Source organism: Camarhynchus parvulus, unplaced genomic scaffold (genome assembly GCF_901933205.1).
Source record: "Camarhynchus parvulus unplaced genomic scaffold, STF_HiC, whole genome shotgun sequence".
NCBI classification, from domain to species: Eukaryota; Metazoa; Chordata; class Aves; order Passeriformes; family Thraupidae; genus Camarhynchus; species Camarhynchus parvulus.
In genome coordinates this window covers 9581-120959 of record NW_022148259.1, presented here as the reverse complement: position 1 = coordinate 120959, position 111379 = coordinate 9581, and the positions used below count along the sequence as shown (strand labels likewise).

Here is a 111379-nt window from a genome sequence, read left to right as displayed (position 1 = left end):
AATGTCCCAGAATAGTGGGAAAATTTTTAAAAGGGTGTCAATGCCCTGAAATTTAAAAAAAATTTCCTCATTAGTATAAAATTCCAAAATAAATTTTGATTTTTAATGTGAAATTAAAGGGTTTAGCCCAAATTGGGATATTGCCAGGGATGGCATGCCTGAAGTTTGAAAATCGATTTATTAAACCCAGAATTTCCTTATTTTTGGAGTATTTTTGATTCCTGATATCCCCAGACTTAAACTGCAGCAACTTTTGCAGGAGATAAGTGGGAAAAAAAGCAAATTTTGTCCCAAAATGTCAATTTCTAGCAGCAAGTGAGGGGTTTTATGGGTGAAAACACATTTGGAAAGGAGAATGTGGATTTTTTTTTTTAGACATTTTTGTGTTTCACGTGGCAGTTTTGGGTCTGAATCACCTAAAATTGGTGTTTATTCCACTTACCCTCATTCTGTCCTTGCTCTGCTTCCATCGCTGTCCTGGGAGACTCCAGGATTGTAAAAAAAAAATCAATTCCCCTTTTCTTCCCTTAATTTTATCTCATGGAATGTACTTTTGGTGCAGAAAACATTTTCCCCCTCAGAAAATCAGTTTTCTCCAGAATGCTGTGATTTTTACCTCACAAAATCAGAATTGGGCCTGAAAAAAATTTTCTTTTACTAAAAAAAGAGAAGTTTGCCTCAGGAGATGATGGTTCTCCATATTAAAACACCTTCTGGCCCCAAACCCGATGGTTTTTACCTCAGAAATCCAAGTTTTTACCTCACAAAAAATTTTTCCCCTCACGGAGCCGCGGCTCGCCTCAGGGACTGCGGAGGTGGGGCGGGGCCAAGGGAGGAACGGCGGGCTCTGATTGGTCGCTGCGGCGGGAGGGGGCGTGGCCGAGGCAAAGGGCGGGAAAAGCGCTGAGGGAGCAGCCGCCATTTTGTCCGCGGCGCCTCAGGGGAAGGCGGCAGCGGCGGCTCCGGGCCCGGTTTTAACGAGCAAATCCCCGTTCCTAACGCCGCCTGCCCGTTTTTACACATCGGTGGGGATCGCCGCTACGTGCTCCGGGTCTTCTGGCAGCGGCTTGAGCACGCCCCGGGTGGGTTTGCCCTCAGGATGTGGGGCGCACCTGTGTTGGGTGACTCCGGGTTGAGCCTCCTCCCAAAGGTGTCACCAACTCCCAAAGGTGTCACCACCCCTCCCAAAGGTGTCACCACCTCCTAAAGGTGTCACCACCCCTCCCAAAGGTGTCACCACCTCCTAAAGGTGTCAGCACCTTCCACCCAAGCCTGGGGCTGCGGCTGGGCCGGTTCTGCTGCTCCCGCCCTGTTCCCTCAGCCGGGATCCCCTCAGGGGAAAGGGCGCGTTCATCTTCATCATCCTCTGCGATTCTTCCACCGTCATCCCGCTAAAGAGCTCTGGGAAGGACTCAACTCATCCCTCACCACGGGATTTGGGGATAAAAATGCAGAAATGGGAGGTGGAGTGGTGCTGGTTTTGTGTCTTGGCCCCAACGCTTCAATCGCCGTGTCCCCCAAACCTTTGGTTTTAGCCCCATTTTGGGCCTGTTTATTCCCCTTTTGGCCTTTTATATCACCATTTTTGTTCTATTAACGCCATTTCAACCATTTAAGTTGTGTGTCACCCATGTCTTGGCAATTCCAGTTGTCTTGGGCCATTTTTGCCCAATTTTGGCCATTTCAGCCCCATTTTGTCCCTTTTAGCCCCACTCTGACCCCCTTTAGCCCCGTTTTCGCCAATTTATTCCCATTTCCCCCCACTTTATTCCCATTTTACCCCACTTTGGACAAAATCCGACCCCATTTCGCGTCACTCTGACCCCCTTTTAGCCGGTTTATCCCCATTTACCCCACTTTATCCCCATTTTACCCCCATTTTTCCCCATTTCCCCCCACCTTGGCCACCGTTTGCCCCCCTTTTCGCCACTTTACTCCCATTTCACCCCCGAAACCCCCTCAGGGCCCCCCCAAAACCCCACTGGGACCCCCAAAACCCCCTCAAAAAAACCCCCAGGATCCCCCAAACCCCCCAGGACCCCCAAAACCCCCCCAGGACCCCCAAAATCCCCTCAAAAAAAACCCCCAGGACCCCCAAACCCCCCGGGACCCCCCCAGCCCTGAATGGCCGCGCTGTTCCCGCTCTGAGCCGCCTTTGTTCCCCCCCCCGGTTGCCATGGCAACTGTCAAACTGTCACCAACACCCCCCCCCGCGGTGTCACCGCGCCAGCACCGGGGGACACGGGGAGGTTTTTGGGGGGGTCCCGGGTCAAATTTTGGGGTTTCCGGTTTAATTTTGGGGGGTCCCAGTTCCAATTTTGGGGGGGTCCCAATTGAATTTGGGGTCCCAAATTCTCCTTTGGCGTCCCCAGTTTCCCACGCCAGGGTCCCCGAGGCCACCCTAAACCCCCCAGAGCCCCCCCAAATTCCCCCCGAGCACCCCAAATCCCCCCAAATCCCCCTGAGCCCCCTAAATCCCCCTTGAGCCCCTCCAGATCCCCCCAAATGCCCCCCAGCCCCCCAAATCCCCCCTGAGCCCCCCAAATCCCCCCCAAATCCCCCCCAGATCCCCCCAAATTCCCACGAATCCCCCCAAATCTCCCCCAAATCCCCCTTGAGCCCCCCAGATCCCCCCCAAATGCCCCCAGACCCCCCCAAATCCCCCCCAAATTCCCTCAGACCCCCGAAATCCCCCTTGAGCCCCCCCAGACCCCCACCTTTCTGCAGACCCCCAAACCCCGCTGGTTTTGGGCCCGTTTCTCCTTTTTCCGAGGCTCTTTCTCCTTTTCCCCCACAAACCCCTCCCCCTCCTCTCCCCCCCCCCCACCAACAAACAAACTCCTCCCCCTCCTCCCCGCCATTGGCCCAGCCTCCCGCATCTCATTAGCATCTCATTAGCATCTCATTATCGGCTCGGGCCCGGCAGGTGGGGAAGCGGCAGCGGCGGAGGCTCGGCCGCCATGCAGCGCCCCCCGTGCGCCCCCCCCGCGCTGCTGCCGGGGCTGCTGCTGCTCTGGGCCGCCGGACACGGTCAGTGCGACCCCTCCCCAAATTCCCGGAACCCCAAAAAACCCCCAGACCCAAAAAAACCCGGCCCCAAAAAACCGCAAAAAAAATCCCCCAAAAATCCCTGAAAAAATCCAGAAAAAATTCTTTTAAAAATCCCTAAAAATCGGGAGCGCCCCTGCGACCCCTCCCCAAATTCCCCGGGCCCCAAAAAACCCCCAGACCCAAAAAACCCGGCCCCAAAAACCGCAAAAAAAATCCGCAAAAATCCCTGAAAAAATCCAGAAAAAATTCTTTTAAAAATCCCTAAAAATCGGGAGCGCCCCTGCGACCCCTCCCCAAATTCCCGGAACCCCAAAACCCCCAGTCCCAAAAAAACCCGGCCCCAAAAAACCGCAAAAAAAAAAAATCAGCAAAAATCCCTGAAAAAATCCAGAAAAAATTCTTTTAAAAATCCCTAAAAATCGGGAGCGCCCCTGCGACCCCTCCCCAAATCTCGAACCCCAAAAAACCCCCAGTCCCAAAAAAACCCGGCCCCAAAAAACCGCAAAAAAAATCCCCCAAAAAATCCCCCAAGAAAATCCCGAAAAAATTCCTAAAAAATCCCTAAAAATCCGGACACGGTCAGTGCGACCCCTCCCCAAATTTCTCGAACCCCAAAAAACCCCCAGACCCAAAAAACCCGGCCCCAAAAAATCGCAAAAAAATAATTAAAAAAAAATCCTTAAAAATCCCTAAAAAATCCGGACCCCCCACGACCCCTCCCCAAATTCCCCGAACCCGAAAACCTCCCCGAAAAACCCCCAGACCCAAAAAAAGCCCGACCCTAAAAATCCCCCTCCAAAAAAATTGCAAAAAAATTTTTAAAAAATCCCAAAAAAATTTTTTTAAATTTCAAAAAAATCCACAAGAAATCTCAAAAAAAAATCCGGACCCCTCCCCAAATTCTCCGAACCCCCAAAACCCTCCTAAAAAACCCCCAGACCCAAAAAAAAACCCCCAAAATTGCAAAAAAATCCCCCCCCTCCAAAAAAAATTCCCCAAAAATTCCCGAAATTTCCCGACCCCTCCCCGAACCTCCCGAACCCCCCAAAAAACCCCAAATCCCCCCCAAAAAATCCCCCAAATCCCCCCCGGCCCCCTCCCCAATCCGCGCCGCGCTCTCTGCCGCAGCCCCTCCCCCACCCTCGTGTGTCCCCCGCGGGTGGCGATGTCCCCTCTGTCCCCTCCCCCCCCGTGTCCCCCCCGTGTCCCCTCTGTCCCCTCCCCCCCTTTTTTTGGGGGGGGTTCCCCCATTTTGGGGACTCCCCGCCCCTCCCCCAATGTCCCCAATGTCCCCAAACCCTTTTTGGGGGGGGGTGGGGGGGGAGGGGCATTGGGGGATGTCCCTTTATTGTCACATTGTCCCCCCCCCCCCGTGGGGTGCCAGGCGCCACCGGGGCTGTCCCCGAGCGTGGGTGACACTGAAAGGGCCATTGTCCCCTCCCCCAACCCCCCATTGTCACCAACACCCCCATTGTCCCCTCCCCCACCCCCCCATTGTCACCAACACCCCCCCCATTGTCCCCTCCCCTTGGGGACAGGGTGACCTTGGCGCGGGGGTGACCTTGGGGGGGGGGGGGGGAGGGATTGTGCTGACTCAGCAGAATGTGGGGTCACCCCCCCACAACCCCCCCCTCATTGTCACCTCGGTGTCCCCAACCCCCCCAGTGTCACCCCCTTCATTGTCACCCCCGATGTCACCAAAACCCCCGGTGTCACCTCGGTGTCCCCAACCCCCCGGTGTCACCAACCACCCCCGGCGTTGTCACGGCAACCGGAGGGGACACTCGGGGACGCCGGGGTGTCACTGTCCCTGTCCCTGTCCCTGTCCCCAAGGCCACCCCTGTGGCTGTGCCCCTGTCCCCGGTGCCACCATCCCGATGTCCCCAACATTGTCACCCTCCTGCTGTCCCCATTGTCCCCAGTGCCACCCTCCTGGTGTCCCCATTGTCCCCAAACCCCCGTGTTGGTGTCCCCGGTGTTGTCGCTGTCCTCGGTGTCACTGTCCCCAACATTGTCACCCTCCTGCTGTCCCCGGTGTCCCCAAACCCTGCTGTGCCTGTCCCCGCTGTTGTCACTGTCCCCAGTGCCACCTCCTGCTGTCCCCGGTGTCCCCAGATGTCCCCGGCACCGCAGGGACGGCGTCCCCGGTGTCCTCGCCATGTTGTCACCCTGTGTGTCACCCGTGTCACCTGTGTCACCCGTGTCACCTGTGTGTCCCCTTTGTGTCACCTGTGTGTCCCTTTGTGTCACCTGTGTCACCTGTGTCACCTGTGTCACCCGTGTCACCCGTGTCACCTGTGTCACCTGTGTCACCTGTGTCACCTGTGTCACCCGTGTCACCTGTGTGTCCCTTTGTGTCACCTGTGTCATCTTTGTGTCCCCTTTGTGTCACCTGTGTGTCACCTGTGTCACCTGTGTCACCCGTGTCACCTGTGTGTCCCCTTTGTGTCACCTGTGTGTCCCTTTGTGTCACCTGTGTCACCTGTGTGTCACCTGTGTGTCCCTGTGTGTCACCTGTGTCATCTTTGTGTCCCCTTTGTGTCACCTGTGCCACCTGTGTCACCTGTGTCACCTGTGTGTCACCTTTGTGTCACCTGTGTGTCACCTGTGTCACCTGTGTCACCTGTGTCATCTGTGTGCCACCTGTGTCACCTGTGTCACCTGTGTCACCTTTGTGTCACCTGTGTGTCCCTGTGTGTCACCTGTGTGTCACCTTTGTCATCTGTGTGTCACCTGTGTGTCCCTGTGTGTCACCTGTGTCCCCTTTGTGTCACCTGTGTGTCACCTGTGTGACCCCTGTGTGTCACCTGTGTGTCACCTGTGTCACCTGTGTGTCCCTGTGTGTCACCTGTGTCACCTGTATGACCCCTGTGTGTCACCTGTGTGTCACCTGTGACCCCTGTGTGACCCCTGTGTGTCCCTGTGTGACCCCTGTGTGTCACCTGTGTGTCACCTGTGACCCCTGTGTGTCACCTGTGACCCCTGTGTGACCCCTGTGTGTCCCTGTGTGTCCCTGTGTGTCCCTGTGTGACCCCTGTGTGACCCCTGTGTGACCCCGTGGTGTCCCCACTGTCCCCAGGGCGGGCGCAGGAGGTGCAGGCCGAGAATGTCACCGTGCTGGAGGGCGGCACGGCCGAGATCACCTGTCACCTGCACAGGTACGACGGCTCCATCGTGGTCATCCAGAACCCCGCCCGGCAGACGCTGTTCTTCAACGGCACCCGAGGTGACACCGGGGACACCGGGGACATTGGGGACACTGGGGAGATTGGGGCATTGGGGACATTGGGGACATTGGGGACATTGGGGACATTGGGGACATTGGGGACATTGGGGGCATTGGGGACATTGGGGGGATTGGGGGATTGGGGGATTGGGGACATTGGGGACACTGGGGACATTGGGGGCATTGGGGACACTGGGGACATTGGGGACACCGGGGACACTGGGGACATTGGGGACACTGGGGACATTGGGGGATTGGGGACATTGGGGACATTGGGGACATTGGGGACATTGGGGACACTGGGGATTGGGGACATTGGGGACATTGGGGGCATTGGGGACATTTGGGGACATTGGGGACACTGGGGACATTGGGGACATTGGGGGACACTGGGGACATTGGGGACACTGGGGACATTGGGGGGATTGGGGGGATTGGGGACATTGGGGACATTGGGGACATTGGGGACATTGGGGACATTGGGGACATTTGGGGGGATTGGTGACACTGTGACCCCGCGGGTGACACGGTGACCCCATGGGTGGCACTATGACCCCCCGTGACCCCCGTGACCCCCCGTGACCCCAGTGCTGTCCCCGTGTCCCCAGCGCTGAAGGACGAGCGTTTCGAGCTGGCCGAGTTCAGCCGGCGCCGGCTGCGGCTGCGCCTGGCGCGCGCCCGGCTCGAGGACGAGGGCGGCTACTTCTGCCAGCTGTACGCCGACGACACGCACCACCAGATCGCCACGCTGACCGTGCTGGGTACGGCACACCTGGGCACACACCTGGGCACACCTGGGAGGGGAGAAACCAACAAAACTGGGTGAAAATCCCGTGAAAAATGGCTGAGAAATGGGGATTTTGGGAGGTTTGGAGTTACCTGGGCACACCTGGGCGCACCTGGGCACACCTGGGGGCACCTGGGAGGGGAAAAAGGAAAAAAACTGAATGAAAATTGGGTGAAAAATGGGGGATTTTGGGGGTTTGGAGTTACCTGGGCACACCTGGGCACACCTGGGCACACCTGGGCACACCTGGGCACACCTGTCCCTTTGTCCCCTGAGCCTCGGCCCTCACCTCTCTGCTCTTGTCTCTGTCGTCCTTTTGTGCCACCTGGATCTCACCTGGTGCTCACCTGGATCTCACCTGGTGCTCACCTGGTGCTCACCTGGATGTCACCTTGATGTCACCTGGATCACTTGTGTCACCTGGCTCATCTGGATCTCACCTGGCTTACCTGGATGTCACTTGGATGTCACCTGTCCATATCTCACCTGTCCATATCTCACCTGTCCATATCTCACCTGTCCATGTCTCACCTGTCCATGTCTCACCTGTCCATGTCTCACCTGTCCATGTCCCACCTGTCCCTCACCTGTCCCCCCCGCCCAGTGCCCCCCGAGCCCCCATTGGTCGAGGCGGGGGCGCTGGCGGTGGAGGGGGAGGAGCTGGAGCTCACCTGCCTGGTGCCCCGGGCGCGGCCAATGGCGACGCTGCGCTGGTACCGCGACCGCCGCGAGCTGCCAGGTGAGCTCACCTGGGGATACACCTGGGCACACCTGGGCACACCTGGGCACACCTGGGAGGGGATAAAGGAAAAAAACCGGGTGAAATTTGGGTGAGAAATGGGGATTGTGGGGGGTTTGGAGTTACCTGGGCGCACCTGGGGGTATCTGTACACACACCTGGGCACACCTGGGGGTATTTGGGGACAGCTGGGCACTCACATGGGCACACCTGGGGGTACCTGGGGGTACCTGGGGGTACCTGGGCACTCACCTGGGCACACCTGGGGGTACCTGGGGGTACCTGGGCACTCACCTGGGCACACCTGGCACACCTGGGGGTACCTGGGCACTCACCTGGGCATACCTGGGGGTATTTGGGGATACCTGGGCACACCTGGGCACTCACCTGGGCACACCTGGGGGTATTTGGGGGTACCTGGGCACACCTGGGCACTCACCTGGGCACACCTGTGCCCACCTGTCCCCATGCAGGCCGCAGCAGCCACCGGCAGGACGGCAAGGTGTTCTGGCAGCGCTCGGTGCTGCACCTGCGGCCGGAGCGGCGCGACCACGGCGCCATCGTCACCTGCGAGGCCACGCACCCCGCGCTGGGCCGCGGGCAGCGGCGGCAGACCCAGTACCAGCTGGACGTGCAGTGTGAGCGCTTGGACTGGGATAAACTGGGAGGGACTGGGAGGGACTGGGAGGGACTGGGAAGGGGTTAAATGGGATTTGGGGTTACTGGTTTGTACTGGGAGGGGCTGGGATCAAACTGGGATAAACTGGGAGGGCGCTGCAGTTCCTAAAGCCACCACCAGGGGGAGCTGTGAGTTCATGGAGGGAGACTGGGATAAACTGGGAGGGACTGTGAGGGGATTTGGGGTCACTGGTTTGTACTGGTTTGTACTGGGGAAGGGTCAAAGGGGGAGTTGGGGTCACTGGGATATACTGGTTTGTACTGGGATATACTGGTTTGTACTGGGGAAGGGTTAAATGGGGATTTGGGGTTACTGGTTTGTACTGGGAGGGACTGGGAGGGGATTTGGGGGCACTGGGAAGGGGCAAAAAGGGGATTTGGGGTCACTGGTTTGTACTGGGAGGGGTTAAAATGGGACTGGGATAAACTGGGATAAACTGGGAGGGCGCTGCAGTTCCCAAAGCCGCCACCAGGGGGAGCTGTGAGTTCATTGAGGGAACTGGGAGGGGCTGGGAAAGGGTTAAAGGGGGATCTGGGGTCACTGGTTTGTACTGGTTTATACTGGGAGGGCATTGGGGGGCACCGGGAACATGGGGGAACACTGGGGACATGGGGACAGGTGCCACCAGGTGTACCCAGGTGCCACCAGGTGTACCCGAGGAGTTCCCAGGTGCCACCAGGTGCATCCCAGGTGTGCCCCAGTTGCACCCAGATGCCACCAGGGGAGTCCAGGTGCCACCAGGTGCTGTCACCAGGTGTGCCCAGGTGTGCCCAGGTGCCACCAGGCCAATCCCAGGTGCCACCAGGTACATCTCAGGTGCCAATATGTGGCACCCAGGTGCCACCATGGGACTCCAGGTGCCACCAGGTGCTGTCACCAGGTGTGCCCAGGTGCCCCCAGGTGCATCTCAGGTGTGCCCAGGTGCCCCCAGGTGCATCTCAGGTGTGCCCAGGTGCTGAGCCGTGCCCCCTGTGCCCGCAGACCCCCCCTCGGTGCGGATCCACCCCTCGCAGAGCGTCCTGCGCGAAGGCGACACCTTGGTGCTCACCTGTGCCATCAACGGCAACCCCCGGTAAGGCTGGGGGGCGGGCACACACCTGGGCACACCTGGGCACACACCTGGGCACACCTGGGGGCGCCTGGGGAGAAAATGGGGAAAACTGGCGAAAATTGGGTGAAAATCGATGGAAATTTGGGGGTTTTTGAGAGAAAATTGGGATTTTGGGCACACCTGGGCACACCTGGGCACACCTGGGCGGAGCAAAAGTGGCAAAAATTGGGGCAAAACCGGTGAAAATTGGGTGGAAAATGGGTTAAAAATGGGGGTTTTAAGGGGAAATTTTATTTTTTGGGCACACCTGGCACACCTGGGCACACCTGGGCACACCTGGGACACACCTGGGCACACCTGGGGACCCCTGGGCACACCTGGAGGCAGCTGAGAGGGGAAAACCCAAAAAAAACTGGGTGAAATTTGGGTAAAAAATTTAGATTTTGAGGGGTTTGGAGTTACCTGTGCCCACCTGTGCCCACCTGGTGACACCTGGGGGCCCCTGGGGCTGGGTGGGACATACCTGGCACACACTTGGGGGCACCTGGGCACACCTGGGGGTGGAGAAATGGGGAAAACCGGCAAAAATCGGGTGAAAATCGACGGGAATTTGGGATTTTTTTGGGAGAAAATTGGGATTTTGGGCACACCTGTGCCCACCTGTGCCCGCAGCGCCACGCAGGTGTGCGGGAACCACGGGAACGAGACCTGGGCACACCTGAGGGTGGAGAAATGGGGAAAAACGGCAAAAAAAAAAGGGTGAAAAATGGGGATTTTGGGGGGTTTGACCTCACCTGTGCCCACCTGTGCCCACCTGTGCCCACCTGGCGCCCCCCAGCCCCACGGAGGTGTCCTGGAGCCGCGGGAACGAGTCGCTGCCGCCGCGGGCGCGCGCCGAGGGCGAGCGGCTGACGCTGCCGGCGCTGGCGCCGCAGGACAACGGCACCTACACCTGCCAGGTGGGCAACGCCCACGGCCGCGCCCACGACACCTACGTGCTGGTGGTGTACGGTGAGTGCGGGCACCGCGGGCACCTGCGGCAAGGGGGCACCTGGGGGCACCTGTGGCGTACCTGGGCACACCTGGTGGGGCACCTGGGCACACCTGGGATACACCTGGGATACACCTGGGGGTGGCTGGGACACTCCTGGGGGGCACCTCTAGGTGGGTATGACACACCTGGGCACACCTGGGGGCACCCGGGTCATACTTGGAGCACACCTGGACACACCTGGGCTCAGCTGGGCACACCTGTGTTGTACCTTGGCACACCTGGGCACACCTGGGGGTTGTTGGGGGCACGCCTGGTGGGGCAGCTGGGCACACCTGAGGTGGGTATGACACACCTGGGTACAGGTGAGGGCGCCTGGAGTGGGTGGAGGGCACCTGGGCACACACCTGGACACCTGGGGGTGGGTGTAACACACCTGGGCACACCTGGGGACACCTGGGGGTGGGTGTAACACACCTGGGCACACCTGGAGCTCACCTGGACAAATTCTGGCACACCTGGGGGTTGGTGGGGGCACGCCTGGTGGGGCAGCTGGGCACACCTGGGCACACCTAAACACACCTGAACACACCTGGGCACACCTAAACACGCCTGAACACACCTGGGCACACCTGGGCCCACACCTGAACACACCTGTGCACACCTGGGCACACCTGGGGGTGGTTGTAGCACACCTGAACACACCTGGGCACACCTGTGCACACCTGGGCACACCTGGCACACACCTGGGCACACCTGGGCACACACCTGAACACACCTGAACACACCTAAACACACCTGGGCACACCTGGGCACTGACCGCCCCTCCCCTCCCCCCCAGACCCGGGCGCGGTGGTGGCGGCGCAGGGGGCGGGGCCTTTCGCCGTGGTGGGCGGGGCCTTGGCGCTGCTCGTGTTCCTGCTGCTGCTGCTGCTCGGCGCCCTCGTCTGGTGCTCCGTGCGACAGAAAGGTGGGCGGGGCTTCCCCTGGGGGCGTGGCCTCCCAAAATGGGCGGGGCGGCTGCGGGACAGGCGTGGTTTGTTGTTTGGGGGTGGGGCCAGGGTTGGGGGGGGTGGGCAAAAAGGGGCGGGGCTATGAGGGAGGAAATGGGTGTGGTCAGCGATAGGCGTGGTCAAGGCGTGGGTGGGGCAGTGGGGGCGTGGCCTGGAACACTTGGGGCGTGGCCACGTGGTGTGGGCGTGGCCAGGGAGGGGTGGGGACATCCTGGGCAGGTCCTGTCCCCAAACGTCCCCAAATCCCAATTTCCCCCGAATTTCTGCATTTTTCTGCAATGTCCCCAAATGCCCTAAATGTCCCAATTGTCCCCAGTTTCCCCAAATCCCATTTCCCCCATTTTCCCCAAAATTTCCCCATTTTTTCCCCAAATTTCCCCCTAATGCCCCCATTTCCACCCCGATTTACCCAATTTCCCCGTTTTTTGCCCCATTTTTCCCCAGGCTCATACCTGACGCACGAGGCCCCATTTCCACCCCATTTCCACCCGATTTACCCAATTTCCCCGTTTTTTGCCCCGGTTTTCCCCAGGTTCATACCTGACGCACGAGGCCCCATTTCCACCCCGATTTACCCAATTTCCCCGGTTTTTGCCCCATTTTTTCCCCAGGTTCATCCCTGACGCACGAGGCCCCATTTCCACCCCATTTCCACCCCGATTTACCCAATTTCCCCGGTTTTTGCCCCGTTTTTACCCCAGGTTCATCCCTGACGCACGAGGCCCCATTTCCACCCCGATTTACCCAATTTCCCCGGTTTTTGCCCCGTTTTTTCCAGGCTCGTACCTGACGCACGAAGGCCCCATTTCCACCCCGATTTACCCGTTTTTACCCATTTTTCCCCGTTTTTGCCCCGTTTTTCCCCAGGTTCATACCTGACGCACGAGGCCCCATTTCCACCCCATTTCCACCCCGATTTACCCAATTTCCCCGTTTTTTGCCCCGTTTTTTCCAGGCTCGTACCTGACGCACGAGGCCCCATTTCCACCCCATTTCCACCCCGATTTACCCAATTTCCCCGTTTTTGGCCCCGGTTTTTCCAGGCTCGTACCTGGATTTCCACCCAAATTAACCAATTTCCCCGTTTTTGCCCGTTTTTCGAGGTACCAGGGGGGGGCGCCCTCGAGGACCAGGGGGAGGCGCGCGAGGCGTTCCTGGGGGGGGAGGGGGGGAAGCGCAAGGAGGAATTCTTCATCTGAGGGGGGGGGAGGGGCGGGGGGCGGGGCCTGGGCAGGGGGAAGGGCTCCCACCCCCATTGGCCCCGCCCCCAGCCGTGGGAGGGGGGAGGGGATGACACAAAAATGGTGGGGGAGGGAGGGGGAGGGGATTGGGGGATGTTCAGAGATAAAAGGGGGAGGGGTTGAAATGGGGTAATCCCCGCCCACCTCCCGTAAGCCCCGCCCCTCTCACAAGCCACGCCCCTTTATGGGGAGGGGGAGTGTGGATGCCCCTCCCCCACCCGGGAGGGGATTGGGGGATAGTCAGAGATAAAAGGGGGAGGGGTTTAAAAGGGGTAAGCCCCGCCCATACCCCAATAAGCCCCTCCCACGCATAAACCACGCCCCATCATGGCTGGAGTGGGGGGAGGGGCACACCCACAGCCCCTCCCCCACCCTAGGGGGGGATTTGGGGACATCGGAAGGGGGAGGGGTTAAAACGGGACAAGCCCCGCCCACACCCCTTAAACCCCGCCCCCTCACAAGCCACGCCCCCTACGAGTGGGGGAGGGGGCCACAAAGCCATTGGGGGGTGGGGGAGGGGCGTGGGTTCGGCCCCTCCCCCCACGCGCGCACAATTTTGGGGGGGGGGTTGGTGGGGAGGGGCCGGGGGGAGATGAATAATGTACGAGGGTGGGCGTGGCCGAGGGAGGCCCCGCCCATCCGGTGGGTGTGGCCTGTAAATAACCTTTTAACCACCTTTGATACAATGCAATAAAAACAACCCCGATTCGTACTGGGTTATACTGGGATCGAACTGGGAGGGAACTGGGAAAGGGTTAAAGGGGGATTCGGGGTTACTGGTTTGTACTGGGAGGGGGCTGGGATCAAACGGGGATCAAACTGGGAGGGAACTGGGAGGGGATTTGGGGTTACTGGTTTATACTGGGAGGGGCTGGGAGGGGATTGGGATCAAACTGGGATCAAACTGGGATCAAACTGGGAGGGAACTGGGGGGGGATTTGAAGTTACTGGTTTATACTGGGATAAACTGGGAGGGCGCTGCAGTTCCCAAAGCCGCCACCAGGGGGAGCTGTGAGTTCACTGGGAGGGACTGGGAGGGGATTTGGGGTCACTGGTTTGTACTGGTTTATACTGGGAGGGGATTTGGGGGGGACTGGGAGGGACTGGGATCAAACTGGGAGGGACTGGGAGGGGTTTGGGGTTACTGGTTTGTACTGGGAGGGGCTGGGGGCTCGAACTGGGTTATACTGGGAGGAGGAAGAAGCTCTACTGCAGTTACTGGGAGCTTAAACTGGTCCATACTGGTCCGTACTGGTCACATAATTGACATGGTAAATAGATCAAAGTTTTTGTAGAAGAATAATTAATCTGTTTTTGTTTTTTTTAATTAGGACATAATGAATCCACGAGATGATTTTTAGAGATGTGAAATCTGCATAATAAAGAGATGTTAAATATGCAGATGTAATTAATATGGACAGATATTATTAATTATTTTATGAATCTAGAATGAATAGATGATAAATATATAATAGGTATATAATAAATATAAAATAGTCTAAATAAATAGATTATAAATATGTTATAAGCAAATTATAAATATACTACAAATATATTATAAATATATTATAAATATATTATAAATATATTATAAATAAATTATAAATAAATTATAAATACATTATAAATATATTATAAAATTATAAATATTATAAATATAATATATTATATAAATATATAAATTTATAAATATATACATTTATAAATTATAAATTATAATATATATTATAAATAAATTATAAATAAATTACAAACATATTATAAATATATTATAAATATATAAATATTCCGAAAGAAATATATAATGAGCCTATAATAATATATAAATACTGTAACTAAATATACGAATGAATACATAATAATGTGTAGATAATGTAAATAAATATTTAATAAATATATAAACAGTGTAAATAAATATGTAATAAATCTATAACAATATATAAAGATTGTAAATAAATATATAATAAATATTTAAATCTCGTAGATAAATATATAATAAATAAATAATAGATATATAATAAACATAAAAATCGTCGGAATAAATAGATTATAATTATATAATGAATATATAAATATTCCAAATAAATACATAATAAATGTACAGTGACTATAAATAGATATATCATAAATAAATATTATAAATATACAATACCTATATAACGATTATAAAGAAATATATAACAAATAGAAAAATATTGGGAATAAATATATAATTAAGATAGAATTATATATTAACGTTGTAAGTAAATATATAATAAGCATACAACGATTATAAATAAATATACAATGAACATTTAAATATTCGAAATAAATAGATAATAAATACGTTAACACCTAAGCCACGCCCCCAAGCGCTGCCTGTTTAAGGCGGGCCCCCCCCCCCTTTCCCGCCCCCTTGGTACAGTCCTCACCCCCCCAGCCCCCCCCCTCAAATCCCCGTCTTGGTACGCTCCAACCTCCCTCACATCGCCCTTGGTACGTTCCAAAGCGCCTCAAGCCCCGCCCAAACCGCGCTGTTTCCACCCCCGCCAGCCCCCAAATGGTTCAGCCCGTGTCCCCCTCTCCAACCCTGCCCTTGACGCCGCCAAAATTCCGCATTTTCCCCCCAAAAATCTTTTTCTTTTGGTACTTTCCCCCCCCTTTCAGCGCCGCGTTGGTTCCTCCCGCTCCCAAAATGGCGGAACGCCCCGCCTCTGACGTCATCGCGGCAGCGCGCTGCGCTCTGATTGGCCCGCCCTGCGACGGGCGCGGAGGAGACGGCCAATCAGGGCGCGCCTTCTTGGGGTGTGCCGGCGGAGGGGGCGGGGCCTCGTGAGGGAGAGCGCGAGCGGGGCCGAGGTGAAGGGGGGGAGGGGCCGGGGGGGTTTTGGGGCAATTTTGGGGAATTTTGGGGAATTTTGGGGCGTCCCGGGGTGGGGTTGGGGTGTCTGAGGGGTCCGGGGGGAGCTGGGAGGGCCTGAGGCGATTTGGGGGGGATTTCGGGGTTCGGGGCGGAGATTTTGGGGTTTTTTAAAGGGAATTTTGGGTTTTTTGGGGGGATTTTGAGGAGATTTTGGGGCACTTTAGGGGATTTTGTTTTTTTTTTTTAGGACACTTTGGGGGGATTTTGGGGGCGGTTCCCCTCGCTGCCCCCCGGGTTCTCTTCCCCTCCTCAATTTTCCGTTTTCCCCCCAATTTTTCCGCATTTTTCTGCACCCCCGATCTCCGTTGCTTCGCCGTTTCTAATTTTCATTCTCCCTCCACATTTTCCCCTTTTTCCCCATTTCTCCCCGTTTTCCCCCCTTTCATTCCCCCTTTCCCCCTTTTCCTTTTTCCCCATTTTTCCCCATTTTTCTCCATTTTTTCACCGTTTTTTCACCATTTGAACTCATTTTCCCCCTGCTTTCTCCCCATTTCTCCCCTTTTATTTCCCCATTTCCCCCCCTTTTATTTCCCCCTTTTTCCCTCTTTTTCTCTCCTTTTTCCCCCTTTTCCCACCGTTTTTTCACCATTTTAACCCACTCATTTTCCCCTCTTTTCCCCACTTTTTTCTCCCCTTTTTTAACCATTTTCCCCATTTTCCCCCATTTTATTTCCTCTTTTTCCCCTTTTCCCCCTTTTTTCTCTCCTTTTTCACCATTTTAATCCATTTCCCCTTTTTCCCCTCCTTTTTTAACCATTTAACCCATTTCTCCCCCTTTTTCCCTTTTTTTCCCCATTCCCCCCCTTTTATTTCCCTCTTTTCCCCCCTTTTCTCCCCCCTTTTTCTCCCCTTTTTTTCCCCATTTTTCCCACCTTTTATTTCCCCTTTTTTCTCTCTTTTCTCCCCCTTTTCCCCCCCTTTTCTCCCCCCTTTTTCTCTCCTTTTATTTCCCCCTTTTTCCCCTCTTTTTTCCCTCATTTTTCCGTCATTTTTTCCCCTTTTTCCCCTCTTTTTCCCTTTTCTCCCCTTTTTCCCCTCATTTTCCCCAATTCCCCCATTTCCCCCCCTTTTTCCCTTTTTTCCCCATTTTCTCCCCATTTCCCCCCTTTTATTTCCCCCTTTTTCCCCTTTTTTCTCCCCCCTTTTCCCCCATTTTTTCCCATTCCCCCCCTTTTATTTCCCCCTTTTTTCCCTGATTTTTTCACAATTTTCTCCCCATTTCTCCCCCTTTTTCTCCCCATTTCCCCCCTTTTTCCCCTTTTTCCCCCCATTTTTTCCCCATTTTCCCCAATTTCCCCTTTTCCCCCCCTTTTTTCCCCATTTCCCCCCTTTTTCTCCCCTTTTTTCCTATTTTCCCCCCTTTTATTTCCCCCTTTTGTTTCCCCTTTTTCCCTTTTCTCCCTCCTTTTTTCAACATTTTAACTCATTTTTCCCCCATTTCCCCCCTTTTTCTCCCCCTTTTTTTCCCATTTTTTCCCATTCCCCCCCTTTTATTTCCCCTTTTTTCCCTGATTTTTTCACCATTTTCTCCCCATTTCTCCCCCTTTTTCTCCCCATTCCCCCCCATTTCCCCCTTTTTCCCCTTTTTTCTCCCCCCTTTTTTTCCCATTTTTTCCCATTCCCCCTCTTTTATTTCCCCCTTTTTTCCCTGATTTTTTTCACAATTTTCTCCCCTTTTCTCCCCCCTTTTTCTCCCCTTTTATTTCCCCCTTTTTCCCCTTTTTCCCCCATTTCCCCCCATTTTCCCCCCATTTTCCCCAATTTCCCCATTTCCCCATTCCCCCATTTCCCCCTTTTCCCCCCATTTTTTCCCCATTTCCCCCCTTTTTCTCCCCTCTTTTTTTCCCATTTTTTCCCATCCCTCCCCCTTTTATTTCCCCCTTTTTTCCCTGATTTTTTCACAATTTTCTCCCCATTTCTCCCCCTTTTTCTCCCCATTCCCCCCCATTTCCCCCTTTTTCCCCCCATTTTTTCCCCGTTTCCCCCCTTTTATTTCCCCCTTTTTCCCCTTTTTTCTCCCCCCTTTTTTTCCCATTTTTTCCCATTCCCCCTCTTTTATTTCCCCCTTTTTTCCCTGATTTTTTTCACAATTTTCTCCCCTTTTCTCCCCCCTTTTTCTCCCCTTTTATTTCCCCCTTTTTCTCCCCCTTTTTCCCCTTTTTCCCCATTTTCCCCATTTTCCCCCATTTCCCCATTTCCCCCCATTCCCCCCCCATTTCCCCCTTTTCCCCCCATTTCTCCCCAATCCCCCCTTTTTCCCCGCAGATGTCCACCCCGGAGGAGACGCTGCTGCTCCTCGAGCACCGCTACGTCTGCTCCGAGTGCTCCCACCTGTCCCCGTCCCTGGAGGAGGCGCTGCTGCACCACCAGCAGCACCTGCAGCCCCCCGAGCCCGCCCCGCCGCCCCCGCCCGCCCAGGTGAGCCCCCAGCCCCACCTGGCCGAGCTGCTGGCCGAGCCGCCCAGCCAATTCCAGTGCCTGGAGTGCGGCGCCCTGCTCCTGACCCCGGGGCAGCTCCTGGAGCACCAAGAGCTGCACCTGAAGCTTTTGGGGACCCCCGGAGAGCCCCCGAAACCCTCCCCAAATTCCTCCGGCATCCAGCACCAGGAACTCCACCTCAAATTTTTGGGGGATCCCCCGAAACCTTCCCCAAATTCTTCAGGTGTCCACCAAGAGCTCCACCTCAAATTTTTGGGGGATCCCCCAAACCGTCCCCAAATTCCTCCTCCATCCACTTCGAGTGCCCCGAGTGCCGGGCGCTGTTCCAGAGCCAGGACTTGTGGCTGGCTCATCGCCAGAGCCACCGCAACGCCTCCAATTCACCCCAAAGCACCGCCAGGGTGGACCTGGAGCACTCGTACCGCAAGCAGAGCGCCGAAACCGCCGAGATCTGCGCCGAAATCGCCGCCGAGGCCGCGCCCAGCGCGGACGGCTCCATCCAGCTCTTGCTCTACGAGTGCGGCGAGTGCCTGCAGCTCTTCCAAAGCCCCAAGGATTTCTTGGAGCACCAAGTCACGCACTTGGCGCCGCCCGCGGCGCCGCCGCCGCCGCCGGAGCCGCGGTGCGCCACCAGTGCCGCGGAAGCTGCCGCCGGCGCGGCTGCTGCGCTCGCACCTGCGCTGCCACGCGCTGGGCGCCTTCCAGTGCCCGCTGTGCCGGGGTGCTGCCGGACCCGGCCGAAGCTGCGCCGGCACCGCGCCGCGCCACGCCGGGCGACTTCGCTTTTTCCTGTGCCTGGACTGCGGCCTGGCGCTGGACACCGGGCGGCGCTGCTGGCGCACCGCCGCGCCACGGCGTGGCCGAAGCCGCTGCAACCGCTGCGCCTGCGGAAAACCTTCGCCAACATGACCAAGTTTTCTCTACCACCGGCGCTTTTCACGCCCGCGCCGAAGCTCGGTTCCCATCCCGAGCCGGTCGCGGATGAGCCCGAGGCGAGCGCGAGTGCGGCGCGCGGCCGCAAGAGGTTCCCGAGCGCGGCGGCGCTGGCGCGGCACCAGCGCTTCGTGCACCGGCTGGAGCGGCGGCACCGCTGCGGCGCCTGCGGCAAGATGTTCAAGAAGTCGTCGCACCTGCGCAACCACGCGCGCACGCACACCGGCGAGCGCCCCTTCCCCTGCGGCCAGTGCGGCAAGACGTTCAACTTCGACGCCAACCTGACCCGGCACAACCTGACGCACACCGGGGAGCGGCCCCACGAGTGCCCCGAGTGCCACAAGCGCTTCGCGCAGAACTCCACGCTCCGGCAGCACCTGCAGCTGCACCTGCGGCGCTTCCCGCACCGCTGCGGCGACTGCGGGCTGCGCTTCCAGCGGCCGCACCGGCTGCTGCTGCACCGCAGCGCACCACAGCGGCGAAGCTGCCTACAGAGTGCCCGCAGGTGCGGCCGCAGCTTCCTGCTGCGCCGGCTGCTGGACGATGCACCTGCTGGGCCACGCGCGGGCCGGGCAGCCGCTGCGCTGCCAGGGCTGCGGCGCGCCTTGCGCTGCGGCGGCGGCGGCTTGCGCGAGCACCGCGGCGGTAACGCGGGCTGGAAGCTGGAGTGCGGGACGTGCGGGAAGAAGTGCGGCACGGCGGCGCGGCTGCGGGCGCACGAGAGGACGCACGGCCTGGGCGGGGACGGCGAGGAGGAGGGGGAGGAGTCCAAGATGGCGGCGGCGGGATCCAACATGGCGGCGGGATCCAACATGGCGGCGGGATGCAACATGGTGGCGGGATCCAACATGGCGGCAGGATCGAAAATGGCTGCGGAGTCCAAGATGGCTGCCTGCAGTGTTCTAGAATCCAAGATGGCTGCCTGCGGACTTCCTGCCGATTCCAAGATGGCCGCCTGCGCACTTCCTGCCGATTCCAAGATGGCTTCCTCCGGTGTCCTAGAATCCAAGATGGCCGCCTGCCGACTTCCTGCCGACCCCAAGATGGCTCCCGACCCCACCATGGCCGCCCCCACAGCCCCGGTAGGCCCCGGCGTGGCCGCCCGCCCGGTGGCGGCGCGGCGCTGCCGTGGGCGAAGAGCCTGCGGTGCGAGGAGTGCAAGAAGCTCTTCAGCACGGAGACGTCGCTGCAGGTGCACCGGCGCATCCACACGGGCGAGCGGCCCTACCCGTGCCCCGAGTGCGGCAAGGCCTTCCGGCAGTCCACGCACCTCAAGGACCACCGGCGGCTGCACACGGGCGAGCGGCCGTACCGCTGCCAGGAGTGCGGCAAGAGCTTCGCCATCGCCGTGCGCCTGGCCGAGCACCGGCGCATCCACACGGGCGAGCGGCCCTACCGCTGCCAGGAGTGCGGCAAGAGCTACCGGTCCTTCTCCAACCTCTGGAAGCACCGCAAGATGCACAAGGCGGGCGGCGGCGGCGCCAAGGAGGAGGCGGCGGTGGGGTCGGGAGGGTCTGAGGGGGTTGTGGTGGTGGGTCTGGGGTCTGCGGGGTGTGGGGGAACGTGGTTGGGGTTGGGTTGGGGTCTTCAGTGCATGGGGAGAACGTGGTTGAGATCCCACAACCTTCTAAGGAGAACGTGGTTATGGGGTCGGGAGCTTCTGGGGAGGTTGTCATGGTGGGTCTGGGGTCTGCGGGGTGTGGGGAGAACCTGGTTGAGATCCCACAACCTTCTGAGGAGAACGTGGTTGTGGGGTCAGGAGGTTCTAAGGAGGTTCTGGTGGTGGGTCTGGGGTCTTCAGTCCATGCAGAGAACCTGGTTGGGGTTGGGTTGGGGTCTTCAGTGCATGGGGAGAACGTGGTTGAGATCCCACAACCTTCTAAGGAGAACGTGGTTGTGGGTCTGGGGTCTTCAGGATGTGGGGAGAACCTGGTGGGGGTCACTCAGGTCTCCAAGGAGAATGTGGTTGTGGGGTCAGGAGGTTCTAAGGAGGTTCTGGTGGTGGGTCTGGGGTCTTCAGTGCATGGGGAGAACGTGGTTGAGGTGGGTCTGGGGTCTTCAGGGTGTGCGGAGAACCTGGTTGAGATCCCACAACCTTCTAAGGAGAACGTGGTTATGGGGTCAGGAGCTTCTGGGGAGGTTGTCATGGTGGGTCTGGGGTCTTCAGTGCATGCAGAGAACCTGGTTGGGGTTGGGTTGGGGTCTTCGGTGCATGGGGAGAACGTGGTTGAGGTGGGAACAGGGGCTTCAGGGTGTGGGGAGAACCTGGTGGGGGTCACTCAGGTCTCCAAGGAGAACGTGGTTGTGGGGTCAGGAGCTTCTGGGGAGGTTGTCATGGTGGGTCTGGGGTCTTCGGGGTGTGGGGGGAACATGGTTGAGATCCCACAACCTTCTGAGGAGAACGTGGTTATGGGGTCAGGAGGTTCTAAGGAGGTTCTGGTGGTGGGTCTGGGGTCTTCAGTGCGTGGGGAGAACCTGGTTGAGATCCCACAGCCTTCTAAGGAGAACATGGTTGTGGGTCTGGGGTCTTCAGTGCGTGGGGAGAACCTGGTTGGGGTTGGGTTGGGGTCTCCAGTCCATGGGGAGAACCTGGTCGGGGTCACTCAGGTCTCCAAGGAGAACGTGGTTATGGGGCTGGGGGCTTCTGGGGAGGTCCTGGTGGTGGGATCGGGGTCCTCGATGCACGGGGAGAACCTGGGGTGGGACCAGGAGGTCCTGGGGAGGTCCTGGTGGTGGGGACGGGGTCTCCGGTCCATGAGGAGAACCTGATGGAGACCCCAGAGACCCCCAAAGAGACCCTGGTTGTGGGTCTGGGGTCCTCCATCCATGGGGAGAACCTGGTTGGGATCTCAGAGACAGCAATGGAGACCCCCAAGGAGAACCCAGTTGTGGGTCTGGGGTCTTTGGTTCATGAGGAGAACCTGGTGGAGACCCCCAAGGACTCCTCGGTTGTGGGTCTGGGGTCTTCGGTCCATGAGGAGACCCTGGTTGGGGTCTCAGAAACATCAGAGGAGACCCCAATGGAGACCCCAGAGACCCCCAAGGAGACCCCGGTTATGGGTCTGGGGTCTTTGGTCCATGGGGAGAACCTGATGGAGACCCCAGAGACCCCAATGGAGACCCCCAGGAGACCCCGGTTATGGGTCTGGGGTCTTTGGTCCATGGGGAGAACCTGATGGAGACCCCAGAGACCCCAATGGAGACCCCCAAGGAGACCCCGGTTATGGGTCTGGGGTCCTCCATCCATGCGCAGAACCCGGCTGAGATGCCACCACCACCCGAAGAGAACGCGGCCGTGGGTCTGGGGTCTTCAGGATGTGAAGAGACCCCCGTGGAGACCCCCAGGGACCCCTCGGTTGTGGGTCTGGGGTCCTCCATCCATGGGGAGAACCTGATGGAGACCCCAATGGAGACCCCAATGGAGACCCCAATGGAGACCCCGGTTGTGGGTCTGGGGTCTCCGGCCCACGCAGAGACCCCGGCCCACATTTCGGACCCCCAAACCCCCGTGGAGACCCCCCGGGACCCCCAGAGCCCCGAGATGGTCCCGGAGCCCCCCGGGGACCCCCAAAATTTGGGGGGGGAGGGGCCAAAGGGAGGGGTGGGGGAGGGGCTGTGAATGAATTATTAAAATGAAAAGAAACGAACCCAAAGTTGTGTTCTGAGCGGGGGGTGGGGCCGGGGTTAGCCACGCCCACTGATGTCAATCAGAGCTCTTTGACCACACCCATAGATGCCAATCAGAGCTCTCCAGCCATGCCCAGAGCTGTCAATCACCGAGGTCTGGTCACGCCCACTGATGTCAATCGGAGCTCTTTGACCACGCCCAGAGCTGTCAATCAATGCTCTTTAACCACGCCCACATCTGTCAGTCACTGTTGTTTAGCCACGCCCACAGCGGCCAATCAGAGCTCTCTAGCCACGCCCAGAGCTGTCAATCACCTCGCTTTAGACACACCCACAGCTGTCAATCACCGCCGTCTGGCCACGACCACAGCGGCCAATCAGAGTTCTTTAGCCACGCCCACATAGGCCAATTAAAAATATTTAGCCCCGCCCACAAGGGGGGCAATCAGCGTTTCTTTAGCCACGCCCAGAGCTGTCAATCACTGCTTCTTAGCCACGCCCACAGCGGCCGATCAGAGCTGTCAATCAGAGCTCGGTTTAGCCACGCCCACAGCCGCCAATCGCTGCTCTTTAACCACGCCCACAGCTGTCAATCACCTCGATTTAACCCCGCCCACCCCAGCCAATCCCGCCGCTCCGTCCCCTCCCCTTTCCCCTCATTGGCTCCTCCACTTTAACCCCTCCCCCTTCCCAAGCCCCGCCCCCCGGACTCTCCCACCCTGCGGGGGGGGGGTCTCCAAAAATCCCCAAAACGCGGGGGGTCGGGAAAATTTTGGGTGGGGGGAGGGTCGGGGGTCGCGCCAAAATTTTGGATCCCCCCCATCCCGTGAAAAATAAAAATTTTGGGGAGGGGGGGAGGGGAACCCAAAATTTTGGCGCGACACCCCCCCCCCCAAAATTTCCCCTCCCCCCCCGTGTTTTTCGGACGTCGCAGCGGAACCGGGGGGGCCCCTCCCCCTCCCCCCCCCCGCCGCACCGGGAGCTCGCGGCGCCGCTCGGGCCCCTCCCCACCCCACCCCCCCCCCCCCACCCCCACCCCCGAGCCCATCCCCCACCCCCGGGCCGGGGGGGCTGCGGCGGCCGCGCGGCCTCGTGAGTACCGGGGGGGGGGGAGGGGAACCGGGAATTTGGGGAGGGGGCGGCGGGAGGGGGGGATGGGGAGGGGGGGGAAATTTTGGGGGAAATTTTGGGGATTTTGGGGAGAGAGAGAGAGAGAGGGAGGGGGCGCCGGTAAAATCAGCCCGGTACCGGGATCGGTACCGGAACAGCGATCGGGGTTTGGGGATCGGTACCGGGAATGGCTCCCCCGGTTCGGTGTCGGTATCGGGAGCCGGGACCGGTACCGGGATCGGGATCGGGATGGGAAACCGGGAATGGCCCCCCCGGTTCAGGACCGGTACCGGGATCGGGATTTGGGGGTCGGTACCGGGAATGGCCTCTCCGGTTCGGGATCGGTAGCGGGATCTGGTACCGGGATCGGTCCCCCCGGTTCGGTGTCGGTATCGGGAGCCGGGACCGGTACCGGGATCGGGATTTGGGGGTCGGTACCGCGATCGGTCCCCCTGGTTCGGGGTCGGTACCGGGAATCGGGATCGGTACCGGGATCTGGTACCGGGAATGTCCCCCCCGGTTCGGGATCGGTATCGGGAGCCGGGATCGGCACCGGGATCGGGGTTTAGGGGGTCGGTACCGGGATTTGGGATGGGAAACCGGGAATGGCTCCCCCGGTTCGGGATCGGTACCGGGATTTGGATTCGGTACCGGGAATCGGCATCGGTACCGGGAGCCGGGATCGGTACCGGGATCTGGGATCGGGATCTGGTACCGGGAATGGCCCCTCCGGTTCGGGATCGGTACCGGGATTTGGATCCGGTACCTTGATCTGGGAACGGCCCCCCCAGTTCGGTACCGGGAGCCGGGAATCGGGATCGGTACCGGGATTTGGGGTCGGTGTCGGTACCGGGATCGGTTCCCCCGGTTCGGAATCGGTACCGGTACCGGGATTCGGGATCGGGAACCGGAAACCGGGGCCGGTACCGGGATTCGGTACCGGGATCGGGATTTGGTTTCGGTGTCGGTACCGGGACCGGGGAATGGCCCCCCCGGTTCGGTACCGGGATTCGGGATCGGGAATGGCCCCCCCGGTTCGGGATCGGTACCGGGATCGGCCCCAGCCCCCGCCGCCGGTACCGGAGCCACCCCCGGGCCCGCTCCCGGTGCCGCCCCCGCGCTCCCGGTCCGGATCTGCTCGCGATCCATCCGCGCTGCCCGGGACCGGCACCGGAACCGGCCCCGCGATCCATCCCCGGGACCGGCACCGGAACCGGGCTCCATCCCCGGGACCGGCACCGACCCCGCGCTCCGGGTCCCGCTCGCGGTTCCCATCCCCGGTACCGGGCCCGGTTTCCGGTACCGGGTCCGGCCCCGCTCCCCAATCCCGGATCCAGCCCCGGCCCCGGCTCCGATTCCGCTCCCGGTACCGATCCCGGACCCATCCCCCGGTCCCGGTACCGATCCCGGTTCCCATCCCTCGGTCCCCGTCCCGGTCCCGGTTCCGGTTCCGTTCCCGATTCCCATCCCGGACCCATCCCCGCTTCCATCCCCGGTGCCGATTCCCGGTCCCGGTTCCGTTCCCAGTCCCGGATCCATTCCCGGTCCCATTCCCGGTTCCGGGTCCATTTCCGGTCCCGATCCCCGGTTCCGGTCCCGGTTCCGTTCCCGGTCCCAGATCCGTTCCTGGTCCCGGTCCCGGTTCCGGTCCCGGTTCCGTTCCCGGTCCCAGATCCGTTCCTGGTCCCAGTCCCGGTTCCGGTCCCGATCCCGAACCCATTCCCGGTTCCGGTCCCGGTTCCGGATCCATTTCCGGTCCCGATCCCCAGTTCCGGTCCCGGTCCCGATCCCGAACCCATTCCCGGTTCCGGTTCCGGTTCTGACTCCCGATTCCATTCCCGGTCCCATTCCCGGTTCCGGATCCATTTCCGGTCCCGGTTCCGGTTCCGGTCCCGGTTCCGTCCCCCCCCCCATTTCGGGGCCCCCAAAAGTCCCCGGGGGCGGGGGGGGGAGGGGCGGGGGGGGGTGGGGCCGCCCCCGGTTGCTCCCCCTCCCCTCCCCCCCCGCCGTTGCCTGGCAACCGCAGCATCCCCGGAGCCGGAGCCGTTGCCTGGCAACCGTTACCAGGGGGAGGCGGAAATGGGGGGGGGGGGAGGGGAAACCCCAGCCCGGGACCCCTCCCCCATCCCGGGAACGGCCCCGAAATCCCCGAAAATGAACCCAAAATAACGCCGGGATCAGCCCCCAAAATGACCCCAAAATAGCCCAAAACAGCCCCCAAAATGACCCCAAAATAGCCGAAAATAAACCCAAAACAACACCGGGATCAGCCCCCAAAATGACCCCAAAATAATCCCCAAATAGCCCAAAATAAACCCAAAATAAACCAAAAATAACACCGGGATCATCCCCCAAAATTATCCCAAAATAATCCCAAAAAAATAACCCCCGGAACCCCAAAATAAACCCAAAATAGCCCAAAAATAGCCCAAAATGACCCCAAAATAAAAAATAAACACCAGGATCACCCCCCAAAATAAACCCCAAATAAACCCCAAATAGCCCAAAATAAACCCAAAATTACCGGGAACCCCCAAATACCCAAAATAGCAAAAACGCCCCCAAATAAACCCCAAATAGTCGAAAATAAACCCAAAATGACACCGGGATCACCCCCCAAAATAACCCCAAAATAAACTCAAAATAAACCAAAATAAAAAAAATATCCCAAAACCCCAATACCCAAATACCCCAAATACCCCAAAACCCCAAAAAACCCAAAACAAAAAACCAAACCCCAAATATCCAAAATAACCCCAAAATAAACCAAAATAAAAAATACCCACAAAAAACATGGGACTACCCCAAAAATAACAAATAACAAACCCAAAATACCCAACCAAAGGAAAATAAACCCAAAACCCTAAAATTATCCCAAAATAGCCCACAACAGCCCCCAAAATAGCCCAAAAATAGCCCAAAATGACCCCAAAATTACCCCAAATAAACCCCAAATAGTCGAAAATAAACCCAAAATGACACCGGGACCAGCCCCAAAAAATAAACCCAAAATAAACCCAAATAAACCAAAAACAATCCCAAAATTGCCCCAAAATAAACCCAAAATAAACCCCAAATAAACCCCAAATAACCCCAAATAACCCCAAATGACCCCAAAACGGAGCGGGGCCCGTTCGGGGGCTCCTGGGGTCATTTTGGGTCATTTTGGGTCATTTTGGGCGTAATTTGGGTTTTTTTTTCCCAATTATTTTGCGGTAATTCTGGGGTAATTTTGGGGTTATTTTGGGGGTAATTTTGGTTTTTTTTTTTCCCGATTATTTTGGGGAAATTTTGGGGTAATTCTGGGGTTATTTTGGGCTAATTTGGGGTTTTTTTCCCCGATTATTTTGGGGTAATTCTGGGGTTATTTTGGGGATAATTTGGGGTAATTTTGGTTTTTTTTTTTCGCGATTATTTTGGGGATAATTTGGGGTAATTCTGGGGTAATTTTTTGGCTAATTTTGGGGTAATTCTGGAGTAATTTTGGGGATAATTTTGGGCTAATTTTGGGCTGATTTGGGGTAATTCTGGGGTAATTTTGGGGTTATTTGGGGTAATTTTTGGGGTAATTTTGCTGTAATTCTGGGATAATTCTGGAGTAATTTTGGGGATAATTTTGGCTAATTTGGGGTAATTCCGGGGTTATTTTTGGGCTAATTTGGGGTAATTCTGGGGTAATTTTGGGGATAATTTTGGGCTAATTTGTGGTAATTTTTGGACTAATTTTGGGGTAATTTTGGGGTTATTTTTGGGCTAATTTGGGGTAATTCTGGGGTAATTTTGGGGATAATTTTGGGCTAATTTGTGGTAATTTTTGGACTAATTCTGGGGATAATTTTGGGGTTATTTTTGGGCTAATTTGGGGTAATTCTGGGGATAATTTTGGGGTTATTTGGGGTTATTTTTTGGGTAATTTTGGGTAATTCTGGAGTAATTTTGGGCTAATTTGGGTTAATTTTGGGGTAATTCGGGGGTAATTTTGGGGATAATTCTGGGCTAATTTTGGGCTAATTTGTGGTAATTTCTGGACTAATTTTGGGTAATTCTGTGGATAATTTTGGGGTTATTTGGGGTTATTTTTTGGGGTAATTCTGGGGTTATTTTTTGGATAATTTTGGGCTAATTTGGGGTAATTCTGGAGTAATTCTGGGGTAATTTTGGGTAATTCTGGGCTAATTTTGGGCTAATTTTGGGTAATTCTGGGGATAATTTTGGGGTTATTTGGGGTTATTTTTTGGGTAATTTTGGGTAATTCTGGGCTAATTTTGGGCTAATTTGGAGTAATTCTGGGCTAATTTTGGGGTAATTTTTGGGTAATTTTGGGTGTTTTTTCCCGATTATTTTGGGATAATTCTGGGGATAATTTTGGGGTTATTTTTGGGGTAATTTTGGGGTAATTTTGGGCTAATTTGTGACAATTCCGGGGTCTCTCCCCCCCCCCGCAGGCGGCCGGAGCCCCCCCCGCCCCTCCCCCCCCATGAGGAGGGGGCGATGCCGGGCCCCGCCCCCCCCGCGCTGCTGCTGCTGCTGCTGGCGGGAGCCACGCGTGGCCGGGGCCCCGGCCCACAGGGGAAATTATGGGTTGGGGTGAGAAATGGGGAAATTGGGGCGAATTCACGGGATTTTGGGAAAATTCGGGGGTTTTATGGGGTTGGGATCCCCCTGGGCCCCGCCCATGGAAATGGTCTTTTGGAAAATGGGTTTTATGGTTTGGGCCCCTGATGGGTGAGAAATGGGAATTCACGGGATTTTTGGGAAAATTCGGGGGTTTATGGGTTGGGACCCCCGCCGCATGGTGAGAAATGGGGGGAATTCACGGGATTTTGGGAAAATTCGGTTTTATGTTGGGACCCCCATGTATGGGTGAGAAATGGGGGGAATTCACGGGATTTTGGGGTTTTTATGGGGTTTTTATGGGGTACGGCCCCCCCGCGCCGCATGGGTGAGAAATGGGGGGAAATCACGGGATTTTGGGAAAATTCGGGGGTTTTATGGGTTTGGGACCCCCGCCCTGCGCATGGGTGAGAAATTGGGGTGAAATTATGGGATTTTGGGGTTTTTATGGGGTTTTTTGGGGGAAATTCGGGGTTTTTTGGGTCTGGGGGTTTCGGGGGGTCCCCGATCCTGCTGTGACCCAAAATGACCCAAAATTCTGGAGGAACGGGGGGGATTTTATTGAGATTTTGGGTCATTTCGGGTTGGGTTTTTTTTTTGCATTTTTTGGCAATTTTTTGGGAATTTCGGGGAATTTCGGGGTTTTTTGGGTCTGGGGGTTTCGGGGGGTGCCCGATCCCATTGTGACCCCCCCGTGCCCCCCCCAGCCGCCATCCTGGAGGAACGGGGTGGGATTTTGTTGAGATTTTGGGTCATTTGGAGCTGATTTTGGGGTGGTTTTTTTGGGATTTTTTTGGGGAATTTCGGGGTTTTTTGGGTCTGGGGGTTTCGGGGGGTCCCCGATCCGGATCTGACCCCCCCGTGCCCCCCCCCAGCCGCCATCCTGGACGAGCGCGGGGGCTGCGGGCGGGGGGAGCGCCTGGCCCTGGCCCTGGCCCGCGAACGTGTCAATGGCCCGGGGGGGGGGCGGCCCCCGGCCCGCCTGGAGCTCGAGGTGTTCGAGCTGGAGCGGGACAACCAGTACGAGACCACGGACACCAGTGAGGCGCTGGGGGGACTGGGATAAACTGGGATAAACTGGGATAAACTGGAATCAAACTGGGAGGGACTGGGAGGGGTTGGGATAAACTGGGATCAAACTGGGATAAACGGGCGCTGCAGTTCCCAAAGCCGCCACCAGGGGGAGCTGTGAGTTCATTGAGAGGGACTGGGAAAGGGTTAATGGGGGATTTGGGGTTACTGGTTTTACTGGGAGGGACTGGGAGGCGATTGGGAGGGGATTGGGGTAAACTGGGATCAAACTGGGATAAACTGGGAGGGACTGGGAGGGGATTGGGTTAAAGTGGGATGGACTGGGAGGGACTGGGGGCACTGGGAAAGGGTTAAATTTGATTTGGGGTCACTGGTTTATACTGGGAGGGGCTGGGATCAAACTGGGATAAACTGGGAGGGCGCTGCAGTTCCTAAAGCCACCACCAGGGGGAGCTGTGAGTTCATTGAGGGAGACTGGGATAAACTGGGAGGGACTGGGAGGGGATTGGGTTAAAGTGGGATGGGCTGGTTTGTACTGGGAAAGGGTTAAAGGGGGATTTGGGGTTACTGGTTTGTACTGGGAGGGACTGGGAGGGGCTGGGATTAAACTGGGAGGGGCTGGGAAAGGGTTAAATGGGGGTTTGGGGTCACTGGTTTGTACTGGGAGGGACTGGGAGGGGATTGGGGGGGACTGGGAGGGACTGGGTTTATACTGGGAGGGGATTGGGAGGGCGCTGCAGTTCCCAAAGCCGCCACCAGGGGGAGCTGTGAGTTCACTGAGAGGGACTGGGAGGGGATTTGGGGTCACTGGTTTGTACTGGTTTATACTGGGAGGGGATTTGGGGTGAATTTATGGGATTTCGGGGTTCTCCCCAGTGTGTCAGATCCTGCCCAAGGGCGTGGTCTCGGTGCTGGGTCCGGCCGCCAGCCCGGCCGCTGCGGCCACGGTCAGTCACATCTGCGGGGAGAAGGAGGTGAGAGACCCCAAAACCCCAAAATTCACCCCAAAAATCACCCCAAACCCACCCCAAAAATTACCCCAAAATCACCCCCAAACCCACCCCAAAAATTACCCCAAAAATCACCCCAAAACTACCCCAAAAATCACCCAAAAACCCCAAAATTCACCCCCAAACCATCCCAAAATCCACCAGGGATTCCCTAAACCCCAAAAACCCCAAAATTCACCCCAAAAATCACCCCCAAACCCACCCCAAAATTACCCCAAAATCACCCCCAAACCCACCTCATTTGGGTTTGGGGTCGAAAAATCACCCCAGAAACTACCCCGAAAATCACCCAAAAACCTCAAATTTACCCCTGAAAACCATCCCAAAATCCACCATGATTCCATTTAAGTCTCAAAAACCCCTATATTGTCACCCCAAAAATCGCATTTTGGTGCGATTCCCCAATACCCCCAAATCCCTCAATTCCCCGATTTTAGAGCTCATTTTGGGGCTGATTTTGGGTGTTTGGGGTGGAATTTTGGGGCTCATTTGGTGGTTTTGGGGTGGATTTTGGGGCTGATTTTGGGGATTCACTTTTTGCTGATTTTGTTGCTGATTTTGCTGATTTTGGCGCCAATTTTGTTGCCGATTTCCCTGGCATTTTGTTGCCGATTTTGGGCTGATTTTGTTGCTGATGTCAGTGCTGATTTTGGTGCAAATTTCACTGATTTTGCCACCGATTTTGTCGCTGATTTTGATGCAGATTTCACTGATTTTGTTGCCGATTTTGTCGCTGATTTTGTTGCTGATGTCAGTGCTGATTGTGGTGCAGATTTCGCTGATTTTGGTGCAGATTTTGGTGCAAATTTCACTGATTTTGGTGCAGATTTCACTGATTTTGTTGCCAATTTTGTTGCAGATTTCACTGATTTTTTCAGTGCTGATTTTGTCGCCGATTTTGTCACAATTTCACTGATTTTGATGGCGATTTTGATGCAAATTTCCCTGATTTTGATGCAAATTTCCCTGATTTTGATGCAAATTTCCCTGATTTTGTCGCCGATTTCACTGATTTTGTCACCGATTTTGATGCAATTCTGATTTTGATTTTGCACATTCACGATTTTGATGATTTACGTTTTGATGCAATATTTAAATTTCGCTGATTTTGTCGCCGATTTTGTTGCCGATTTCGCTGATTTTGTCACCGATTTTGTCGCCAATTTCACTAAATTCCGTCTCCCACCCCCCCCAGATCCCCCACATCCGCGTGGGCCCCGAGGACGCCCCCCGGGCCCCCCTGCTCCGCCTGGCCGCCCTCAGCCTGTACCCCAGCAACGAGGACGTGAGCCAGGCGCTGGGGGGGCTCCTGTGCAGCCTCCGCGCCCCCCGGCCTCGCTCATCTGCGCCAGGGCCGAGTGTGAGAGAGCCGGGGCGGTTTATTGGGAATTTATTGGGGTTTATTAGTATTAATGGGGATTTATTGGGGTTTATTGGGGATTAATGGGGATTAATGGGGATTTATTAGGGATTAATGGGGATTTATTGGGGATTTATTGATTATTGGGTAGGGTATATAAATGGATTTATTAGGGATTAATGGGGATTTATTAGGGATTAATAGGGATTTATGAGGATTTATTAGGGATTTATTGGGGTTTTATTGGGAATTAATTGGGGTTTTATTTGGGCTGATTTCGGGTATTTTGATGCTGATTTTGGGGCAGATTTTGGGCCTGATTTTGGGGTTTTTGTGGCTGATTCTGGAGCTGATTTTGGGGCAGATTTCGAGGTTTTTATGACTGGTTTTGTGGCCGATTTTGGGGCACATTTTGGTGCTGATTTTGGCGGTTTTTGGGCTGATTTCGGGGTGGATTTTGGGGGCAGATTTCGGGTATTTTGGTGCCGATTTTGGTGCCAATTTCAGGGGTTTTGTGACCGATTTTGGTGCCGATTTTGGTGCCCATTTTGGGGGTTTTGTGACCGATTTTGGGGCAGATTTCAGGGGTTTGGTGGCTGATTTCGGAGCCGATTTTGGTGCCGATTTTGGTGCCAATTTTGGGGGTTTTGTGACCGATTTTGGTGCCGATTTTGGTGCCGATTTTGGGGGTTTTTGTGGCCGATTTTGGTGCCGATTTTGGGTCGAATTTCGCCGTTTTTGGGGCTTTTCAGGCCTGCTGCGCCTGGAGGAGCTGGTGCGGCAGTTCCTGATTCTCGCTCGAGGCGCTCTCCGTGCCGTCCTGGACGCCGAGCAGGACCCGACGCCGCTGCTGAAGGAAATCCGCGACGACAAAGTGCCGACCATCATCATCGACGGCAGCGCCGCCACCGCCGGGCTCGTGCTGGCCAAGGTCCGCGGGATTTGGGGCGATTTTGGGGCATTTTGGGCGGATTTTGGGGTTTTGGGGGATTTTTCAGAGGTTTGGGGCGGTTTTTGGGAGTTTTGGGGCGGTTTTGTGATGATTTTTGGGACTTTGGGCCGACCATCATCATCGACGGCAGCGCCGCCACCGCCGGGCTCATGCTCGCCAAGGTCCGCGGGATTCGGGGCAATTTTGGGGGATTTTGGGGCATTTTGGGCGGATTTTGGAATTTTTGAAGGATTTGGGGAGTTTTGTGCCGATTTTTGGGAGTTTTGGGATGATTTTGGGGTGGTTTTGTGCCGATTTTTGGGACTTTGGGACGACAAAGTGCCGACTATCACCATCCATCACCGCCGGGCTCGTGCTGGCCAAGGTCGGCGGGATTTGGGGCAATTTTGGGGGAATTTGGGGCATTTTTGGGGTTTTGGAATTTTGGGGGATTTTTCAGAGGTTTGGAGCGGTTTTTGGGAGTTTTGGGGTGATTTTGGGGTGGTTTTGTGCGGATTTTTGGGACTTTGGGCCGACCATCATCATCGACGGCAGCGCCGCCACCGCCGGGCTTGTGCTCGCCAAGGTCGGGGGGATTTGGGGCAATTTGGGCGGATTTTGGAAGTTTTGGGAGTTTTGTGTGGAGTTTTGGGACGTTTGTGGCGATTTTGTGCTGATTTTTGAGACTTTGGGGTGGTTTTTGGGGATTTTGGGGGGACTTTTGGGGATTTGGGGATTTTGAAGTATTTGAAGGGATTTTTGGGGATTTTGGGGTGATTTTTGGGGGATTCGGGGGATTTGATGGGATTTGAGGGGATTTGAGGGGATTTGGGGTGTTTTGGGCTATTTTGGGGGGAATTTTGGGGGAATTTTGGGGCTCAGACCCACCCTGGTGCCCCCAGGCCTCGGAGCTCGGCATGACGTCGACGTTCTACAAATACATCCTGACCACCATGGTGAGTGACCGCTGACCCAAAACGACCCAAAAACGACCCAAAAATGCCCCAAAATGACCCAAAATGACCCAAAATGGCCGCAGGGCTTCCCCCTGCTCCGTCTGGACGCTCTGCCGGCCGCTCCGGCCACGGTGACCACAAATGACCACAAATGACCACAAATGACCCCTTGACCACCCATTGATTTCAGTGACCCCAAAATGACCCCAAACGGCCCCAAAATGACCCTCAATGGATCCAAATGACCAAAAATGACCCAAAATGACCCAAAATGACCCCAAACGGCCCCAAAATGACTCGTGATGGATCTAAATGACCCTAAATGGATCTAAATGATGACCAAAAATGACCCAAAATGACCTAAAATGGATCCAGATGACCCAAAATGACCCCAAACGGCCCTAAAATGACCCCAAATGGATCCAAATGACCCAAAATGGATCCAAATGACCCCAAAATGGCCCCAAAATAACTCGTGATGGATCTAAATGACCCTAAATGGATCTAAATGACCCAAAATGACCCCAAACGACCCCAAATGGATCCAAATGACCCAAAATGACCCCAAATGGCCCTAAAATGACCCCAAATGGATCCAAATGACCCAAAACGGCCCCAAAATGACCCAAAACGGCCCCAAAATGACTCGTGATGGTTCTAAATGACCCTCAATGGATCTAAATGACCACAAATGACCCCTTGACCACCCATTGACTCCAACGACCCCAAACGGCCCCAAAATGGCCCCAAAATGACCCGAAATGGATCCAAATGACCCCAAATGGATCCAAATGACCCAAAACGATCCAAAATGACCCAAAATGCCCCAAAATGGCCGCAGGACTTCCCGCTGCTCCGTCTGGACGCCCTGCCGGCCGCTCCGGCCACCGTCCTGGGCTTCTCCATGTTCAACACGAGCCATCGCTTCTACCCCGAGTTCGTGCGGAGCCTCAACATGTCCTGGAGGGAGAGCTGCGAGCTGGGGCCCTACCCCGGCCCCGCGGTGAGGGGGGACCGAAAACCACCGGGGACCCCGATTGGGGGAAACCGACGGGGAAAACGGGGAGAAAATGGGATTTTTGAGGGGCGGCAAAATGGGGATTTTGGGGAGAAACGGCCAAAAATTGTACACAAAATCAAAAACCGCAAAAATCTTGGGAAGGGCAAAATTTGGGGGGACCCCAAAAAACCCTGAAATTTGGAGGGGAACACAAAAAATCTCTGGAGAAATGGTGGAAAAACGGGGAGAAAATGGGATTCTGAGGGGGCGGAAAAATCGCAAGATTTTGGGGGAGAAATGGACAAAAAACGGCAAAAAATGTGGGGAAGGGCAAAATTTGGGGGGGCCCAAAAAAACCACCAGGGGGACCCCAAAATTTGGGGAGCGCAAAAAACCCCGCGAGAAACGGTGGAAAAATGGGGAGAAAATGGGATTTTGAGGGGGCGGCAAAATGGCGAGATTTTGGGGGAGAAACGGCCAAAAATTGGCACAAAATCCCCCCCAAAAAAATCTTGGGAAGGGTAAAATTTGGGGGGGAATAAGAAGAAAAAACTGGAAAATTTTGGGGGGAATAAAAAAAAAATTGGGAGGGAAATGGTGAAAAAATGGGGGAGAAAACGAAGGTTTGAGAGAATTATAAGATTTTGGGGGTGTGGGGGTGAAAATCGGGTGTGGGACCCCAAAATTTGGGGGAGACCCCAAAAATGTTAAGGGACCCCAAGAATGGTCAAGGGACCCCAAAAATCTTGGGGAAAAAAAGACGAAAATTTGGAAATTTGATGTCTCAAAGAACCCAAATCCTCGGGGGTTTTTGGGGTGGGGATTTGGGGTTCTGAGGGACCCCAAATCCTCATGGAAGACCCCAAAATTTGGGGGAGACCCGAAAAAACTTGAAAGGACTCCAAGAACCCTGAAGGCACCCAAAAACTTTGGGGAAAAAAAGACAAAAATTTGGAAATTCGACGTCTTGGTGAACCCAAATTCTTGGGGGTTTCTGGGGTGGGGATTTGGGGTTCTGGAGGACCCCAAATCCTCATGGAAGACCCCAAAATTTGGGGGAGATCCCAAAAATCTTGAAAGGACCCCAAAAATCTTGAAAGGACCCCAAAAACCTTGGAGGAACCTCAAAACTTTGGGGGGGAAAAAAATGTCAAAAATTTGGAAATTCGAAACCAAACTTTTTGGGGGTTTCTGGGGTGGGGATCTGGGGTTCTGGGGCGCCCCACAAAGCCCCGAATTGTCCCCGAGCAGCTGTCGGCGGCGCTGCTGTTCGACGCGGTGCACGTGGTGGTGGGCGCCGTGCGGGAGCTGAACCGCAGCCAGGAGATCGGGGGGCGGCCGCTGGCCTGCGCCGCGCCCGGCATCTGGCCCCACGGCACCAGCCTGATGAACTACCTGCGCATGGTGAGGGGAGATGGGGGAAAAACCCGGAAATCAACCCAAAAAAACAGCCCCGAAATGGCCCGAAAATCTGGTGGGAATAACGCAAAAATAACCCCAAAAAACCCCCAAAAAACCAGCCCAAAACAGCCCTGAAAAGCTGGTGGGAATAATGCAGAAATAACGCCAAAAAACCCAAAAAATCCCCCAAAAAACCCTGAGAAAAACCCGAAAATGAACCCCCGAAACAGCCCTGAAAATCTGGTGGGAATAACGCAAAAATAACCCCAAAAAAACCCAAAAAAACCAAAAAACCACCCCGAAAGAGCCCCAAAAATCTGGTGGGAATTACGCAAAAATAACCCCCAAACCAGCCCCAAAAATCCCATAAAGAAGCCTGAAAACAACCCCCCAAAACCCCCCAAAAAACCCCCAAAACAGCCCTGAAAAGCTGGAGGGAATAACGCAAAAATAATGCCAAAAAAACCCCAAAAAACCAAAAAACCACCCCGAAACAGCCCTGAAAACTTGGTGGGAATAATGCAAAAATAACCCCAAAAAAACCCAAAAAATCCCCCAAAAAACCCTGAGAAAAACCCGAAAATGAACCCCCGAAACAGCCCTGAAAACCTGGCGGAAATAATGCAAAAATAACCCCAAAACAACCCCAAAAAAACCCCCAAAAAGAACCCCAAAACAGCCCTGAAAATCTGGTGGGAATAACGCCAAAATAACCCCAAAAAAACCCAAAAAAACCAAAAAACCACCCCGAAAGAGCCCCAAAAATCTGGTGGGAATTACGCAAAAATAACGCCAAAAAACCGCAAAATGAACCCCAAAACAGCCCTGAAAAGCTGGAGGGAATTACGCAAAAATAACGCCAAAAAACCTCAAAACCAGCCCTGAAAATCTGGAGGGAATAATGCAGAAATAACCCCCAAAAAAACCCCAAAAGAACCCCAAAACAGCCCTGAAAACTTGGTGGGAATAACGCAAAAATAACGCCAAAAAAACCAAAAAACAGCCCCGAAACAGCCCTGAAAAGCTGGTGGGAATAATGCAAAAATAACCCCAAAAAAAACCAAAATGAACCCCCAAAACAGCCCTGAAAACCTGGTGGGAATAACGCAAAAATAACCCCAAAAAAAAAAATCCCCCAAAAAACCCTGAGAAAAACCCGAAAATGAACCCCAAAAACAACCCCGAAAACCTGGCGGGATTAACGCAAAAACAACCTCAAAAAAACCCAAAAAAGAACCCCAAAACAGCCCTGAAAACCCGATGGGAATGCCCCAAAAACAACCCCGAAAACCTGGTGAGAATAATCCAAAAACAACCCCAAAAAACCCCCAAAAAGAACCCAAAAAGAACCCTGAGAAAAACCCCAAAATGAACCCCAAAAACAATCCCAAAAACCCAGTGGGGATAACCCAAAAACAACCCCAAAAACCCCAAAAAGAACCCCAAAAAACACCCCGAAAACCTGGTGGGAATAACCCAAAACCAACCCTGAAAATCTGGTAGGAATGCCCCAAAAATAACCCCAAAAACCCGGTGGGGATGACCCAAAACCAACCCCCAAAACAACCCCAAAAGCGACCCCAAAAATCCCATAAAGAAGCCCGAAAAAAACCCCCCAAACCCCCCCAAAAAAACCCAAAAAGAATCCTGAGAAAAACCCCAAAATGAACCCCAAAACCAACCCTCAAAAACAACCCCCAAACCAGCCCCAAAAATCCCATAAACAACCCCAAAAACAACCCCAAAAATAACCCCAAAAACCCTGAAAAAAAATCCCAAAACAACCCCCAAAACAACCCCAAAAACAATCTCCAAAACAGCCCCAAAAACCCTGAAAAAAACACCAAAACCAACCCCCAAAACCCTGGAAACAACCCCACAAAAAACCCCAAAAACAACGCCAAAAACCCTGAAAAAACCCCCCAAAAAAAACCCCAAACCTGCCCCAAAACAACCCCAAAAACCCTGAAAAAAACACCAAAAATTCCCAAATTTGGGGCATTTTGGGGGCATTTTTGGGGTATATTTTGGGTGTATTTTGGGATATTTTTGGGGCATTTTTTGGGTGTATTTTGGGTGTATTTTGGGATATTTTGGGGGCATTTTTTGAGGCATTTTTGGGGTATATTTTGGGATATTTTGGGGCATTTTTGAGGCATTTTTGGGGTATATTTTGGGTGTATTTTGGGATATTTTTGGGGCATTTTTGGGATATTTTGGGGTATATTTTGGGTGCATTTCGGGTGCATTTGGGCGCACTTTGGGCGAGTTCCGGGCCGCGTTCCAGGTGGAGTACGACGGGCTGACCGGGCGCGTGGAGTTCAACAGCAAAGGGCAGCGCACGAATTACAGCCTGAGGGTGCTGGAGAAGGGCCGGGATGGACACAGGGAGGTGAGTGACCAATGAGTGACCCCTGAGTGACCAATGAGTGACCCTGAGTGACCAATGAGTGACCCCCGAGTGACCCCTGAGTGACCCCTGAGTGACCCCTGACTGACCCCTGACTGACCGCTGAGTGACCAATAACCCCTGAGTGATCCCTGAGTGACCCCCGAGTGACCGCTGAGTGACCAATAACCCCTGAGTGACCACTGAGTGACCAACAGTCCCTGAGTGACCAATGAGGGACCCCGTAATGAACAGAATTACAGCCTGAGTGACCGCTGAGTGACCCCTGAGTGACCGCTGACCAGTGACTGACCACTAACTAATGAGTGACCCCATAATGACCGGAATTACAGCCTGAGTGACCCCTGAGTGACCAATGAGTGACCAGCGAATGACCCTTAGTCATCCTCAGTGACCCCTGAGTGACCCCCAAGTGACCCCTGACCCCTGACCCCCGGCAGGTGGGGGTGTGGTTCTCCAACCGGACGCTGGCCATGGACGAGGCGACGCTGGCGCTGAACGCCTCGGACAGCCTGGCCAACAAGACGCTGATCATCACCACCATACTGGTTTGTACTGGGAGGGACTGGGAGGGACTGGGAGGGACTGGGGATACTGGTTTGTACTGGTTTGTACTGGTGGGTGCTGGTTTGTACTGGTTTGTACTGGTGGGTGCTGGTGGGTGCTGGGAGGGACTGGTGGGTGCTGGTTTGTACCCCCAAATCCCAAAATCCCCAAATCCAAAAATTCCAAAACCCAAAAATCCAAAAATTCCAAAATCCGAAAATGCCAAAATCCGAGAATCCCCAAATCCCCAAATCCCCAAATCCCCAAACCCCAAATCTAAAAATGCCAAAATCCCCAAATCCCAAAATCCCAAAATCCCAAAATCCCAAACCTGAAAATCCCAAACCCCAAACCCCAATAACCAACCCCAAACCCCCAATAACCGACCCCAAATCCCCAATAACCGACCCCAAACCCCCAATAACCGACCCCAAACCCCCAATAACCGACCCCAAACCCCGATAACCGACCCCAAATCCCCAATAACCGACCCCAAACCCCGATAACCGACCCCAAACCCCCAATAACCGACCCCAAACCCCGATAACCGACCCCAAATCCCGATAACCGACCCCAAACTCCAATAACCGACCCCAAACCCCGATAACCGACCCCAAACCCCGATAACCGACCCCAAACTCCAATAACCGACCCCAAACCCCGATAACCGACCCCAAATCCCGATAACCGACCCCAAACCCCAATAACCGACCCCAAACCCCAATAACCAATCCCAAAACCCAATAAACAACCCCAAAATCCAATAACCGACACCAAACCCCAACAACCAATCCGAAAACCCAATAAACAACCCCAAACACCAATAACCGACCCCAAAACCCCAATAACCGACCCCAAACTCCAATAACCGACCCCAAATGGCAATAACCGACCCCAAAATCCAATAACTGACCCCAAACCCCAACAACCAATCCCAAAACCCAATAAACAACCTCAAACGCCAATAACCAACCCCAAACCCCAATAACCGACCCCAAAACCCCAATAACCGACCCCAAACCCCAATAACCGATCCCAAACACCGATAACCGACCCCGAACCCCAAATCGTGTGGTTTTAGGAGAACCCGTACGTGATGCGCGTGGCGGGCGCGGGCGGCCCCGAGCGCTACGAGGGTTTCTGCGTGGACACTGCAGTGACCGATCCCATTGACCCCAAACCCCTGATAACCGACCCCAAACACCAATAACTGACCCCAAACCCCGATAACCGACCCCGAACCCCAAATCCTGTGGTTTTAGGAGAACCCGTACGTGATGCGCGTGGCGGGCGCGGGCGGCCCCGAGCGCTACGAGGGTTTCTGCGTGGACATGCTGCGGGAGCTGGCGGCGCTGCTCAAGTTCCGCTTCCACATCAAGCTGGTGGAGGACGGGCTGTACGGGGCGCCCGAGCCCAACGGCTCCTGGACGGGCATGGTGGGGGAGCTCATCAACCGGGTACGGGCACCGGGAAATCAAAAATCCTATAAAAAATCCCATGAGGGAAATCCCAGCCCCGCCGACCCCACAAATTTTCGGGGTCCCCGCAGAAAGCCGACCTGGCGGTGGCGGCGTTCACCATCACGGCCGAGCGCGAGAAGGTGATCGACTTCTCCAAGCCCTTCATGACGCTGGGCATCAGCATCCTGTACCGCGTGCACATGGTGGGTTTGGCGTTTTTGTGGGGTTTTTATAGGGTTTTTGTGGGGTTTTGGTAGGATTTGGGGTTTTTATGGGGTTTTATGGGGTTTTGTGGGGGTTTTTATCAAGTTTGGGGTTTGGGGTTTGGGGTTTGGGGTTTGGGCATCAGCATCCTGTACCGCGTGCACATGGTGGGTTTGGGGTTTTTGTGGGGTTTTTGTGGGGTTTTATAGGGTTTTTATAGGATTTGGGGTTTTTATAGGGTTTTTATAGGATTTGTGGTTTTTATGGGGTTTTTATAGAGTTTTTATAGAGTTTTATGGAGTTTTATGGAGTTTTATGGAGGTTTGGGGGGTCTGGGGTTTGGGCATCAGCATCCTCTATGGCGTGCACATGGTACAGGATTTATGGGAATTTATAGGATTTTTATAGGATTTTTATAGGATTTTTATAGGTTTTTATAGAATTTGGGGTTTTTATGGGGTTTTATGGGGTTTGGGGTTTGGGGGTTTGGGCATCAGCATCCTCTACTGCATGCACATGGTCAGTTTTGGGGTTTTTATGGGGTTTTTGTTGATTTTGGGTCATTTTAGGGTCAGTTTTGGGGCAGTTTTATTTCGATTTTAGGGTCAATTTATGGGTCAGTTTTGGGGCAGTTTTAGGGTCAATTTTGGGGTAGTTTTGTGTCTATTTTAGGGTCAGTTTTGGGGCAGTTTTATTTCGATTTTAGGGTCAATTTTGGGTCAGTTTTGTGTCGGTTTTAGGGTCGTTTTAGGGTCAGTTTTGGGGCAGTTTTAGGGTCAATTTTGGGGTAGTTTTGGGTCTATTTTAGGGTCAGTTTTGGGGCAGTTTTCTGTCAGTTTTAGGGCTATTTTCTGTCGATTTTGGGTCAGTTTTTGGGTCAGTTTTTTCTCAGTTTTGGGTCATTTTTGGGTCAGTTTTAGGGTCAGTTTTAGAGTTAGTTTTGAGGCTATTTTGGGTCACTTTTCTGTCAATTTTGGGTCATTTTTGGGTCAGTTTTAGGGTCAGTTTTGGGGCTATTTTGGGTCACTTTTCCGTCAATTTTGGGTCATTTTTGGGTCAGTTTCTGGGCGGGTTTCGGGGCGATTTTGAGTCAGTTTTTTGTGGATTTTGGGTCATTTTTGGGTCAGTTTCTGGGCGGGTTTCGGGGCGATTTTCAGTCAGTTTTTTGTGGATTTTGGGCCATTTTGGGGTCAGTTTGGGGGCGCTGCCTGGGCCCAGCGCGGGGGTCTCACTCGGCGTCCCCCCAGGGCCGCAAGCCGGGGTATTTCTCCTTCCTAGACCCCTTCTCTCCGGCCGTGTGGCTCTTCATGCTCCTGGCCTACCTGGCCGTCAGCTGCGTGCTCTTCCTGGCCGCCAGGTGAGCGGGGACACCCCAAAAAACGGGCCCCGAAATTGGGGGGGGGACACCCCAAAAAATGGCCCCAAAATTGGGCGGAGACACCCCAAAAAATGGCCTCGAAATTGGGGGGGGAAACCCAAAAAATGGTCTCGAAATTTGGGGGGAGGAAACCCCAAAAAATGATCCCGAAATTGGGGGGGAAACCCCAAAAAATGGGCCCAAAACTAGGGGGGGAACCGCAAAAAATTACCCCGAAATTGGGGGGGGAAACCCAAAAAAATGGTCTCGAAACTGGGGGGGGAAACCCCAAAAAATGACCCCAAAATTGGGCGGAGACATCCCAAAAATGGGCCCTGAAATCGGGGGGGGAACCCCAAAAAATGACCCCGAAATTGGGGGGAAACCCCAAAAATGGGCCCAAAATTGGGGGAGACAAGTACGAGTGGTACAACCCGCACCCAGTTTGGGGTGGTCCCAGATTAATTTGGGGTGTTCCCAAATTAATTTGGGGTGGTCCCAGATTTTTTTTGGGTGGTCCCAGATGGGTTCAGGTGTTCCCAAATTAATTTGGGGTGGTCCCAGATTATTTTTGGGTGGTCCCAGATTATTTTGGGGTGGTCCCAGAGAGGTTCAGGTGTTCCCTGGCTGGCTCAAGGTGATCCCAGACAGGTTCAGGTGTTCCCAAATTAATTTGGGGTTGTGCTAGATTAATTTGGGGTGGTCCCAGATTATTTTGGGGTGGTCCCAGATGGGTTTGGGGTGTTCCCAAATTAATTTCGGGTGGTCCCAGATGGGTTCAGAATGGCTCCAAATTAATTTGGGTGGTCCCAGATTATTTTTGGGTGGTCCCAAATGGGTTCAGGTGTTCCCAAATTAATTTGGGGTTGTCTCAGATTATTTTGGGGTGGTCCCAGATGAGTTCAGGTGTTCCCAAATTAATTTCGGGTGGTTCCTGATTATTTTGGTGTGATCCCAGATTAATTTCGGGTGGTCCCAGATTGGTTCAAAGTGGTCCCAGGTGGGTTTGGGGTGGTCCCAGATGGGTTCAAGGTGACCCCAAATTAATTTGGGGTGACCCCCCACCAACTCGGGGGTTCACCCCACAGGGTCCCTCCCACTGCCCCATCGCAGAGGGGGGGTCCCCACCTTCTTTTTTCCCCCCCCCACGCAGGCTGAGCCCGTACGAGTGGTACAACCCGCACCCAGTTTGGGGTGGTCCCAGATTAATTTAGGGTGGTCCCAGAATGGGTTCAGGTGTTCCCAAATTAATTTGGGGTGGTTCCTGATTATTTCTGGGGTCTTTGGGATGGTCCCAGATGGCTTCAAGGCGACCCCAAATTAATTCGGGGCAATCCCAAATTAATTCGGGGTGACCCCCCCCATCTCGGGGGTTCACCCCACCGCAGAGGGGGGGTCCCCACCTTTTTTTCTGCCCCCCCCGCGCAGGCTGAGCCTGTACGCGTGGTACAACCCGCACCCAGTTTGGGGTGCTCCCAGATTAATTTAGGGTGGTCCCAGATTATTTTTGGGTGGTCCCAAATTAATTTTGGGTGGTCCCAGACTATTTTTAGGTGGTCCCAGATTATTTTGGGGTGATCCCAGACAGGTTCAGGTGTTCCCAGATTAATTTGGGATGGTCCCAGATGGGTTCAAGGCGACCCCAAATTAATTCGGTGTGACCCCCCCCCATCTCGGGGGTTCACCCCATCGCAGAGGGGGGGTCCCCACCTTTTTTTCCGCCCCCCCCGCGCAGGCTGAGCCCGTACGAGTGGTACAACCCGCACCCGTGCCTGCGCGAGCGCCCGGGGCTGGTGCAGAACCAGTACACGCTGGGCAACAGCCTCTGGTTCCCGGTGGGGGGATTCCTGCAGCAGGGCGCCGAGGTGCTGCCCCGCGCGCTCTCCACGCGCTGCGTCAGCGGAGTCTGGTCAGCAAACACGATTTGGGGCGATTTCGGGCGATTTCGGGCAATTTCGGGGCAATTTTGGGGCGATTTGAGAGGGGTATGTGCGTGTTTTGGGGGTGTACGTGGAGGTTTGGGAGGGGGTTTGGGATGGGGTTTGAGGGGGGTTGGGGGGGTTTTGAGAGGTTTGAGGGGATTTTGGGGCAATTTTGGGGCGATTTGGGGTGATTCGGGGTGATTTGGGGCGATTTGGGGCGATTTCGGGGCGACTATATGGAGTGTTTATGGAGGTTTGGGAGGGGGTCTGGGATGGGGTTTGAGGGGGTTTGCAGGGATTTTGGGGCGATTTTGGGGCGATTTGGGCAATTTTGGGCAATTTTGGGGCGATTTGGGGCGATTTGGGGCAATTTTGGGGCGGATTTGAGGGGATATTGGGGAGGGGTTCCTAGGGGTATATGGATGTTATGGGGAGGTCTGCGGGGGATTTGGGGGGCATCGAGGGAGATTTGGGGGGATTTTGAGAGGTTTGAGGTGATTTTGGGGCGATTTGGGGCGATTTGGGGCGATTTTGGGGTGATTTTGGGGCGATTTCGGCGCGACTATATGGGGTGTGTATGGAGGTTTGGGAGGGGGTTTGGGATGGGGTTTGAGGCGATTTTTTAGGGATTTTTTGGTGTGATTTCTGTGCAATCTGTGGTGATTTTTTGGGGGGATTTTCTGTGCAATTTATGGCGATTTTTTAGGGATTTTTTTGGGGTGATTTCTGCGCAATTTGTGGCGATTTTTTAGGGATTTTTTGGGGTCATTTCTGTGCAATTCATGGTGATTTTTTGGGTGGTTTTTTTTTAATTTTTTGGGCTGATTTCTGCGCAAGTTGTGGCGATTTTTTAGGGATGTTTTGGGGGTGATTTCTGTGCAATTCGTGGTGATTTTGGGGGAAATTTTGGGTGATTTTTTAGGGATTTTTCTGGGGTAATTTCTGTGCAATTTGTGGTGATTTTTGGGGGATTTTTGGGTGATTTTTGGGGGAATTTTGGGGTAATTTCTGTGCAATTTGTGGCGATTTTTTAGGGATTTTTTTGGGGTGATTTCTGCGCAATTTGTGGTGAATTTGGGTGATTTTTGGGGGAATTTTGGGGTAATTTCTGTGCAATTTGTGGCGATTTTTTAGGGATTTTTTTGGGGTAATTTCTGCGCAATTCGTGGTGATTTTTTTGGGATTTTTTTTGGGGTAATTTCTGCGCAATTCGTGGCGATTTTTTAGGGATTTTTTGGGGTAATTTCTGCGCAATTCGTGGTGATTTTTTGGGGGAATTTTGGGGTAATTTCTGCGCAATTTGTGGCGATTTTTTAGTGATTTTTTTGAGATAATTTCTGTGCAATTTGTGGCTTTTTGGGGGGAATTTTGGGGTAATTTCTGTGCAATTTGTGGCGATTTTTTAGGGATTTTTTTGGGGTAATTTCTGCGCAATCTGTGGTGATTTTTTAGGGATTTTTTTGGGGTGATTTCTGCGCAATTTGTGGTGAATTTGGGTGATTTTTGGGGGAATTTTGGGGTAATTTCTGTGCAATTCGTGGTGATTTTTTAGGGATTTTTTGGGGTAATTTCTGCGCAATTCGTGGCGATTTTTTAGGGATTTTTTGGGGTAATTTCTGTGCAATTCGTGGCGATTTTTTAGGGATTTTTTGGGGTAATTTCTGCGCAATTCGTGGTGATTTTTCGGCCCCCCCGCAGGTGGGCCTTCACCCTCATCATCATCTCGTCGTACACGGCCAACCTGGCGGCGTTCCTGACCGTGCAGCGCATGGAGGTGCCCGTGGAGTCGGCCGACGACCTCGCCGACCAGACCAACATCGAGTACGGCACCATCCACGCCGGCTCCACCATGACCTTCTTCCAGGTCAGCGCCCGCGGGACGGCGATCCGCCCGCCCGCCCGCCCGTCCGTGCGTTGGCCGATCGATCAGCCTGATTGATCGATCGATCAGCCCAATTGAGCCAATCAATCAACCCAGTCAAGCAATCAATCAATGTAACCGGTCAACCAAGCAATCAACCCAACCACTCAACCCAATTGGTCCAATCAATCAACCCAATTGACCCAATCAATCAACCCAATTGAGCCAATCAATCAACCCAATTGAGCCAATCAGCCCAATTGATCCAATCAATCAACCCAGTTGATCCAATCAATCAGCCCAATTGATCCAATCAATCAGCCCAATTGATCCAGTCAATCAACCCAATCAAGCAATCAATCAATGTAACCGGTCAACCAACCAATCAACCCAACCACTCAATCCAGTTGGTCCAATCAATCAATCCAATTGAGCCAATCAATCAACCCAGCTAACCCAACCAACCCAACCAATCAATCAAACCAAGCCAAGCCAATCCAACCCAACCCAACCCAACCCAACCCAACGTGGGCCAATCCAACCCAACCCAACCAATCCAACTCATCCAATGCAACCCAACCCAAGTCGACCCAACTCAACCCAACCCAACCCAACCAAACCCAACCAAACCTAATAAACCCAACCCAACCCAACCCAACCCAATAAACCCAACCCAACACAACCCAACACAACCCAACCCAACTCAACATGACCCAACTCAACCCAACCCAACCCAACCCAATAAACCCAACCCAACCCAACCCAACCCAACCCAACCCAACATGACCCAACTCAACCCAACCCAACCCAACATGACCCAACCCAACCCAACCCAACCCAACCCAACCCAACCCAACATGACCCAACTCAACCCAACCCAACCCAATAAACCCAACCCAATAAACCCAACCCAACCAAACCCAATACAACCCAACCAACCCAACCCTACCCGAACTGGGCCAACCCAACCCACCCCAACCCAACCCAATAAACCCAACCCAACCCAACCAAACCCAACACAACCCAACCCAACCAACCCAACCCAATAAACCCAACCCAACCCAACCCAAACCCACCCCACCCCATTGACCCCACCCGCCCCGCCCCAGCCCCCCCCCCAAAGCCCGTCTTCCCCACGGCCGCCCCCCCCCCCGCCAGAACTCGCGCTACCAGACCTACCAGCGGATGTGGAACTACATGCACTCCAAGCAGCCCAGCGTCTTCGTCAAGAGCACGGAGGAGGGGATCGCGCGCGTGCTCAACTCCAAGTACGCCTTCCTGCTGGAGTCCACCATGAACGAGTACCACCGGCGCCACAACTGCAACCTGACGCAGATCGGCGGGCTGCTGGACACCAAGGGCTACGGCATCGGCATGCCGCTGGGTACCGCGCGGGGGGCGGGGCCGCGGTGGGCGGGGTTTGGGTGGGTCACGCCCACCCCCGGGAAAGGAGGCGGGACCAGCCGCCGTTGTCGTGGCAGGGTCGCCGTTCCGCGATGAGATCACGTTGGCCATCCTGCAGCTGCAGGAGAACAACCGGCTGGAGATCCTCAAGAGGAAGTGGTGGGAAGGGGGGCACTGCCCCAAGGAGGAGGATCACCGCGCCAAAGGTGGGCGTGGCCTCGGGTGGGGCGGGTTGGGTTGGCTTGGGTTGGGTTGAGCTGGGTTGGGTTGGGTTGGGTTGAGTAGAGTTGACCAGTTTGAGTTGGGTTGGGCTGAGTTGTGTTGTGTTGAGTTGGGTTGTGTTGGGTTGGGTTGAGTTGACCAGTTTGAGTTGGGTTGAGTTGGGTTGGGTTGGGTTGAGTTGACCAAACTGAATTGGGTTGAGTTGGGTTGTGTTGACCAGTTGGAGTTGGGTTGAGTTAGGTTGGGTTCGGTTGAGTTGTGTTGGGTTGAGTTGGGTTGACCGAACTGAGTTGGGTTGGGTTGTGTTGGGTTGTGTTGGGTTGGGTTGAGTTGAGTTGGATTGGGTTGTGTTGGGTTGAGTTGAGTTCTGTTGAGTTGTGTTGTGTTGGGTTGAGTTGACCAGTTTGAGTTGTGTTCGGTTGACCAGTTTGAGTTGAGTTGAGTTGAGTTGAGTTGAGTTGAGTTGGGTTGTGTTGTGTTGTGTTGGGTTGAGTTGAGTTGACCAGTTTGAGTTGAGTTGAGTTGAGTTGGGTTGCGTTGGGTTGAGTTGACCAAACTGAATTGGGTTGTGTTGGGTTGACTTGAGTTGAGTTGAGTTGAGTTGCGTTGGGTTGAGTTGTGTTGGGTTGGGTTGACCAGTTTGAGTTGTGTTCAGTTGACCAGTTTGAGTTGAGTTGGGTTGAGTTGCGTTGGGTTGTGTTGAGCTCTGTTGCGTTGCGTTGCGTTGACCGCGCGGCCGGCAGGGCTGGGCATGGAGAACATCGGCGGCATCTTCGTGGTGCTGGTGTGCGGCCTGGTCGTGGCCATCCTGGTGGCCGTCATGGAGTTCGTGTGGTCAACGCGGCGCTCGGCCGAGACCGAGGAGGTGGGGGAGGGGGGGGGGAGGGGCGGGGGAGGGGCCGCACCGTGTGGGGAGGAGCCAAGGAATTTGGGGGAGAATTTGGGGGAAATTTGGGAGAATTTGGGGGAAATTTGAAGGAATTTGGGGGGAGTTTAAGGGGAGTTTGGGGGAAATTTGGGGGAATTTGGGGCAAATTTGGGGACAGAGATTTGGGGTCTTGGGGGAGAATTTGGGGGAATTTGGGGGAAATTTGGGGTCTTGGGAATTTGGGGGAAAATTGGGGGAAATTTCAGGGGAATTTGGGGGAAATTTGGGGGAATTTGGGGGAAATTTGGGGTCTTGGGGGAATTCGGGGGAAAATTGGGGGAAATTTCGGGGGAATTTGGGGCAAATTTGGGGGAAATTTGGGGACAGAGATTTGGGGTCTTGGAGGAGAATTTAGGGGAATTTGGGGGAAATTTGGGGGAATTGGGGGAAATTTGGGGGAATTGGGGGTCTTGGGGGGAGTTTGGGGCAATTCGGGGAAAATTTGGGCAAATTTGGTGGAATTTTGGGGGCAGAGGTTTGGGGTCCTGGGGGGGGATTTGGGGGGAATTTGAGGAAAATTTGTGGTGAGGGATTTGGGGAAATTTTGGGGAGAGAGCTTTGGGATTTCGGGGGCAATTGGGGTGAGATTTGGGGGGGTTTGGTGGGGAAATTCGGGGGGAAATTTGGGGGGGAATTTGGGAGGGAATTTGGGGGCACTCCTCCTCCGCACCCACTCGAGGACGGCTGGGGGGGGACGGGGGTCCCTTTAACACCGAACCCCCCCAAAACCGCCGGAATTTCCCCCAAACCGCCCAAACCGCCCCAAATTTCCCCGATTCCGCGCAGATCTCGCTGTGCTCCGAGATGCTGCGCGAGCTCCGCCGCGCCGTCTCCTGCAGCCGCCGCCCCCGCGCGCGCCGCCGCCGCCGCCCCCACCCCAAATTCGGCGGCCACGCCCCTCCCCCGCACCACGCCCACCACCCCCACCAGGGCGGGGGAGGGGCGGCCCCGCCCCCGGCCCCGCCCCCCGCGCTGCGCGAGATGCGCTTCAGCAACGGGAAGCTCTACTCGGGGCTGGGCGGGGGCGGGGGCGCCGGCGGAGGGCGGGGCCGGGGGCGGGGTCTCGGCGGCCCCGCCCCCTGCGCGCACGTGCGCGTGTGCCCCGAGTGCCGCCGCATCCAGGCGCTGCACCGCGCGGGGGGCGGGGCCGGGGGCGGGGCCGGGGCGGCTCCTCCCCCCGCCGCGGCCACGCCCAAAACCCCCAGCCCCTCCCCCCCCCCCCCCCCTCCGCGGATGGGGGAGGGGAATGACTGCGGTAGCCCCTCCCCCACCACCATCTCAAGCCCCGCCCCCTCATCTTCAGCCCCACCCCCCCTTTTAAGCCCCTCCCCCCCCGCCTTGTGCGCCGTGCGCGCGGCGGGAATTGGGGGGAGGGGCCACGCCCACCCCAGAAAGCCCCTCCCCCCAATTTGGAGTTAGCCCCGCCCCCATCGGATTTGAAGCCCCTCCCCCCCCCCCAAATTGCACTGTGCCTTCCCGGAAGGGGGTGGGGCGTGGGAAGCCCCTCCCACCTCCTCTGCCCCGCCCCCACCCCCACGAGGCCCCGCCCCCTCCCCAGACAGGCGCGGGGGGCGGGGCTGGGATGGGGGAGGGGCTGAGGGGAAGGGGAGGGGCCGCAGGGGGGGCGGGGAGGGGGGCGTTGCGTTCTTAATTAATTAATTATTCTAATTAACGGTGTCGTTTTGATTTGGGGGGGGTGGGGAAGGGGTTCGGGTTTTGATTTTTTTGGGGATTTTTTTCGGGGTTTTTTTTTGGGTTTTATTCTGGAAATTTCCCCCTCTCGGTTCGGTGGGGGGGAAGGGGAGGGGTGTGACGTCATCCCGCGCGCCCCTCCCCCCCTTCAATTAAAAAAAAATTAATAAAAACCCACCCGGACTTTTACGAGGAGCGTTTGTGAGTTTCCCGAAATCGCCTCCCCCCCCCAAAAAAAAAAAAAATTAAAAATTAATAATAAATAAAAAATAAAAATTAAAAATTAAAAATTAAAACATTTCGCCGCCGGGGGGCGCTGGAGGAGCGCGCGGGAAAAGGACGCCGCGATGCAAATGAGATGCAAATGAGCGGCGAGTTCAAAGGGACCTCTCAAGGTCACCCCGCCCCTCCCCCATCCGCGGTGGGGGGGGTTGCCATGGAAACGAGACGTGACGTCATCGGGGACACCGCGCGCGCGGGCGGGAGGAGCCGGGGGGGGGAGGGGAGGAGGGGAAAGCCCCGGAAAATGAAAATAAAAATAAAAAATAAAAAATAAAAAAAAAAAAAATAAAAATAAAAATAAAAATAAAAATAAAAATAAAAATAAAAAGAAAAATACAAAGAAAAAGAAAAATACAAATAAAAAGAAAAATAAAATAAAAATAAAAATAAAATGAAAATATAAATAAAATGAAAATAATAAAAATAAAAATACAAAGAAAAAGAAAAAGAAAAAGAAAAAGAAAGAAAAGAAAAAAAAAAAAAAGAAAATATAAATACAATGAAAATAATAAAAATGAAAATAAAAATAAAGATAAGATAAAAATAAAATGAAAATAATGAAAATAAAAATAAAAATAAAAATAAAAATAAAATGAAAAGAATAAAAATAAAAATAAGAAGAAAAATAAAAAGAAAATAAAAATAAAGAAAATAAAAATAAAAATAAAATTAATATAAAATGAAAATAATAACATAAAAATAAAAATAAAAATAAAAATAAAAATAAAAATAAAAATAAAAATACTATCATAATAATTGCATAAAAATTAAAATAAAAATAAAAATAAGATAAAAATGAAATGAAAATTAAAAAATAAAAATAAAAATAAAAATAAAAATAAAAATAAAAAGATTTTTGTCCCCAGATTTTCCGAGGTTTTTCCCCAATTTTTGCCCCAGATTTTCCCCCAATTTTCGGGGAATTTTGCCCCAGTTTCCCTGGATTTCTCCCCCTTTTTATTTCCGCGCGATTTCCCCCCATTTTTCCCAGGAATTTTCCCCATTTTTTCCCCATTTTTTCCCCGCCAATTGCCCCTGAAATTTCCCCAATTTCCCCCCATTTTTTCCCCCAATTTCCCTCGAATTTTCCCCATTTTTTACCCATTTTCTTTCCCCAGAATTTTCCCAAATTCCCCCGAATTTTCCCCCAGAGTTTCCCCAATTTTCCCTGAATTTTCCCCGAAATGTCCCCAATTTCCCCCCAACTTTTCCCCCAATTTCCCTCGAATTTTCCCCATTTTTTTCCCTTTTTTTCTCTCGAATTTTCCCCCAATTTTCCCCCCAATTTTTCCCCCAATTTCCCTCGAATTTTCCCCTTTTTTTCCCCTTTTTTTCCCCATTTTTTCCTCCCCAATTTTCCCCCAATTTTCCCTTCCCCCCCCCCAAATCCCGTTTATTTTTGGGGGGGGGGGTCCCGGGGGTGGGGGAGGGGCCGCTGCCCCCGCTCCCGTTGCCAAGGTCGCTCCCCCCGTTGCCATGGCGACGCCGTTGCCAAGGAGCGCTCGGGGCGTTGCCATGGAGACGGCGCGAGGATGCTGCGGAATTGGGGGGGGGGCGGGATCGTTAATTGGGGATTAATTATTGGGGGGGGATTAATTAACGGGGGGGGGTCCTGGCAGGGAGGGGGAGGGGCTAAACTGGGGGGAGGGGCTGAATTTTGGGGGGAGAAATTTGAATTTTTTGGGGTTTTTATTTTGGGGGAATTGGAGTTTTTTGGGGTTTTTATTTTGGGGGGGAATTTGAATTTTTTTTGTGGGGGTGAATTTTAGGGGGGTTGATTTTTTGGGGGAGGAATTTGAATTTTTTGGGGTGTTTTGATTTTTTTGGGGGGGTTTTATTTTGGGGCGGAATCTGATTTTTTGTGGGGGGGATAAATTTTAGGGGGGTTGATTTTTTGGGGGAGGAATTTTTTTTTTTAGGGTTTTTATTCGGGGGGAGAATTTTATTTTGGAGGGGTTCTCATTTTGGGGGGGGCGCTGCTTTTTTTGGGAGGAATTTGATTTTTTTGGGGGTTTGATTTTTTGGGGGGGTTGATTTTTTTGGGGGGGTTTGATTTTTTTGGGGGGGTTTGATTTTTTTGGGGGGTTTCATTTTTTTTTTGGGTTTGATTTTTTTGGGGGGGTTGATTTTTTTGGGGGGGGTCACTGCGTCTCTCCGCCCGCATTGCAGTGGGGGGGGCGCGTTTCCAATTAATTCCACGCCCCTAATTACCGACATTAATTACCCCCGACCCTTGGCTGTGTTTAATTACGGGGGGGGGGGTCCCCGATGAATTTTTTTGGGGGGGGGTCGCATTGCGGTGGGGGAGGGGCGGCTCCGCACTGCGCCACGGGGGGGGGAGGGGAGGGGTTTAAAAACCCCGGATTTAATTAACGCAAAAAATCAACATTTAATTAATTGGGGGGGGGGCGTTAAGATTTAATTAAGGGGGCTTTAATTATGGGGGGGGGGTCTCCAGAATTTTCCACTTCCCCCCATATCAATTTTTTTTAATTTTTTAAAAATATTTTTAATTTTTTTTTAAATTCCAAATCGGGTGGGGGTGGGGGGGGGGGGTCTCCAGAATTTTCCACACCCGCTGTCAATTTTTTAAAAATTATTTTAATTTTTTTAATGATTTATTTTTAATTTTTTTTATTTTTTTTCCCCCCCCCGCCCCAAATCGGATCCGCAGTAAAAGGGGCGTGGCCTGCCGCGGGGAGGGGGAGGGGCCGGCGCTCTCTGATTGGTCGGGACCCCCCCCCAGCCCAGCTCAGGCCCGGAGCTCCCGCGCCCCCCGCCCCAGAAGCGCCGCAGCCGCCAACGGGGACGGGACCCCCCCCCCCAGGGACCCCAGACCCAAATCCGGCCCCGCCCCTCCCCCCCCCGCGCGGGGAGCAGCGAACGCCGCAAAGATGGGGGTAAGGTGGGGGAGGGGAAATTGGGGAGGGGGCGCGGGGGGCGGGAAATGTGAGGGGGGGTCGGGAAATGTGAGGGGGGGGCTGGAAATGTGAGGGGGGGCTGGAAATGTGAGGGGGGGGTGTGAAGTGCGGGGGGGGGTCCGGAAAAGTGTGAGGGGGATGGGAGTGTGGGGGGGGGGCTGGAAATGTGAGGGGGGGGTTTGGAAAGGTGAGGAGGGGCGGGAAATTGAGGGGGGGTCCTGACAGATGAAGGGGGCGCAGGAAATGGAGGGGGGGGTCCTGAAATGTGAGGAGGGGTCCGGAGAGGTGAGGGGGGGGTGTGATAAGCGGGGGGAGGGGCTCGGGCAGGTGCAGGATGAGCGTGCGAGGGGTGGGGGGATGGGAAAGGGACCGGGATGGGTGTGCAAGGACCGGGATGAGTGTGAGAGGGTCAGGGTGAGTGTGCAAGGATGAGGATGGGTGTGCGAGGGTCCGGACGGGTGTGGAAGGGTCTGGAATGGGCGTGCAGGGACCGGGATGGGTGTGCAAGGATCGGGATGGGTGTGCAAGGATCGGGATGGGTGTTTGAGGTTTTGGATGGGCGTGCAAGGGACAGGGACGGGTGTGGAAGGGTCTGGAATGAGCATGCAGGGACTGGGATGAGCGTGCGAGGATGAGGATGGGTGTGCGAGGGTCCGGACGGGTGTGGAAGGGTCTGGAATGGGCGTGCAGGGACTGGGATGAGCGTGCAGGGACCGGGATGGGCGTGCAAGGATCGGGATGGGTATGCAAGTGTCAGGATGAGTGTGCGAAGGTCAGGAGGGGCGTGCGAGGATGAGGATGGGCGTGCAGGTGAGGATGAGTGTGCGAAGGTCAGGAGGGGTGTGCGAGGATGAGGATGGGCGTGCGAGGGACTGCAGGGGATGCTGCAGCAGGGGGGGAAGGGCTGCAGTGAGCGTGCAAGTCAGGGTGAGCGTGCAGGGATCAGGGCGGGCGTGCAAGGGTCTGGAATCGGTATTTGGGGTTTCAGATGGGTGTGCAAGGGACAGGGACGGGTGTGCAAGGGTCTGGAATGAACATGTGGGGATTTGGGTGGGCGTGCAAGGGGCTGCATTCAATATTTGGGGTTTTGGATGAGCGTGCAAGGGTCTGGGGTGGGAGTTCAAGCAGGATCAGGGTGGGCGTGCAAGGCGATATAATGAGCGTTGAGGGTTTCGGGTGGGTGTGCAAGGGGCTGTAATTGGTGTTTGAGGTTTCGGGTGAGTGTGCAAGGGGCGATAAGGAGTGTTTGAGGTTTCGGGTGGGTGTGCAAGGGGCGGTTTTGAGGAGGATCAGGGTGAGCGTGCAAGGCGCCGCTGGCGGTGCCGCAGGGGCGTGCAAGGGACGGCGCTGGAAGGTGCTGGAAGGAGCGTGCGGGGGCGTGCAAGGGACACCGAGGGGACAGTGAGGGACAATGAGGGACAGTGCCAGGTGTGCCAGGTGTGCAAGGGACACCGAGGGGACAATGGGGGACAAGAGGGAAGGCCAGGCGTGGAAGGGGCGAGGGACACAGGGAAGGGTGTGCAAGGGACAGGGACAGGGGTGTGCAAGGGGACAGCGAGGGGACAGCGAGGGGACACTCGGGGTGTGCAGGGTGTGTCAGGGACACCAATGGGGACACGGAGGGGACATGGAGGGGACATTGAGGGGGACAATGATGGGGACATTGAGGGGCGAGCAAGGGACAGGGACAGGTGTGCAAGGGGACACCGATGGGGACAATGAGGGGACATTGAGGGGGACATTTAATGGGGGACACAAGGGGGACAGCAATGGGGACACTGATGGGGACATTGAGGGGGACAAGGAAGGAACAATGATGGGACATTGAGGGGACATTGAGGGGAGAGTGAGGGGACATGGAGGGGACACCAAAGGGGCACATTGGGGACACACTGGGGACACCAAAGGGACACAATGGGGACAAGTTGGGGACACCCCGGGGCTGCCAGGCCCCCCCCGGCTGTGACGCGGCTGCTGCGTCACCCGGGGCGGCACACGCGTGTCACAAACGTGTCACCAACGTGTCACCAGCGTGTCACAAACGTGTCACCAACGTGTCACAAACGTGTCACCAGCGTCCCCAATCAGTCCCCAGTTGTCACATGCACCCCCAATTGTGTCGCCAGTGTTCCCTCAGTGTCCCCTGCGTGTCCCGAGTGTGTCACGCGTGTCCCCAGGCCTGTCACGAGTGTCCCCTGTGTGTCCTCTGTGTGTACCCAGGCTTGTCACGCTTGTCCCTGAGCGTGTCACACGTGTCCCCAGGCCTGTCACGCGTGTCCCCTGCGTGTCCCCGAGCGTGTCACAAGTGTCCCCTGTGTGTCCTCTGTGTGTACCCAGGCCTGTCACGCGTGTCCCTGAGTGTGTCACACGTGTCCCCAGGCCTGTCAGGCCTGTCGCGTGTCCCCTGCGTGTCCCCGAGCGTGTCACGCGTGTCCCCAGGCCTGTCACGAGTGTCCCCTGTGTGTCCCCAGGCCTGTCACGCGTGTCCCTGAGTGTGTCACGCGTGTCCCCTGCGTGTCCCCTGCGTGTCCCCGCCACCTGGGCCCTGTGCCAGCAGCGCCACCGAGCTCCAGATTCCCACGGCCGCAAATCCCGATGTCCCCAACCCCGATGTCCCCAAGCCCCGATGTCCCCAAGCCCCGATGTCCCCAAGCCCCGATGTCCCCAAGCCCCGATGTCCCCAAACCCCACAAAAATCAGGGAAAATGTCCCCAAACCCGACGATGTCCCCAAATCCCTGGGCCCCGCCGATGTCCCTGTGTCCTTGTCCCCGCGCCAGCGGCCTGGCAGGGCTGCAACGTCCCTGTCCCCATTCCTGTCCCTCTGTCCCTGTCCCTGTGTCCGTCCCGATGTCCCTGTGTCTGTCCCTGTGTCCCTGTGTCCATTCCTGTCCCTGTGTGTCCCTGTGTCCCTGTCCCTGTCCCCTGTCCCTCTGTCCATCCCTCTGTCCCTGTGTCCATCCCAATGTCCCCCTGTCCCTGTGTCCGTCCCGCTGTCCCTGTGTCTGTCCCTGGCGCAAATCCCCATGTCCCCAAACCGTGTCCTTGTCCCTGTGTCCATTCCGTCCCCTGTCCCTGTGTCTGTCCCTGTGTCCCTGTCCCTGTGTCCGCCCCGCTGTTCCCATCCTTGTCCCTGGTCCCTGTCCTTCTGTCCCTGTCCCTGTGTCCATCCCTGTCCCTGTCTTCCTGTCAATCCCAATGTCCCCAAATTCCTGTCCCTGTGTCCCTCTGCCCTCTGTCCCTCTGTCCATCCCTGTCCCTCTGTCCCCCTGTCCCCACCCTGGTGCAAATCCCGATGTCCCCAAACCTTGTCCTTGTCCCTGTGTCCCCGTCCTTCTGTCCCTGTCCCTCTGTCCCCCTGTCCCTGTCCCCCTGTCCCTGTGTCCGTCCCGCTGTCCCTCTGTCCACCCTGGTGCAAATCCCCATGTCCCCAAACCGTGTCCTTGTCCCTGTGTCCCCGTCCTTCTGTCCCTGTCCCTGTGTCCATCCCTGTCCCTGTCCCCCTGTCCCTGTCCCTGTCTTCCTGTCAATCCCGATGTCCCCAAACCCCTGTCCCTCTGTCCGTCCCTGTCCCTCTGTCCGTCCCTGTCCCCCTGTCCCCATCCCGCTGTCCCTGTCCCTGTCCCTGTGTCCGTCCCCCTGTCCCTCTGTCCATCCCGATGTCCCCGTGTCCATCCCAATGTCCGTGTCCCTCTGTCCCCCTGTCCCTGTGTCCGTCCCGCTGTCCCCAAGCCCCGATGTCCCCCTGTCCTGTCCCCAGCCCTGGAAAATGGGGGGAAAAAAAACACAAACGAAAAATAAATGAAAAAATAAAATTAAAAAAAAAAAACAACCCAAAACCAGAGAAATCCCATAAAAAATAAACGGGAAAAATTCTCCCCCCAAAAACCAGAGAAATCCCATAAAAAATAAATGGGAAAATTCTCCCCAAAAACAGAGAAATCCCATAAAAATAAACGGGAAAATTTCCCCCAAAAACAGAGAAATCCCATAAAAAATAAACGGGAAAATTCCCAAAAAACCCCAGAGAAATCCCATAAAAAAGAAAGGGGAAGAATTCCCCAAAAAACAGAGAAATCCCATAAAAAAGAAAGGGGAAGAATTCCCCAAAAAACAGAGAAATCCCATAAAAAATAAACGGGAAAAATTCCCCAAAAAACAGAGAAATCCCATAAAAAATAAACGGGAAAAATTCCCCCCAAAATAGGGAAACTCCATAAAAATCAGTCGGGAAAATTCCCCCCAAAAATTGGAATTTCTGCCTCCCAAAAATGGGAATTTCTGCCTCCCAAAAATGGGAATTTCTCCCCTAAAAATTGGAATTTCTGCCTCCTAAAAATGGGAATTTCTGCCCCCAAAAATGGGAATTTCTGCCTCCCAAAAATGGGAATTTCTCCCCTAAAAATTGGAATTTCTGCCTCCTAAAAATGGGAATTTCTGCCTCCCAAAAATTGGAATTTCTGCCTCCCAAAAATGGGAATTTCTGCCCCCCAAAAATTGGAATTTCTGCCCCCTAAAAATGGGAATTTCTGCCTCCCAAAAATGGGAATTTCTCCCCTAAAAATTGGAATTTCTGCCTCCCAAAATTGGAATTTCTGCCTCCCAAAAATGGGAATTTCTCCCTGAAAAATTGGAATTTCTGCCTCCCAAAATTGGAATTTCTGCCCCCCAAAAATTGGAATTTCTGCCCCAAAAAACGGGAATTTCATCCCGATAATGGGGATTTTCCCCCAAAATGAGCATTTCCCATCCATAAATGGAAATTTTCCCCAAAAAATGGGAATTTCCCCCCCTAAAAAATTAAAAAAAAAAAATTAAAAAAAGCAACCAAAAAAACCCCCAAAATCCGAATTTTTTTGGGGAATTCCCCCCAATTTTTGGGGTCTCCTCCCTTCGCCCCTCCCCCCCCCCCCCTTTTCCCACGCGGCCCCTCCCCCCCCCTCCCCCCCCCCCCGGGGATTAACGGGGAGCAGATGGGGTGGGGGAGGGGGGGGGGGAATCCCGCCCCTCCCCCACCCTTAAATCCCCCCCGAGCGGGGGAGGGGCTGGGGGGGGAATTTGGGGGGAAATTTGGGGATTTTGGGGGGGGAAATGGAAGATTTTGGGGCGATATTTTGGGATTTTGGGGATTTTTGGGGGGTCCTGGGGGGGATTTGGGGGAAATTTCAGGATTTTGGGAGGAAATTTTGGGATTTTGGGGATTTTTGGGGGGTCCTGGTGGGGATTTTGGGGAAATTTGAGGATTTTGGGGGGAAAAGTTTTTTGGGGTCATTTCTCTGCCATTTCTCGGGTGGTTTGGGGTCATTTCTCTCCCATATTTTGGGGACTTTTTGGGTTCTTTCTCTCCCATATTTTGGGGATATTTTGGGTCATTTCCCTCCAGTTTTGGGGGATATTTTGGGTCATTTCCCTCCAGTTTTGGGGGCGCTGTTTTGGGTCATTTCTCTCCCATATTTTGGGTCATTTCTCTCCCATATTTTGGGCAATTTCTCTCCCATTTTTGGGGTGCTTTTGCGCTATTTTGGGTGATTTATGAGCTGTATTTTGGGGCATTTCTCTGCCATATTTTGTGGATATTTTGGGCCATTTCTCTCCAGTTTTGGGGGATATTTTGAGTTATTTCTCTCCAGTTTTGAGGCGATATTTTTGGTCATTTCTCCCTCATATTTTGGGGCTGTTTTGAGCCATTTCTCTCCAGTTTTGGGGGACATTTTGGGTCATTTCTCCGCCATATTTTGGGGTGCTTTTGCGCTATTTTGGGGGATTTATGTGCTGTGTTTGGGTCATTTCTCCGCCATATTTTGTGGATATTTTGGGTCATTTCCCTCCAGTTTTGGGGGATATTTTGAGCCATTTCTCTCCAGTTTTGGGCCGATGTTTTGGGTCATTTCTCTGCCGTATTTTGGGGTGCTTTGGTGCTATTTTGGGGGATTTATGAGCTGTGTTTTGGGTCTTTTCTCTGCCATATTTGGGGATGTTTTGGGTCATTTCTCCGCCATATTTTGTGGATATTTTGGGCTATTTCCCTCCAGTTTTGGGGGCTATTTTGGGTTATTTCTCTCCCATATTTTGGGGCATTTCTCTCCCATTTCTGGGGTGGTTTTGGGCCATTTCTCCGCCATATTTTGGGGATATTTTGGGTCATTTCTCTCCAGTTTTGGGGCGATGTTTTGGGTCATTTCTCTCCCAGTTTTTGGGCCATTTCTCTCCCATTTTTTGTGGATATTTTGGGTCATTTCTCTCCAGTTTTGGGCTGATGTTTTGGGTCATTTCTCTCCCAGTTTTTGGGCCATTTCTCTGCCATATTTTGGGGATATTTTGGGCCATTTTTCTCCAGTTTTGGGGGGTGTTTTGGGCCATTTCTCTCCAGTTTTGAGGCGGTATTTTTGGTCATTTCTCCGCCATATTTTGGGGTGCTTTGGTGCTATTTTGGGGGATTTATGTGCTGTGTTTTGTGTCATTTCTCTGCCATATTTTGTGGATATTTTGGGTCATTTCTCTCCCATTTTTTGGGTCATTTCTCTCCCATATTTTGGGGATATTTTGGGTCATTTCTCTCCAGTTTTGGGGCGATGTTTTGGGTCATTTCTCTCCCATCTTTTGGGGTGCTTTGGTGCTGTTTTGGGGGATTTATGTGCTGTGTTTTGTGTCATTTCTCCGCCATATTTTGGGGATATTTTGGGCCATTTCTCTCCAGTTTTGGGGGGTGTTTTGGGCCATTTCTCTCCAGTTTTGAGGCGGTATTTTTGGTCATTTCTCTGCCATACTTTGTGGATATTTTGGGTCATTTCTCTCCCATCTTTTGGGGTGCTTTGGCGCTATTTTGGGGGATTTATGAGCTGTGTTTTGTGTCATTTCTCCGCCATATTTTGGGGCTGTTTTGGGTTCTTTCTCTCCAGTTTTCGGGGGTGTTTTAGGTCATTTCTCTGCCATACTTTGTGGATATTTTGGGTCATTTCTCTCCCATATTTTGGGGTGCTTTGGGGGATTTATGAGCTGTGTTTTGGGTCATTTCTCTCCCATATTTGGGGCTGTTTTGGGGGCGGTTTCTCTCCCGTTTTTTTGCGTTTTCTCCCCCCGATTTCGGGAGCTGCGGGGCCGCCGCCGGGGGTGGGTCTGGGGTCTCGGGACCCCCAGTAACGGCCCCCCCCAGTTCGGCGGCTCCGACAGCTACCGCGTGGCCACCACGCAGGACAAGGGGGGCGACAAGGAGTCCCCCAAAAAGGGCAAGAGCAAGACGCGCGACCTGGACGACCTCAAGAAGGAGGTGGCCATGGTGAGTGCCGGGGGGCCGGGGCGGTTTGGGGGGGAAATCTGGGGGGAATTGGGGGAAAATTGGGAAAATTGGGAAAATTGGGGGAAATTTGGGGGGAATTTGGGGGAAAATTGGGAAAATTGGGGGAAATTTGGGGGGGATTTGGGGGGAAATTGGGAAAATTGGGGGAAATTTGGGGGGGATTTGGGGGGAAATCTGGGGGGAATTGGGGGGGATTTGGGGGAAATTGGGGGGAATTGGGGGAAAATTGGGGGGAAAATGGGGGGATTTGGGGGAAAATTGGGAAAAATTGGGGGGTTTGGGGGGATTTGGGGGATTTGGGGGGAAAAATGGGGAAATTGGGGGAAATTTGGGGGGATTTTGGGGGTTTGGGGGGGATTTGGGGGGAAAAATGGGGAAATTGGGGGAAATTGGGGGTTTGGGGGGGGGGGGGATTTTGGGGGTTTGGGGGGAAATCTGGGGGGAATTGGGGAAAATTGGGGGTTTGGGGGGGATTTGGGGTGAAATTTGGGGGGATTTGGGAAAATTGGGGGGGAAAATGGGGGCTTTCGGGGGATTTGGGGGGAAAATTGGGGGAAAATTGGGAAAATTGGGGGTTTGGGGGGATTTGGGGAAATTGGGGGGAAATTGGGGGGATTTGGGGGGAAATTGGGGGAAATCTGGGGGTTTGGGGGGGATTTGGGGAGAAATCAGGGTGAAATTTGGGAAAATTGGGGTGAAAATTGGGGGTTTGGGGGGAATTTGGGGGGATTTGGGAGAAATTGGGGGGTTTGGGGGGTGATTTGGGGAGAAATCGGGGTGAAATTTGGGAAAATTGGAGTGAAATTGGGGTGAAAAATGGGGATTTGGGGTGGAAATGGGGGGATTTGGGGATAATTGGGGGAAATTGGGGATTTGGGGGGATTTCAGGGGGAAAATGGGGAAATTGGGGTGAAATTGGGGGAAATTGGGGGAAATTTGGGGGTTTGGGGGAAATCGGGGGGGAATTGGGGGGATTTGGGGGGATTTTGGGGGAAAAATGGGGAAATTGGGGAAAATTTGGGATTTGGGGGAAATTGGGGGTGAAATTTGGGGAAATTGGGGTGAAAATTGGGGGTTTTGGGGGATTTGGGGGAATTTTGGGGGCATTTCAAAGGATTTTGGGGCCCATTCCCGGATTTTGGGGCTCCCAGAATTTCGGGGGAGATTTCTGGAATTTTGGGGGAGATTTCTGGAATTTCGAGGGGATTTCCAGAATTTTGGGGGAGATTTCTGGAATTTTGGGGGAGATTTCTGCAATTTTGGGGTTCCCCCTCCCCGCAGACGGAGCACAAGATGTCCATCGAGGAGGTCTGCAGGAAATACAACACCGACTGCGTCCAGGTGATTTCGGGGTGAAATCCGCTGATTTTGGGGTCCCTCGGTGCTCTGGGAATTCCGCTCATTTTTAGGGCGTTTTTTGGTAATTTTTAGGTCATTTTTAGCTCGTTTCTTGTTCGTTTTTAGGTCCTTTTTAGTTCATTTTTAGGTCATTCTTTGGTTCATTTTTAGTTCATTTTTAGTTCATTTTTAGGTAATTTTTTGGTTCATTTTACGGGTCATTTTTCGGGTCATTTTTAGTTCATTTTTAGTTCATTTTTAGGTAATTTTTAGGTCCTTTTTAGATCATTTTTAGGTCATTCTTTGGTTCATTTTTAGTTCATTTTTAGGTCATTCTTTGGTTCATTTTTCGGGTAAATTTTAGTTCATTTTTAGGTCATTTTTTGGTCATTTTTTGGTTCATTTTTTGGTTCATTTTTAGTTCATTTATTGATCATCTTTTCATTCATTTTTTGGTTCATTTTTAGGTAATTTTTAGGTAACTTTTTGGGATTTTTAGGTCACTTTTAGTTCATTTTCTGGTCACTTTTCGATCATTTTTAGTTCATTTTTTTGGTCATTTTTTGCTTATTTTTTGCTCATTTTTCACTCATTTTTCACCATTTTTTCACCATTTTTTCACCATTTTTTCACCGTTTTTCACCATTTTTCCCGTTTTTTCCCCATTTTTCCCCCCAGGGCCTGACGCACAGCAAGGCCCAGGAGATCCTGGCCTGGGATGGCCACGATTTTTAGTTCCTTTTTCGGTCATTTTCTGGTCATTTCTCATTCATTTTTCCCTGTTTTTTCACCATTTTTTCACCGTTTTTTCACCGTTTTTCACCATTTTTTCACCGTTTTTCACCATTTTTCCCCCCAGGGCCTGACGCACAGCAAAGCCCAGGAGATCCTGGCCCGCGACGGCCCCAACGCGCTGACGCCGCCGCCCACGACGCCCGAGTGGGTGAAGTTCTGCCGCCAGCTCTTCGGCGGCTTCTCCATCCTGCTCTGGATCGGCGCCATCCTCTGCTTCCTGGCCTACGGCATCCAGGCCGGCACCGAGGACGAGCCCTCCAACGACAACGTGAGCCGCCAGCAAAAAGGCCCTTTTTTTGGGATTTTTTGGGGATTTTTTGGGGATTTTTGGGGATTTTTAAAGGGTTTTTTGGGGATTTTTTTGGGATTTTTTGGGGTTTTTAAAGGGTTTTTTTGGGATTTTTTTGGGATTTTTTGGGTTTTTTTCGGGATTTTTGGGGATTTTTAAAGGGTTTTTTGGGGATTTTTTTGGGATTTTTTGGGGTTTTTAAAGGGTTTTTTTGGGATTTTTTTGGGATTTTTTTGGGATTTTTTGGGGTTTTTTTTGGGATTTTTTTTTTGGGATTTTTTGGGTTTTTTGTGGGGATTTTTAAAGTTTATTTTTTTTGATTTTTAAAGGGTTTTATTTGGGATTTTTAAAGGGTTTTTTTGATTTTTTGGGGATTTTTTTGGGATTTTTAAAGGGTTTTTCTGGGATTTTTTTTCGGGATTTTTAAAGGGTTTTTTTGGGATTTTTAAAGGATTTTATTTGGGATTTTTAAAGGGTTTTTTTAGGATTTTTTCCGGGTTTTATTTGGATTTTTTGGGGAATTTTTTCGGGATTTTTTTCGGGTTTTATTTGGATTTTTTCGGGTTTTCATTTGGATTTTTTGGGGAATTTTTTCGGGATTTTTTGGGGATTTTTTGGGATTTTTTTTTGGGGGTTTTATTTGGATTTTTTGGGGAATTTTTTCGGGATTTTTTGGGGATTTTTTGGGATTTTTAAAGGGTTTTTTTTGATTTTTTTCGTGTTTTATTTGGATTTTTTTTTCGGGTTTTATTTGGATTTTTTGGGGATTTTTTTCTGGGATTTTAAAAGGGTTTTTTAGGTTTTTTTTCGGGTTTTATTGGGGTTTATTTGGATTTTTTTGGGGATTTTTGGGGGATTTTTCCGGGATTTTTAAAGGATGTGTTTGGGATTTTTAAAGGGTTTTATTCAGATTATTTTTCGGGTTTTATTTGGATTTTTTGGGGATTTTTTGGGGGGGATTTTTAAAGGGTTTTTCCGGGATTTTTAAAGTTGTTTTTTTTTTTTTGTATTTTTTTCCGGCTTTTATTTGGAATTTTTTGGGATTTTTTTTGGGATTATTTTGGATTTTTAAAGGTTCTTTTTAAAGCTTTTTTTTGTGCTTTTTTGGGGATTTTTAAAGCGTTTCTTTGAGCGTGTTTTCGGGGTTTTTTTTTTTGTGTTTTTTTCCTTTCTTTTACCGCGCTTTTTTCGGGTGAATTTGGGGGATTTCTCCACCTTCCAAAAAACCCCCAAATGACCCCAAATCGGTTTTTTTGGGCCCCCCAGCTGTACCTGGGCATCGTCCTGGCCGCCGTCGTCATCATCACCGGCTGCTTCTCCTACTACCAGGAGGCCAAGAGCTCCAAGATCATGGAATCCTTCAAGAACATGGTGCCCCAGGTGCGCTTCGGGCCAAAAAACGCCGATTTCGGGGTTTTTGGCTCCAGCAGCCGAAATTCGGGGCGGGGCGCTCCCGTTTTTGGGGTGGAAAATGTGAATTTTCAGCTCCAGGGGGTTTGGGGTTTTGGGGGAGGTGGAGGAGGAATTTGGGGTTTGGGGATTTTTGGGGATGTGTAAAAAAATTGTATTTTTTGGGATTTTTTTAAATTTTATTTTTTTGGGATTTTTTAAATTTTTTTTTTTTGGGGATTTATTTTATTTTATTTTTCTGGATTTTTATATTATTTTTGGGGATTTTTTTATTTTATTTTTTGGGGATTTTATTAAATTTTATTTTTTTTGGATTTTTAAATTTTATTCTTTTAGGGATTTTTAAAATTTTTTTGGGGTTTTTTTTATTTTATTTTTTGGGGGATTTTTTTAATTTTTATTTTCTGGATTTTTATTTTATTTTATTTTATTGGGATTTTTTTATTTTATTTTTTGAGATTTTTTTAAAATTTAATTTTTGGGGATTTTTTAAATTTTATTTTTTTGGGATTTTTTTTTCATTTTTGGGGGGAATTTTTTAATTTAATTTTTTTGTATTTTTATTTTATTTTATTTTATTGGGGTTTTTTTAAATTTTATTTTTTGGGATTTTTTTTATTTTATTTTTTTGGGAGATTTTTTATTTTATTTTTTGGGATATTTTTAAAATTTTATTTTTTGGGGATTTTTTTTTTCAGTTTATTTTTTGGTTTTTTCTTTTAATTTTATTTTTTGTTTTTTTTTTTTTTTATTTTTTGGGATTTATTTTTTAAATTTTATTTTTTGGGTTTTTTAAAATTTTTTTTTTGGGGGATTTTTAAAATTTTTTTGTTATTTTTTAAATTTTTTTTTTTTTTATAATTTTATTTTTTTGGGATTTTTTTAATTTTATTTTTTTTGTTTTTTAAATTTTATTTTTTGGAATTTTTTTGGGGGGGGGATTTTTTTGGGGGGGGATTTTTTTTTGAGATTATTTTAGGATTTTTTTGGGGTTTTTTAGAATTTTTTCTTCAGCATTTAGGTATTTTTTTGAGGAAAAAAACATGAAAAAAATTCCAGTTTTGGGGGAATTTTTTGGGATTCCTGGGGTTCTGCCAGCCGGGGAATTCCCGAAATTGCCGGAATTTTTGAATTTCCCAAAATTGCCGATTTCCAGCAAGCCCTGGTGATCCGCGAGGGGGAGAAGATGCAGGTGAACGCCGAGGAGGTCGTGGTCGGGGACCTGGTGGAGGTCAAGGGCGGCGACCGAGTCCCGGCCGACCTCAGGATCATCTCGGCGCACGGATGCAAGGTGGGACCCCAAATCCCCGGAAATCGCCCCAAAAATAACGGGGAATTACCCCAGAAATACTGGGGAATCGTCCCAAAAATATCGGGGAAATCGCACCAGAAATCCCGGGAAATTGCACCAAAAACGTCGGGAAATCGCACCAGAAATATCTGGGAAAAATCACATGAAAATGTCCTGGGAAATTGCCCCAAAAATCCTGGGAAATTGCACCAAAAATAATGGAAAATTGCCCCAAGATACTGGGAAAAATCAGACAAAAATATTCTGGGGAATTACCCCAAAATATCGGGAAATTGCACCAGAAATACCGGGAAAAATCACATGAAAGTATCTTGGGAAATTATCCCAAAAATAGTGGGAAAAATCACATGAAAGTGTCCTGGGAAATTGCACCAAAAATCCTGGGAAATTGCACCAAAAATAATGGGAAACTGCCCCAAGATACTGGGAAAAATCAGACAAAAATATTCTGGGAAATTACCCCCAAAATATCGGGAAATTACCCCAAAAATAGTGGGAAAAATCACATGAATGTAGGCTTGGAAATTGCACCAAAAATCCTGGGAAATCACCCTAAAAATGATGGGAAGTGACACGAAAATATCCTGGGAAATGACCCCAAAATATCCAAGGAAATTGCACCAAAAATCCTGAGAATTTTCCCAAAATCCCCTGAATTCGCCCCAAAAAAACCCCCAAAGCTCATCCCAAAAATCCCCCAGGAATTTCCCCAAACCCGGGGGAATTTCCCCACAAATCCCCCCAAAATTCACCTTTAAAAATCCCAAAATTCGCCCCGAATTCCCCAGAATTTTCCCGAAATTTGGGGGATTTTTCCCAAAATCGCCGTTTTTCACCCCAAACCCCGCCGCAGGTGGACAACTCGTCGCTGACGGGCGAGTCGGAGCCGCAGACGCGCTCGCCCGACTGCACGCACGACAACCCGCTGGAGACGCGCAACATCACCTTCTTCTCCACCAACTGCGTCGAGGGTGAGCCCCGGAAATTCGGGGGGATTTGAAGCGATTTTTCCTGTTTTTTCCCTTTTTTTCCCCATTTTTTCCCATTTTTTTCCCTTTTTTTCCCATTTTTTTCCCTTTATTTCCCCTTTTTTTTCCATTTTTTCCCATTTTTTCCCATTTTTTTCCATTTTTTCTTTTCTTTTCCCCCCCTTTTTTTCCCAATTTTTTCCATTTTTCCATTTCTTCCATTTTTTTCCGTTTTTTTTTCCAATTTTTTTTCCATTTTTCCCCATTTTTTTCCTATTTTTTTCCATTTTTCTTTTTTTTTTCCCATATTTTTCCATTTTTTTCCTATTTATTTCCATTTTTTCTTTTGTTTTTTTTCCCATTTTCCCATTCTCTTTTCCTTCCCCCCCCTTTTTTTTTCCATTTTTTCCATTTTTCCAATTTTTTTCCATTTTTTTTCCAATTTTTTTCCAGTTTTTCTTTCTTTTTTTTTCATTTTTCCCGTTCTCTTTTCCTTTTTTCTCCCCTTTTTCTTCCCATTTTTTCCCATTTTTTCCCATTTTTTCCCATTTTTTCCCATTTTTTTCCCATTTTTTTCCATTTTTTTTTTTCCATTTTTTTCCTTTTTTTCCCAATTTTTCCTTTTTTTCCATTTTTTTCCATTTTTTTTCTTTTTTTCCATTTTTTTTTTTTTTTTTTTTTCCATTTTTTTTCCATTTTTTCCATTTTTTCCCCTTTTTTCCATTTTTTTTTTTTTCCATTTTTTTCCTTTTTTTCCATTTTTTTCCATTTTTTTCCGCTGTTTTCCATTTTTTTCCCTTTTTTTTCCATTTTTTCCATTTTTTCCCATTTTTCCCCTTTTTTCCATTTTTTTCCATTTTTTTTTTTTTTTTTTTTTTCCATTTTTTTCCTTTTTTTTTCCATTTTTTCACATTTTTTCCTATTTTTTCCATTTTTTCTTTTCTTTTTCCCCTCCTTTTTTTTCCATTTTTTTCCCAATTTTTTTCCATTTTTTTCCATTTTTCCTTTTTTCCCCCATTTTTCCTGTTTCCCCCTCTTTCCCCATTTTTTCCCTGATTTGTCCCTTTTTTCCCCGTTTTTCCCCATTTTTTCCCATTTTCCCCTGGTTTTATCCCCATTTTCCCTGTTTTTTTCCCAATTTTTCCCTCTTCTTTTCCTTTTTTCCCCATTTTCCCCCATTTTTTCCCATTTTCTCCCGTTTTTTCCCCATTTTTAGGGTCAGCTCAGGACACAGGGCTGATGCGTGATCTGGAGCCATTTTGAGGCCATTTTGGGTCAATTTTACGTAAATTCCCCATTTTCCCCCCGTTTTCACCAATTTCCCTGTTTTTCCCCCGTTTTTCAGGCACGGCCCAGGACGTGCTGACCGTGGATGATCTGGAGGAATTTTGGAGCCATTTTGAGGCCATTTTGGGTCAATTTTGAGGCTGTTTTGGGTCAATTTTGCGTAAATTCCCCATTTTTCCCATTTTCTCAAATTTTTTCCCCTTTTTGCCCCATTTTTCCCCATTTTTCTGGACAGCTCAGGACATGCTGACCGTAGATGATCCAGAACCACTTTTGGGACCATTTTGAGGCCATTTTGGGTCAATTTTGGGCCGATATCCCATTTTTTCATATTATTTCACCATTTTTACCAATTTCTCCATTTTTTCCCCATTTTTCAGGCACAGCTCAGGACATGCTGATCATGGATGATCCAGAACCACTTTTGGGACCATTCTGGGGACATTTTAAGGCGCTTTGGGGCCATTTTGAGGCCATTTTGGGTCAATTTTACGTAAATTTCCCATTTCTTCACCGTTTTCACCAATTTCCCCGTTTTTCCCCCATTTTTCAGGCACGGCTCAGGACATGCTGACCGTGGATGATCTGGAGGAATTTTGGGGCCATTTTGGGACCATTTTGGGGCCATTTTGAGGCCATTTTGAGGCCATTTTGGGTCAATTTTACGTAAATTCCCCATTTTCCCCCCGTTTTCACCAATTTCCCCGTTTTTCCCCCGGTTTTCAGGCACGGCCCAGGACGTGCTGACCGTGGATGATCTGGAGGAATTTTGGGGCCATTTTGGAGCCATTTTGGGGCCATTTTGGGTCAATTTTGAGGCTGTTTTGGGTCAATTTTGCGTAAATTTCCCATTTTTCCCATTTTCTCAAATTTTTTCCCCTTTTTGCCCCATTTTTCCCCATTTTTCGGGACAGCTCAGGACATGCTGACCGTAGATGATCCAGAACCACTTTTGGGGCCATTTTGGGGCCATTTTGAGGCCATTTTGGGTCAATTTTACGTAAATTCCCCATTTCTTCACCGTTTTCACCAATTTCTCCGTTTTTTCCCCCATTTTTCAGGCACGGCCCAGGACATGCTGACCGTGGATGATCTGGAGGAATTTTGAGGCCATTTTGAGGCCATTTTGGGTCAATTTTGGGCCGATATCCCATTTTTTCATATTATTTCACCATTTTTACCAATTTCTCCAATTTTTCCCCATTTTTCAGGCACAGCTCAGGACATGCTGATCATGGATGATCCAGAACCACTTTTGGGACCATTCTGGGGACATTTTAAGGCGCTTTGGGGCCATTTTGAGGCCATTTTGGGTCAATTTTACGTAAATTTCCAATTTTTCACCGTTTTCACCAATTTTGCCATTTTTTCCCCCATTTTTCCAGGCACAGCCCAGGACGTGTTGACCGTGGATGATCTGGAGGAATTTTGGGGCCATTTTGAGACCATTTTGAGGCCATTTTGGGTCAATTTTACGTAAATTTCCCATTTCTTCACTGTTTTCACCAATTTCCCCGTTTTTCCCCCATTTTTCAGGCACGGCTCAGGACATGCTGACCGTGGATGATCTGGAGGAATTTTGGGGCCATTTTGGAACCATTTTGGGACCATTTTGAGACCATTTTGGGGCCATTTTGGGTCAATTTTACGTAAATTTCCAATTTTTCACCGTTTTCACCAATTTCCCCGTTTTTCCCCATTTTTCAGGCACGGCCCAGGACGTGCTGACCGTGGATGATCTGGAGGAATTTTGGAGCCATTTTGAGGCCATTTTGAGGCCATTTTGGGTCAATTTTGAGGCTGTTTTGGGTCAATTTTGCGTAAATTCCCCATTTTTCCCATTTTCTCAAATTTTTTCCCCTTTTTGCCCCATTTTTCCCCATTTTTCGGGACAGCTCAGGACATGCTGACCGTAGATGATCCAGAACCACTTTTGGGACCATTTTGAGGCCATTTTGGGGCCATTTTGAGGCCATTTTGGGTCAATTTTACGTAAATTTCCAATTTTTCACCGTTTTCACCAATTTCTCCGTTTTTCCCCCATTTTTCAGGCACGGCCCAGGACGTGCTGATTGTGGATGATCTGGAGGAATTTTGGGGCCATTTTGGGGCCATTTTGAGACCATTTTGAGGCCATTTTGGGTCAATTTTACGTAAATTCCCCATTTTCCCCCCGTTTTCACCAATTTCTCCGTTTTTTCCCCCGTTTTCCAGGCACGGCCCGCGGCGTGGTGATCGCCACGGGCGACCGCACGGTCATGGGCCGCATCGCCACGCTGGCCTCGGGGCTGGAGGTGGGCAAGACGCCGATCGCCGTGGAGATCGAGCACTTCATCCAGCTCATCACCGGCGTCGCCGTCTTCCTCGGCATCTCCTTCTTCATCCTCTCGCTCATCCTCGGCTACACCTGGCTCGAGGCCGTCATCTTCCTCATCGGCATCATCGTGGCCAACGTGCCCGAGGGGCTGCTGGCCACCGTCACCGTGAGCGACTGGGAGCGAACTGGGAGGGACTGGGAGGGACTGGGATGGACTGGGATGGACTGGGAGAAAACTGGGATGGACTGGGAGGGACTGGGATGGACTGGGAGTGACTGGGAGAAAACTGGGATGGACTGGGATGGACTGGGATGGACTAGGAGCCACTGGGAACAAACTGGGATGGACTGGGATGGACTGGGATGGACTGGGACTGAGATACTGGGGATTGGGATGGACTGGGAGTGACTGGGAGGGACTGGGATGGACTGGGATGGACTGGGAGGGACTGGGACTGAGATACTGGGGATTGGGATGGACTGGGATGGACTGGGAGCGAACTGGGAGGGACTGGGAGCGAACTGGGAGGGACTGGGAGGGACTGGCACTGAGATATTGGGGTTGAGATTGAACTGGGAGTGACTGGGAGCGAACTGGGATGGACTGGGAGTGACTGGGAGGGACTGGGATGGACTGGGATGGACTGGGAGGGACTGGGATGGACTGGGAGGGACTGGGAGGGACTGGGATGGACTGGGAGGGACTGGGAGGGACTGGGAGGGACTGGGATGGACTGGGAGGGACTGGGATGGACTGGGATGGACTGGGATGGACTGGGAGGGATTGGGATGGACTGGGAGTGACTGGGAGGGACTGGGATGGACTGGGATGGACTGGGAGCAAACTGGGATGGACTGGGAGGGACTGGGATTGAGATATTGGGGTTGAGATTGAACTGGGATGGACTGGGATGGACTGGGATGGACTGGGATGGACTGGGAGCAAACTGGGAGTGACTGGGATGGACTGGCACTGAGATATTGGGGTTGAGATTGAACTGGGAGTGACTGGGAGCGAACTGGGATGGACTGGGAGTGACTGGGAGGGACTGGGATGGACTGGGAGTGACTGGGAGAAAACTGGGATGGACTGGGATGGACTGGGAGGGACTGGGAGGGACTGGGATGGACTGGGATGGACTGGGAACAAACTGGGATGGACTGGGATGGACTGGGATTGAGATATTGGGGATTGGGATGGACTGGGACTGACTGGGATGGACTGGGAGCAAACTGGGAGTGACTGGGATGGACTGGGAGGGACTGGGACCAAGATATTGGGGATTGAGGAAGACTAGAATGGACTGGGAGGGACTGGGAACAAACTGGGAGGGACTGGGATGGACTGGGATTGAGATATTGGTGACTGGGATGGACTGGGACTGACTGGGGAGCGAACTGGGATGGACTGGGAGGGACTGGGAGGGACTGGGAGGGACTGGGATGGACTGGGATTGAGATACTGGGGATTGAGATGGAGATATTGGGGTTGAGATTGAACTGGGAGTGACTGGGAGGGACTGGGATGGACTGGGGACAAAAACCGCCCAAATCCACCCAAAAAATCCCGAATTTGGGTGTCCTTCTACGGAAGGTTCCTCCAGGTGCTTCCACCTCCAATTTTGGTCGAATTTTCTTGGGATTTTTGGGATTTTTGCCCCAAAACGAAGCCCCCAGACCCATTCTGAGACCCTGGCCCCATTCGGAGACCCCAGACCCATTTTGGTTCTCCAGACTCATTGGAAATCCTCCAGAACTTGTAGATCCCTCTACCAAAGGTTCCTCCAGGTGTTTCCACCTCCAATTTCGAGCAAATTTCTCCGAGTTTTTTGGGATTTTTGCCCCAAACTGAAGCCCCCAGACCCATTTGAGACCCCAGACCCATTTTGAGACCCCAAACCCATTTAGGACCATTTGAGACCCCCCTGAAAACCCCCAAACCATCAAAATCTGGAGATCCATCTACGGAAAGTTCCTCCAGGTGTTTCCACCTCCAATTTTGGTCGATTTTCTCCGGGATTTTTGGGATTTTCTCCCCAAAACGAAGCCCCCAGCCCCACTTGAGACCCCAGCCCCATATGGAGACCCCAGACCCATTTAGGACCATCTGAGACCCACCAAAACCCCTCAAAACTGACAGAATTTGGGTGTCCTTCTACCGAAGGTTCCTCCAGGTGTTTCCACCTCCAATTTTGGTCGATTTTCTCCGGGATTTTTGGGATTTTCGCCCCAAAACGAAGCCCCCAGCCCCACTTGAGCCCCCAGCCCCATTTCCCGGCCTCCCCAGGTGTGCCTGACGCTGACGGCCAAGCGCATGGCCAGGAAGAACTGCCTGGTGAAGAACCTGGAGGCCGTGGAGACGCTGGGCTCCACCTCCACCATCTGCTCGGACAAGACGGGCACGCTGACGCAGAACCGCATGACCGTGGCGCACATGTGGTTCGACAACCAGATCCACGAGGCCGACACCACCGAGGACCAGTCCGGTCAGCGCCGGGACACGCGCAGGGACTGGGAGGGACTGGGACAAACTGGGACAAACTGGGAGGGACTGGGAGGGACTGGGATGGACTGGGACAAACTGGGAGGGACTGGGAGGGACTGGGAGGGGAAAATGGGGAAATTTGGGGTGGTTTGAAGGGGTTTTGGGGGGACTGGGATGGACTGGGAGGGACTGGGAGGGACTGGGATGGACTGGGAGGGACTGGGACAAACTGGGAGGGACTGGGAGGGACTGGGACAAACTGGGAGGGACTGGGAGGGACTGGGATGGACTGGGACAAACTGGGAGGGACTGGGATGGACTGGGATGGACTGGGATGGACTGGGAGCAAACTGGGAGGGACTGGGATGGACTGGGAGGGACTGGGATGGACTGGGACAGACTGGGAGGGACTGGGACAGACTGGGACAAACTGGGAGAAACTGGGAGGGACTGGGAGGGACTGGGAGGGACTGGGACAGACTGGGAGGGAGAAGAGGGAAAGGAGGATGAGGAAGTTTTGGGGGAGTTTTGAAGGAGTTTGGGGCCAAAAACTTCACCAAATTGGTCCATACTGGGTCATACTGGTCCATACTGGTCCAAACTGGTTTATACTGGTCCAAACTGGTTTATACTAGTCTGAACTGGTCCAAACTGGTCCATACTGGTTTATACCGCTCCATACTGGTCCGAACTGGTCCGTACTGGTCCATACTGGTCCGCACTGGTCTATACTGATTTATACTGGTTTATACTGGTCCATACTGGTTTATACTGGTCCATACCGGTCTGAACTGGTCCGTACTGGTCCATACTGGTCTGAACTGGTTTATACCCGTCCATACTGGTCCGTACTGGTCCGTACTGGTCCATACTGGTTTATCCTGGTTTATCCTGGTTTATCCTGGTTTATCCTGGTTTATACTGGTCCAAACTGGTTTATACTGGTTTATACTGGTTTATACTGGTTTATACCGGTCTGAACCGGTCCGAACCGGTCCCGGCAGGCACGGCGTTCGACAAGAGCTCCCCGACGTGGGTGGCGCTGAGCCACATCGCCGGGCTCTGCAACCGCGCCGTGTTCAAGGGCGGCCAGGAGAACGTGCCCATCCTCAAGGTGCCAAAACCGAACCAGAACCGGGCGTTTCTAGTTGGGGGTTTTTTTGGGGGGTTTTTGGTTTTTTTGGGATTTTTCCTTTTTTTTTTTTTTTTTTTGGGGTTTTTTTTGGAATTTTTTGGGGAATTTTTGGGGGGAAATTTTTGAGGATGAAAAAAAAAAATTTTTGAAATTTTAGGGTTTTTTTTTTTTTTTTTTGGGGGTGGGGATTTTTTGGGGATTAAAACAAAAAAAAATGGAATTTTTAGGTTTTTTTGGGGGGAGGAATTTTTGGGGATTAAAAAAAATTTTTTTGGCATTTTTAAGGCTTTTTTTTGTGGATTTTTTTGTGGATTTTTGGGGGAATTTTTTGGGGATTAAAAAACAAAATTGGAATTTTTAGGCGTTTTTTTTTGTGGAATGTTTTGGGGATTTTTGGGGGGAAGTTTTGGGGATTAAAACAAAAAAAATTGGAATTTTTAGGGTTTTTTTGGGGGGGAATTTGTTGGGGATTAAAACAAAAGAAATTGGAATTTTTATGGTTTTTAGTTTTTTTGGCGGGGGATTTTTGGGGGGGATGTTTTGGGGATTAAAACAAAAAAAATTTGGAATTTTTAGGACTTTGTTTTGGGGGGGTGGATTTTTGGGGGGGAGATTTTTTGGGTGTAAAATTGGAGTTTTTAACCCCAATTTTTTGGTTGAAATCCCGTATTTTGGGTTGAAAATCCCAATTTTTGAGTTTCTAACCCCGATTTTTGGGGACAAATCCCAATTTTTGGGCACCAATCCCATATTTCGTGGTGTAATTCCCGATTTTTGAGTTTCTAACCCCAATTTTTGGGGACAAATCCCAATTTTCGGGCACCAATCCCATATTTTTGGTTGAAAATCCCAATTTCTGCATTTCTAACCCCGATTTTTGGGGACAAATCCCAATTTTCGGGCGCCATTTCCATATTTCGGGTTGAAATCCCATATTTGGGGTTGAAAATCCTGATTTTTGAGTTTCTAACCCCGATTTTCGGGGACAAATCCCAATTTTTCGGGTTGAAATCCCATATTTGGGGTACAAATCCCAATATCTGCATTTCTAACCCCGATTTTTGGGGACAAATCCCAATTTTTTGGTTGAAATCCCATATTTTTGGTTGAAAATCCCAATTTCTGCATTTCTAACCCCGGTTTTCGGGGACAAATCCCAATTTTCGGGCGCCATTTCCATATTTCGGGTTGAAATCCCGTATTTGGGGTTGAAAATCCCGATTTTTGAGTTTCTAACCCCGATTTTCGGGGACAAATCCCAATTTTTTGGGTTGAAATCCCATATTTGGGGTACAAATCCCAATATCTGCATTTCTAACCCCGATTTTTGGGGACAAATCCCAATTTTTTGGTTGAAATCCCATATTTGGGGTTGAAAATCCTGATTTCTGAGTTTCTAACCCCAGTTTTTGGGGACAAATCCCAATTTTCAGGCACCAATCCCATATTTTTGGTTGAAAATCCCAATTTCTGCATTTCTAACCCCGATTTTCGGGGACAAATCCCAATTTTTTGGGTTGAAATCCCATATTTTTGGTTGAAAATCCCGATTTCTGCGTTTCTAACCCCGGTTTTTGGGGACAAATCCCAATTTTTGTGTTGAAATCCCGTATTTTTGGTTGAAAATCCCAATTTCTGCATTTCTAACCCCGATTTCTGGGGACAAATCCCAATTTTCGGGCGCCATTTCCATATTTCGGGTTGAAATCCCGTATTTGGGGTTGAAAATCCCGATTTCTGCGTTTCTAACCCCGATTTTTGGGGACAAATCCCAATTTTTTGGGTTGAAATCCCATATTTGGGGTACAAATCCCAATATCTGCATTTCTAACCCCGGTTTTTGGGGACAAATCCCAATTTTTTGGGTTGAAATCCCGTATTTTTGGTTGAAAATCCCGATTTCTGCGTTTCTAACCCCGTTTTGGCGCCCGCAGCGCGACGTGGCCGGGGACGCGTCGGAGTCGGCGCTGCTCAAGTGCATCGAGCTCTCCTCGGGCTCCGTCAAGGTCATGAGGGAGAGGAACAAGAAGGTGGCCGAGATCCCCTTCAACTCCACCAACAAGTACCAGGTACCCCGAAAAAAAAAACCGGAAAAAACCCGAAAAAACACCCCGAAAAACCGGAAAAAAAACCCACGAAAAAAGCCCAAAAACCCCAAAAACCCCCATAAAAACCTGAAAAAGAACCCGAAAAAACACGAAAAAAAGCCCCCCAAAAACCCGAAAAAACCACGAAAAAACCCGGAAAAAACCCGAAAAAACACCCAAAAAACAGAAAAAAACCAAGAAAAAAGCCCAAAAAAACCCAAAAAAACCCCCATAAAAACCTGAAAAGAACCAAAAAACACGAATAAAAGCCCCCAAAAACCCGAAAAAACCACGAAAAAACCCGAAAAAACCCGAAAAAACACCCCAAAAAACAGAAAAAACCAAGAAAAAAAGCCCAAAAACCCCAAAAAAAACCCCCATAAAAACCTGAAAAAGAACCCGAAAAAACACGAATAAAAGCCCCCCAAAAACCTGAAAAACCCCAAAAAAAAAACCCGGAAAAAACCCGAAAAAACACCCCAAAAAACCGAAAAAAAAACACCACGAAAAAAGCCAAAAACCCAAAAAACCCCCATAAAACCGAAAAAAGAACCCGAAAAAACACGAATAAAAGCCCCCAAAAACCCGAAAAAACCACGAAAAAAACCGGAAAAACCCGAAAAAACACCCCAAAAAAACAGAAAAAACCAAGAAAAAGCCCAAAAAACCCCAAAAAACCCCCCATAAAAACCTGAAAAAGAACCCGAAAAAACACGAAAAAAAACCCCCCAAAAACCTGAAAAACCCCCCCAAAAAAAAACCCGGAAAAATCCGAAAAAACACCCCAAAAACCGGAAAAAACACCACGAAAAAAAGCCCAAAAAACCCAAAAAACCCCCATAAAAACCTGAAAAAGAACCCGAAAAAACACGAATAAAGCCCCCCAAAAACCCGAAAAAACCACGAAAAAAACCCGGAAAAACCCCGAAAAAACACCCCAAAAAACCGGAAAAAACACCACGAAAAAAAGCCCAAAAAACCCAAAAAAACCCTCAAAAAAAACCTGAAAAAAACCCCCGAAAAAACCCCGAAAAAAAACTCAAAAAACCCCCAAAAAACCTGAAAAAAACCCCAAAAAACCTGGAAAAAATTCCCAAAACCCCAAAATTCTCATTTTTCACCCCAGCTGTCCATCCACGAGACTGAAAACCTGAATGACACCTTTTAAAAAATCCCCAAAAATTCAATTTATTTCCCTTTCCACCCCACCTGGGCGCCACAAACCCCCCCCAAAAAAACCAAAAAATCCCCAAAAATTCCCAAAACCCCAAAATTCTCATTTTTGTTCGCAGTTCTCCATCCACGAGACTGAAAACCTGAATGACACCTTTTAAAAAATCCCCAAAAATTCAATTTATTTCCCTTTCCACCCCACCTGGGTGCCACAAACCCCACCCAAAAAATCCCCAAAAATTCCCAAAGCCCCAAAATTCTCATTTTTCACCCCAGCTGTCCATCCACGAGACCGAGGACCCCAACGACAACCGGTACCTGCTGGTGATGAAGGGCGCGCCCGAGCGCATCCTGGACCGCTGCTCCACCATCCTGCTGCAGGGCAAGGAGCAGCCGCTGGACGAGGAGATGAAGGAGGCGTTCCAGAACGCGTACCTGGAGCTCGGCGGCCTCGGCGAGAGGGTGCTCGGTGAGATTCGGGGGGTTTGGGGTTTTTTTGGACTTTTTTCCGATTTTTTTTTGGATTTTTTTTCAATTTTTTCAGATTTTTTTCGATTTTTTTTCGATTTTTTTTAGATTTTTTTCGATTTTTTTCGGATTTTTCGGATTTTTTTTTTTTCGTTTTTTTTCGATTTTTTTCTGATTTTTTCTGATTTTTTTCGATTTTTTTTCGATTTTTTTCCAGTTTTTTTTTTATTTTTTTTTATTTTTTCCGAATTTTTTTCGATTTTTTTGGGATTTTTTTCGATTCTTTTTTTGGGGATTTTTTTCAATTTTTTCTGATTTTTTTCGATTTTTTTTCCGCTTTTTTTTTATTTGTTTCGATTTTTTTTCGGATTTTTTTTCAATTTTTTAAATTTTTTCCATTTTTTTTCTATTTTTTTCGATTTTTTTTCGGATTTTTTTCCAATTTTTTCCGATTTTTTTCCGATTTTTTTCCGATTTTTTTCCGATTTTTTCCTATTTTTTCCTATTTTTTTTTATTTATTTATTTGGATTTTATTTGGATTTTTTTTTTTTTTTTTTGGTTTTGGGGGATTTTGGGAGTTTTTGTGTTCTCTGGTGTTTGTGAAGGAGCGTTCAGAACGCGTACCTGAGCTCGCCCTCGGCAGAGGGTGCTCGGTGAGATTCGGGGGGTGTGGGGTTTTTTTGGATTTTTTTCCGATTTTTTTTGATTTTTTTTGATTTTTTTTCGATTTTTTTCGATTTTTTTTCGATTTTTCAATCTTTTTTCAGAATTTCTTTTCAATTTTTTTATTTCTTTTCAAGTTTTTTTTTAGAATCTTTTTCCATTTTTTTAGAATTTTTTTCAATTTTTTAAAATGTTTTTTCGATTTTCTTTTAGATTTTTTCAATTTTTGGTTTTTTTTTAATTTTTTTTGGATTTTTTTAATTTTATTTGGATTTTCCTTAGATTTTTGGTGTTTTGTTTTTTTTTTTTTTGTGAATTTTGCCGTGATTTTGGGGTCATTTTTGGGCTGAATTTGGGGTGATTTTTGGGGTGATTTTTGGGGTGAATTTTAGGATGAACTTGGGATGAATTCAGGTGATTTTTGGGGTGATTTTTGAGGAGATTTTGGGGCGATTTGGGGCGAATTTTGGGGTGACTTTTGGGGTGATTTTTAGGATGAACTTGGGGTGAATTCAGGTGATTTTAGGGGTGATTTTTGAGGTGACTTTGGGGCGATTTTGGGGCGATTTTGGGGCAATTTTTGGGCTGAATTTGGGCTGAATTTTGGGGCGATTTTTGGGCTGAATTTTGGGGCGATTTTGGTCTCTCCCCGCGCAGGTTTCTGCCACTTTTACCTGCCCGAGGAGCAGTACCCCAAGGGCTTCGCCTTCGACTGCGACGACGTCAACTTCGCCACGGACAACCTCTGCTTCGTGGGGCTCATGTCCATGATCGACCCGCCCCGCGCCGCCGTGCCCGACGCCGTCGGCAAATGCCGCAGCGCCGGCATCAAGGTGAGGCCCCGAAACGCCCCCCGAATTCGCCCCAAACCCACCCGGAAATCGTCCCTGAATTAGCCCCGAAATCCAGCCTGGATTCCTGCAAAAATCGTCCCCAAATCCCCCCCCAAAAATCCCAAAAATCCTCGCTGAATTAGCCCCAAAATCCAGCCTGGATTCCTGCAAAAAATTGTCACCAAATCCCCCAAAAATCCCAAAAATCCTCGCTGAATTTCGCCAAAACACCTGATTCCCCAAAAACTCCCCCCCCCCCCCAGATTCCCGCAAAGATCGTCCCCAAATCCCCCAAAAAATCCCCAAAAATCCCCCCTGAATTAGCCCCAAAATCCAGCCTGGATTCCCACAAAAGATCGTCCCCAAATCCCCCCCAAAAATCCCAAAAATCCTCGCTGAATTAGCCCCCAAAATCCTCCCTGAATTCTCGCAAAAGATCGTCCCCAAATCCCCCCAAAAAATCCCCAAAAATCCTCCCTCAATTAGCCCCCAAATCCCCCCTGAATTATCTCAAAATATCATCCCTGAATTAGCCCCAAAATCCAGCCTGGATTCCCTCAAAAAATCTCCCGAAATCTCCCCAAAAATCCCCAAAAATCCTCCCTGAATTTGGCCAAAATCCACCTGAATTATCTCAAAATATCATCCCTGAATTAGCCCCAAAATTCACCCTCAATTTCCTCAAAAAGTCCTCCCCAAATCCCCCCAAAATCCTAAAAAAACCTCCTTGAATTCCCCCAAAATCCACCCTGAATTATCTCAAAATATCATCCCTGAATGCCCTCAAAAAATCATCCCCAAATCCCCCCGAATTCCCCCCAAATCCACCCTGAATTCCCGCAAAAAATCGTCCCCAAATCTCCCCCAAAATCCCCAAAAATCCTCCCTGAATTTCGCCAAAATCCACCCTGAATGCCCTCAAATGATCGTCCCCAAATCTCCCCCCAAAACCCCAAAAATCCTCCCTGAATTTTGCCAAAATCCTCCCTGAATTCCCTCAAAAAATCATCCCCAATTCCCCCCTGAATTCCCCCAAAATCCCCCCAGAATCCCCCAAAAAATCATCCCTGAATTTCCCCCCAAATATTCCCGCAAATTCCCCCAAAATCCCCCAAATTTCCCCCCAGAAAATCAAGCCCAAATCCCCCCGGAATTCGCCCAAAAAATCATCCCTGAATTTCGCCAAAATCTCCCCCAAATTCCCTCAAAAAATCATCCCTAAATCCCCCCTGAATTTCCCCCAAAATTCCCCTGAATTCCCCCAAAATTCCCCTGAATTTTTGCCAAAAAATCATCCCTGAATCCGCCCTGAATTTCCCCCAAAATTCCCCTGAATTGCCCCAAAATCCCCCTGAATTGCCCCAAAATTCCCCTGAATTCCCCCCAAAAATCCTCCCCGAATCCCCCTCAGATTCCCCCAAATCCTCCCCAAAATCTCCCCCAAAACCCCCCAGGACCCCTCCCCATCCCTCACCTGTGCCCCACCTGTGCCCCAGGTGATCATGGTGACCGGTGACCCCACAGGTGACCCCCACCCCCCCAGGTGACCCCCCAGGTGACCCCCAGGTGACCCCCAGGTGACCCCCCAGGTGACCCCAAAGCCCCCCAGGTGACCTCTCACCTGTGCCCCACCTGTCCCCAGGTGATCATGGTGACCGGTGACCACCCGATCACGGCCAAGGCCATCGCCAAGGGCGTGGGGATCATCTCCGAGGGCAACGAGACCGTGGAGGACATCGGCGCGGCGCGGCTGAACATACCTGTGAGCCAGGTGAACCCCAGGTGAGACATCCTGAACATACCTGTGAGCCAGGTGAACCCCAGGTGAGCTCCAGGTGTGCCTCAGGTGTGCCCAAGGTGAGATAGAGACAGGTGTGCCCCAGGTGAGCTCCAGGTGTGCCTCAGGTGTGCCACAGGTGTGCCCCAGGTGTGACATCGCGGCCCGGCTGAACATACCTGTGAGCCAGGTGAACCCCAGGTGAGCACAGGTGAACCCCAGGTGTGCCCCAGGTGTGTCCCAGATGAGCTAGGTGTGCCCCAGGTGTGCCCCAGGTGAGACATCCTGAACATACCTGTGAGCCAGGTGAACCCCAGGTGAGCCAGGTGTGCCCCAGGTGTGCCCAAGGTGAGATAGAGACAGGTGTGCCCCACAGGTCAGCCAGGTGAGCCCCAGATGAGTCAGACAGGTGAGCCAGGTGAACCCCAGGTGAGACATCCTGAACATACCTGTGAGCCAGGTGTGCCCCAGGTGTGTCACAGACAGGTGACACAGGTGACACAGGTGAACCCAGGTGAACCCAGGTGAGCCACGTGAGCCATTTTATGGTCCCTGCACCATTTTTGGGTTAAATCCTGCTGGTTTTGGGGTTCCCGTGGCATTTTCAGGTTCCTGCGTCATTTTCGGGGTAAATCCTGGCATTTTTGGGGTAAATCCCATTGTTTTGGGGTTTCCCAAGGCATTTTCAGGTTCCCACACCATTTTTGGGGTAAATCCCATTGTTTTGGGCCAAATCCCGAAGGTTTTGTTCCCGCAGGTTCCCGCACAACTTTCAGGGTAAATCCTGCCGATTTTTGGGGTAAATCCCGTCGATTTTGGGGTAAATCCGCCGTTTTTGGGCCGAATCCCGCTGGTTCTGTGCCCGCAGGTTCCCGCACAACTTTCGGGGTAAATCCTGCCGATTTTTGGGGTAAATCCCGTCGATTTTGGGCCAAATCCCGCCGGTTCTGTGCCCACAGGTTCCTGCACAATTTTTGGGGTGAATCCCATTGATTTTTGGGGTGAATCCCGCTGTTTTTGGGCCCGCAGGGACGCCAAGGCCTGCGTGATCCACGGCACCGACCTGAAGGACATGAGCTCGGAGCAGATCGACGAAATCCTGCAGAATCACACCGAAATCGTCTTCGCGCGCACGTCCCCACAGCAGAAACTCATCATCGTCGAGGGCTGCCAGAGACAGGTGGGGCGCCCCAAAAAATCCCCAAAAAAACGGCCCCAAAATCACCAAAAACGGCCCCAAAAAACGCCCGGAACGTCAAAACTACCCCAGGGACCCAAAACCCCCAAAAATGGCCCCAAAAACCCCACCCAGAACCCCAAAATTGCCCCAGCGGAAATTCATCGTCGTCGAGGGCTGCCAGAGGACAAAAATGGCCCCAAAAAACACAAAAATGGACCCAAAAATCCCCAATAATAAAAAAACCTCCAAAAATAACTAAAATCCCCCAAAAAATCCCCCAAAAATCCCAAAAAAATCCCAAAAAATCCCAAAAAATCCCCCAAAATCCCCAAAAATCCCCCAAATGTCCCCAAGTGTCCCAGAAATTCTCAAAGTCCCCAAATGTCCCACATTTCCCCCAATTTCCCCCATTTCTTGGCTCATTTTCACCCGTTCTTTTTGTTTTTCCCAATTTTTCACCATTTTTCCCCCAAATTCCCCAGTGTCCCCAAACCCCCAATTTCCCCAAATTTCCCCCATTTTTCCCCCAATTTCCACCATTTTTGGGGTGTTTTCCCCATTTTTTCCTTTTTCCCCCATTTTTCCCCCAAATTTTCATATTTTTCCCCAAATTCCCCAATGTCCCAAATCCCCCAAATTTCCCCCATTTCTCTACAATTTTTCCCCCAAATTCCCCCCAATTTTTACCCATTTTCCAGCCAATTTTCACAAATTTTTCAGTTTTTTCCCATTTTTTCCCAGATTTTCCCATTTTCCCCCCAAATTCCCCAGTGTCCCCAAACCCCCAATTTCCCCCTTTTTCCCCTTAATTTTTAACCCACATTTCCACCATTTTTTACCCATTTTTACCCATTTTCACCCACTTTTCACCTTTTTTTTTTTTGCATTTTTTCCCTTTTTTTTTTTGTTTTTTCCCCAAATTTTCCCATTTTTCCCCCCAAATTCCCCAGTGTCCCCAAACCCCCAATTTCCCCCCATTTCCCCCAATTTTTTTTCCCCATTTTCCACCCAATTTTTACCATTGTCCCTGGTTTTTTTGTGTGTTTTTTCCTGTTTCACCCCAAATTTTCCCGTTTTTTCCGTTTTTCGCCCCAAGGGCGCCATCGTGGCCGTGACGGGCGACGGCGTGAATGACATCGGCCTGGCCCCAACACCCCCCAAAAATCCCCAAAAATCCCCAAAAATCCCCAAAAATCCCCAAAAATCCCAAAATCCCAAATGTCCCAAATATCCTCATTTTTCCCCCCAATTTTTTCACCATTTTCCACCCAATTTTCACCCAATTTTTTGGTTTTTTTTCCCAAATTTTCCCATTTTTTCACCAACACCCCAAACCCCCAATTTCCCCCTAATTTTTCCCCCAATTTCCCCCCATTTTTCCCCATTTCTCGGCCATTTTTCCCCCGATTTTCACCGTGTTTTTTTTGGTTTTTCCCGTTTTTTCCGTTTTTCGCCCCAAGGGCGCCATCGTGGCCGTGACGGGCGACGGCGTGAACGACTCGCCGGCGCTGAAGAAGGCCGACATCGGCGTGGCCATGGGCATCGCCGGCTCCGACGTGTCCAAGCAGGCGGCCGACATGATCCTGCTGGACGACAACTTCGCCTCCATCGTCACCGGCGTGGAGGAAGGTGAGACACGCACCTGGGCACACCTGGGACAGGTATGGGACAGGTGAGATACCTGGGCAGGTGTGGGTTAATGTGGGACAGGTATGGGACAGGTGAGATAGCTGGGACAGGTGTGGGACAGGTGAGACACGCCTGGGACAGGTGAGACACACCTGGGCAGGTGAGACACACATCTGGGCAGGTGTGGGACAGGTGTGGGACAGGTGAGACCACCTGGGCAGGTGAGACACACCTGGGACAGGTGTGGGACAGGTGAGATACCCAGGACAGGTGTGGGACATGTATGGGACAGGTGTGGGACAGGTGAGACACACCTGGGCAGGTGTGGGTTAATGTGGGACAGGTGTGGGACAGGTGAGACACACCTGGGACAGATGTGGGACAGGTGAGATACCTGGGCAGGTGTGGGACAGGTGTGGGACAGGTGAGATACCTGGGCAGGTGAGACACACACCTGAGACAGGTGTGGGACAGGTGAGATACCCAGGACAGGTGTGGGACATGTATGGGACAGGTGTGGGACAGGTGAGACACACCTGGGACAGGTATGGGACATGTATGGGACAGGTGTGGGACAGGTGATCCTGCTGGACGACAGCTTCCCCTCCACTGTCCGGATTGGGCCATTTCGGGGTGAAAACGCGCGCGACGTTTTGGTCGCCGTGTGGTTTTTCGCAGGGAGGCTGATTTTCGATAATTTGAAGAAATCGATCGCGTACACGCTGACCAGCAACATCCCCGAGATCACGCCGTTCCTGCTCTTCATCATGGCCAACATCCCGCTGCCGCTGGGCACCATCACCATCCTCTGCATCGACCTGGGCACCGACATGGTGAGGGCGCCCAAAAACCCCGGAATTCACCCCAAAAATCCCGGAATTCAGCCCAAAATACACCCAGAAACCACAAATCCCAAATCCACCCAGAAACCCTAAAAACGCCCCAAATCCCGCTGCCGCTGGGCACCAATCAATCAACCTGGGCACCGACATGGTGAGGGCGCCCAAAAACCCCGGAATTCACCCCAAAAAAACCCGGAATTCACCCCAAAAAACCTAATAACACCCCAAAATCCATCATGGCCAACATCCAGAAACCCAAATCTGCCAAAATTGACCCAGAAACCCCGAAAATGCCCCAAATCCCGCTGCCGCTGGGCACCAATCAATCGACCTGGGCACAGACATGGTGAGGGCGCCCAAAAACCCCGGAATTCACCCCAAAAAAATCCCGGAATTCACCCCAAAAAAACCCGGAATTCATCAAACCCCAAAAAACCTAATAACACCCCAAAATTCACCCAGAAACCCCAAAAACGCCCCAAATCCCGCTGCCGCTGGGCACCAATCAATCGACCTGGGCACCGACACAGTGAGGGCGCCCAAAAACCCCGGAATTCACCCCAAAATCCACAAAATCCGCCCCAAAATCCATCCAGAAACCCAAATCTGCCAAAATTCACCCAGAAACCCTAAATCCACCTGGAAACCCCAAAATCCAACCCAGGAACCCCAAAATCCACCTCAGAGATCCCAAAATCCATTCAGGGACCCCAAATCCACCCCAAATCCATCCAAAAATCCCAAAATCCATCCGGGGACCCCAAATCCACCAAAATCCACCCCAGAAGCCCAAAAATCCACCCCAGAGACCCCAAAACCCCGACCCTCCATTTTTGGGGTTTGTCCCCCAAATCCCGACCCTCATTTTTGGGGTTCCATCCCCACCCTCTGTGATGCCCCCAAAAAATCCCAAAAATCCCCCAAATTTTTGGGGTTCCCCACCCAGGTCCCCTCAAGGATCCCCCAAAATCCCCAATTTTTGGGGTTCCCTCCCCACCTCGAGGACCCCCAAAATCCCCAATTTTTGGGGTGTTCCTCCCACCTCCAGAACCCCCCAAACCCCCAAATCCCCCCAAATTTTCGGGGTTCCCTCCCCACCTCTGTGACCCCCAAAAACCCCAAAATCCCCCCAAATTTTGGGGCGTTCCTCCCTCATCTGGAACCCCCCAAAATCCCCCCAAATTTTTGGGGTTCCCTCCCCACCTCTGGAACCCCCAAAAACCCCAAAATCCCCCCAAATTTTTGGGGTTCCCTCCCCACCTCTGGAACCCCCAAAACCCCAAAATCCCCCCAAATTTTCGGGGTGTCCCCCCCCCAGGTCCCCGCCATCTCCCTGGCCTACGAGGCGGCCGAGAGCGACATCATGAAACGGCAACCGCGGAACCCCCGGAGCGACAAACTGGTCAACGAGCGGCTCATCAGCATGGCCTACGGCCAGATCGGTCAGTGGTCACTCAGCGGTCAGTCTGGGGCCAGCCAGGGTCAGCCGTGGTCACTCAGTGGTCACTCTGGGGTCATTAATTGTTGGTCATGGTCAGTTATGGTCATCCATGGTCATCCATGGTCATCCATGGTCATCCATGGTCATTCATGGTCATCCATGGTCATTCACGGTCAACGAGCGGCTCATCAGCATGGCCTACGGCCAGATCGGTCAGTGGTCACTCAGCGGTCACTCGCTGGTCACTCAGTGGTCACTCAGTGGTCACTCATGGTCAGTCTGGGGTCATTTATTGTCATTGGTGGTCATTCATTGTTGGTAATGGTCATTCATGGTCATTCATGGTCATTCACGGTCAACGAGCGGCTCATCAGCATGGCCTACGGCCAGATCGGTCAGTGGTCACTGAGCGGTCACTGTGGGGCCAGCCAGGGTCAGCCGTGGTCACTCAGTGGTCACTCTGGGGTCATTAATTGTTGGTCATGGTCAGTTATGGTCATCCATGGTCATCCATGGTCATTCACGGTCAACGAGCGGCTCATCAGCATGGCCTATGGCCAGATCGGTCAGTGGTCACTCAGCGGTCACTCGCTGGGGTCAGCCGGGGTCAGCCGTGGTCACCCAGTGGTCATTTGGGTCACTCAGGGGTCATTGGTGGTCATTCATTGTTGGTCATGGTCATTCATGGTCAACGAGCAGCTCATCAGCATGGCCTATGGCCAGATCGTCAGTGGTCATCAGCGGTCACTGCTGGGGTCAGCCGGGGTCAGCCGTGTCACCCAGTGGTCATTTGGGTCACTCAGGGGTCATTGGTGGTCATTCATTGTTGGTCATGGTCATTCATGGTCAACGAGCAGCTCATCAGCATGGCCTACGGCCAGATCGGTCAGTGGTCACTCTGGGGTCAGTCTGGGGTCGGCCAGGGTCAGCCATGGTCAGTCTGAGGTCATTTATTTTCATTGGTGGTCATTCATTGTTGGTAATGGTCATTCATGGTCATCCATGGTCATTCATGGTCAACGAGCGGCTCATCAGCATGGCCTACGGCCAGATCGGTCAGTGGTCACTCAGCGGTCACTCGCTGGTCACTCTGGGGTCATTCGTGGTCATTCATGGAGTTTCATTGGGTTCCTTTGAGTCCCGTTGAGTTTCATTGGGTCCCATTGTGTCCCGTTGACTCCCGTTGGGTCCCGTTGACTCCCGTTGGGTCCCGTTGGGTCCCGTTGGGTCCTGTTGACTCCCGTTGGGTCCCGTTCACTCCCATTGGGTCCCATTGTGTCCCGTTCACTCCCGTTGACTCCCGTTGGGTCCTGTTGGGTCCCATTGCCTCCCGTTGAGTCCCATTGAGTCCCGTTCACTCCCATTGGGTCCCATTGGGTCCTGTTGACTCCCGTTGACTCCCGTTGGATCCCGTTGTGTCCCGTTCACTCCCATTGGGTCCCGTTGACTCCCATTGGGTCCCATTGTGTCCCGTTCACTCCCGTTGGGTCCTGTTGGGTCCCATTGGCTCCCATTCACTCCCGTTGGGTCCCGTTGGGTCCCGTTGTGCCCCATTGGGTCCCGTTGAGTCCCGTTCACTCCCGTTGGGTCCCGTTGGGTCCCGTTGTGTCCCGTTGGGTCCCATTGAGTCCCGTTGGGTCCCGTTGGGTCCCGTTGGGTCCCATTGAGTCCCGTTCATTCCCATTGGGTCCCGTTGGGTCCCATTGAGTCCCGTTCACTCCCGTTGGCTCCCGTTGGGTCCCATTGGGTCCTATTGACTCCCGTTGGCTCCCGTTGGGTCTTGTTGGGTCCCGTTGGATCCCGTTGGGTCTCGTTGGCTCCCGTTGTGCCCCATTGGGTCCCATTGAGTCCCGTTCACTCCCGTTGGGTCCCGTTCACTCCCGTTGGGTCCCGTTGACTCCCGTTGGGTCCTGTTGGGTCCCATTGGCTCCCATTGGGTCCCATTGAGTCCCGTTCACTCCCATTGGCTCCCGTTGGCTCCCGTTTGGTCCCGTTGGCTCCCGTTGTGTCCCGCTGTGTGCCGGGACCGCCGCGAGCCCGCCGATGCGCCCGCAGGGATGATCCAGGCGCTGGGCGGGTTCTTCGCCTACTTCGTGATCCTGGCGAGAACGGCTTCCTGCCCTCGTGCCTGGTGGGCATCCGGCTGCGCTGGGACGACCGCACCATCAACGACCTGGAGGACTCCTACGGGCAGCAGTGGGTGCGTGCCCTGCCCCGAAAACGGGCTCCCAAAAAATTGGGGGTGCCCGAAAACGGGGGGGATAAAAAATGGGGGCGACAAAAAATGGGGGTCCCAAAAAAATGGGTGGGGGATAAAAAATGGGGTCCCAAAAAATGGGGGTGTCAAAAAATGGGGTGATGAAAAATGGGGGTGATGAAAAATGGGGGTGACAAAAGATGGGGGTGACAAAAAGGGGGGATCTCAAAAAAATGGGGGTGCCAGAAAATGGGGGGGGATAAAAAATGGGGGTGCCAAAAAATGGGGGTGATAAAAAATGGGGTGAGGAAAAATGGGAGTGATGAAAAATGGGGGTGTAGAAAAATGGAGGTCCCCAAAAAATGGGGGTGACAAAAAAATGGGGGTGTCCAAAAGATGGGGGTCCCAAAAAATGGGGGTGTCAAAAAATGGGGGTCCCCAAAAAATGGGGATTCCCAAAAATTGGGTTTTTTTCCGCATTTTCGGGCCGGGGTTTTTTCGGGGCCGATCCCGGGGGCTGACCGGTTAATTTGAGGAGGGGTCTCTCTCTCTTTTGGGGCATTTTGATCATTTTTTCGGGGCATTTTGACCATTTTTGGGGGCTGTTTTGACCATTTTTCGGGGTCCATTTTAACCGTTTTTGAGGCCGTTTTTTGCATTTTCGGGCCGGGGTTTTTTTGGGGCTGATCCCGGGGGGCTGACCGGGTTAATTTGAGGAGGGGTCTCTCTCTCTTTTGGCGCATTTTGATCCTTTTTTTTCGTGGCATTTTGACCATTTTTTTGGGGCTGTTTTGACCATTTTTGGGGGCCATTTTGACCATTTTTGGGGGCCATTTTGACCATTTTTGGGGGCCATTTTAACCGTTTTTTGGGCCATTTTGACCATTTTTTGGGGGCTGATTTGACCATTTTTGGGGGCTGTTTTGACCATTTTTTGGGGCCACTTTGACCATTTTTCGGGGGCCATTTTAACCGTTTTTTGAGGCCATTTTCTGCATTTTCAGGCCGGGGTTTTTTTGGGGCCAATCCCAGGCTGGGTAACTCTGTTAATTTGAGGAGGGGTCTCTCTCTCTTTTGGGGCATTTTGACCATTTTTTCGCGGTGTTTTGACCATTTTTGGGGCCATTTTGACCATTTTTTGGGCCATTTTGACCATTTCTCACATCATTTTAACCATTTTTTGAGGCCGTTTTTTGCATTTTCGGGCCGGGGTTTTTTCGGGGCCGATCCCGGGCGGGCTGACCGGGTTAATTTGAGGAGGGGTCTCTGACACGGCGCCCCCCCAGACGTACGAGCAGCGCAAGGTGGTGGAGTTCACGTGCCACACGGCGTTCTTCGTCAGCATCGTCGTCGTGCAGTGGGCCGACCTCATCATCTGCAAGACGCGGCGCAACTCCGTCTTCCAGCAGGGCATGAAGTGAGCCCCCGATTCTGGGGGGGGGTCCCCGAAATTCTGGGGGGGTCCCCGAAATCCCAGAGGGGTCCCCAAAATCCTGGGAGAATCCCCGAATTTCTGGGAGCGACCCCAAAATAATGGGGGAAGTCAAAATGTGGGATGGGAAGAGGAGGGGGCTGGATTTGGGGGTGGTCCCCAAAATTCTGGGGGGGTCCCAAATTTTAGGGGGTCCCCAAAATTCTGGGGGGGTCCCCAAATTTCTGGGAGAATCCCCGAATTTCTGGGAGCGACCCCAAAATAATGGGGGAAGTCAAAATGTGGGATGGGAGGAGGAGGGGGCTGGATTTGGGAGGGGTCCCCAAAATTCTGGGGGGGTCCCCAAAATATTGGAGGGGGTCCCGAAATTCTGGGGGGGGCCCAAATTTTGGGGGGTCTCTGAAAATCCCGAAGGGGTCCCCAAAATCCTGGGAGAATCCCTGAATTTCTGGGAGCGACCCCAAAAAATTCGGGGAAGTCAAAACGTGGGATGGGAGGAGGAGGGGGCTGGATTTGGGAGGGGATCCCCAAATTCTGGGGGGGTCCCAAATTTTAGGGGGTCCTGAAAATTCTGGGGGGGTCCCCAAATTTCTGGGAGAATCCCCAAATTTCTGGGAGCGTCCCCAAAAAAATGGGGGAAGTCAAAATTTGGGATGGGGCATTGATGGGAAGAGGAGGGAAATGGGTTTGGGGAGGAGTCCCTAAAATTCTGGGGGGGGTTCCCCCTAAATTCTGGGGGGGGTCCCAAATTTTGGGGGGGTCTCCGAAAATCCCGAAGGGGTCCCCAAAATCCTGGGAGAATCCCCGAATTTCTGGGAGCAACCCCAAAAAAATGGGCGAGGTCGAAATGTGGGATGGGGCTGAATTTTGGGGGGGGGGGTCACCAAAATTCTGGGGGGGTCCCCAAATTTTAGGGGGTCCCCGAAATTCTGGGGGGGGTCCCCAAGAAATAGAGGAGTCCCCATGAATTTTGGGGGGATTTTTGGAGGGAAATTTTGGAGAGGTTTTTTGGGGGGATTTGGAGGGAATTTTTGGGGGAATTTTTGGGGGGAATTTTTGGGGGAATTTTGTGGAATTTTGGGGGGGAATTTTGGGGGGATTTTTGGGGAGTTTTGGAGGAATTTTTGGAGGGAATTTTGTGGAATTTTTTGGGGGGGGAATTTCGGGGGGATTTTTGGAGGAATTTGGGGGAATTTAGGGGAATATTGGGAGGAATTTTGAAGGAATTTTAGAGGAATTTTGGGGGGAATTTGGGGGAATTTTTGAGGGAGATTTTGGGGGAGGTTTGAAGGAATTTTGCGGGAGTTTTGGAGGAATTTTAGGGGAATTTTTTGGAAGAATTTTAGGGGAATTTTTTGGAAGAATTTTAGGGGAATTTTGGGGGGAATTTTCAAGGGGGATTCTGAGGGAATTTGGGGGGTAATTTTGAGCGGTTTTGGGGGGATTTTGGGGGGGATTTTCCAGGAATTCTGTGGAATTTTTGGGGGCGATTTTGGCGGGATTTTTGGGGGATTTTAGGGGAATTTTGGGAGGATTATGTGGAATTTTCGGACGGAATTTTGGGGAATTTTGGGGGGGCGATTTTAGGGGAATTTTGGGAGAATTATGTGGAATTTTTGGAAGGAATTTTGGGGGATTTTGGGGGGGATTTTAGGGGAATTTTGGGAGAATTATGTGGAATTTTTGGAAGGAATTTTGGGGGAATTTTGGGGGGGATTTTAGGGGAATTTTGGGAGAATTATGTGGAATTTTCGGAAGGAATTTTGGGGAATTTTGAGGCAACTTTGGGCGATTCCCTCCGATGGTTTTTGGGCCGTGTTTTTATTTTTTCCCCGCTATTTTTTTAGGAACAAAACCTCCGATTTTGGGGCTTTTTTTTTTGGGGGGGGGGGGGGGCCACATTTCGGGGCGGATTCTCTCAGGTTTGGGGGCTCCCTCTGACGGTTTTTGTGCTTTTTTCTTTGGTTTTTTTTAGGAACAAAATCCTGATTTTCGGGCTCTTCGAGGAGACGGCGCTGGCCGCGTTCCTCTCCTACTGCCCCGGCATGGACGTGGCGCTGAGCATGTACCCGCTCAAGTGAGCCCCAAAATCCCTGGAATTCGCCCCAAAATCCGGGGAATTCCACCCAAAATCTGGGGGGACCCCAACATCCCGGGGGGGGACCCCAAAATCCCGGGAATTCACCCCAAAATCTGGGGAATTCACCCCAAAATCCCAGGAATTCGACCCAAAATTCCGGGAAATTCACCCCAAAATCCGGGGGGAACCCAAAATCCGAGGAATTCGACCCAAAATCGGAGCGGGACCCCAAAGTCGGGGGGGACCCTAAAATCCGGGGAATTCACCCCAAAATCCGGCGGGGACCCCAAAATCCCAGGAATTCACCCTAAAATCCCGGGAATTCACCCCAAAATCGGAGGGACCCCAAAATCCGGGGGGGGACCCCAAAATCCCGGGAATTCACCCCAAAATCTGGGAATTCCACCCCAAAATCCCCAGAATTCCACCCAAAATCTGGGGACCCCAACATCCCGGGGGGGGACCCCAAAATCCCGGGAATTCACCCCAAAATCCGGGGAATTCACCCCAAAATCCCCAGAATTCGACCCAAAATCGGAGCGGGACCCCAAAGTCGGGGGGGACCCTAAAATCCGGGGAATTCACCCCAAAATCCGGCGGGGACCCCAAAATCCCAGGAATTCACCCTAAAATCCCGGAATTCCGCCCCAAAAATCCGGGAATTGCCCCCAAAATCGGAAGGCACCCCCAAAATCCGGGGGACCCCAAAATCCCAGGAATTCACCCAAAAATCCTGGGAATTCACCCCAAAATCGGAGGGACCCCAAAATCCGGGGGGGGGCCCCTAAATGCCGGGAATTCACCCCAAAATCCGGGGAATTCACCCCAAAATATGGGGGGACCCCAAAATCTGGGGAATTCACCCCAAAATCTGGGGAATTCACCCCAAAATCCCCGGAATTCGACCCAAAATTCCGGGAAATTCACCCCAAAATCCGGGGGGACCCCAACATCCCGGGGGGGGACCCCAAAATCCTGGGAATTCACCCTAAAATCCGGGGGGAACCCAAAATCCGAGGAATTCGACCCCAAAATCCGGAATTGGACCCCAAAGTCGGGGGACCCCAAAATCCGGGAATTCACCCCAAAATCCGGCGGGGACCCCAAAATCCCAGGAATTCATCCAAAAATCCTGGGAATTCACCCCAAAATCGGAGGGACCCCAAAATCCGGGGGCCCCTAAATGCCGGGAATTCACCCCAAAATCCGGGCAATTCACCCCAAAATATGGGGGGACCCCAAAATATGGGGAATTAACCCCAAAATCCGGGCAATTCACCCCAAAAGCGGGGGGGACCCTGAAATCCCAGGAATTCACCCTAAAATCCGGGGAATTCACCCCAAAATTGGGGGAGACCCCAAAATCCGGGGAATTCACCCCAAAATCGGGGGAGACCCCAAAATCCCAGGAATTCACCCCAAAATCTGGACCCGGGGGAGAGGGGATCCCTTTCAAGGGGGAGGTTTGGGGGATTTTGGGGGGATTTGGGGATTTTTTTTTTTTGAGCATTTTTGGGGGGTTTTGACCGATTTTTGGGGTTTTTTTTGAGCATTTTTTATTCCAAGCTTTTTTCTTTTTGGTTTTGAGTGATTTTTAGTAAATTTTTTTTTTAGCATTTTTAGGGGGGTTTTGATTGATTTTTGTGGGGGTTTTGACCTTTTTTTTTTTTTTGTCTTTTGACCGTTTCTTTTGTTTTTTGACCATTTTTTCCGCGGAGTTTTTGACCATTTCTTTTGCTTTTTGACCATTTTTTCCGTGGAGTTTTTGACCATTTCTTTTGCTTTTCACCATTTCTTCGTGCGGGATTTCAACCCTTTTTTACCTTTTTTTACCATTTTTTGGTGCGTTTTGACCATTTATTTTCAAATTTCGCCCATTTCCTTTGGCTTTTTTACCATTTTTTGGGTGTTTTTGACCATTTCTTCGTGCGGTTTTGACCAATTTTTTTGTGCTGTGGGTTTGACAATTTCTTCACCATTTTTGACTCTTTTTTTGCCTTTTTACCATTTATTTTTGTTTCCATCCGTTTCTTTCACGCTTTTGCCGTTTTTTCGCCGTTTTTCACCATTTTTTTTGGGTTTTTCCCCATTTTCTCACCGTTTTTGACCATTTTTTGTTGTTTTTGCCCCAAATTTCCCCTCCTCCCCAGGCCCAGCTGGTGGTTCTGCGCCTTCCCCTACTCCTTCCTCATCTTCGTCTACGACGAGATCCGCAAGCTCATCCTGCGCCGCAACCCCGGAGGTTTGGGGCAAATTCCGGCGATTTTGGGCAATTTTGGGCGGTTTGGGGCAAATTCTGGCGATTTTGGGCGGGAATTTTGGAGGATTTTTGGGGGGATTTTAAGGGATTTTTTTGGGAATTTTCGTGGGGATTTTGAGGGAATTTTCAGGGAAATTTTCAGGGAAATTTGGTGGAAAATTTGGGGAATTTTTGGGGAAATTTTTGGGGAAATTTGGTGGAAAATTTGGGGAATTTTAGGGGGGGAATTCTGTGGGAATTTGGAAGGAATTTGGGGACAAATTTGGGTGGAATTTTGGGAGGATTTTGGGGTGGAATTTTTGGGGAAAATTTGGGGGAATTTTCGAGGGGATTTTGGGGGCAATTTTGGGAGGATTTTGGTCGAATTTTGGGGGAAATTTGGGGAATTTTGTGGGGGATTTTATGGGGGATTTTTGGGGGATATTAGAGGAAATTTTGGGAGGATTTTGGGGGGAATTTGCAGGGAATTTTGGGGAGATTTTCGGGGGATTTTTGGAGGAATTTTGGGGGGAATTTTGGGGGGATTTTAAGGGATTTTTTTTGGAATTTTCGTGGGGATTTTGAGGAATTTTTTTGGGAAATTTGGTGGAAAATTTTGGGAATTTTAGGGGGGAATTCTGTGGGAATTTGGAAGGAATTTTGGGACAAATTTGGGTGGAATTTTCGGAGGATTTTGGGGGATTTTTGGGCGGATTTTTTTGGGAAAATTTGGGGGAATTTTGGGGGCAATTTTGGGAGGATTTTGGGCGAATTTTGGGGGAAATTTGGGGAATTTTGTGGGGGATTTTGGTGGGAATTTATGGGGGATTCAGGGGGAATATTAGAGGAAATTTGGGGAGGATTTTGGGGGGAATTTGGGGGGAAATTCGGGGAGATTTTCGGGGGATTTTTGGAGGAATTTTGCGGGGATTTGGGGGGGAATTTTGGGGGGAATTTTGAGGAGATTTCAGGGGAATTTGGCGGATTTGGGGGAGGATTTTGGGGATGATTTTTGGGGAGATTTTTTCCGGTGTTTTACGTGGATTTTGAGTGGATTTGGGGGGGAATTTTGGGCGATTTCGGTGGAATTTTGGGGGGGATTTTGTGCAGAACTTTGGGGTGGAATTTGGGTGGAATTTTGGGTGAAATTTTGGGTGAAATTTCGCGACTTTTGCTTCCACCCTCACCATTTTTTTCCTCCACTTTTCCAGGTTGGGTGGAGAAGGAAACCTACTACTGACCCCCAAAAAAACCACAAAAACCACGGGACCCCCCCCAAAAAAACAACACGAGACCCCCCCCCAAAATCCCCTTTTTTCCCCCCCAAAAAATCCCATTTTTCCCTCCCCAAAAATCCCTTTTTTTCCCCAAAAATTCCCTTTTTTCCCTCCCACCACCCCCCCAAAAAAAAACCCCAAAAATTTGGGGAGGGGTCGAGGGGTGGGGGGGGCTCCTCGCCTTATGGGGGGGTCCCCAAAAAAGCTCCCAGATCCCCCCCCAAAAAAAACCCCAAAAAATCGGGATTTTGGGGAGGGGGGAGGGGCAAAATTGGGGATATTTTGGGGGTCTCCCCCTCGCCCCTCCCCCCCCCTCCCGTTTGTGTCGTCGTGTGAAGAAAAATTAAAATTAAAAAAAATAAAAATAAAAAATAAAAAATAAAAAATGGGGAAAAACGGGGGAAAAAACGAAGAAAAAGGAGAAGAAATGATAATAATGAAAATGATGAAAATAAATAATGAAAACAAATAATGAAAATGATGAAAATAAATAATGAAAATAATGAAAATTATGAAAATAAAAATAAAATGACGGAATTTTCCCCTCCCCCTCTTCACCTTTCCCCAATCCGCGGGAAAAAAATAAAAAATAAAAAATAAAAAATAAAAATGGGGAAAAAAAAATGGGAAAAGAAGCAAAAAAAAACGGGAATTGAGCAAATAAAGCAGAAATCGGAGCCCGAGTGGATTCTGGGGGGAAAACGGGGAAAATCGGGAAATTTTGGGGGGAAAAGGGGGAATTCGGGAATTTTGGAATTCGGGAATTATTTGGGAATTTTTTGGGGGAAAAAGGGGAATTCGGGAATTATTTGGGAATTTGGGAATTTTTGGGGCGGAATTTGGGAAGAATTTGGGATTTTTTGGGGACGTCCCAAAAAATTGGGGAGGAAAATGAAAATTTGGGTTTGGGGGGTCACACACGAGATTTGGGTCATGTGACACATTTATTTATTTTATTTTATTTTATTTTATTTTATTTGGTTGGTTGGGGGGGAGCTGGGCGGGATTTTGGGGGGATTTGGGGGATTTTGGGGAATATTTTGGGGGATTTTGGGTTAATTTTAGGGGATTTTGGGGTAATTTTGGGGCGATTATTTCGGGGTGATTTTGGCTAATTTGGGGTGATTATTTGGGATTAATTTTGGGGTAATTTCAGGTGATTTTGGGGGTATTGTTTTGGATTATTTTGGGGTAAATTCAGAGGGTTTTGAGTGATAATTTTGGGTGTATTTCAGGGGATTTTGGGGGTGATTATTTTGGGGGTGATTTTGGGTGATTATTTTGGGTTTTTTGGGATCATTTCAGGGGATTTTTGGGGTGATTTTGGGGTTATTTTAGGGAGGTTATTTTGGATTACTTTGGGGTGATTTCAGAGGATTTTGGGTTATTCAGGAATGATTTATTTTGGGGTAATTTCAGAGGATTTTAGGGTACTCAGCTTATTTATTTTGGGGTAATTTCAGGGCAATTTTGGGTATTTTCAGAGGATTTTGGGATGATGATTTTGGGGTAATTTCAGAGGATTTTGGGGGGATTGTTTTGGGTTTATTTCAGAAGATTTTGGGATGATTATTTTGGATTATTTTGAGGTGATTTCAGAGGATTTTGGGTTATTCAGAAATGGTTTATTTTGGGGTGAATTCCGGGGATTTCGGGATGATGATTTTGGGGTAATTTCAGGGGATTTTGGGTTATTCAGAGATGGTTTATTTTGGGGTAATTCCGGGGGATTTTGGGGTGAATTCAGGGGATTTTGGGATGATGATTTTGGGGTGAATTCCAGGGATTTTGAGGTGATTTCAGGGGATTTTGGGTTATTCAGAGATGATTTATTTTGGGGTAATTTCAGAGGATTTCGGGATGATGATTTTGGGGTGAATTCAGGGGATTTTGGGTTACGATGATATTTTGGGGTAAAGGGGGTTTGGGTTATTCAGAGATGGTTTATTTTGGGGTGACTCCGGGGGATTCGGGTTGTGAATCTATGGGTGTCGGATGTGAACCCCACACCCCAAGCTCCATCCCCAGCCCACAAATCCCCCGGGGGCTCCAGCTGCCACAAACGGCCAATGGGACCCCAAAAACACCAGGGCGGCTCCTGGGGGGGAAACCCCAAAATTCGGAACCCCCAAAAACCCCAAAACCCCCCAAAAACCCCAAATCCTCCCCAAATCACCCCAAAATCCCACAAATTCCCCAAAATCCCCCCAAAATCCCAGAAACCCCCCCAAATCGAGACCCCAAAAACACCAGGGCGGCTCCTGGGGGGGAAAACCCAAAATTCGGAACCCCCAAAAACCCCAAAAACCCCAAATCCCCCCCAAAACCCACAAATCCCCCAAATCCCCCAAAATCCCACAAATCCCCCCAAATCGGGACCCCAGAAACACCAGGGCGGCTCCTGGGGGGAAACCCCAAAATTCGGAACCCCCAAAACCCCAAACCCCCTGAAAACCCCAAATTCCCCCCAAAATCCCCCCCAAAAACCCTCCCAAAAAATGGGACCCCCCCAAAAACCCCAAAATCCTCCCAAACTCCCCCTCCAAAATCCCCGAACCCCCCAAAATCAGAACCCCCAAAATGGGACCCCCCAAAACCGGACCCCAAAAACTTAAACCCAAAAAACCAAAAACCCCCCAAAAACAATTGATACAATGTGGGAGGGGGTTGGGATTTTTGTGGGTGGGGGTGGGTTGGTTGGGGGGTTTGGCGGGATAATTTGGGGGGACCAAAAGGGTCAAAATTGGGGGGGGCTCGGGGGGGGTGGTTTTTGGGGTGGGTATTTTGGGGGGTTTTTGGGGTCGGATTTTTGGGGGTTTGTGGGATCGAGGTCATTTTGGGGAGAATTTGGGGTTTTTTGGGGTCGGGATTTTTTTAGGCGGGGTTTTATGGGGGGGGTTTTTAGGCAGGGTTTTGGGGGTCGGGGGGGTTTTTTGGGGGGAATTTGGGGTTTTTGGGGTCGGGGGATTTTTTGGGGGGGTTTTTGGGGTCAGGATTTTTTGGGGGTTTTTTGGGGTCGGGGTGATTTTTTGGGGATTTTGGGGTGAATTTGGGGTTTTTTGGGGCTCACCCAGCAGCCAGAACACAGCCACCAGAGCAGTGATTTTTTTGGGGTTTTTGGGGTTGGGGTTTTGGGGGGATTTTTTACAGGATTTTTTGGGGTGGGATTTTTTGGGGGTTTTTTGGGTGGATTTTTTTAGGCAGGATTTTTTGGGGTCGGGATGATTTTGGGGGGTTTTTGGGGTCGGGATTTTTTTAGGCAGGATTTTTTGGGGTCAGGGTGATTTTTGGGGTGAATTTGGGGTTTTTTGGGGCTCACCCAGCAGCCAGAACACGGCCACCCCAGCAGTGATTTTTTGGGGAATTTGGGGATTTTGGGGTCGGGATTTGTGGGGGATTTTTGGGGTGGGATGATTTTTTGGGGTGAATTTGGGGTGAATTTGGGGTTTTTTGGGGCGGGGGTCTCACCCAGCAGCCAGAACACGGCTGCCCCAGCAGTGATTTTTGGGGTTTTTTGGGGAATTTGGGGGATTTTGGGGTCGGGATTTTTTTGGGGGGGTTTTTTGGGGTCGGGGTGATTTCTTGGGGATATTTTGGGGTGAATTTGGGGGATTTTGGGGTCGGGATTTTTTTGGGGATATTTTGGGGTGAATTTGGGGGATTTTGGGGCTCAGCCCAGCGCCTGGGGAACCCAGCAACACCAGCCACAGGACCGGCAGCGAACACCCCGGCCACGCCCAGCTGGTGGGCGGGCTAACCAAATATACCGCCGGGGAAAACCAGTAAAAACCAGTAAGGACCTGTATGGACCAGTATGGGCCAATATAAACCAGTATAACCCAATATAAACCAGTAAAAACCAGTAAAAACCAGTAAGGACCAGTATGGACCAGTATGGACCAATATAAACCAGTATAACCCAATATAAACCAGTAAAAACCAGTAAAAACCAGTAAGGACCAGTAAGGACCAGTACGGACCAGTATGGACCAATATAACCAAATATAAACCAGTATAACCCAATATAAACCAGTAAAAACCAGTAAGGACCAGTCCCTCCCAGTATAAACCAGTAACCCCAAATCCCCCTTTAACCCTTTCCCAGTTTATGCCAGTCCCTCCCAGTATAAACCAGTATCCCCAGGCTCTCCTCCCAGTATATCCCAGTATATCCCAGTATAAACCAGTCCCTCCCAGTCCCTCCCAGTACAAACCAGTAACCCCAAATTCCCCTTTAACCCTTTTCCCAGTCCTTCCCAGTCCCTCCCAGTGCCCCCAAACCCCCTCCCAGTATAAACCAGTAACCCTAAACCCCCTCCCAGTTCCCTCCCAATCCCCTCCCAGTGCCTCCCAGTACAAACCAGTAACCCCAAATCCCCCTTTAACCCTTTTCCCAGTGCCTCCCAGTCCATCCCAGTATATCCCAGTACACACCAGTATATCCCAGTGCCTCCCAGTCCCTCCCAGTCCCTCCCAGTACAAACCAGTACAAACCAGTCCCTCCCAGTCTCACCCAGCAGCACCAGCGGCGCCTCCCGGCTCCGCACGGCGACGACGGCGGCGACGAGAACGGAGAGAGCGACGAGGAGCAGCGGGGAGCTGAGCCTGCGGATACTGGTTTGTACTGGGAGGGACTGGGGATACTGGTTTGTACTGGGAGGGACTGGGAGGCACTGGGAGGGACTGGTTTGTACTGGGAGCTGAGCCTGCGGATACTGGTTTGTACTGAGAGGGACTGGGAGGGACTGGGGATACTGGTTTGTACTGGGAGGGACTGGGAGGGACGACTGGGGATACTGGTTTGTACTGGGAGGGACTGGGAGGGACTGGGAGGCACTGGGGATACTGGTTTGTACTGGTTTGTACTGGGAGGGACTGGTTTGTACTGGGAGCTGAGCCTGGGGATACTGGTTTGTACTGGTTTGTACTGGGAGGGACTGGGAGTGACTGGGATGGACTGGGGATACTGGTTTGTACTGGGGATACTGGTTTATACTGGGAGGCACTGGGAAAGGGGTAAAGGGGGATTTGGGGTTACTGGTTTGTACTGGGAGGGACTGGGGATACTGGTTTGTACTGGGAGGGACTGGGACCCCCCCCCAGCCTCCCCCACCCCCAGTTCAGGACGAATCTGAGGCAGAAAAACCCAAAATTGCCTGAAAATGCCCCAAAACGGCCCCAAATCCCCTCAAAATCGCAATAAAAACCCCCAAAAAATCCTCGAAAAAACCCCAAAAAATCCTCCCCAAAATCCCCTAAAAATCCTCAAAAAAAATCCCCAAAATCCCCCCAAAATCCCCTAAAAATCGCTATAAAAACCCTAAAAACTTTCCTAAAAATCGCCTGAAAATCGCCATAAAAAGTCCCCAAAAATCCCCTAAAAATCCTCTAAGAATCGCGATAAAAACCCAAAAAATTTCCCAAAAAATCCCCAAAAAATTGCTATAAAATCCCCTAAAAAATCCCCTAAAAATCCCAAAAAATGCCCCAATAATCCCCCAAAAATCACCCAAAATGCCATAAAATCGCTATAAAAGCTCAAAAAAATCCCCAAAAAATCCTCTAAAAATCCTCTAAAAATCGTGATAAAAACCCCAAAAATTTCCCAAAAAATCCCCTAAAAATCCTCTAAAAATCGCTATAAAATCCTCAAAAAATCCCCAAAAAATCGCTATAAAAGCTCAAAAAAATCCCAAAAAATCCCAAAAAATCCTCTAAAAATCGCGATAAAAACCCAAACAATTTTCCAAAAAATCTCCTAAAAATCCCCTAAAAATCCCAAAAAATCCCCCAATAATCCCCCAAAAATCACCCAAAATGCCATAAAATCGCTAGAAAAGCTCCAAAAAAAATCCCAAAAAATCTCAAAAAAATCCTCTAAAAATCGCGATAAAACCCAAAAAATTTCCCAAAAAATCTCCTAAAATCCCTAAAAACTCGCTATAAAAACCCAAAAAAATCTCCTAAAGTCCCCAAAAAATCGCTATTAAAAACCTCAAAAAATCCCCTAAAAATTCCTAAAAAATGTCATAAAATCCCAAAAAAATCCCCAAAAAATCCCCCAAAAATCCCCAAAAAATCCCCAAAAAATCACGATAAAACCCCAAAAAATTTCCCAAAAAATCTCGTAAAAATCCCCTTAAAATCACTATAAAATCCCCAAAAAGTCCCCAAAAAAAGCCGTAAATGCCCCAAACCGGCCCCAAATTGCCCGAAATCGTGGGAATTCGCCCCAAAGTGTCTCACAGGCAGTAGAGGAGCAGCCCCAGGAAGAGCAGCAGGTAGTTGCTCTGGAACCGCTCCCCGTTGTGCGCCAGGCGCCGCCCGAGCTCCCCCAAATCCCGCGGGACCCCGAAGCGGCCGCGCGCCAGGAACGCCCCCCAGGGCCGGAGCCCCGCCCACCGCGCCTCCAGCCACGGCCACGCCCACTTCGGGGCGGAGAACCTGGGGGAGAGACCCCAAAATCCCCAAAATTCACCCCAAATTCATCCCGGACCTCCCAAAACCCCCATAGAGCCAAAAATCCCAAAAATCCCAAAAACCCCAAAAAACCCAAATTCACCCCAAAATCCCCAAAATTCACCCCAAAACCCAAAATTCACCCCAAAATCCCCAAAATTCACCCCAAATTCATCCCGGACCTCCCAAAACCCCCACAGAGCCAAAAATCCCAAAAATCCCAAAAAACCCAAATTCACCCCAAAATCCCCAAATTCACCCCAAAACCACCCCAGAATCATAGACACCAATAATGGCCCAAAAACCCCAAAAAAACCCCAAATAACCCCAAATCCACCCCAAATTCCCCAAAATTCACCCCAAAATCCCCAAAATTCACCCCAAATTCATCCCGGACCTCCCAAAACCCCCATAGAGCCAAAAACCCCCAAAATCCCCAAAAACCCAAATCCACCCCAAAATCCCCAAAATTCACCCCAAAATCCCAAATATTCACCCCCCAAAACCACCCCAGAATCATCGACACCGATAATGCCCCAAAAAACCCCAAATCTCCCCCAAATCCCCCCAAAATCTTTCCCAGATTTCCCAATTTCCCCCAAAATTGCCCCAAATTTCTCCAAACCAGCCCTAAAATTTTCCCAAATTCCCCCAAACCTCGCCCCGAATTTCCCGAATTTCCCCTGAATCCCCCCAAATTCCCCCCGAATTCCCCCAAATTCCCCGCATTCCCCAAATCCCCCCAAATTCCCCCAAATCCCCCCGAATTTTCCCAAATTCCCCAATTTTCTCCCAAATCCCCTCGAATTTCCCCGAATTTCCCCCAATTTCCCCCGAATTCCCCCAAATCCCCCCAAATTCCCCCAAATCCCCCCGAATTTCCCTGAATTTCCCCCAATTTCCCCAAATCCCCCGAATTTCTCGAATTTCCCAAATCCCCCCGAATCCTCCTGAATTTACCCCAATTTCCCGCAAATTCCCCCGAATTTCCCAAAATCCCCCCAAATTTCCGAAATCCCCCAAAATCCCCCCAAATTTCCCCGAATTTCCCTGAATTTCCCCCGAATTTCCCCTGAATTTCCCCAAATCCCCTGAATTTCCCCCAAATTCCCCAAACCCCCCCAAATTTCTCCCAGATCCCCCCGAATCCCCCCATTTTCTCCCCAAATGTCCCAAAATCCCCGAATTTCCCGAAATCCCCCAAATCCTCCAATTCCCCAAATCCCCCTGAATTTCCCCCAAATTTCCCCATATCCCCCAAATTCCTTGAATTTCCCTGAATTTCCCCCGAATTTCCCCAAATCCCCAATTTCCTTGAACTTTCCCCCAAAATCCCCCCAAATTTCCCTCAATTTCCCCCAAATTCCCCAATTCCCCCAAATCCCCCAAATTCCCAAATTTCCCCAAATCCCCCAAATCCCCAGATTTCCCCAAATTCCCAATTTCCCGAATTTCTCCCAAATTCCCTGAATTTCCCCCAAATTTCCCCCAAATCCCCCAAATTTCCCCCCAAATCCCCAAATTTCCCCCAAATTCCCCCCAAATCCCCCAAATTTCCCCCAAATCCCCCGAATTTCTCCCAAATCCCCCCGAATTCCCCGAAATTCCCAATTCCCCGAATTCCCCGAATTTCCCGAATTCCCCGGGATTTGCCCCGGTTCCTCACCTGCCCATCCCCCCCCTGGGGTCGCTCTCGGGGCTCCCCGGGGGGTCCTGGGGGGGGGGCGGGGCCGCGGCCATCGGGGGGGCCTGGGGGGGATTCGGGGTGAAAATCGGGGAGTTTGGGAAATTCCGGGTGAAAATTGGGGATTTTGGGAAATTCCGGGATTTTGAAAATCGGCGGATTTTGGGAAATTCCGGGTGAAAATGGGGAGTTTGGGAAATTCCGGGTGAAAATTGGGGAGTTTGGGACATTCGGGGTGAAAATCGGGGATTTTGGGAAATTCGGGTGAAAATCGGGGAGTTTGGGAAATTCCGGGTGAAAATGGGGAGTTTGGGAATTCGGGGTGAATTTGAGGAATTGGGGGTAAAACATTTGGGGGTGAAAATCGGGGAGATTTTGGGACATTTGGGGGATTTTGGGACATTCGGGGTGAATTTGAGGGGATTTGGGGGAAAATTGGGGATTTTGGGGCAAATTCAGGGGATTTGGGGAAATTTGGGGTGAATTTGGGGATTTTGGGACATTCGGGTGAATTTGGGGGAAATATCGGGAAAATTTGGGGGATTTTGGGGTCCCAGGGGATTTTTGGGGTAATTTCGGGGAATTTTGGGGTCCCAGGGGATTTTTCGGGGTAATTTCGGGGATTTTTGGTACCCGGGGGGGATTTTTGGGGCCGTTTCGGGGATTTTGGGGTCCCTGGAAGGATTTTTGGGGTAATTCCGGCGATTTTCGGTTCCCAGGGGGATTTTTGGGGCCGTTTCGGGGATTTTGGGGTCCGGGGGAGATTTTTGGGGCCATTTCAGTAATTTTAGCCCCCCGGGATGGATTTTGGGGCCATTCTGGTGATTTTGGGGCCGTTTCGGGGATTTTCGGTTCCCAGGGCGATTTTTGGGATAATTTCGGGGATTTTTGGGGCCATTTCAGGGATTTTTGGGGCCGTTTCGGGGACTTTGGGGCCGTTTCGGGGATTTTCGGTTCCCGGGGCCCTTTTGGGGCCGTTCCGGGGATTTTGGGGCCGTTCCGGGGATTTTGGGGCCGTTTCTGGGATTTTTGGGGTAATTCGGGTGATTTTGGGGCCATTTCGGGGATTTTTGGGGCCATTCCGGTGATTTTGGGGCCGTTTCGGGGATTTTGGGGGTCCCGGGGCCATTTCGGGGATTTTTGGGGTAATCCCGGTGATTTTGGGGCCGTTTCGGGGATTTGGGGGTCCCGGGGCCATTTCGGGGATTTTTGGGGTAATTCCGGTGATTTTGGGGCCGTTTCGGGGATTTTGGGGGTCCCGGGGGTCCCGGGGGGTGGGGGGGGGTCCCCCCGCCCCCGTTTCCATGGAAACCGCGCCCCCCCCCTCACCTGGGGCCGGAACCGCGGGAACGCGTGGCGGTGGGCGTGGCCTGCGCGATGACGTAACGCCGGGTGTGGTTTAAGGCGCCTTATATGGCTCGGGGCGGGGCCAACGCCTTATATAAATTTGTGGGCGTGGCTATCTCCAAATATGGGGTGATGGGCGGGGCTTTAACCTCATATGGAGTTGTGGGCGTGGCTGGAAGGGTGATATGTGAATTGTAATGAGGTGGGCGTGGTTTGAATGCGATTGTAGCGCCGTGGGTCGGAGCTAGGGGCGTGGCCACGGTGGCGGTGGGCGGGGCTATGCCCTTATATGGAGTTGGGCGGGCTCGAGGGGAAGTTGGGGATTTTTGGGGCGGAAAAAGGCGATTTTGGGAAAAGGGATTTCTGGGGCGGAAAAAGGGGATTTTGGGGAAAAGGGATTTTGGGGAAGAAAAGGGGATTTTGGGAAAAGGGATTTCGAGAAAAAAAGGGGGATTTTGGGGAAGCAGGTTTTTCGGGGAGGGAAAGGGAAATTTGGGGCAGGAAACGGGAATTTTGGGCAAGGGGAATTTTGGGGAAGAAAAAGGGGAATTTGGGGACATTCAGGACGATTTTTGGGGCAGAAAACGGCGGTTTTGAAAGAGAAAAGGCACTCTTTTTTGGGGATTTTTGAGGGTTTTTTTGGGGCTTTTTTTCGCCTTTTTTGAGGCTTTTTGAGGCTTTTTTGAGGGGTTTTTTTGAGGCTTCTTTGGCGCTTTTTTTGGGCCTTTTTTGAGGCTTTTGGGGGGCTTTTGGGGGGTTTTTTGGGGCTTTTTTGAGTCTTTTTTGGGGGATTTTTTGAGTGTTTTTTTTTCGCTTTTTTTTGGGCCTTTTTTGAGGCTTTTGTGGGGCTTTTTGAGGGCTTTTTTGGGGGCTTTTTTTAGGCTTTTTTGACTTTTTTTGGGGTTTTTGGGGGACTTTTTGGAGGCTTTTTTGGGGGATTTTTGAGGGTTTTTTTGAGGGTTTTGGGGATTTTTTGAGTCTTTTTGGGGGAGTTTTTGAGGGTTTTTTGGGGCTTTTTTTGGCCTTTTTGGGGGCTTTTTTGAGTCTTTTTGGGGGCTTTTTTGAGGTTTTTTTGGGGGGGTTTTTTTTGCCATTTTTGAGGTTATTTTTGAGGATTTTTTGGGCCTTTTTTGAGGTTTTTTGGGGCTTTTTTGGGGAAGTTTGGAGGCTTTTTTGAGGTTTTTTTGAGGTTTTTTTGAGGTTATTTTTGAGTTTATTTTGGGGGGTTTTTTGAGGATTTTTTGAGGATATTTTTGAGTTTATTTTGAGGTTATTTTAGGTTATTTTTGAGGGTTTTTTTGAGGCTTTTTTTGGGATTTTTTGGCCTTTTTTGAGGTTTTTTTGAGGTAATTTTTGAGGGTTTTTTTAGGTTATTTTTAGGGTTATTTTTGAGGTTATTTTTTAGGTTATTTTTGAGCTTTTTGGGGTTTTTTGGGGCCGTTTCGCGCCGGGCGCTGCAGCGCGCCCCTCGCCCGCCAGGCGGCAGCACCGCCCCGCTCCACCCGCGCCCCCCCCCCGAATCCCCCTCCCCAAATTCATCACCCGGCGCCGCCGAATGCAAATTCACCCCCCAAATCAAAACATTTCGCTCGCAAATGGGCCCGAACTAATTAACTCAAGTGTTAATTAACGCGCGGCGCCGCCGCCGCCATCCATCTTCGGGGGGGGGGAGGGTGGAGGGAAATTGGGGAGGGGGAGATGGGGGGGGCTGGGGTTGGTTTTGGGGCTCCGTCTCAATTTTGTGTTAATTTGGGGGTCCCTGCTCCAATTTTGGGGGGTCCTGGGGTTGATTTTGGGGGTCTCTGCCCCAATTTTGTGTTAATTTGGGGGTCCGTGACCCCATTTTGGGGGTCCTGATGTTGATTTTAGGGGTCTCTGTCTCAATTTTGGGTTAATTTGGGGGTCTCTGTCTCAATTTTGGGGATCCTGGGGTTGATTTTGGGGGTCCCTGCCCCAATTTTGGGGGGTCCTGGGGTTGGTTTTGGAGTCTCTGTCTCAATTTTGGGTTAATTTGGGGGTCCCTGACCCCATTTTGGGGGTCCCGGGGTTGCTTTGGGGCTCCTGGGGTTGGTTTTTGGGGGGTCCCTGCCCCAATCTGGGGGTCCCGGAGTTGATTTTGGGCGTCCCAGGTGAGTTTTGGGGGTCCCGGACCCCGATTCGGGGGTCCCTGCCCCAATTTGGGGGTCCCGGGGTTGGTTTGGGGGTCCCGGGGTTGGTTTGGGGGTCCCTGGGGTTTTTTTTTTGGGGGGGTCCCTCCGGGGATTTGCCCCCTCCCCATCCTGGGGGTTTCACTGCTCCATCCCCCCCAGCCCCGCTCCGACCCCCAAAACCCCCAAAACCGCCCCGGACCCCTTCGATCCCCCCAAACTCCCCCCCCAGGACCCCCCAAAACCGCCCCAAATCCCCCCCGATCCCCCAAAAGGCCCCCGGACCCTCGACCCCCAAATTCCCACCCCAGGACCCCCAAACCTCCCCCAGGACCCCCAAACCCCCCCAGGACCCCCCAGGACCCCCAAACTCCCCCAGGACCCCCAGAAACCCCCTCAGAACCCCCCGAGGACCCCCCAAAACCCCCCGGACCCCTACGATCCCCCAAATTCCCCCCCCCAGGACCCCCAAAACTGCCCCAGGACCCCCCCAAAACCCCCCTCCCCCCGTGCCCCCAGCCCCGCCCCCCGGTTTCCCCGCCCCCCGGTTTCCCCGCCCCCCCCGGTGCCCCCGCCGCCCCCGCCGCCCCCCATCCATCACCCGCTGACAGCTCCGGCGGCGGCGAATTAGCACCGAAATCGAATATTGATCAGTGCTGGGCACGGTTAGCCCGGGACAGAACCGGGACAGAACCGAACCGGGACCGGGACAGAACCGGGACAGAACCGAACCGGGACCGGGACAGAACTGGGACATCCCTCAGAACCGGCACCGGGACCGAGACACCGCCACGGAACCGGGACCGGAACCGAATTAGCACCGAAATCGAATATTGATCAGTGCTGGGCACGGTTAGCCCGGGACAGAACCGGGACAGAACCGAACCGGGACCGGGACAGAACCGGGACATCCCCCACGGAACCGGGAACGGGAACAGAACCGGGACCGGAACCGAATTAGCACCGAAATCGAATATTGATCAGTGGAACGGGGCGGTTAACCCGGGATAGAACCGGGACCAGAACCGGGACATCCCCCCGGAACCGGGAATGGGACAATCCACAGACACCGGGACTGGGAACAGAACCGGGACGGGACCGAATTAGCACCGAAATCGAATATTGATCGCTGGAATGCTCTGTTAACCCGGGACAGAACCGGGACCAGAACCGGGACCAACCCCAGAGACTGGGAAAGGAACAGGAGAAACCGGGAACCGGGACCAGAACCGGGACCAGAACCGGGCCCAGAACCGGGACCAGAACCGGGACCCCCCGCCCCCCCCGGGCCCCCTCTGCCCCTTGCCGGGGCTCCCCCTGGACGCGGCCGTTAATGAATGAACAAATGAATGAATGAATTAATAATTAATTAATGAATCCCGGGGGTAATTAAGGAGACCGGGGGCCGGATCCTGAAACGCCCCCGGAACTGCCCCCGGTGCCCGGGGCGTGTCCCTGTCCTGCTGTCCCCAGTGTCCCCAATGTCCTGCTGTCCCCAGTGTCCACATGTCCTGTCCCTCTGTCCCTGTCCTGCTGTCCCCAGTGTCCCAATGTCCCCAGTCCCAATGTCCCAATGTCCCCAATGTCCCCAGTGTCGCCCCTGGTGTCCCCAATGTCCCCCCCAATGTCCCCCCCAATGTCCCCCCCAATGTCCCCCAATGTCCCCAATGTCCAAATGTCCACATGTCCTGGTGTCCCAATGTCCCCAGTGTCCCCAATGTCCCCCCCGATGTCCCCAATGTCCCATTGTCTACATGTCCTGTCCTCGTGTCCCCAGTGTCCCAAAGTCCCCAATGTCCCCCTGTCCCAATGTCCCCAATGTCCAAATGTCCCAATGTCCTGTCCTGGTGTCCCCAGTGTCCCAATTTCCCCGTGTCCCCAATGTCCCCATGTCCTGCTGTCCCCAACCCTATCTTGGGGTTCTGTCCTTGTCCCCCTGTCCCGGTGTCCCCATGTCCCCAGGAGGGGACACTACGGGGTCCCTTTTCCACCCTTTTGGGGTCCCTCCCCCCCCCATTTTGGGGTCCATCTCTCCCGCCCTTTTGGGGTCCCTTTTCCCACCCTTTTTGGGGTCCCTTTCCCCACCCTTTTGGGGTCCCTCTCCCACCCTTTTGGGGTCCCTTTCCCACCCCTTTTGGGGTCCCTTTCCCCACCCTTTTGGGGTCTCTTTCCCCGCCCTTTTTGGGGTCCCTCTCCCCCCCATTTTGGGGTCCCTTTCCCCATATTTTGGGGTCCCTCTCCCCCCCCATTTTGGGGTCCCTCTCCCCCCCCCTTTTGGGGTCCCTTTCCCCATATTTTGGGGTCCCTCTCCCCCCCCATTTTGGGGTCCCTCTCCCCCCCTTTTGGGGTCCCTTTCCCCCATATTTTGGGGTCCCTCTCCCCATATTTTGGGGTCCCTCTCCCCATATTTTGGGGTCCCTCTGCCCCCCCATTTTGGGGTCCCTCTCCCCATATTTTGGGGTCCCTCTCCCCCCCTTTTGGGGTCCCTTTCCCACCCTTTTGGGGTCCCTCTCCCCACCCTTTTCCCACATTTTCCCCCCCTTTTGGTGTCCCTTTCCCCACCCTTTTGGGGTTCCTTTTCCCCCCCTTTTGGGGTCCCTTTCCCCATATTTTGGGGTCCCTCTCCCCCCCATTTTGGGGCTCCTCCCCCTTTTGGGGTCCCTCTCTCCCCTTTCCCCCCTTTTCCCCCCCGGTCCCGGGGACCCCTCGGTGGTCTCGGGTCCCGTCCCCGCGGCGGCGGCGGCGGCGGCGGCGGCGACAGTGAGCGATGGGCGGCATTAAGCGCTTAATCCGCCTGATTGAATGTTTGGCTTCCTCCAAATTGGAACATTAAACAACGGCGGCGGCACCGGCGGAGGCACCGGCAGCGGCGGGGGGACCGGGGGGGACCGGGGGGGACCGGGGGGGACCGGGCGGGGGGACCGGGGGTGACAAGGACACGGGGGGACAGAGACAGAGACAGAGAGAGACCCCGTCCCCAAATCCCGAACGCCCAATCCCGAATCCCGGATCCCGAACCCCGAATCCCAAATGCCGAATGTTTAATTCCCAGTCCTGAATCCCGAATCCCAAACGCCGAATCCCAAATCCCAAATCCCGAATGCTCAATCCCGAATCCCAAACCCGAATCTCGAACCCTGAATCCCAAATGCCGAATGTTTAATTCCCAACCTGAATCCCCAATCCCAAATGCCGAATCCCCAATCCCAAATGCCGAATCCCAAACCCCGAATCTCGGAACCCGAACCCCGAATGTTTAATTCCCAGTCCTGAATCCCAAATCCCAAACGCCGAACGCCCAATCCCGAATCCCGAACCCTGAATCCCAAATCCCAAATGCCGAATGTTTAATTCCCAATCCTGAATCCCGAATCCCAAACGCCGAATCCCAAATCCCAAATGCCGAATCCCAAACCCCGAATCTCGGATCCCGAACGCCCAATCCCGAATCCCGAACGCCCAATCCCGAATCTCGGATCCCAGATCCCGAATCCCGAACCCTGAATCCCAAATGCTGAATGTTTAATTCCCAGTCCTGAATCCCGAATCCCAAATGCCGAATCCCAAATCCTGAATCCCGAATCTCGAACCCCAAATCCTGAACACCCAACCCCAAATGCTAAATGTTTGATTCCCAATCCTGAATCCCGAATCCCCAATCCCAAATGCCGAATCCCAAATCCCTGAATCCCAAATGCCGAATCCCAAACGCCGAATCTCGAATCTCGAACCCCAAATCCTGAACCCCGAACCCCGAATGTTTAATTCCCAATCCTGAATCCTGAATCTTGAATCCCAAATCCCAAATCCTGAATCCCAAATCCCCAATCCCCAATCCCAAATGCCGAATCCCAAACCCTGAATCCCAAATGCCGAATCCCAAATCCCAAATGTCGAATCCCAAATCCCGAATCTCGAACCCCAAATCCTGAACCCCGAACCCCGAATGTTTAATTCCCAGTCCTGAATCCCCAATCCCAAATGCCGAATCCCCAATCCCAAATGCCAAATCCCAAACCCCGAATCCGAAATCCTGAACGCCCAATCCCGAATCTCGAATCCCGAATCCCGAATCTCGAACCCCAAATCCTGAACCCCGAATCTGCAATCCCGGATCTCCAATCTCCAGTTCCCAAATCCCAAACGCCGAATCCCAAATCCTGGATGTCGCACCCCAAATCCCCAGTCCCGAATCCCAAACCCCGAATCCCGAATCCTGAATCCCCAATCCCCGATCTCAAACCCCAAATCTCAAACCCTGAATCCCGAATGCTGAATTCCTGATCTCGAATCTTGAATCCCAAACCCCGAATCCCAAATCTCGAATCCCGAATCCCCAATCCCGAACCCCAAATCCCGAATCCTGAACCCCAAATCCCAAACACGAATCCCAAACTCCAAATCCCAAACCCCGAACCCCAAATCCCGAATCCTGAACTCCAAATCCCAAACCCCAAACCCCAAATCCCGAATCCTGAACCCCAAATCC

At 51.5% G+C, this 111379-nt stretch overlaps 4 protein-coding genes across 4 annotated transcripts; 3 read left to right on the top strand and 1 right to left on the bottom strand.

The window, feature by feature from the left end:
* The first annotated feature begins 2902 nt into the window (after nucleotides 1–2902).
* CADM4 (cell adhesion molecule 4) lies at nucleotides 2903–12736 on the top strand. Its single transcript, XM_030970076.1, has 10 exons — nucleotides 2903–3030; nucleotides 6131–6277; nucleotides 6886–7038; nucleotides 7669–7803; nucleotides 8277–8441; nucleotides 9464–9554; nucleotides 10372–10544; nucleotides 11366–11494; nucleotides 12493–12584; nucleotides 12641–12736. Exons 1-10 carry the CDS (start codon nucleotides 2961–2963, stop codon nucleotides 12734–12736), a joined length of 1251 nt encoding a protein of 416 aa, XP_030825936.1. The 5' UTR covers nucleotides 2903–2960.
* An 11240-nt stretch (nucleotides 12737–23976) lies between these two features.
* GRIK5 (glutamate ionotropic receptor kainate type subunit 5) lies at nucleotides 23977–50017 on the top strand. Its single transcript, XM_030970075.1, is given in 22 exon segments — nucleotides 23977–25155; nucleotides 25408–25544; nucleotides 28235–28338; nucleotides 29279–29443; nucleotides 30312–30409; nucleotides 31641–31767; nucleotides 31770–31805; nucleotides 32558–32736; nucleotides 33639–33692; nucleotides 34534–34695; nucleotides 35944–36096; nucleotides 38381–38485; nucleotides 38944–39051; nucleotides 40312–40506; nucleotides 40599–40712; nucleotides 41961–42070; nucleotides 43806–43979; nucleotides 45691–45856; nucleotides 47012–47237; nucleotides 47335–47463; nucleotides 48223–48344; nucleotides 49194–50017. Coding segments are annotated over 22 exon segments (4476 nt in total). The 3' UTR covers nucleotides 49827–50017.
* Nucleotides 50018–53201: 3184 nt separating this feature from the next.
* Nucleotides 53202–95319, top strand: ATP1A3 (ATPase Na+/K+ transporting subunit alpha 3). Its single transcript, XM_030970094.1, is given in 24 exon segments — nucleotides 53202–53281; nucleotides 60455–60577; nucleotides 61880–61939; nucleotides 62796–62999; nucleotides 64287–64400; nucleotides 65587–65721; nucleotides 66596–66713; nucleotides 70212–70480; nucleotides 72602–72800; nucleotides 73804–73913; nucleotides 75869–76003; nucleotides 77471–77663; nucleotides 78984–79159; nucleotides 80802–80941; nucleotides 81966–82116; nucleotides 83577–83745; nucleotides 84424–84578; nucleotides 85906–86029; nucleotides 88084–88128; nucleotides 88131–88228; nucleotides 89512–89642; nucleotides 91633–91734; nucleotides 93888–93979; nucleotides 95188–95319. Coding segments are annotated over 24 exon segments (3078 nt in total). The 5' UTR covers nucleotides 53202–53275; the 3' UTR covers nucleotides 95217–95319.
* Nucleotides 95320–99006: 3687 nt separating this feature from the next.
* On the bottom strand, nucleotides 99007–103435 carry RABAC1 (Rab acceptor 1). The gene is made up of 4 exons (XM_030970099.1): nucleotides 103379–103435; nucleotides 101500–101697; nucleotides 99767–99858; nucleotides 99007–99053 (listed from the first exon to the last, which is right to left on the bottom strand). Exons 1-4 carry the CDS (start codon nucleotides 103384–103386, stop codon nucleotides 99007–99009), a joined length of 345 nt encoding a protein of 114 aa, XP_030825959.1. The 5' UTR covers nucleotides 103387–103435.
* Nucleotides 103436–111379: the final 7944 nt, after the last annotated feature.

Bases quoted from the DNA above. Each gene is read 5' to 3' on its own strand.
- CADM4 (XM_030970076.1), top strand. From the start codon at position 2,961: ATGCAGCGCCCCCCGTGCGCCCCCCCCGCGCTGCTGCCGGGGCTGCTG. The intron at 3,031-6,130 runs GTCAGTGCGACC...CACTGTCCCCAG, and splicing joins GCTCTGGGCCGCCGGACACG to GGCGGGCGCAGGAGGTGCAG. The intron at 10,545-11,365 runs GTGAGTGCGGGC...CCTCCCCCCCAG, and splicing joins CTACGTGCTGGTGGTGTACG to ACCCGGGCGCGGTGGTGGCG.
- RABAC1 (XM_030970099.1), bottom strand. The intron at 99,859-101,499 runs GTGAGACACTTT...CAGTATCCGCAG, and splicing joins GGGCTGCTCCTCTACTGCCT to GCTCAGCTCCCCGCTGCTCC. The intron at 99,054-99,766 runs GTGAGACTGGGA...TGGTCCATACAG, and splicing joins GGCGCCGCTGGTGCTGCTGG to GTCCTTACTGGTTTTTACTG.